The following is a 140725-nucleotide window of genomic DNA, read 5'->3' as shown; positions in this document are numbered from 1 at the left end:
GCCATTAGGATAGGGCCTAATCTAATCTGATTTATAAGAAGAGGAAGTTTGAATACACGGAGAGAGACACCAGACACGCACACACAGAGGAAAGACCATGTGAGGACACAGTAAGAAGACAGCCAAGGAGAGAGGTCTCAGTAGAAACCAAACCTGCTGGCACCTTGATCTTGGACTTCTAGCCTCCAGTACTGTGGAAAAATTAATTTCTGTTGTTTAAGCCACCCAGTCTATGGTACTTTGTTATAGCAACCCTAGCGACAATAATGATTAAAAGAATAATACACATAAATCACCTAGCACATGAATGCTCAGTAATATTTCTTGTTCTTATTACTATTTACTATTAATAAAAATACCTGGGACTTCCCTGGTGGCGCAGTGGTTAAGAATCTGCCTGCCAATGCAGGAGACACAGGTTCGAGCCTTGGTCCGGGAAGATCCCTCATGCCACGGAGCAACTAAGCCCGTGAGCCACACTACTATGCCTGCACTCTAGAGCCCGCAAGCCACAACTACTGAGCCCGCAGGCCTAGAGCCTGTGCTCCGCAACAAGAGAAGCCACCTCAACGAGAAGCCCGTGCACCGCAATGAAGAGTAGCCCCCGCTTGCCGCAACTAGAGAGAAAGCCCGAAGAGCCAACACAGCCAAAAATAAATAAATTTTTAAAAAAAATTAGTTCCTTTAAAAAAAAAATCTGTGCAGGGCACTGAAAAAATATATAGTATGTAGAAAACCATACAAAAAGGATCAGTAGAATTGTTGTCTACACTGGAGGATCTTGGGGGGGGTGGACATAGAAAACTGCCCCTGCCCTGCATAATGACCACTATGCTGGGATCACAGAAGAGTTTGTGTGTCAGTAAACAACATTCTAGCCCAGAGCTTCTCAGACTTTAAGGTGCATGTGAACCACCTGAGGATCTTGTGGGTCTAGGGTGGGGCCTGCAAGTCTGCATTTCTAATAAGCTTGGAGTGATTCTCAGCCTGCTGGTTGAAGACCACACCAGGCAACACTGAACAAACAGATTGTTTGGTCCCAAGTGAGGCAAGAGATAGATGGGCCCCTGGCCCCTGGGGCTCCAGCCCCAAGCTGGAGTTTGTCCCCTGTAGGAGGGACAAGAGCAAGAGAGGAGCTGAGTCCTGCCCAGATAAGAGATAAAGAGACGATATATTTCTCATTCTCAAGGTCAAAGAGACCTTCCTGACTACACATGCACAGAAAGACTCCTCAGAGGTCGAAAGGGAAGGAGCATCACCCCATAGTAAGTGATGTCAACCTACCCATAGACCTCTTTGCTAGAATCCATCTTGGCTAAGACATATGCACACACATGGGAGGACTCTGAGATATACCAAATATGGATTCAGAACCAGGCAAAGCAAGATGATTGGCCAAAGGAAACCTGGGAGAAATGCCCAATATAAGTGATTCAAACTACCATGAGGGCGCATCTCTCTCTCTCTCTGAGTACACCCGTGTGAGTCTATTCACATGTACCCTTTTTCCTCATAATAAACACTTTACTTGTTTCCCTACTTTCCATCTCTTTGTGGGAATTCATTTCTACAAAGCCGACAGGCCAGGGCCTTGTCACTGGCCGCTGGTCTAGTGGCTAGGATTCAGCGTGCTCACTGCTGCGGCCTGACTTCAACCTCTGGCCAGGGAACCGAAATCCTGCTTCAAGCCACTGCAGGCCGAGGCCACCCGAGATCACAAGGGGATATGAACTATTTGGATAGCCAAGACTAAAACCAAAATACATCAAGGGAGTAGAAAATACTTTCTAAACTGCATCCTATATCTACATATAATGATTAGAGTTCTCAGTACCATTTAAGTGAATGTATAACCCAGGGCCAGAGAGTGAAGGTGCTCAGGCAGGTGAGGTTATTTGGAGAATCCTTGGGGGAAGGAAGGAAGGCACTTGATTCCAGGGGAAATGAAAACTTTCTCTGTAGGAGAACCTCTCTGGACTAAAGCCACCTTAAATAGTCCACCTGAGGTCATATTCGGTTATTTCCCTATCCAAATAAGGCCCGGAGTGGCATTTTGCTGCTCCTTTGAAGGGGTGAGGGGAGGAAGGCGTGGGTGCATTTCTGGCTCTGTTTGCCACCAGCTAGCTAATGTTTGGTTTCCTTATCTTTGGAGAGTATAATGGGTGCTGGTGCCAGCTTGGAGGCTACCTGATCTCAATCAGACTCTAAAGTCATTAACAAAGCTATCAGGAGGTAGGTCTCCACGTGAGCCTGCAGCCAGAGCTTTAGGAAGAGGGCCTGGGGAGGAGGACAAACAGACTCAACCTTGGGTTACTGGGTAACCTAAGATGAACATCTTTAGTAGAGCCCCCAAATCTGCATCATCAGGGCTTATTGCTCTAACTGTGCCCCAAGAAGCAATCCCTTCCAGGTACCTGACCACACACAGGTCAGATTTTCCTTGTCTTCTGAGTCCCCCTGAGACCCAGGAGTTTCCCTAGGGTAAGGAGATGTGGATCCAGCAACTTGAGGAAGCTTCTGTTTTTAATGTTTTTCTAGAGTTGGAGGTGGGAGGAGGGATTGAGAAGGAGCAGCAGGGATCTCAGCCCCTGGAAACTTGGATTAATCACCTGACATCTGGGTATTCGTTTGCAGGAATCAAGGTTTCTCGTAGGGTAAGTGGTCAAAATGACCCCTGATGGCAATTTCCCCCTGAATAGATTTTTGAGGACTTCATTCAACTTGTAGAATCAAGTACATTATTGTGTTTAGATTAGGACCTTGGATTTTGGAAGCTGACCGGCTACTTGGTCAAGTCACTTAACTTCATTAAAGTCTCAATTCTTCATATTTACAAAATAATAGTACTTATTTCCAAGTAAATCATGGATTAAGTGAGAGATAAAGCACTTAAAGTGTTAGCTTTTATTATAATTTCTTCTTTTTTTACCCCGCTTAATCACATTCATTTCCATGATACCATCGCAAGCCCCATAAAGGCATAGGAGCTGTGGCTTTCTTCCCTTCTCTCCTCCAATCCTAAAGTCTACTACAGTGCTTTTCAGTGAGATAAAATCTAAATAAGCATCTTCTATTAGCCAAACAAAAGACACAGTCCTTGCCCTTAAGGAGTAACACAGTCTCTTAGAGGGAAACAGAGGAGTCAACAAATAAATGTAATCAAGTATCCTAGGCGCCCTGACAAATGTCTAAATGGGCAAAGAGCAACGAAGCAGAGCATGTTTACTTTCAGCTTGGAGACTTAAGAGATAAGAAAAGGGTTCAGAAGCTTCCGGGTTGGTGAATGCGTGGAGATTTGGGGAGAGTAACACCCTTGGAGAGAGTATGGAAGCACCTTGCCCTTTCCCCACACCTTGCCATATGCATCTCTTCCATCTGGCTGTTAATAAACTGGGCTCTCTCTCCTTTATAAGCACCTGATTGGCCCCAGAGTCTTGGCCATTCACGTGCCTGGGCTCTGGCAGAAGCCACAGACAGTCCGAGTGAGCCGGGGCAAACTAAGGACTTATGCTCACTGCACAAACCGCCACCACCACAACTGTGTTTGTGAACCCATTACACTTTTTATTATCAACCTGCACTGATCAAGAATGAAATCAAGCTGGCCAGGACTTTCAGGGACAAGCTTATGCACCAGTATCTGTTGCAGCCCTGTGGAAAGGAGGGTCTAAGTCCAATCCCCTCTCTTTAACAAAAATAAAGGAAGGTATTGGAGTGTCCAACCAGCCACATCAGAACTCCTAGAGAGGTTGATTGAGTGGAACTCAACAGACATGTGAACAACTATCAAAAGCAAGAAGGCACAGAACCACTATTGAAAATTAAGAAATGGAACCAATTTTGTCTAGCAGGCAAAATGACTCCAGTACCCAGATAAAATAAAGCTGAGGAGGATGCATGCTAAAAAAAAAAAAAAAAAAAAAAAAAAGGAGAGAAAAAGAAAGAAAAAAAGGAAAAAGCATTCAGCAAGGATGTGTTTGAACTGAGTTTTGAGAAAAGAGAATAGGTCGGGTGTCCAAGGATATGCTTCTAAGCGTCTAAGTGTGGACTTGTGTATGGATGTGGGATGGAAGGGGTGGGATGGAAGGGAAAGGATGGAGGGCATGGGTCAGCCACCAAGTGGAGGGAGATCCCTATGCAGAAACAGGCGACAGCCTGGCTTGTTCAGGGATCTGGAAGAGGTTTGGAGTTGCCAGAGTGTGTAATGGGGGAAAGGGAGGGTTGGTAGAGCATGAAATAAGGTTACATAACTAGGTCAAGGCCAAATCACAGCTCATCTTGTAAGTCATGCTTAGAGGTTTGGACTTGACCAAGGAGCAATGAACAGCCAATAAAAGCAAGTGGCATAATCAGTTGTCTGTATAAGAGTGTTTGTTTTAGTGAAACTTTTTTCTTTAGTTGCAAAAATAATTTCTTTTCAATGGGAAAAAAATTAGAGAACATGAGAAAAAAAAAATCACTTATAATCTGACTACCCATACACAGCTCTTAATGTTCTAGAGAGTGTCTTCCAGAAGAAAATAACAGGGAAAGGGAGCTAACATGTACTGAGTACCTACTGTGTGCCAGGTGCTTTCTGGAAGTTATCTCATGTAATGTAATACTAAGGTTCCCTGCTCCATGCTGGCTAGAGATAGAGGGTTGTAAGAAGGGCCACTGAGGAACTGGCTCAGCCATGCATGACTAGGTTACCTAAGATGAACATCTTTACTGAAGTGCCCACCTAATATCTGCATCACCAGAGCCCAAAGTACACACTGTACTGCATTGGGCAGACGAGATGGGGCATGAGAGGGTAGGAGGAGAAGCAACTTTGGGAAGAGGAGATGAGGAGAATAAGTTCTCTTTGAGATGTCTGTGAGACCCACAGGAGAGAAATCTGGGCTGGAACCAAGCATTTTGGTAATCGATGCTTAAATGGGAACTAAAGCCTTGAGAATAGATGAACATGTGCCAGGGAGAGAGAAGAGAGAAGACCAAGAACAGAGGCCTGGGGAATGACAAAATTTAAGAGGCAGAGCAAACGAGACCCCACTAGGGTTTGTGAAAGAAGGTCAAAGAAGAACAGGAAAGAAAAACGTCCTGGAATTTATAGAGCATCTAATGTCACAGAGGCCAAGTAAGGTGGGCAGTGGAAAGATGACACAGGCTTTAGCCATTTATCAGCAGGAACTTGGCCAGAGCATCTCATGAAGGGGGTGGGGGAGCCTGAGTGCAGCAGGTGGAAGAATGAGTGGAAAGGGACCATGAGTGCAGATTATGCTTTTGGAGAGCTTGACTGTGAAGGGAGAGGACTTTTTGTTGGATTGATTTGTTTTGTTTTGAAAGACTGGAGAATAGAGCATATTTTTATGAGAGAAAGGTGCCAATAGAGGCTGAATACAGATCCTGGAGAGGAGGGATAGCCAAGGAAGCAAAGTTCTAGAGCAGTTTTCCTCAACCAAGAGCAGTCAATGTCTGGAGACATTTGGGGTTGTCACGTCCAGGTTGGGGAGTTGATACCAGCTTCTAGTTCATAGAGGCTAGGGTTGCTGCTCAACATCCCACAATGTACAGGACAACCCCCCATAAAACAAAGAATTATCTGGTCCAAATCTCAATAGTGTCAAAGTTGAGAAACCCTATTCTTTTGTTGTTGTTGTTTATCTATTTATTTATTTATTTATGGCGGCGTTGGGTCTTCGTTGCTGCTCACGGGCTTTCTCTAGTCGTGGCCAGCGGGGACTACTCTTCGTTGCGGTGCGCGGGCTTCTCATTGCAGTGGCTTCTCTTGTTGCAGAGCACGGGCTCTAGGCGTGAGGGCTTCAGTAGTTGTGGCTCACAGGCTTAGTTGCTCTGTGGCACGGGGGATCTTCCCTGACCAGGGCTCGAACCCGTGTCACCTGCATTGGCAGTCAGGTTCTTAACCACTGCACCACCAGGGAAGTCCAAGAAACCCTATTCTAAAAGGAGAAAAAACATATTAAGAACACAAGCAGTAGGACAAGCTGCCATCTGATATCATCAAATAAATATTTATTGAATAAATAAATGAATTAAAAATTCCATCTGGAAGCCCTATAACTTAAACAGGGCATGAAGAATTTGAATACTATGTATCTCTGTGGACTCAGAGATAAGATACAGGCTCATACTCTAAGTTTTGAGTAAAATGATGCTGCCTAGAGAACCAAGGAAGGCTTAGAAGATGGGCATGGCAGAAGGACATTGACATTTATTGTCTGCTGTATGCCAAGCACTGTATATAGTTTTATGACTTAATATTTACTACACTCCAGTGAGTGAGGTAATAACTCCATTAACTACGGAGGAAACAGACTCACAGAGCTCAAGTTAACTTGTCCAAGGTTACCACTCTAGTAAAAAAGGGTACCAAGATTTAAACCCAGTTATGTCTCACTCTAAAGTCCAAGTTCTCTCCACCACGCTATGCTGTCTTCATGCTATAACCAAATCAAGTGACATCTTAGCCTTCAAGGATGAGCAGGACTTCAACAAAGAGAGGAGAAGAGAAGAATAGGAGCATTCCAGGTGTTGCGGAGCATGTGTAAAGGGCCTGTGGTGTGAAACAGCCTAGATGGTGAGGCCATGTGACTGAAATAAATGGAACACAGCCAGGGCAAGGGTGAAAACTGGCACAAGGGGTAGATGACTAGTGTGGCCACCACACAGCTAAGTCATTTTCAGAAGTAGGCAGTTCTTAATTTTAGTCTTTCCTGATGCTATTCAACCAGCTAGAGACTCCTCATTCTCTGTTTTACATGGTTTTCCTTTTTCCCAGTACTAAATTTTCCTTATTCCAAGCACAGAGGTATCTATATATTGGTTTAGTGTTTAGTAAATCTTTTCGTTTTCTGTGACAGCAAAAATGAACTATGCAACTTACAAATCCCTTGACTAGACACTCATTTTACAAGGAAAAATGATTTATAGATTAACTGGGGGAATTTTAGCACCTGTTAAACAGCAGTGGGTACACAATTGCCCAGAACGTAAAACCAAGGCTGTCAGGGAGCACCTCCATCTTGTTAACTGTAATGCCAGATAAATGTCATCCTCTGCTCAGGCTTTTTAATAGTTTCTTAAAAAATAAAAATAAGTACTCAGTTGTACTTCCTAAGGCATTTCCTGTTTACAGGGTGTGTGTTCTAGCTGCTGTGTTAGAAAGTGTGACCTAAGGGCTTTCGGATCAAATTATCCTTTGAAGCTACTAGATGCCAAGCTAGGGGATTACTCCCACCCAGGCCAGAGCCTGGTCTACTGGCCCCAATCCCAGCAGTGCTGGGTTCCTGGCTCCTACAGTCATATAGTCCTGTAATGACGGCAAGGGGATTAAGGGTGCCTGGAGGTCTGGAGTTTACTCTGTCTTCATGGAATGTATCATTTAATTGGAAAGGCAGGAAAAAAATGATATTCACAAAGTATTTTTCAGAGATTCCTGTGTTTCCCAGTCACAGAGAAGAGGTTTCGAGGCACAGGTCACTGCTGGTCCTCTAAACTCTCCCTCTCTCACCCACCCCCAATGTCTTTCCCTGCTCTGGAAAAGGGCAAAAGGGCAGTTTTTGTCCCAGGCTGCTGAACACATGCCCAATTATTCTCTGGGACAATGAGTCCACTGGTGATAGGTAAATGTACATGCTTACAAACAGAAAAAAATGGTGATAGGTAAATGTACATGCTTACAAAAAGAAAAAAAAATCCCTCTTTAAATAGTCAATTTAAACACATTTTTTACTTTTAGGCCACTAATTCACTAATTACCATTTCAGTAAAAAATACCTAGCCAGCCTGAAAGAAGTGAATCTCATTTCACACAGAAAGAGGTGAATTCATAAAGATGTTCATTGCAGCATTATTTACAATTGCAAAAACCTGAAAACACCCTAAATCTATAATCACAGAATAGGTTTAAAAAAAAATGTATGATATATTCACAGTGAGATATTATACAACTATTAATAATTATACTTAAGAGTGTACATAACATAAGAAAATGCTTATATAATAATGTTGAATAAGCAGTTGTTTACACAACTGGTATTTTAACTGAGAAAAACATGCATAGAGAAAGGATCGGGAAGCTTGGTCCAGTGCTTTGGATCCACTTCCATCCGTTCCTTTTTATTTTTTTTTTAAATTTTTTTGATTTTTTTTAATTTATTCATTGGCCTTACGGCATGCGGGATCTTAGTTCCCCAACCAGGGATCAAACCCATACCCCTGCACTGAAAGCACAGAGTCTTAACTACTGGACCTCCAGGGACGTTCCCACTTCCATCAGTTCTTCTAGTTGCTTGTTCAGACCCCAGCAGTCAAAGTGGTAAAGCAGATGGAGAGAAAGTATGCTTTTCAGGAAGCCATCAACATGCAGGAGATAAACTCAGTGTAGTTGACTTCTTAGCCACATGGTGTGAGCCTTGCAAACTGATCAAGCTTTCCTTTCATTCCCTCTGTAAAAAGTAATCCAATGTCGTGTCCCTTGAACTTGACATAGATGTGGATGACTGTCAGATGTCGCTTCAGAGTGTGAAGTCAAATGCATGCCCACCTTCCAGTTGTTTAAAAGGGACCAAAGGTGGGTGAATTTTCTGGAGCTGATAAGGAAAAACTTGAAGCCACCATTAATGAATTAATCTAATCCTGTTTTCTAAAAATATAACCAGCCATTGGTTGCTTACAACTTGTAAGGGTTTTATTTACAAAAAAGAAAGATCAGAGGATGAATAGCAAGATACACTATGGATTGATTTTACTATGAAAAAAGGGCAAATCTTTCCTACATCGGAAACTCTTAAATATGAAAGGAGCCTCAAAGAGGGGAGGAGAGAGGAATAGGGTCTCTCCTACTGTCTCTGCATCCTCCTAATGCCTTTAGAGCGACTCATTTATAAATAGGGAATAATTTATAACTGACTAGTGTGACTGGTGACCAGAATGCCATTATTTAGTAAGAATAGAAACAGTAGCAGCTATTATAACCAAAACAAACAAACAAAAATTTTTTTTGAGAATCTTATTTGGTTAAAGTACTCCAACTGCTGGCCATAAAATTCTCACCATAAGAGTCTGCAGTTGTCCACTGCAAAACTAGAAAGTTAAGTAACTTTCATCTTTATTTTCACACTCTGTACTATATTTTCTTACCAATATTAGGAACTGTGGATGGTAAACAACGAGCTGGCTTCTCTGACAGCATGGAGCTGAAGGAAGGGGAAGGAAGTGATAACTCTCTAGTTACTCCACGGTACTTTCATCAGTTGGGCAGGATGGATACCACCACTGTTCTTGGTTTAATTGTGCCTTTCAAGTTTGGACACCTGCTTTCCTTAACTATCCCAGCTCCAGGGGAGGGCTAGCAGTAAGCAACTTGGTTTTTTAGGTACTGAAAAAATATGTCACATCAAATAATAGATTGCTATCTAAATCTACTTTAAAACTACATTATATGTCTTGAAATTTTCTTGACAAAAAGAAAAAGGGACACTGAGATTGTGTGCTCTATAAAATAGTTAAACCATAAAACCAACAAGGCCAGTGATTAAGGGGATTAAATTGATACAGATGATGGGCATAAATTAGAAGCGTGTTGTCAAAGATTAGTAGTTATTAAACCTGTTTATCCTCGTTCCAAAAGGGAAAAAAAAATAAAGGAATCATAGGGTTTTTAATGGAGATCTGGGCCATTAAGCCATTATGTAATTTTTATCTTTTCTTGCTCCTTTGCCAGAAGACTCAATAATATCCCCTGTAGTAAATAAATTTCCTCTGCCTCTAACAAGCTGTGTGGTGCAATCCTGGGCCAGCTACTTACCTCTTGAGACTCAGTTTCCTCATTTGGAAAGGAGGGAATTGGTTCTTATAGGTCTGACATTCTATTTCTCTAAAACAAAATGTTTAGATAGTTCTAGGACATCTATCCTAAGACACATTTAATTTAAGACACATCATCATTTTGAGTTTCACTAAGAAAAAAAAAATATTGCCAGCTAAACTCTGACACAATGCCTTAATCATAACCTTTGACCAGGAATCTGTCACACCAGGCTCTCATGACTTTGAAATATGGAACAATTCTCCCTGCCTTCAATTGTATTGCTTGGCTTATTCTAAGCAATTCTTTTGTGTATATACCAGTAACAAAACATAACACAATTTTATTTGCTTGTGGGTATTTTTTCTTTCACGGGTCCCATAAAACACTTGGTTCTTGTTTTTTGCAATAACATATGGAATTGTGGTAATTTCTCCAATGATAAATATCTGCTTCACTAATGTCAGATTCATGTCCCACTATTTTCGTGCCTTCTGCGAATACAATCACTTTTCATTTCAATGCCAAATGAAAGTGTAATTTTTTGTAATTTAAACGGCAACCAAGCTCAACATGTTATTACCAACAGTGTACTTAACTCAACCGAAGTACTGACAACATGAACAGCTATGAGTAAGTTTGAGCCTGGGCAGACCATGACAACTACATCATGGCTACAGCCTGGCTGACATCAGTGTAAGAAGTATCCCAATTGATTTCAGAGATATTAAAAAATTGGGAGGAGGGCGGGAAAAGTGTTTTTCAGAACTGATGAATTGAGATATGTCCTGTTCACCCCAGTGATGGGGATCTGGAACAGAGTAAATGTTCAATAAATATTGTTTGGTTGTTGAGAGATTGGAATGAAAGGAGGAATGAACAAACAAGTATCTAATTGGGAATGCTGCAAAGGCACCTCACTTACTGCCTTCTCTCAGATTGTTTTTTATTTGGTGGCAAACTACCACCACTGTATTATTCTCTGTACTTAAAATATATTTGCTTGAAATACATCATTAAAAGAGCTATATACTGGGCTTCCCTGGTGGCGCAGTGGTTGAGAATCCACCTGCCAAAGCAGGGGACACGGGTTCGAGCCCTGGTTCAGGAAGATCTCACATGCCATGGAGCAACTAAGCCCATGCGCCACAACTACTGAGCCTGTGCTCTAGAGCCCGTGAGCCACAACTACTGAGCCCATGTGCTACAACTACTGAAGCCCGTGCACCTAGATCCCATGCTCCATAACAAAAGAAGCCACTGCAACGAGAAGCTTGCACACCGCGACAAAGAGTAGCCCCTGCTCGCCGCAACTAGAGAAAGCCCACACGCAGCAACGAAGACCCAACGTGGCCAAAAATAAATAAAATAAATAAATTTATTTTTTTAAAAAAGTTATATACTACCTTTAAGGAGTTGAAACCTTGTTACCATGTTAAATAAACAAATACTCAATATCAAGCCAAATATGATAATTTATAGTAATTTTTGCTCTGAATCACCAGAGCTGGCTGGTATCATGAATCTCCCAACCTTCACCTAGGACTTGGAATCTGGTTCACATTCTTTTTTTTTCCCCTACCACCTCTATCAAACTGTGAAACTCTAATGTTCACGTGGAAGACTCGTGTCACGTGATCTTACATGCCCTTGACTCCTCAATACTCAATACCAGTGGCCTTGCCTTCCTATCCTCTCCAGCAGCCTCCTCCCAGCCCTCTTCTTCCTGATCCGTGTATTTCAACCATTCTATAACATTCTACCTATTCTATTCAATCTGTCATTCTTCTCAACAGCTCTTTCACCCTTCCTTTGTTTTTCCCAAACCCTCAAGATCTTCACTTTCAGCAAATCATCTTACTTTCCATCCTATGAGAAAATTAAAAGCCATCAGGTTGGAACTCCCTGAGCTCCCTCCCCAGAACCTAAAAACTAAAAACATTTATTCTACCCTTTCCTCCTTCTCTCCTGTTTCAGGGTGACTCCTTCTCTAGTTCAAGGCTAATCCCTCCATCTGGTCTCTGCCTCCCCCTCAGGAAACTCTTACTCTGTTAATCATCACTTTCATCTCATTTATTCTAAGCTTCCCCTTCACTTCATCTTTCCTGACAGCATATAAATATTTTAATCTCTTCTCTCTTAAAAAACAACTTTTACTCGTCCACACACTCCTCTTTCCTAGCTCTAGCCTTTTCTCTTTCCTTCAAAGCCAAGTTTGTAAAGTCTACCTATTATTGTTGTCTGCGCTTTCATCTCCTAGTCACTTGAAAGTCTACTGCAATCTGCAATCTGAGAAACATCCTTCCTATACCAATAAAATTGTTCTCTAAGCTTACCAGTGACTGCCATGTGGCCAACGGTATCTCACCTTACCTCTCTGCAGACATTAATACTATGGAATCTCCTTCCTTGACATTTCTTCCCCTTTGGTTTTTATGACACCATTCTCTCCTCCTTTTTCATATTTTCTCTGTTTTATTCTTTGATCAGACAGCAGAAGTCTCTGTCTTTAGCCTCTTGCTCTTCCGATCTACTGACGAAATCTCTTTGGTGGTCTTCTTTTTTTTTTTTTTTTTAAACATCTTTATTGAAGTATAATTGCCTTACAATGGTGTGTTAGCTTCTGCTTTATAACAAAGTGAATCAGTTATACATATACAATATGTTCCCATTTCTCTTCCCTCTTGCATCTCCCTCCCTCCCACCCTCCCCATCCCACCCCTCTAGGTGGTCACAAAGCACCGAGCTGATCTCCCTGTGCTATGCGGCTGCTTCCCACTAGCTATCTATTTTACATTTGGTAGTGTATATATGTCCATGACACTCTCTTACCCTGTCACATCTCACCCCACCCCCTCCCCATATCCTCAAGTCCATTCTCTAGTAGGTCTGTGTCTTTATTCCCGTCTTGCCACTAGGTTCTTCATGGCCTTTTTTTTTTTTTTTCCTTAGATTCCGTATATATGTGTTAGCATACTGTATTTGTTTTTCTCTTTCTGACTTACTTCACTCTGTATGACAGACTCTAACTCCATCCACCTCATTACAAATACCTCCATTTCATTTCTTTTTATGGCTGAGTAATATTCCATTGTATATATGTGCCACATCTTCTTTATCCATTCATCTGTCGATGGACATTTAGGTTGCTTCCATGTCCTGGCTATTGTAAATAGAGCTGCAATGAACATTTTGGTACATGACTCTTTTTGACCTATGGTTTTCTCAGGGTATATGCCCAGTAGTGGGATTGCTGGGTCGTATGGTAGTTCTATTTGTAGTTTTTTAAGGAACCTCCATACTGTTCTCCATAGTGGCTGTATCAATTTACATTCCCACCAACAGTGCAAGAGTGTTCCCTTTCCTCCACACCCTCTCCAGCATTTATTGTTTCTAGCTTTTTTGATGATGGCCATTCTGACCGGTGTGAGATGATATCTCATTGTAGTTTTGATTTGCATTTCTCTAATGATTAATGATGTTGAGCATTCTTTCATGTGTCTGTAGGCCATCTGTATATCTTCTTTGGAGAAATGTCTATTTAGGTCTTCTGCCCATTTTTGGATTGGGTTGTTCGTTTTTTTGTTATTGAGCTGCATGAGCTGCTTGTAAATCTTGGAGATTAATCCTTTGTCAGTTGCTTCATTTGCAAATATTTTCTCCCATTCTGATGGTTGTTTTTTGGTCTTGTTTATGGTTCCCTTTGCTGTGCAAAAGCTTTTAAGTTTCATTAGGTCCCATTTGTTTATTTGTGTTCTTATTTCCATTTCTCTGGGAGCTGGGTCAAAAAGAATCTTGCTGTGATGTATGTCATAGAGTGTTCTGCCTATGTTTTCCTCTAAGAGTTTGATAGTGTCTGCCCTTACACTTAGGTCTTTAATCCATTTTGAGTTTATTTTTGTGCATGGTGTCAGGGAGTGTTCTAATTTCATACTTTTACATGTACCTGTCCAATTTTCCCAGCACCACTTATTGAAGAGGCTGTCTTTTCTCCACTGTATATGCTTGCCTCCTTTATCAAAGATAAGGTGACCATATGTGTGTGGGTTTATCTCTGGGCTTTCTATCCTGTTCCATTGATCTATATTTCTGTTTTTGTGCCAGTACCAAACTGTCTTGATTACTGAAGCTTTGTAATATAGTCTGAAGTCAGGGAGCCTGATTCCCCCATCTCCATTTTTCGTTCTCAAGATTGCTTTGGCTATTCGGGGTCTTTTGTGTTTCCATACAAATTGTGAAATTTTTTGTTCTAGTTCTGTGAAAAATGCCAGTGGTAGTTTGATAGGGATTGCATTGAATCTGTAGATTGCTTTGGGTAGTAGAGTCATTTTCACAATGTTGATTCTTCCAATCCAGGAACATGGTATATCTCTCCATCTATTTGTATCATCTTTAATTTCTTTCATCAGTGTCTTATAATTTTCTGCATACAGGTCTTTTGTCTCCTTAGGTAGGTTTATTCCTAGATATTTTATTCTTTTTGTTGCAATGGTAAACGGGAGTGTTTTCTTAATTTCACTTTCAGATTTTTCGTCATTAGTGTATAGAAATGCAAGAGATTTCTGTGCATTAATTTTGTATCCTGCTACTTTACCAAATGCATTGATTAGCTCTAGGAGTTTTCTGGTAGCATCTTTAGGATTCTCTATGTATAGTATCATGTCATCTGCAAATAGTGACAGCTTTACTTCTTCTTTTCCGATTTGGATTCCTTTTATTTCTTTGTCTTCTCTGATTGCTGTGGCTAACACTTCCAAAACTATGTTGAATAATAGTGGTGAGAGTGGGCAACCTTGTCTTGTTCCTGATCTTAGTGGAAATGGTTTCAGTTTTTCACCATTGAGGACAATGTTGGCTGTGGGTTTGTCATATATGGCCTTTATTATGTTGAGGAAAGTTCCCTCTATGCCTACTTTCTGCAGGGCTTTTATCATAAATGGGTGTTGAATTTTGTCGAAAGCTTTCTCTGCATCTATTGAGATGATCATATGGTTTTTCTCCTTCAATTTGTTAATATGGTGTATCACATTGATTGATTTGCGTATATTGAAGAATCCTTGCATTCCTGGGATAAACCCCACTTGATCATGGTGTATGATCCTTTTAATGTGCTGTTGGATTCTGTTTGCTAGTATTTTGTTGAGGATTTTTGCATCTATGTTCATCAGTGATATTGGCCTGTAGTTTTCTTTCTTTGTGACATCTTTGTCTGGTTTTGGTATCAGGGTGATGGTGGCCTCGTAGAATGAGTTTGGGAGTGTTCCTCCCTCTGCAATATTTTGGAAGAGTTTGAGAAGGATAGGTGTTAGCTCTTCTCTAAATGTTTGATAGAATTCGCCTGTGAAGCCATCTGGTCCTGGGCTTTTGTTTGTTGGAAGGTTTTTAATCACAGTTTCAATTTCAGTGCTTGTGATTGGTCTGTTCATATTTTCTATTTCTTCCTGGTTCAGTCTCGGCAGTTTGTGCATTTCTAAGAATCTGTCCATTTCTTCCAGGTTGTCCATTTTACTGGCATAGAGTTGCTTGTAGTAATCTCTCATTATCTTTTGTATTTCTGCAGTGTCAGTGGTTACGTCTCCTTTTTCATTTCTAATTCTATTGATTTGAGTCTTCTCCCTTTTTCTCTTGATGAGTCTGGCTAATGGTTTATCAATTTTGTTTATCTTCTCAAAGAACCAGCTTTTAGTTTCATTGATTTTTGCTATTGTTTCCTTCATTTCTTTTTCATTTATTTCTGACCTGATCTTTATAATTTCTTTCCTTCTGCTAGCCTTGGGGTTTTTTTGTTCTTCTTTCTCTAATTGCTTTAGGTGCAAGGTTAGGTTGTTTATTCGAGATGTTTCCTGTTTCTTGAGGTAGGCTTGTATTGCTATAAACTTCCCTCTTAGCACTGCTTTGCTGCGTCCCATAGGTTTTGGGTCGTCGTATCTCCATTGTCATTTGTTTCTAGGTATTTTTTGATTTCCCCTTTGATTTCTTCAGTGATCACTTCGTTATTAAGTAGTGTATTGTGTAGCCTCCATGTGTTTGTATTTTTTACAGATCTTTTCCTGTAATTGATATCTAGTCTCATAGCGTTGTGGTCGGAAAAGATACTTGATACTATTTCAATTTTCTTAAATTTACCAAGGCTTGATTTGTGACCCAAGATATGATCTATCCTGGAGAATGTTCCATGAGCACTTGAGAAAAATGTGTATTCTGTTGTTTTTGGGTGGAATGTCCTATAAATATCAATTAAGTCCATCTTGTTTAATGTATCATTTAAAGCTTGTGTTTCCTTATTTATTTTCATTTTGGATGATCTGTCCATTGGTGAAAGTGGGGTGTTAAAGTCCACTACTATGATTGTGTTGCTGTCAATTTCCCCTTTTATGGCTGTTAGTATTTGCCTTATGTATTGAGGTGCTCCTATGTTGGGTGCATAAATATTTACAATTGTTATACCTTCCTCTTGGATCGATCCCTTGATCATTATATAGTGTCCTTCTTTGTCTCTTGTAATAATCTTTATTTTAAAGTCTATTTTGTCTGATATGAGAATTGCTACTCCAGCTTTCTTTTGATTTCCATTTGCATGGAATATCTTTTTCCATCCCCTCACTTTCAGTCTGTATGTGTCTCTAGGTCTGAAGTGGGTCTCTTGTAGACAGCATATATATGGGTCTTGTTTTTGTATCCATTCAGCCAGCCTGTGTCTTTTGGTGGGAGCATTTAATCCATTTACATTCAAGGTAATTATCGATATGTATGTTCCTATTCCCATTTTCTTAAATGTTTTGGGTTTGTTATTGTAGGTGTTTTCCTTCTCTTGTGTTTCTTGCCTAGAGAAGTTCCTTTAGCATTTGTTGTAAAGCTGGTTTGGTGGTGCTGAACTCTCTCAGCTTTTGCTTGTCTGTAAAGGTTTTAATTTCTCCATCACATCTGAAGGAGATCCTTGCTGGGTAGAGTAATCTTGGTTGTAGGTTTTTCTCCTTCATCACTTTAAGTATATCCTGCCACTCCCTTCTGGCTTGCAGAGTTTCTGCTGAAAGATCAGATGTTAACCTTATGGGGATTCCCTTGTGTGTTATTTGTTTTTTTTCCCTTGCTGCCTTTAATATGTTTTCCTTATATTTAATTTTTGACAGTTTGATTAATATGTGTCTTGGCGTGTTTCTCCTTGGGTTTATCCTGTATGGGACTCTCTGTGCTTCCAGGACTTGATTAACTATTTCCTTTCCCATATTAGGGAAGTTTTCAACTATAATCTCTTCAAATATTTTCTCAGTCCCTTTCTTTTTCTCTTCTTCTTCTGGGACCCCTATAATTCGAATGTTGGTGCATTTAATGTTGTCCCAGAGGTCTCTGAGACTGTCCTCAGTTCTTTTCATTCTTTTTTCTTTATCCTGTTCTGCAGTAGTTATTTCCACCATTTTATCTTCCAGGTCACTTATCCTTTCTTCTGCCTCAGTTATTCTGCTATTGATCCCATCTAGAGTATTTTTAATTTCATTTATTGTGTTTTTCATCGTTGCTTGGTTCCTCTTTAGTTCTTCTACGTCCTTGTTAAATGTTTCTTGCATTTTGTCTATTCTATTTCCAAGATTTTGGATCATCCTTACTATCATTATTCTGAATTCTTTTTCAGGTAGACTACCTATTTCCTCTTCATTTGTTAAGTCTAGTGTGTTTTGACCCTGCTCCTTCATCTGCTGTGTGTTTTTCTGTCGTCTCATTTTGCTTATCTTACTGTGTTTGGAGTCTCCTTATCACAGGTTGCAGGTTCGTAGTTCCCGTTGTTTTTGGTATCTGTCCCCAGTGGCTAAGGTTGGTTCAGTGGGTTGTGTAGGCTTCCTGGTGGAGAGAACTAGTGCCTGAGCTCTGGTGGATGAGGCTGGATCTTGTCTTTCTGGTGGGCACGTCCACGTCTGGTGGTGTATTTTGGGGTATCTGTGGCCTTATTATGATTTTAGGCAGCCTCTCTGCTAATGGATGAGGCTGTGTTCCTGTCTTGCTAGTTGTTTGGCATAGGGTGTTCAGCACTGTAGCTTGCTGGTCATTGAGTGATGCTGGGTCTTGATGTTGAGATGGAGATCTCTGAGAGATTTTTGCCGTTTGGTATTACGTGGAGCTGGGAGGTCTCTTGTGGACCAGTGTCCTGAAGTTGGCTCTGCCACCTCCGAGGTACGGCCCTGATGCCTGGCTGAAGCACCAAGAGCCTTTCGTCCACACGGCTCAGAGTAAAAGGGAGAAAAAATAGAAAGAAAGAAAGAAAGAGGCTATAATATAGTGAAGTAAAATAAAGCTATTATAAAGCAAAGCTATACAGACAAAATCTCCCCCAGAAGCATATACATATACACTCACAAAAAAAAAGGAAAAGGGGAAAAATTAATATATCCTGCTCCCAAAGTCCACCTCCTGAATTTGGGATGATTCGTTGTCTATTCAGGTATTCAACAGATGCAGGCACATCAAGTTGTTTGTGGAGTTTTAATCCACTGCTTCTGAGGCTGCTGGGAGAGATTTCCCCTTCTCTTCCCTGTTCGCACAGCTCCCGGGGTTCAGCTTTGGATTTGGACCCGCCTCTGCGTGTAGGTCGCCTGAGGGCATCTATTCCCCGCCCAGACAGGACAGGACGGGGTTAAAGGAGCAGCTGCTTCAGGGGCTCTGGCTCACCCAGGCCGCGGGGAGGGAGGGGTACAGAGGAGGCGGGGCGAGCCTGCGGCGGCAGAGGCCCGTGTGACGTTGCACCAGCCTGAGGTGCGCAGTGCGTTCTCCCGGGGAAGTTGTCCCTGGATCACGGGACGCTGGCAGTGGCGGGCTGCACCGGCTACTGGGAGGGGCGGTGTGGAGAGTGACCTGTGCTCGCACACAGGCTTTTTGGAGGCTGCAGCAGCAGCCCCAGCGTCTCACGCCCATCTCTGTGGTCCGCGCTGATCGCTGCGGCTCGCACCAGTCTCTGGAGTTCGTTTTAGGCGGCGCTCTGAATCCCCTCTCCTTGCGCGCCGCGAAACAAAGAGGCAAGAAAAAGTCTCTTGCCTCTTCGGCAGCTGCAGACTTTTTCCCGGTCTCCCTCCCAGCCAGCTGTGGTGCGCTAACCCCTTCAGGCTGTGTTCACGCCGCCAACCCCAGTCCTCTCCCTGCGATCTGACCAAAGCCCGAGCCTCAGCTCCCAGCCCCGCCCGCCCCGGCAGCTGAGCAGACAAGCCTCTCGGGCTGGTGAGTGCTGGTCAGCGCCGAGCCTCCGTGCGGGAAGTGCGGGAATCTCTCCACTTTGCCCTCCACACCCCTGTGGCTGCGCTCTCCTCCGTGGCTCCGAAGCTTCCCCCCTCTGCCACCCGCAGTCTCTGCCCGCGAAGGGGCTTCCTAGTGCGTGGAAATCTTTCCTCCTTCACAGCTCCCTCCCACTGGTGCAGGTGCCGTCGCCGTCCCTATTCTTTTGTCTCTGTTATTTCTTTTTTTTTCTTTTGCCCTACCCAAGTACGGGGGGAGTTTCTTGCCTTTTGGGAGGTCGGACGTTTTCTGCCAGAGTTCAGTGGGTGTTCTGTAGGAGCAGTTCCACGTGTAGATGTATTTCTACTGTATCTGTGGGAAGGAAGGTGATCTCCGCGTCTTACTCTTCTGCCATCTTCTCTCCTCCCCCCTCTTTGGTGGTCTTCTATCAAATACACTGCTTCAGCTTCCACATATGACCCTCAGCCCCAAATCTGTCCCAAATGCGTTCAACTCAAACTTCTCTCCACATTGATGATAACAGGTCTCAATTAAGCTCATCATCTTCTCCCATAAACCTGTTTCTCCTCCTGCCTCAGTGATGAGCGTCACCATCCCCACAGTTGTCAAGCCAGAAGTGGGGCCATCCCCTTGGACTCGTCCCTCCGTCATCTGCACATCTGATCAGTTACTTAGGCTTCTAGAGTCTGCATCCTAGCATCTGTTGATCCATTTCCAATGCATCTACTTTAATGAGGCCTTTGTCATCTGTCATTTGCATCATTATAGTGGTCGGCTAACTGCTTGTTCTCCAATCTACCTGCCACACGACTGCCAGAATAATCTTCCGAAAATGCAAATCAGATCACATTATTTCCCTGCTTAAATTACTTAGATGGCTCCCCAGGAGCTTTCAAGACAAAATTAAAACACCTTAACAACTAATCCTTCTGGATGTGCCCCTGCCTACATCTCTGGCCCTTATTCAGCTAAATACCCTAATACTTTCTTTTTTCTGATCACACTTAACTATACGCACAGGATGTTTCATGTCCCTGAGCCTCCTCCTCAGATGCTCTCCTCTTTGGTCCAGCTACCTAACTGCTGAACATCCTTCTTGAATATCTCTTCTTCCACTAAGCCTTCCTTAACTCCCTGATTAGCTGCTGCTCCTCTGTTCTACAAGACATCCTGTGCACACCTCTATCACCTCTATTGTCATTGCTGGTTTATATATAAGTCTTGTCCCAGAATTTATGCTCCAAGAAAATAAGGACCATGTGTTACTTGGCTTAGGCTGTTATAAATATTAGTAGAATGAATGAATGAACAAATGAATCACTGAGCCTTCATGTCTAAAAATAAGTGAATAAAAAGTTGTCTTACAGTATGGAGGTTCCTCAAAAAACTAAAAATAGAGCTGTCATATCATCCAGCAATCCCACTCCTGGGCATATATCCAAACAAAACTATAATTCTAAAATATACATGCACCCCTATGTTCATAGCAGCACTATTCACAATAGCCAAACCATGGAAACAACTTAAATGTCCATTGACAGATGAATGGATAAAGAAGATGTGGTACATATAGACAGTAAAGTACTACTCAGCCATAAAAAAGAATGAAACAATGCCATTTGCAGCAACATGGATGGACCTAGAGATTATCATACTAAGTGAAGTAAGTCAGAAAGACAAAGACTTGTGGTTGCCTAAAGGGAGGTAGGTGGGAGAGGGATGGAGTGGGAGTTTGGGGTTAGCAGATGCAAACTATTATATGTGGAATGGATAAACAACAAGGTCCCAATGTATAGCACAGAGAACTATATTCAATAGTCTATGATAAACCATATGGAAAAGAATATTTTAAAAAAGAAAGTATATATATGTATAACTGAATCACTTTGCTGTACAGCAGAAATTAACACGACATTGTAAATCAACTATATTTCAATTTTAAAAAGTTGTTTTATACTCAAGACAGAGGAGAAATTGTGGATAAGCTAAGTAGTGATAACAGTGAAAGAAGTATGAAAAAAAGCACTTCATGAAATTAGATATCTTTGTTTACTTGCATCTTTCTCTAAATGGTATTATTCTCTTAAATAAGTATATTAATACAGTTATTATTAATATTTTGGTGTCTTGCTGATATTCTAATTTTTAATTGGAAAAAAAAAAAAACCCCAATTCATTAGGAATATATCTTAAGCTGAACTCCCAAGGGAAATTCAAGTGGAGCCTAAGTACTTGAAACTCAGATCCAGGCACCACAGTATGCCTTAGGCGGTTTGGGTTTACTCAACCAACACTTTCACTTGGCATTTAAATTTCTCCAAGATTTTATACCAATCCATCTTTCACCATTCTTCTGTACTCATCTTATATTCCAGTCAAAGTGAACTTCCAAACATACCCTGAAAATGCCCCACTTTTCTCCAGTGCTTTATTCCCTCTCTCTGCGCCTTTATTCCCTCCACCAAGAACCTCTTTGCTCCATTTCCAACTATTAAATATTACGTGCAACTTCATACATAAACACTTCTCTGATTTTTTTCTGGAGAGATTAATTCTCCTCTTTCAGGACTCTCATATCATTTTGTACCTCTCACCATATCCAGTCTTATTTTTTTAACTTTTGTGTAGCAAAAATTACTATACAGTTTCATATTTCATTTTATATTGAAGTTTTTGTTTATCCAACATTTTTCAACCCCTTAAAGACAGAGTATAATTCTCTTAATGACATATTTCAAGCAAATATATTTTAAGTACGGAGAAAAATATAATGTTCTAACCACACTGATACACCTTAGTTCTAAATCACGCATTTTAACTGGTATATATTATTCTATTGCATAAATATTTCACAATCTATCTATTCTCTTACTTCCAATTTGTTGCCATTTTGAAATGATAAACACTTGGACATGATCTCTTGTGCATGTGTAAAAGAGTTGTCGTAGGATACCTTCCTGTGAATCCATTCTTATGAATGGAGAATTAGTTTTTATGCATCTTCAACTTTACCAGTTCCTGCCCTCGCCACCCTGCAGTGCAGGCATTCTTTAGGGCACTGGAGATTATGCCTGTGAACAAAAAGAAGTCCCTGCCCTCATGGAACTTACATTCTGGGTGGGGGCAGAAGGTACAAATAGTAAGCTGTATGCATACAAACTCCCACATCCTCACCAACACTCAGACATTTTTTCTTAATTTTACTAATCTGATAGGTATAAAGTGATACCTGATTGTTTTAATAGATCTCCGGTTACTAATACACTTGACCTTTTTTTTCTTATGTTTATTCACTACTTTTAGTGTTCCTTTTTGTGAAGCATCTGTTCATATCTCTTGCCCGTTTTCCCCTGTTGAGTTGCCTTATTCTTAATAATTTATGGGGCATATTGTTCATAATGTTAATTTGGGGGGGTCTATGCATTATAAATATATGCTGCTAGCTGCTGGCTTGACTTCTCACTTTGAGTCTTCTTGTTACAAAGAAGTTTCAGTTTTAATATAATGAAATTATCAGTCTGTACCTTTATGATTTGTGCTTTTTGTATCTTATTTTAAAAACAATGTCGTTTCCCAAGGTCATAAAAATATTCTTCCACATTTTCTTAAAATTTTAAGTTTGACTTTGACATTTAGGATTCTAATCCGCCTAGAATTAATTTTTGTTCATGGTCTGAGGTAACCGTGTAATTTTATTTTATTTTTCTATGTAGAAACCAATTATCTTAGCTCCCGTGCCTTGACTGATTTGTAACACCACACATTGGCCATACAGTAAGCTTCCATGTGTGTTTGGGACAGTTTCTGGGCTCTCCATTCTGTTTCATTGGTTATTTGCCTATTCCCTGGTCAACCTCACACTATCTTCATTGTTATTGATTTAAATTGACTTGATATATAGCAGCACAAATTCTCCCAATCTTGTTTTTCTTTGAAAATATGTTGTCTATGTATGGTCTTCTGAATGCTCTACCTTTTGAATTTAGGTTGAGCTTATCAACTGCCACTCAATAAATAAATAAATAAATAAATAAAGCAAAACAACAGAACACTTGGAGATTTTGATTGGAATTGCACTCAACTTAAATTACCTTGTGAAGAATTGACATCTTTATTGAGTCTTCCTTTCACAAGATACAGTACCTCTCAGTAGTTGTTTAGGTATTATTTTATGTGTTCCAATATGGCTATATAACTATTTCCACAACTGTGTTACACATCTTTGGTTGTATTCTTTTTTTTCCTAATTTTTTGCTGTTAGGAAACATCATCGTTGTTTTTATTATTACGGTTTCTAATTATTTGTTTCTCTTATATAAGAATACAGCTGATTTTTGCATTTTGATTTTGTATCTATGGGTTTTGCCGAACTCTTTTATTTTAATAGTTTGTAGATTGCCTTGAATTTTTTTATATAATCACATTAATTGTGAATAACAGTTTGTTTCTTCCTATCAAATCCTTATACATTTAATTTCTTTTGATCTCATGGTTGCTTGCTGGGCCCTTCAGTACTCAATTTAATAGAAGTAGTGATGATAAGCATCATTGTCTTATTCTTGACTTTAAAAGAAATGTTTCTAGAAAATTAATCATTAAGTATATTAAATGTGTTATTTGCTGTAAATTTTGGGTGGACACCCTTTATCAAGTTAAGGAAGGTCCTTCTATAATGCATTTGCTAAGAATTTTTACCGTGAATTAAATTTTATCAGATATTTTCTCTGCAGACATTGGGATAATTATTTTTTCTCCTTTCATATAGTAATGTAGTAATATATAAATATAATGAATTATATTGATAAATTTTCTAACGTCCTAGTATTGAATTCTGGGATAAACCCTAACAGATCATGAATCTTAATTCTAATGCATTGCTGGATTTTATTTTTTACTATTTTGTTTAGGATTTTTACTTCTGTATTTATGAGAGATTGGTCTATAATTTCTTTTCCTATCTATCCTTGTCTGGTTTTGATATCAAAATTCTGTCAGCTTCATAAAATGATTTGTAGTCATTATTTCTTTTTGTTGTTGTTCTCTGAAATAGATTGTGCAAGATTATGGTTCTCTTTTTCTTAACTGTTTGTCAGAATTTGCCTGCAAACTCCTCTGGCCCTTGTGTATTTTGTTTTGTTTCTGTAGATAGATTTTAAACTACCAGTTCAACTTTTTTTTAATTAATTCTTTTAATGAAGTATAGTTGATGTACAATATTTTATAAGTTACAGGTGTACAATATAGCAATTCACAATTTTTAAAGGTTATACTCCACTTATAGTTATTATAAAATATTGGCTATATTCCTCATGTTGTACAATATATCCTTGTAGCTTATTTTATTTTATTTATTTACTTATTTATTTAGTTGCTCTGGGTCTTAGTTGCAACAGGCGGGCTCCTTAGTTGCGGCAGGTGGACTCTTTAGTTGCTGCTCTCTGGCTCCTTAGTTGTGGCATGCAAACTCTTAGTTGTGGCATGCATGTATGATCTAGCTCCCTGACCAGGGATTGAACCCGGCCCCCTACCTTAGGAGTGTGGAGTCTTAACCACTGTGCCACCAGGGAAGTCCCTTATTTTATATATAATAGTTTGTACCTCCTAATTCCCTACCCATATATTGCCGCTTCCTCCTTCCCTCCCCCAACTGGTAACCACTAGCTTGTTCTCTATATCTGTGAGGCTGCTTCTTTTTTGTTATATTCACTAGTTTTTTGTATTTTTTAAATTCCACATATAAGTGATATCATATAGTATTTTTCTTTCTCTATCTGTCTTAGTTCACTTACCATAATACCCTCTAAGTCTACCCATGTTGCTGCAAATGGCAAATTTTCATTTCTTTTATGGCTGAGTAGTATTCCATTGTCTATATATATACACCGCATCTTCTTTATCCATTCCTCTGTTGATGGACACTTAGATTGCTTTCATACCTTGGCAATTGTAAATAATGCTTCTATGAACATTGGGGTGCATGTAGATTTTTGAATTAGTGTTTTTGTTTTTTCCAGATATATATACCCAGGAGTGGAATTTCTGGGTCATATGGAAGTTCTATTTTTAGTTTTTTAGTTTTTTGAGAAACCTCCAAACCTGTACCAATTTACATTCCGACCAACAGTATAAAAGGGTTGTTCCCTTTTCTCCACATCCTCACCAACATTTGTTATTCGTGTTTTTGTTTTTTGTTTTTTGTTTTTATTTTTGGCTGCATTGGTTTTTCATTGCTGCACGCAGGCTTTCTCTAGTTTTGACGAGAGGGGACTACTCTTGGTTGCAGTGCGTGGGCTTCTCATTGTGGGGGCTTCTCTTGTTGTGGAGCATGGGCTCTAGGCACGCGGGCTTCAGTAGTTGTGACACGCGGGCTCTAGAGTGCAGGCTCAGCAGTTGTGGTGCACGGGCCTAGTTGCTCCACGGCATGTGGGATCTTCCCAGACCAGGGCTCGAACCCGTGTTGCCTGCATTGGCAGGCAGGTTCTTAACCACTGCACCACCAGGGAAGCCCATATGTGTTCTTTTTGATGAGAGCTCTTCTGATAGGTGTATGGTGATATCTCAGTGTGATTCTGATTTGCATTTCCCTGAAGATTAGTGATGCTGAGCATCTTTTCATGTGCCTGTTGGGCATCTGCATTTCCTCTTTGGAAAAATGTCTATTCAGTTCTTCCGCCCATTTTTAAAATTAGGTTGTTTGTTTTTTTGATGTTGAGTTGTATGAGCTCTTTATATATGTTGGATATTAACCCCTTATCATTCATATCATTTGCAAATATTTTCTCCCATTCAATAGGTTGTCTTTTCGTCTTGTCAATGGTTTCCTTTGCTGTGCAAAAGCTTTTAAATTTAATTAGGTCCCATTTGTTTATTTTTGCTTTTATTTCCTTTGCTTTAGGAGACAGATCCAAAAAAATATTGCTACAATTTATGCCAAAAAGTGTTCTGCCTGTGTTTTCCTCTAGAAGGTTTATGGTTTCTGGTCTTACATTTAGATCTTTAATCCATTTTTAGTTTATTTTTGTGTATGATGTTAGAGAATGTTTTAATTTCATTCTTTTACATGTAGCTGTGCAGTTTTCCCAACACCACTTATTGAAGAGACTGTCTTTTCTCCACTGTATATTCTTGCCCCCTTTGTTACAGATTAATTGACCATAAGTTTATGGGTTTATATCTGGGATCTCTATTCTGTTGCATTGATCTATGTGTCCATTTTTGTGCCAGTACCATGTTTTGATTACTGTAGCTTTGTAGTATAGTCTGAAGTCAGGGAGCGTGAGTCCTCCAGCTCTGTTCTTCTTTCTCGAGACTGTTTTGGCTAGTCAGAGTCTTTTGTGTTTCCATACAAATTTTAAAATTATTTGTTCTAGTTCTGTGAAAAATGGCATTTGTATTTTTATAGGGATTGCATTGAATCTGTAGATGGCCTTGGGTAGTATGGTCATTTTAACAATATTAATTCTTCCAATCCAAGAACAAGGTATATCTTTCCATCTCTTTGTGTCGTCTTCAATTTCCTTCATCAGTGTCTCATAGTTTTCTGAGTACAGGTCTTTTACCTCCTTAGGTAGGTTTATTTCTAGGTATTTTATTCTTTTTGATGTCATGGTAAATGGGATTGTTTCCTTAATTTCTCATTCTGATAGTTCATTTTAGTGTATAGAAATGCAAGAGATTTCTATATATTAATTTTGCATCCTGCAACTTTACCGAATTCATTGATGAGCTCTAGTAGTTTTCTGGTGGTGGTGTCTTTAGGATTTTTCTGTGTGTAGTATCATGGCATCTGCAAACAGTTACAGATTTACTTCTTCCTTTGGAAGGAATAAATCCAATTTGGATTCCTTTATTTCTTTTTCTTCTCTCATTGCTGTGGCTAGGATTTCCAATACTATGTTGAATAAAAGTGGCAAGGGTGGGCATCCTTGTCTTGTCCCTAATCTTAGAGGAAATGCTTTCAGCTTTTCACTGTTGAGTATGATGTTAGCTGTGGGTTTGTCATATATGGCCTTTATGATGTTGAGGCGTGTTCCCTTATACCTACTTTCTGGAGAGTTTTTATCAAAAATGAATGTTGAATTTTGTCAAAAGCTTTTTCTACATCTATTGAGATAATCGTATGGTTTTTATTCTTCAGTTTGTTAATGTGGTGTATCACATTGACTGATTTGTGGATATTGAAAAATCCTTGCATCACTGGGATAAATCCCACTTGATCATGTTCTATGATCCTTTAAATATATTTTTGGATTCAGTTTGCTAGTATTTTGTTGAGGATTTTTGCATCTATATTCGTCAGTGATATTGACCTATAATTTTCTTTTTTTGTGATATCTTTGTCTGATTTTGCTATCAGGGTGATGGTGACCTCATAGAAGGAATTCAGAAGTGTTCCTTCCTCTGCAATTTTTTGGAATAGTTGCAGAAAGATAGGTGTTAACTCTTCTCTAAATGTTTGGTAGAATTCATCTGTGAATCTATCTGGTCCTGAATTTTTGTTTGTTGGAAACTTTTAAATTATTGATCCAGTTTCATTACTGGTAATTGGTCTGTTCATATTTTCTATTTCTTCCTGGTTCAGTATTGGGAGATTGCACCTTTCTAAGAATTTGTCCATTTCTTCTAGGTTGTCCATTTTATTTAGTTGCTTGTAGTAGTCTCTTATGATCCTTTGTATTTCTGTGGTGTCGGTTGTAACTTTGCCTCCTTCATTTCTGATTTTATTGATTTGGGCCCTTTCCCTTTTTTTTCTTGATGAGTTTGGCTAAAGGTTTATCAATTTTGTTTATTTTTTCAAAGAACCAGCTTTTGGTTTCATTGATCTTTTCTATTGTTTTCTTCATCTCTATTTCATTTATTTCTGCTCTCATCTTTATGATTTCTTTCCTTCTACTAACTTTTGGGTTTCTTTTTTCTTCTTTCTCTAGTTCCTTTAAGTGTAAGGTTAGGTTATTTATTTGAGATTTGTCTTATTTCCTGAGGTAAGCTTGTATCGCTATAAAATTCTGTCTTAGAACTGCTTTTGTTGTGTCCCATGGGTTTTGGATAGTTGTGTTTTCATTTTCATTTGTAAACTACCAATTCAACTTTTAAAAAATAGCTATAGCTGTCTAATTAGATTTTCTTTTTCTTCTTGAGTCAGTTTTTGTAAGTTCCTTTTCCTAGGGAACTGGCCATTTCATATAAGTTTTCAAATTTAGTTGCATGAAGTTTATACAATTCTCTTATTTTTTAAAAATTCTATATATATGTAGTGATTTTCTCTATATATGTAGTGATTTTCTTTTTTAATCTGTGAATTTTATTAGTCTTTTCAAACCACTGGCTTTTTGTTTTCTTGATCATTTCTACTGAAACTTTGTTTTCTGTTTAATTAATTTCTCCTCTGCAGTAGTTCTTTTCATCTTTATTCTTTGTGTGTATTCTGTTGTCCCTTTTTCCAGTGTCCTGAGTTGGACACATGGCTCATTAATTTCTAGTTTTTCTTCTTTTCTAAATAAGCATTTTAAAGCTTTTGTGAATTTCTCTGCAGTTCTTACTGTATCACATAAGTTTTGAAATATATTTTATTATTTAGCTCTCTATACTATTTGGTTTTAGTTATGATTTTTTTCCTTTGGCCTATTCAGTTATGATTTATTCCCAATGTTTTTTAGAAGAATCTTTAGATTTCCTAATTCATGGAAATAAGTAAATTTTTTAAAAAGTGAGTTTTAAAGTTAAGTTTTGTTTTGTTTTATAGATCAGAGAATATGGTCTATGTGATTACTGATTTGTTGTTGTCTGGGCTAAGATGGTGGCATGGTGCCATTAGAGACCTAGATCCTTCTATCTTTCTGCTCCATCATCCCAATACGTGACTTCCATAATATACCTTTTTAAAATTTCTTACTGTTTCCAGGAAAATGGTTTTCATATAGCAGCTGTTAGGTACAATGATCTCATTTAACATACCATGCTGCATAAGAAGGAATTAACAGCCCAAACTCAATAATCAGGAGATTTGTCATGAGTCAGTCCTCCTTCTATCCTCATCAGCTTCTTTCTCTCAGACAGAGTTCAGAATCCTGTTCTGAAATTGCTCCATCTCATTCCCCAGCTCTGGACCTGAAGAGTTGCCTCCAACGTTAGGCATTTAGGAAATATTTGTCAAATTAAAGAATACATAATTAGAAAGGAATGAATATCTCCCAGCATGTTAATCTTGCAAGTCCCAAACTAGGAATGGATGGCAAATGTCACAAGCAGTAATTCGATACACTTACTAAAGAGATTGGAACTAGAACAAGGCAGGCTTACAGTGCAAGAAGAAGCATCATGGACTGCACAATCTTGGGGGAACAATTTCAGGAAAATTAATTTTGAAACAACAACTTTCTGGGAGCCTCCAAAATATATATATTCATGAATTTTCTGGCTGACCTATCACATATAATTTTCCCATTGTTCACAACATAAGCAGTGTCTGTCTATTCAGGACAGCAGCAACTCCACACCAAATATTGTCCACAAAGCCAATCTAGATAGTTGAGCCAAAGGCACATGGTTACTGGGGAGTGGGAGACGAAGTTTAGGGCATTGTATTTTGTAGGTGGTGCTTGGCCGTCCTGTAACTGCACCCTTCCACCTTGCTTTGGCCAAGTCAACACAGCTTGGGTGTGGTTGCTCGTAAATATTCCCAAAGAGCAATGACGATTCTTTTGGATTCCTGAACACGCCATCTCCCTGTGGGAGAGCTCTGGGGTGTGTGTCCAGGACTCTCAATGAAGTTTTAATCAAAGCACTGCTTCCTCCCCGTTGTTGCTTTTGGAATGGCCTTGTTCTCTGAGTCCGAGTTTTGACAACAGCACCTCGCTGAATTTTTCCATAGCAGCTCTTGGATTTTTGCCTGATCTCCTCCCATCTGCACACCCCCATTTCCTCTCTTCTCTGTTTTGGCTCTGTGTGGTTCTTCTCGGTAACGTGGCTGAAGAGTAATGAACCCAAAATACCTAAGCAACAAATGAGTCACCACACTCAACAGCAGAGTTCTGAAGATCAGCGGGTGTGTTGGGGGCTAAATAGCAGAAGAGGTGGCTTCCCAGAGAGAGAGGGAGAGGGAGAAAAACAGAAACAAAATGAACAAGTTGGCTGAGGTGGCTGACAGCAGCTGAGTGGGTGGAGGGGGCAGGGAACTTGGTTGACTTGCAAAGGTGAGATCGGCACCGTGGCTTGTCACACCCTGGCTGACTCAAGCTAAGTGCAGCCCCCTCTGGACCTGCTAACACTGGACTGTCTAGTAAAACCAGGCTGGACAAGTCATCTGACTGCTGTCCTCCCTGGTTTACAAGTTCTGAGTCCTAGGGCTTGGAACTCTTTGTCCAGGTTGCTGCAAGTCTGCTTGATCAGGGACCCAGTGATATTGCTCCAGGGCCATTCCCTTTCTGGTCATAAGTTTATCTGGGTGACAAGAGCCAAGACATAATTTAAATTGCTTCTTTGTACTTTTCAGTTTGTTGGGGTTTTTTAGAATGCATCATTTTCCCAAAATCTTATCTTGAAGCATAATAGTAGAGCTGGGTGGCCAGCTCAAGTCCAAGGCTCCAGGCTGCACTGGGCGTGAACACTATGGGCAGCTAAGGCTGTGACTCTGCTGAGAGATCCGGGGACATTGCCCCATCAGGATCAGCTTGGCTTAGAATCCACAGGGCATGTGTCCTGGAAGCTTAGGACAGGACTCCTACTTTTTCTACTTTTCTAAGTAAAAAAGGGAATGGAGTAAGCTGAGCCCTTGGAACATGTCTAATGGTCTGATTTCATGGGGATCTGCCTGGCCAGCCCACAGTCCTTCCCGAAGACTTTTAAACTGTCACAAGGAGCCAGAAGGAAAAGCCACATGTGCAAGGGACAAGGGCTAGGATGCAACTAGGACTGTTGATGTGTCATGGCTGCCAGGAGAATCTTTTTTTTTTTTTTTTAATTTTATTTATTTTATTTTTGGCTGCGCTGGGCTTCCTTGATGCACGCAGGCTTTCTCTGGTTGCGGTGAGCAGGGGCTACTCTTCGCTGTGGTGCGAAGGCTTCTTATTGCGGTGGCTTCTCTTGTTGCGGAGCACGGGCTCTAGGTGCGCGGGCTTCTGTAGTTGTGGCTCTCGGGCTCTGGAGCGCAGACTCAGTAGTTGTGGCGCACGGGCTTAGTTGCTCCACGGCATGTGGGATCTTCCCAGACCAGGGCTCGAACCGCTATTCCCTGCATTGGCAGGTGGATTCTTAACCACTGCGCCACCAGGGAAGCCCCAGGAGAATCTTTTGAAGAAAAAAAATATATAAAATGTTCCTTGAGATAGGCTGTCTCAGATCATGAGGATGACGGGGTTTGCTCACAAGCTGTTTGGAAGTTTGGGGACTACCTTAGAAAGAGAGGAAAACAACGTAAGCTGCTTTGGGTTAAGTCTGCAGCCACTTTCCGCTCCACTTGACCCTGCACTGGGGGCTGGACTCAGCCTTTGGTTTCGTCTCCCGCAGACCCCGCCCCCACCCCACCCTGCAGAAGAGCACAAGCAGATGCCATGACTTGGGAAGAGCAAAGCTTGATCTTGAGAGGAAGTAGAGGACTTAACGCTAACAAGGCTGGACAGCTAGAAAGAGAACAATTACAGCCCCTGTGAAGAAAGACCAGAACCCAAGACCTGATCAAGGCAAACTATCTGATCCCTATTAAGTTCCTGAAAAGGGCTGCCTCTGCTCAGTTCAACTCACCCTCAGCTGCGCCAACAGGTGAATTACTGAAAATCTTCTTTGGAAATGATTTGTGAAAATCATCTCAGGGAAGTCCATATTCTTGGCCTCAGAAGTCTTCATTTCAAAATGAACAGTATCATTTTCTTAAGATGACATAAGCAATTAAGCTTGTCATAAAAATAAAAGTAGAAACAAAAAAGCCAGCCATAAGTTCCCACTCTCAGAATGTTAACTTTTTAGTGTGTTTCCTTCCAGTCCTTTCATAGGCATTGGTCTATTCTTTCACACTGTTGTTCTCATTCTGTATATAGAATTTTGTACATTACTTTTTGCTAAACATATCTTTTTCTGGTGTCACCTGGAAAATATGTAACCATAATTATTAATGGTTGACATATAATCCATAGATTATGTTTTGGACTTTATACGTGCTTCCAGTTTTTTTAAACTATGCCTGTATTTAATTAGTGTACAAAATTTGGAGATTTTCACATTAGCCCCATTACTTAGCCATGTGGTAAATCATAATAATATCCCAGTTGGTAACCCGAGGGCTTTGGGAGGAATCTATAGGACAGATAATCAGAGGGAGCTGCCAGTCAGTCTTCTTCGGGGATCTAGCCCCTCTTCAGCTGTAAGACTCATGGATTTCTGGTGCAGGAGTCCTGAAGGACACAGAAATTGCTTAAGGCAATGTCACCGGCATCTAGCTGTGTATTTCCTGCCAAATATGGCCCACAGTTCCATCTCCAGCCCCACATTTTCAAGCATCCTGAAGATAACAGATAATATTTTCAGTGAGTGAAAAGAATAGTAAAATGAAGGACAGGGGCTACACTCTGTGTGACAAGGCTGAGGCTCTCCTTTTAAAACATTTATAAAGCATCTTCTTCTTCTACTGATTTCCTAGTGGAGCATTTTGATTTCTTGTGGGCTTCCCTGGTTGGGTCGCTTGCTGGAGAGATATGTTTTGAGCTGCAGAACTAGGGCAGCAGAAGCAGAAAGAGCTGGCACTAGTCAGGATAGGCAGAGTCAGCTATGGGTATAATTTATCATTTACCAAATAGCTCGTAGTTGTATGGTTGTCTTTAAACATTTCACGCAAATGCTGTTTTCTTTCAAAGGCAAGTCCTGCATCGTATAGAACACGGTTCCTGAGCATAATGGAGGAGAATGTGCTTCATGCCAAGTACTTTTTAGTAATTATTTCATTTAAGAAACTCAACAATCCAGAGTCAAGTGCTCTTTTCCTTATTTCGTATATGAGGTCATTAGACCATAGAAAAGAAAAATAAGCCACCTAAGGGGACATGGCTAATAAATGTTTGAGTCAGGATTAGAACCCAGGGCTGATTTCAAAGCCTGTGGTCTTTGTCCTACATCATGCTGCCTCCCTTGTTTAGCCTTGCTTATCTTTTTTTTTTTAAAATATTTATTTATTTATTTTTGGCTGCGTTGGGTCTTTGTTGCTGTGTGCAGGCTTTCTCCAGTTGCGGCGAGCAGGGGCCACTCTTCGTTGCGTGGGTTTCTCGTTGCGGTGGCTTCTCTTGTTGCGGAGCACGGGCTCCAGGTACATGGGCTTCAGTAGTTGTGGCTCACGGGCTCAGCAGTTGTGGCACGTGGGCTGTAGAGCACAGGCTCAGCAGTTGTGGCACACAGGCGTGGTTGCTCCGTGGCATGTGGGATCCTCCCAGACCAAGGCTTGAACCCGTGTCCCCTACCTTGGCAGGTGAGTTCTTAACCACTGGGCCACCAGGGAAGCCCAGCCTTGCTTATCTATTGATAAACATGCTTGTAATTAAAAATGAGCTAATATTTATTGATTAAAGGTGGGGCTTTCTCTGAGATCCAGAAGTCATTCACAGCATTCTCTTGAGAGACCCTAAGACTAGGGGTCCAACAGTGTATAAGGAGCTCTTTCATGGGGTGGTCTTAGAGACCCCATGGAGGTTCTGACAACAGAAGGCCACAGGGAGCTTCCACTTCCCATTTTCTCCAAGGCCAGTCCTTGGGACATATTACGGAATAGAAACTATTGATTTACTGTGCTCTTTAATACCTGTGTAATAGAATGACTTTATCATAAGAAAAGTGCCTGTTTTCCCACTAGACTTGAATTTTGTGAAGTAGGGGACTATACATATTTTCTTCATTGCTATATTCCCACCCTTAATGCAGGACTTAGTCAATAATAGATGCTCAACAAAATTTGTTGAATGAATGAATGAAAATAATATCTAATCAAGTGTGGGCCAAAGGTGTAGGCTGGAGTTAAGGATGGCTCATGATCAACTCCCCAGATATAGATGTGTTTCTCAGGATGTGTAGTCTAAACTGAGGTGGCCCAAATCAGGATTGGTCAGGAAGCCTGTGCAATCTGTTTCCATTTTTTAATATCCGTAATATACTCTTGGTCACAAGCATGAGGCCATTTGACATGGGAAATGAAGTGTTTCCTTTTTTCCCCTTCCCTTCCATCGTGGACTGAAGATAAACTTTTTTTCCTTGTCTCCTTGATTCCTCAATCAAGTTGGATTTATACTAGGCTTACAAAGAGAATCCCTCCTACAGAGAGTGCTTACAGCATCTGGCTTGTTCCCCAAAGGGAAAAGTCAGAGTGAAAGTGTACATTAAGCCCACTTAATTAAGTGTGCATTAATACTAAGCAATTAATATTGTGCTCAAGAAACAAAAAGCAAGAGCATTACAAGTGGTTTTTGTCATAATCCTGTATCTCCCAAATGTGTAAACTCCAGGAAAGTCCAGATCCCCAGTAGGAACCCATCTGCTATATTTCTAGTCTGATACTCTTCTGTTTATATTTGCTCATTTCTCTCACAGAGTGCCAGGAGAGAAAAAGTGATATTTAAAAAATTCATCTGCTAGTATTTATGCAAACACAATCCTCTCCAAGTGTGGGTTGAGCAATATGAGGAAAGCAGATGCAAATGCCTCCAACGGACATCAATGAAACTGTAATAAAGGGAAGGGAGAAGTACGTATATCTACCTTATAAGATCTGAAAAGCAGAAGACAGAAACTGTCCTCTGACCAGCTGCACTTGACAGGGAGAAGTTCTGGGTCTTGAGCTCCAGATTTGGAGGCTTATTTTCATCTGTCAGTGAATCTGTTGGGCTTCTCCTGTGTACTAGCCAGTTAGGGAATTATAAAAGCTTAAGATTCCTGGTTAAGGATATAACAGTAAACAATTATAAAAGAGCATGTTACTGACCTAAGGAGAAAGGGGAAGAAACATTGGTTGAGCCTCAATTATCCGCTTAATTTTTTGCTGAGTGTTTCACGCACAGTATTTCAGTATTTAATTCTGACAGCTATCCTATGATACTGTCATCCTCGTCCTTCAGACCCAGCCTCACGGTGGCCGTATAACTTGTTCAACATCATATAACTTAAGCTGTCTATTTTGAAAATCCATGCTTTTCCCCCTATATCATACATAAGGAGCTTCTAAGGCTTAAAATCCAATGTTATATGTGTTCGGAATCTAAATAGCTAACATCAGGGAGTTCCCTGGCAGTCTAGTGGTTAGGACTCGACGTTTTCACTGCTGGGCCTGGGTTCAATCCCTGGTCGGGGAACTAAGATCCCACAAATCAAGTGGCGTGGCAAAATAATAAAAAAATAAAATAAACAAATAGCTAACATTGGTTGAGTGTTTATGAGATGGGCAAAAGTTTAAGTTCTTTATGTGTGTTAACAGATTTAAACTTTGTAATCACTCTAGGAGGTGGATACTACTCTTATCTCGTTTTAAGGATGGAGAAATTGAGTTTACGTATAAAAAAAGTTGTCCAAATCACAAGGAAATAGAAGAGCCCAGTCTGGATCCCGAAGCTATGCATCTAAGCACTACACCACACTGCCTCTCCTCTGAGGAGCGCTTTTAAACACATTCCAGAATCCCACCTCCCCTTCAGCCACCCCAAGCCTACATTGATTTAACGGGGACAATATTCAGTAAACACAGTACAGTAAGTCCTCCATATCTGCAGATTCCACATTCAGGGATACAACCAGCCGTGGATGGAAAATACTCAGGAAGAAACCAAACAAACAGAAAGTTCCAAAAAGCAAAAACGAGTTTGCAGCCCTGGCAACTATTTACATAGCATTTACATTGTACTAGGTATTAAGAAATCTAGAGATGACTTAAAGTATACAGGAGGAGGTGCATAGGTTTTACGCAAACATGACACCATTTTATATACGGGACTGGAGCAGCCCTGGAGTTTGGTATCCGTAGGGGGTCCTGGAACCAATCCCCTGTTGTTATTGAGGAAAGACTGTATTTCAATTCCTCTCAAAATCTCTCTTCTTGCAGCCCACATCCCAGGGTCCTTGCCTGGAGGTGTAATGCCTCAGGCAGGTCAGGACAGTCACTTGCAACAAGCTTGGAAAAAACGAATTGGATAATCTATTCTCTTTAGAAGCTCAAGAACCAAGCAGTTTAGAGTTTCCCCCTTAGTATAAAGAGAATACTCTTCTGCTTGAGATAAAGGTTAGCAGGCCTCCCCGTGCAGCCTGATGCTAGAAGGAGATGCAGTGGATGGCCGCACGCCAGGCCCGGGTCCCCCTGTCCTCTCCTCACCCTCCTCTCCAGGTCTCTGCCTGAAGAGAATGAAATAAATTAAAAGAACATCCAGGGCAGGAGAGCTGTTTCCCTTTCCTGTAAATGCCTTTGTTAAGGCACCATGTTTAAGAAGGCATAGCAATGTGGTGAGGGAGCCAGGGGCCTGGTCTCAGAAGCATGAGTACTACCATTTACAGAGAAGCAAGCAGGAGAGAAGAATCTGAAAGACAGAGCCTTAACCCAAAGACATCGAGTTAAGCCTAAAGAAAGTGTTTAAATAGTTGAATGATGAAGTTTTAAAACTTATGGAACTAAAATTAGTTTTTTCCCTCTTGCTACCCAGCAAGTGGAGGCTCACAGGGATAGCAGAGTGACTTAGAGAAAAAAAGAAACTGTGTTTTCTTTACACATCTGAGTGGAGTGAGTAATTTTGCAATCCTGGTTTACATGGGAAAGGGGAGGCGGATATGAGTTTCAGGAGTCAGAATCAGAGCTGAGGCCGCTGCAGTCCCCCTCACTCCCTCTCCACAGCAGCAGGGGTGGGATCCCCAAGACCTTTCTTTGAAGACCTGTTCTCTCCGCAGTGAGGTCCACGTACTTATATTTAGACAACATGAGGACACGTTCATGAACCTCACCCACAATGTTCAGTGCGGGTAAACTGCCGACCTCTCTCTGCTGAGTCCCATGATGATGGCGGGATCCTTCATGTCCAAGGAGTGGAATGTCGGCCACTTTTTACTGCCTGTGGGTGTCCAGGACAATGACTACACCAGAGGGTGGTAACCCATAGCTGAGAAAGTAGATCCTCGTCTGCAGTCGCCCCTCACTCCCATCACATCAGGAAGATGCTGAAGACCAGCTGAGGAGAAGAAAAAAGAGGAGCCAAGCTCTGCAATGAAGGATGAGGAGCTGAACTCAGCAGGCTTCTCCAGCAGGTTAACATGAATGTGGGTAAAGGGACCTAGCACTTTATGTGGCAGAAGGTTGCTTTTCCTCTAGAAACAGAAAATGAGAAAAGACTCTTTTCCAAGTACAGAACCGACCCTTATCTATGTGCAATCTTCCCTGATGACAAGCAGCAAAAAGTGTAGTTGATAGCTGCCCAGGTTTGGAAGTTCAAATCCCAGCTGTGCCACTTCTTTCCGGTGTAACCTTGGGCACATTACTTAACCTCTCTGTGCCTTTCATCTGTCAAATGGAGAAAATAATAATACCTTCCTCAAAGGATTGTTGGAGGATTAAATAACATATATAAAGCCTAAAGAACAGTTCCTGGTACATAATAAGCCCTCAATAAATTTGGCTATAATTACTTTTATGACAAGGGTAAGAGCAGTATGATTTTGAAGGTCTTTCTAGTTTAAGGTATCCTTAAATTTACTGACAAGTGATTAAGGGTAAACTCTAATTGAATTTTTCAACAAAGTCATAGAGTCTCTCCCTCCATAGGCCAATCACCTTTTGCAAGGAACTGTACCCCACACCCTGGAAAGAAAGGTATTCATTCAATGAATCAGCCTTCAGCCAAATAGGATTTTGAAACAAGACTGACATCCTGACACTTCCTATCATTAAGGATGTTCTGATAACCATGTTATATAAGAAGACAGTACCCAACTACTGTCCTTTTCCTCCTATAGGCTGAGTTCAGGATCAAGTCAGCCTTCATTCAAAATGGGCACTTCAGCATGAAAACAATACTCATGGAAAGAATGTGGAGTTAGGAAGTCCTGGGTCTTCCATTTTGGCCTCCTAGCTTCCTAACCGTGAGAACCTAAGAGAGTTGTTTCTAAAAATGAAGATAATACCTACAGAGTAGGGTCTTGTGAGGGAGGATTAAATTAAATTAAAGTGACCAGTATAAACAAGGCACTCAAATGTCAGTTCCTGCTTCCTCTTTCCCCCTTTCCTGCTGAGATACAGAGTTGGACTACTCTGTGGGAAGGGGGCATTCATCAAATGATGTGTCAGTTTATTTTTCTCCCACTTTTTTGAGGCAAGAGATCATGAAGATGGCAAGAAACAATCACCCATCAAGAAAAGATTGGTCTAATCTTTTCTACCCAGTGGAAATTGCCCATTTTTCTCCTCTAGCACTTTAGAACAATGATCAAAGTCCAGCTGATACTGAACGATCTAGCTACTCTAAGACCGCCTCGGTCAACCAAGAAGTAAGTGTCCTGTTGATCGCTATTGAAGGTGGAAACAAATAAGGCCTCAAGTAAATCCATCCCAATATGGCCCCTTTCCAGAGTTTACAGGATGTATGCAACACCCAAGGGGGCAGGACAAGTGGCCACAGCATTGAGATGCTTCATTATCAATGGAGGAGGTAGTGCAAGTCCTGCCAGCTTCTTATCAGAGTTCTAAGGACAAAGCTGAGTGTCCAGTCCAGTCCCCTCTAGTTATACCAATTCATAGTCACAGAGCCCTTCTCTTCCCTGCTAACATCCATTCAAGCACCCAACCATCAAACTCACCAAGGCCTCGCCGTAATTCCCCACCCACTCTGTTTTCTTCAACTGCCAGAGAACTTTTCTAAAATGAAGCAGAGGCCAAGAATCTGGGGCTCCTTGGACAGGAGTCATCTTAGCTGCTGACACACACAAGTGCTGACATTGGAAAGTACCACTGCCGAACCAAAAAGCCACTTCCTAGAGATGGCGGAAGTCCTCAAAGCTTGGTTCCTGGAACACCACTGATGTGGTCTAGAAACTTGAAGCCTTCCATGCCTCAGTTTTCCAGCATGTGGGAAGGGTAATGACAACAAAGGAAAATTGCTACCTACTGCCCAAGTTGTCATCACTCTAAGTTTGAATGACTCAACCGACTTCAGAATGCTGTGAAAAGAAATTATATTTACTGTGTTTTCTGAGATGAAAGGTGCCAGAATTAGGCAGAGCTGAGTCAAGCAGTAGGGTGTCAGCTGGGGTGCAGTGAAGATTTGACAGCATGTTCCCTTGGCTTGTAGACTGAACTTTAATTTTTGCCGTGGTAGAAATTTTTCGGTAACAATTATTTTATTTTTTCCTTTGTAAAATACTTTTACATTTCTCCTTCCAAGTCTGAGGCATGAAGAGTTGTGTTGGAATACAAAACCACTCCTCCCAGTTGAACTGCTCAGGACTGCAATTTAAAAACTAGTTGAACATCTTTTAGATTCTTCTTCATACCATGCCATGCAAAGGGGCTAGTATCTAGCTTTTTTTTTTTTTTTTCTCTTTCTAACTAAACAAGTAAAATTTCTAAGATTGAGAGTCTATGAGATCCTGTTCAGCTTCTGCCCTGACAGCTATCTTTGCCTCCCCCTACATTTTCAGAAGAGCTTCATTTCAGACTCATTTTGGAAATGTAGACATTTATTTGCTCCTGGGCCACTTACTCTTTGCCTCTCTGTTCAAATGTCAAGAGCACAAAAGGAAAAGATTGCAATGATCATGTGCAACTTGCCATCCCAAACCTCTGATGCAAGAGATGCAAAGCAGGCTAGAGTGGGCCTTGGCTTCTCTGACAGAAGAGCAGCCAGAAGAGGAGGAAGTGGGAAGAGGCCCCCGGGGCTGCGGTGGAGACTCTATCAGCAAAGTCAGCACCTACAGGCTGACAGAGGTAGCAAACAGGTCTGTGCCTGGTGCCCCACCATGCAACTGCCCTATCAGGCCACATCAGGGGCTGTCGAGCCGAGTTTCTGCACACTGTCTGCAATCCTACATGCTGTCGGTAACACAGGCACCCTGTGAAGTCGACAGACAGTTTCTTGTGGAGCTGAACCCTCTGCCTCATTCTCATCTCCTACATGTGCCCCCTTTACCACCACACTTTGATCCAAATTCTTCTCAGGGTCCCTATTACATGCTGGTTCTACTTGAAATCAATTCCTGGTGGCCAGGATGTCCACAATTTAGCTTATAGCCTTCAAAACAAAAGTGAAAAAAATAATCATCACTAAAATAAATAAAAATGAGTCTCCACTTTCTGACAATTTTTTGATTTGTTTACCATGTGACAGTTTCTACCTACTTCCCATCTTACATCATCATTTGCCTTCTTTGGTGCCCTTTTCCTTCTTCCTCCCTTTGGGCCAACCCATTGACAACCATCCCACAAAATGGCTGGACGGGGCTTCCCTGGTGGCGCAGTGGTTGAGAATCCGCCTGCCAATGCAGGGGACAGGGGTTCGAGCCCTGGTCTGGGAAGATCCCACATGCCGCGGAGCAACTAGGCCCGTGAGCCACAACTACTGAGCCTGTGCGTCTGGAGCCTGTGCTCCATAACAGGAGAGGCCGCGACAGTGAAAGGCCCGCGCACTGCGATGAAGAGTGGCCCCCACTTGCCACAACTAGAGAAAGCCCTCGCACAGAAACGAAGACCCAACACAGCCAAAAATAAATAAAGAAAGAAAGAAAGAAAGAAAGAAAGAAAGAAAGAAAGAAAGAAAGAAAGAAAGAAAGAAAGAAAGAAAGAAAATGGCTGGACGGTGAATTGCCTGTCTTACAAATTCATCCTCAAAACAATTGTTCAGTTAAAATACTCTTGGGCCCTCCATCAAAAAAGATCAGCAATGTTCTTTGAAACGTCTAAGCCTGTCGCATGTCTGAACATACCTAGGGCCACGTTTCTCTCCATTTCTATGAGTCATCAACCTCTCTGACTCTCCGGTTTCCATACTGTTAGATTGCTTTGGGGTTAGTTGTGAGGTGAAGACCTACTGCAAAATTCAAGTTGGTAGTCATAATACTACACTGAACCTCAGACGGAAGATTGACATGGTTTCTTACCTGCCAGGAATAAGCAACCACAGGACTGAAGTGATTTTCAAGATTCAGGATTTGCTGAGTGGTCCTAATTGCTAACAGCCAACAGAGGAAGGGGATGCCCAAAACCAGCCAGCCTACCCTGTGAACTGTTGGGCACAGTCGTTCCACTAAGGATGGTGGTTTGCCCATTTTTGTGTTTTGCCATCATTTCGGCAGGATGAAAACCCCCAAGGGCCAATTTACCCCACTGACCGCCACTTAACGATTAAAAAACAAACAACAAAACTTAGGTTTGTTTATTGAGAAGAAAACCAAAGCTTTGGAGAGAAGACAGGGATAATGTCTTTGGATCCCCAGGGCCTAAGGGTCTCAAAAGATATTTACTGAGGTCATTTGATTCCTGTGAGGGTTAATCATACATAATTTTCCAATCATTCCAGTCTTGAAACTACCCTTGGAAGGTAAATCTTTGTCTTAGAGTACAATCAGGTAATGGATTGTGGCCAGACTAATTTCTTAATTTTTATAAAACATGGTAAAGACGAGAGAAGCAGCAGGAGCCTGAGCCTCCCAAATGCTTAGAATTAATTGACTGGTCATTGATGATCTGTAAAAGATGTTTCTCTCTAAAACTTGGTCGGGGGAAGAAGGAGGGTCCGACGTGGTCACCAAGGTGGCCAGAAATCCAAATGCTATGACAGGCAAAATTCTTGGCATAAGAGAAAAGAAAATTGGGCAATAAGATTAGACTGTGTGTTTCTGAGGTCACGTCAGCAGTCTCCTGGGCCACGGCTTTTGCTTGCTCACAATGCAGTTTGCTCAAGCAGTGCAGCTGCGGGCAGCAGGGCTTTGGATACAAAGCCCTGGTGAGAGAAAATCAAAATAATCCCCATTAAGTTCCTATTATCTTAAAACTTAGAAACCCTAATGAGAGGCTTCCAGAGTGAGCAGAGCAGCAGGAGGGCACGTCTGATGCATGCTGTCTTCTTTGAGGATGTCACTGTCGCCGTGGGCAAGCTGAGTGCCCACGTGCGTCAGAGCAGTTTCCCTGGAAGCAGCCAAGACTGATGGGGCACCCTAGGACTCAGAAGCCACAAGGAAGAGACAGAGAAGCAGCGCGGAAGTGACACTGGCGTCCCGAAGGAGACCCTGGGCCTGAGGGGTGACTATCTTTAACCCCGCATTTTGTTAGTTGCTCCTCAGAAGCTCCGAGCAGATTTCACTTTGAAGGTCCCAGACTCTTTTAAGTGTGGTGCTGCCTAAAGGCAGGTCAAATGCCCTGTGCAGGACTCCCTCACCTCTACGATTCTCAGACTGTGTTCTCATTACACTTCAGGTAGAGGAATCTCTTATGGTAAGAAGGAGAATGCTTATTCCCCCAGCAATGAGCAATTGTGGAAGCACTCCTCTCTAGACCTGGCAGATGGTTTTCAGTGTTTTCTGTCCAAACACTGCGTCCCCTCACCAGCTCTGCATTACATCTTGGCACTGCGCGGCCCACTAGTACCACATCATCTCTTGGTACTGAGCCAAGAGTGTGCCCGACAGCACTTAGCACCATACAGGGAGTCTATGGGGGCCCTCCAAGCTCCCTCCACCGCACTGCTACTGGAGCAGGGGAGGAGATTATCAGGCAGCAAGTCACAGTGTTGTTAGGTATTGTTATTATTACCCTGATGTGTAATAAATCTGCATGGTGCAATAAATTAAGGCAAGGATCTGTTCTCACTTTACACGCTGCCAATAGTTTTATTGTAACAGCTTGAAGACGTGCGTTTTCCTTTTTAGGCAGAGCAGAGGAAGCTGTGAAATTTGAAGAGAGAACAAAAGGATACTTGAATGTAGTTTGCAAGACAGGTATTGGACAAAAGGCAGCTCATCAGGACAGCCAGCATGTAACATTTCTGTGTTTAATGGTGTTGGGGAACTTTGATGCCTTACAATGCCCCAAGAATTCATTTGAATTCATTTTCATATCAGTAGATCTGCGTTCTGCAAAGCTGATCTCTCTACCAAGACTTACAGTGCTTTCTTTTGGTGATAAACCTGAGCTGATTGTAAGATCACACAAATTGGTTCTGGAACTCATTAAAGTCAGCAAATGAACATTAGTGAGATAGTTGCATAGGCTGAAATTGTGATAATCTGTCCATTTTGGCAATTATGGCTCAAAGGGAGAAGGGGGGGGTGAGAAACCCTACGACTCCCAGCAGGAAGATTATGATGCATTTCAGGTGCCTGTCCAGTGATGCATATGCCCTGGCTTTTCTTCCTTTATACCATGCACCTCGGTTCTGCAAGAGACAAGGGAAGGGCTTGAGAAATGCTTCCCCTCTATCCTTTGCCAAGTTCAAAGCCCAGGCTGAGGCCTTTAATCATGTCCCCAGCATACCTGACACTTAATGAATATTTTTTGTCAAGAGTGCTCCTCTTTGGTAGGAAATCTATTTCTATTCTTTGTTTTAGAATTTAGCCTTTACTTCTGAAATTCAAATTGTTAGTCATTCAAGATTTCTTAACCCTCTGGTTCCAGGGCCTTCCATTTATCTTTTTCTTCTGTTTCACTAGGCTCATAGGCTACTTTCCCCTAAACTAGGCATACTGGATGCTGATGCTCTGTTTTATGTGCCATTGGATCCCCTGAATGTTTATTAAGCTCTTGAGTACATAGTTGATACTCAATATGTAAATGGTAATTAACTGATTTTCAAAAGAGTCATATATGGCTCATTCTACAACTACCAGCTCTATTTCCCTAGTTTACCATCATCTCTGTATTACCCTGCAAAACTATGCATTCCCCATGACCTTCCAGCCCAAAACAACTGACGCCCTTGGTAATCCCCTTGGCAAAACCCTAATACTCACCCCTTCAGTCCTCCTTAGAAAACACTACACTCCTTCGCTTGAATCTCATTTATTAGCAGCAAGCACTAAGACAGGAAATTTCATTCTCTGAGTTTGAGTAATCTCATGAATTCTATTTTTTTCTCTTATGTTTTCCCCCTAATACATTCTACCTCTGGTTAATCTGTGACAAGCCTAATCAGTATAAACTCTGGAAAAGCTGAGGTCATAATTTCTGAATCTGGTTTGAATTTGGGATTTGCTCCCCCAACTCAAAATTAATATTTTAAATGTACTAGAAGTGTGTTTTCCACTTTCTGGCCTCAAAGTTATGTTTTTTACACACAAAGTTTAGGATCTGGCTCAACTAATTATGAAAATGGAAAGGAAGTTTCCAACTCCTTTTCTGGCCTTTCCTCTATCTCACCACTGCCTGCCACCAACACACACACACACACACACACACACACACACACACACACACACACACAAACATAAAAGTCACTGGAGATGGGAAAGATGGAGTACTTGCTTGAATTCCCCTTAGGTTGTATCACTGTTTGGAAATGATTGGTTCTCATCCAGAAGCAGACAGGGACAGAGTAAGGAGTTACTGTTTTAGCTTAGCCATATAAAGTAGCACATACCCCAGGCTTTAATCTTTCTGTAAGGCTGCTCTGGGATATGGTCTTCTTTCTAGTGAATAAGCAGATTCATGTTAACAAATATTTACCAAGTACTTATTTTGTTCCCAGTACTGTATTGTTCATTATATTATCTCATTTAACTTAATTCTTGCCCTTTAATGATATTTTCATTTCATAAATGAGGAAGCAAATGTTTAAAAATATTAGGTGGCTTTTGCTGAATGGTAGAACCAGAGTTTTGGATTCCAGGTCTACTGTTCTTCACATTTCACCATCTTTTCTCTCGTCTGATTTTTTAACTTTGTGCTAATAAAATCCTATGTGTAAGAAGTGGAACTCTCTGTATAAGGTAGTAGCTCTTAAGTAACATACAGAGCGTGGACATCTGTATGTTACTTAAGAGTATGTACCATTCTGATGAAACCCCATTCTAGAGCTGGCATTGGCTTCTGGGTAAATGCCCATCTAGTAAATACTCAGGTAATACTTTATAAAGATTTACACAAATTTCTCACTGGAAATTTGGGGCTTAGGACATCTCCAAGACTGGGTCCAAGCGTTATGCATCAAGGGAAGGAACAGAAAGCCTGATGATACTGTAAGATGCTGGTTGTGTGTTCCTTTATACCATAGATAATGGGTCTAAAAGTTGTATTAATTTGTTGTAAACAAAATTGAAAGTAGGATGAAAATAGGGGGAAAAAAATCTCTGCCTAAATTTTTTTTTAAAAGGTACTTGAGGACTTCCCTGGTGGAGCAGTGGTTAGGAATCCGCCTGCCAATGCAGGGGACACAGGTTCGAGCCCTGGTCCAGGAAAATCCCACATGCCGTGGAGCAACAAAGCCCGTGCGCCACAACTACTGAGCCCGCAAGCCACAACTACTGAGCCCACATGCCACAACTACTGAAGCCTACGCACCTAGAGCCCGTGCTCCACAACAAGAGACGCCACCACAATGAGACGCCCGCGCACCGCAACAATGAGTAGCCCTGCTAGCCGCAACTAGAGAAAGCCCGCGCATAGCAAGAAAGACCCAGCACAGCTATAAATAAATAAATAAATAAATAAATATTAAAAAAGGTACTTGAAATCGTAATGTCAGGTTTTTGAAGATGTTTGGTTAGCAAATAACCATTTACCTTTCCTATACAGGCAACTAGTATTTTTTCAGCATTCACTATATGTTAGTTACCATTATAAATTTTATGTATTATTCAATCTTCACAACAAGTCTATGAGGTAAATGCTATCCTCATTTTACATATGCAGAAACTGAGGCTCCAACAGGTTAACTAATATGTCTAAGGTCACACAGTGGCAGGGTCAGAATTTGAAGTCACACTGTGTGACTCCAGAGCCTACATGTTTAATCACACTTCGGATTGCCAGATAAAATACAGGATGCCAAGTGAAATCTGAATTTCAGATAAACAAACCCCAAGTATTGTGTGGAACATATTTATACTAAAAATATATTCATTGTTTATCTGAAATTCAGATTTAACTGGACATCTTGTATTTTTATTTGCTAAACCTAGCAACCCTAACCACACTATTCTGCCTTCTAAAAATGCATACATATGTCTATATCTATGCGGGTTGCTTAATTTGTGGTTTACATATGCTTGAGTTTTGTTACAGAATAGGAAATGATGTTAACTCATAGCCACAAAGCTAGAGCAAGCCCTCTTGGATTCCTTCACCCTCCATTTATTGAAGGCTGGGTTGGTCTGGGGCCAGTCTTATCCTTGATAGGGCAGTTAAGTGCAAGCTTTTCTCTTCTGATAAGAGAAGACTTTGCTTACTGTTGGCACATTCTGGCCTCCTGCCTATATTGAGCTTCCTCTTCAGTGGCCAGAAGTTTTCTGCCTTGTGCTCATCCTTATCCAACTTCCTTGCTGCAGAAATCCTTGATTCTTTCTTGGAGTTTCAGAGCTGCATGGTTGACTAGCTGCTCCCTCCCAAATGACAATGTTCACAGAAAGAAATGGAAAAGAATGAGCTGGCTTAGCAGAAAGGGACCTGGCATACAAAGTCTGTTGTATAAAACATATAAATAGGCAATCTACACACCACCAAACAAACACTCATGTTTATCAGTGTGTGTGCTCTCCACTCTAATGTACATCATGCAGGGACTTCCCTGTCGGTCCAGTGGTTAGGACTCTGTGCTTCCACTGCAGGGGGCACGGGTTTGATCCCTGGTCAGGGAACTAAGATCCCGCAGGCTGCGCGGCCAAAAAAAAAAAAGTTCTCCTTGGAAATAGAAACTGTTTTTAATGGCCACTTAGAAGACAAATATATTGTCCCTAGATCACACAATGCATTAAAAAAAAATAAAGGACTTTTGAATTAGCTTATCTTTATTATCTTTCAATAATGTGGATAATTGAAAAGTGACCACCCATTTACAGGCTTGGATGGTTACAGAATTACCTCTATAGTCAAGATTTTTTAAATCTTTTAAACAGCATGAAATTTTATGAACTTAGAATAAAATAATAATGATAGATAATATTTATCATAACATAAAACCAACATTTTGCCATTATGTGCCAGGTTCTAAAAACAGTATTTTACATGCCTGATTGCTAAAATTTTTACCAAAACCCTATGATATTTTGTACTTTTATTAGTACGATATCACAAAAAAGAACACTGAGGGTGAAAGAGGTTAAGTAGTTTGCCCAAGGTGGCACAGTTGGTAAGTGGCTGAACCTACATTTAAACCTATATAGAACTTCCCTGGTGACGCAGTGGTTAAGAATCCGCCTGCCAGCGCAGGAGACATGGATTCGAACCCTGGTCCTGGAAGATCCCACATGCCGCGGAGCAACTAAGCCCATGCGCCACAACTACTGAGCGTGCGCTCTAGGTCCCGCGAGCCACAACTACTGAGCCCACGTGCCACAACTACTGAAGCACGCACGCCTAGAGCCCGTGCTCTGCAACAAGAGAAGCCACCGCAATGAGAAAACCGTGCACAGCAACAAAGAGTAGCTCCCGCTTGCGGCAACTAGAGAAAGCCCACACACAGCAACAAAGACCCAACGCAGCCAAAAAAATTAAAAAGTAAGTTAGGCATTAAAAAAAATAATAATAAAAAATTAAAAAATAAACCTATATAGTCTCATTCCAAAGACCATATGCTTAATTACTGAGCAATAATGCCTCCACAGCATAAGATCGGTAGATATAGCTTCTGTGGTGAAAAAGAAGTTTTAAAAAAATTTCCAATCTGTTGCTGACCCTTTCACTCCAAAGGCATGAAGTGCTTTCTTTCTGAAAAAGTAAAGAATATCCAGGCGGAAAAGAAGGTGGGTGGCAAATAGCCAAAGTGGTTAGTATTAATTTAGATGATTAAATTCCTAGAAACGCAACCTATCAAGACTGAATCATGAAGAAACAGAAAATCTGAACAGACCAATTACCAGTAATGAAATCAAATCAGTAATCAAAAGCCTCCAACAAACAAAAGTCCAGGACCAGATGGCTTCACTGGTGAATTCTACCAAACATTCATAGAAGAACCAATCCTTCAACAAAATAAAAAGGGAACCCATTGAATGGAAGAAAATATTTGCAAATTATATATCTGGTAAGGGCTTAATATCTAAAATATATAAAGAACTCAAACAACTTAACAGCAAAAAACCAACAACCTGAATAAAAAATGAGCAGAAGATCTGAATAGACATTTTCCCAAAGATATAGAGATGGCCAACACAAACATGAAAAGGTGTTCAACATCAGTAATTAAGCAAATCAAAACTACAATGAGCTATCACCTCACACCTGTTAGAATAGTTATTAAAGACAACAAATAACAAGTGTTGTGGAGAAAAGGGAACCCTCGTGCACAGTTGGTAGGGTTATAAATTGGTGACGCCACTATGGAAAACGGTATGGAGGTTCCTCAAAAAATTAAAAATAGAACTACCATATGATCCAGCAATTCCACTTCTTGATATTTATCCAAAGAAAACGAAAAAACTAACTTGAAAAGATTTATGCACCCCCATGTTTGTTGCAGCATTATTTACAATAGCCAAGACATGGAAACATCCTAAGGGTCCACCAATGGATGAATCGATAAAGAAAATCTGGTGTATGTATATAAAATGGAATATTATTCAGCTATAAAAAGAAGGAAATCTTGCCATTTGTGACACGTGGATGGACCTCGAGGGCATTATGCTATGTGAAATATGTGAGAGAAAGGCAAATACTGTATGATCTCATACTTGGAATCTAAAAAAACAAAAAAACAAACAAGCTCATAGATATCTAGAACAGATTGGTGATTGCCAGATGTGGGAGGTGGAGGGGGTGAGAGAAATGGGTGAAGGGGGTCAAAAGGTTAAAAAAAATTAGATGTTGTCTGACTACTATACAGCTCATACCTCATGTGACTCACTATACAAGCTGGGCAACACCTGCACTGGTCTATGCCCTGCTCAAGTAGACAGGTCTACTGACCACTCACTTGTATGTCACAGCAATATAAGTAGCCACAAAAGATTCTAAATGCTTACTCTCATTTTCTGTACTTAAGGTCAACTGGTGCTGTAGTCTGAATGTTTGTGTCCACCCCCGCATTCATATGTTGAAATCCTAATTCCCAAAGATGATGGTATCAGGAGGTGGGCACCTGGGAGGTACTTATGTCATGAGGATAGAGTCCTCATGAATGGGATTAGTGCCCTTATAAGACACATGCCAGAGAGATCCCTAGCCCCTCTCACCAGGTGAGGACACAGCAAGAAGGTGCTGCTATGAATCAGAAAGAAGGCCCTAACCAGAACATGAGCATGCTGGCATTGTGATCTCAGTTTCAGCCTCCAGAACTGTGAGAAACACATTTCTGTTGTTTATAAGCTACCCAGTCTGTGATATTTTGTTATAGCAGCCCCAATGAACTACAACAGTTGGTATTAAACAATTCTATGGACCAGAACCCGTCTGTGGACCACACTTTGAACAGCACTAATATAGAAAAGATCAGCTTAGCACATAACTAATATGCAAATATTAGATACAAATATGCTAATGATTTAGATGGTTGGCTATACTCTCTCTCCCTCCCTCACCCACTGCCCCCCTTCACTCTCTCTCAACAACACGCGCACACACACACAGACACACACACACACACACACACACACTCCTGAAATATTTGTTGAGAACCTACTGTATGCCTGGTACTTTTCTAGGCTCTGGGAATATAGCAATGAACAAAACAGATCAAGTGCCTGTCCTCAGGGAACTTACGTTCTAATTCAACCAATGTTTTGACACCAAAAGATCTGGGTTCCAGCTCAAGATCTTGCCAGTTAACAGCTCTGTGCTTCTGTACTATTCATGTAATCCCCCTGAACAAGTTTTCCCTAGTGCAAAATAAGCCTGATACCTACCTTAATGACATTGTTGGTAGGATTAAATTAGGTACTGTGGAAACATTCTGAAAACTTTAAAGTTATATGCCAACGTCAGGTCAGTTTTACCATGTGTCCTTCTTGAAGCCAGGGACCATATCTTTCCTGTCTTTGTATCCCGGGCAACAAGCATAACTGCTTGGCAAGTAACAAGCACTTGGTTAAGGTTTGCTGAATAAATAGATGTTAAGGTCCTATACATCTGAGTTATGTTTTTTTGTGTAAAATGTTATAACTGCTCTTCAAATCCTTAAAACCACTGCACCAACAGGAAAAGTATATTTGGCACTGCAGAGCACGGCACATGTAATTCTATTCTCGGGTTACAGGTTTCTAAGAGTCCGAGGCCTAAAAATACATATTCTGAACATTTATTAGATGGAAACCTCTTTTTATGGATTTGTATCACCATCTGAACGCTTCTTAAAGGTCCTTTCCATAAATTGACCCTAGGAGTAGCTATGCTGGTCCTGTCAGTTCTAAGCATGCCCTTGCTCGCTAGGGTTACGAGCTAGAACTGAGTTGTAAAAGTACCCTGTAAAAGTTGGGAAGCATTTGGAAGAAACTCTCAGCAAATGGTAACATGAAAAGAAATATAGTCAGGTTGCTTCTTTTCAAAAATTGGAATCTCATATTAGTTTTGTTTTTGTTTTTCATTTTAAGGTCAGTTTATTAAGTTCAATGATGAAAGCTATCAGAAGAATATTTTCCTGAAAATGATTTTTTCTTAGAAAAAGAGAAAGGAAAATTACCACCCTCTCAGCATAGCCACAGATGCTGTGGCAGTCAGAGCTCTCTGTGGATGGGGGCAGCCCATCAGTTGGTCAAGTCACTCTCAGCGTCAGCAGGATTGTAGTCTGGATCCCCCTCATCCTCCTCCAGATCCTGGAACAAAGAATCATCTAGGGCTTCCCTGGTGGCGCAGTGGTTGAGAATCTGCCTGCCAATGCAGGGGACACGGGTTCGAGCCCTGGTCTGAGAAGATCCCACATGCCGCAGAGCGACTGGGCCCGTGAGCCACAACTACTGAGCCTGCGCGTGTGGAGCCTGTGCTCCGCAACAAGAGAGGCCGCGATGGCGAGAGGCCCGCGCACCGCGATGAAGAGTGGCCCCCGCTTGCCGCAACTAGAGAAAGCCCTCGCACAGAAACGAAGACCCAACACAGCCATAAATAAATAAACAAATAAATAAATAAAAATTTTTTAAAAAAAGAAAATGTATTAAAAAAAAAAAAAAAGAATCATCTACCTCCACATTGTTTCTAGCACCCTCCAAGAACTGGATATCAGATGTGTCAAAATTACGCTGTTTCAAATGGCTGTTTCCCACTTTATTTTTTCCTGCTTGTTCTTCCTCTTTCATTCATTTCTTTTTAATTTCCAAGAATTCTGCATCAAACTTGGCCTTCCAACTTAAGAAATTCTCAACTGTTAACAGGAGTACTTTTTGGCTTCTTCTGCTTCTTTTTCTTTTTGTTTCTCCCAGGGTATACAGACATTCTCTTTCAGGGTTAGAGATATTACTCTTAGAGGCAGAGACAGGCACAAATGATCTTGTAGGACTCAATTCAGTGGCTAGTTGAGGAGTACCTCATATATATAAGGTGCAAGACTGACACTGCAAGGGGCACTAACACAATTAGAACAGAGTGATCTGCAAGGAGGAATATTTCGTAACGGAAGTGCAATGAATATATAAAATACATGACAAGGCAACATATAAGTGCCACAGGTGAGGTAAAAACAGAAACTGTAGGGAATTCCCTGGCGGTCCAGTGGTTAGGACTCAGTGCTTTCTCTGCTGGGGTCCAGGTTCAATCCCTGGTCAGGGAACTAAGATCTCCACAAGCCGTGCAGCACAGCCAAAAAAAAAAAAAACAAAACAAAACAAACAAAAAACCCCACAGAAACTGTATTTCAGAGGAGATGAAAAATCAGAAAAGTTTCCAGGGGGGATTCCCTGTTGGTCCAGTGGTTAAGACTCCACACTTCCACGGCAGGGGACGCGGGTGTGACCCCTGGTCCGGGAACCAAGATCCCACATGCCATGTGCGGCACCCACCCCCATCCTGCCAAAAAAGAAAAGTTTCCAGATATAAACTGCTATGCGAGACAGGCCTTCAAGAATTTCAACAAATTTGGGGTCTAGAGGCAATTGTCTCTGTTCCAAGCAAAAAGACAATTTAGGCAAACGCGTTGACTGCTTTGTAAAAAGTTGGTAGAAATTATAGCAAGCAGTTCAATTTTGCTTGAGAACCAACTCTATATTACATAAAGGGGCAGTGCAGGGTAAGGCTGGAAAAGGGGAATGGAGACATATAACTGGACAAATGCCAGATTAAGCAGTTTTACCTAATTTGACAGGGAAAATAATTTTTAAAATAGGGTGGAGTTGTGATCTGGCCACTGCTTTAGGGAGATGGTTCTGGAAAGAACACAAAATGTATTGAAGGGAAAGCAACTAAGCAGGAGACCAAATAGGAAACAACAAAAGTCTAGAGAAGAGGTAATCAGTACCTGACCTAGGGCAGTGGCAATGGTGATAGAGAGGAGGGGGCAGACGGAAGAGACATTAGGTAGGAAAGGTCTATACGTGTCTCTCCAATATGGTAGCCCCCAGCCACATGTGGCTATTTAAATCTAACTTAAATACCCTAAAGTTAAATAAAATTTAAAATCTAGTTCCTCAATCAATGCTTGATAGCCACATGTGACTACTGTATTAAATATACAGCTAAAGAACATTACCATCACAGCAGAATGTTCTGTTGGACGGTGCTGATCGATACACTTTGAGGACCAGTTGGGTACAGGAATGGGGAAGATGGATTAAAGGTGGCCGAACTTTGGTGGATGAGTAACTGAGAAAGACAGTGCCAAGAGCAGGAAAGGGGAAGTAAGGAGGAAAGATGTCGTTTAGTTTCTGTCAAACACCAGGCAGGACAAAGCATCTACACAAATGTTCAGGTGGGTAAAGCAGGGCATGAGTGGGCTCTCCCAAGCCTTGGAAAGCCACACGATTCCCCGTCCTCCAACTTCCCCTTCCCTGCAGTATTGAGTTGGCTTATCCCCTATTGGGCTCAGTTTCTCCCCAGCTAGGGCGGCTCCCTCAACCTTCCCCAGATCAGCGGCTCACAAGAACTGTGACAAGGCAGGAGCCCGAGAGCCTACTGTTTCCTCAGCTCCTAGGCGCCTGCCTGGATCCTCATTTCTCACAGATACCTTCGCTTCCTCTCTCCCAACCGCCTCACTCACCCTTCCCTATGCTCGATCCTTGGAAAGTCCCCTTGATCCCACTTATTTGCTTCCTCTTGAACTCTTCTCTCCTACAAGAACCACGAAACCATTGACCCCACCGCTCTTTTACTTGCCCTCTCTTCCCTCTCAGCTTAGATTTTAAGGTTTATCACTATAACCACTCCCTAGCTTGTACCCCTCCCCCTCTAATGACTTTCATCAGCAAAACCCCTGGCCAAATCCACCTCTCCTTCAACCCCGCAAGCAAAGGAATGTGGCTGGATAAAAACCACACAACCTTGCTGACTGGGCTCACTTTAGATACAGGACCACTGACTCAAGAGGGTCCTCAGCCTTGTCCATACTACACTTCTCCAGTAACTCTTCGACTCTGAGGGAATTCCTTCTCACCTTCTTCTATCTCCTTAAATAGCCAGCAGCCCCTCCCCACTCACAGCTTTCTATTGCTTAGAATAAAAGAAAGCTCACAGCCCTAATCTACCTCATCAAACCCACTGAGGCAACCGCACAACAAAGAATATGCGGTGCAAACTGGGAAAAGGTGCACACAGACTGTGTGTGTGTGTGCATGCACGCGCGTGTGCGTGTGCGTGATGTGGAGGATTTGTTAAAAGGTACCACCTCTGCAGTTGGAGCAATTAGAAAAGGCGCCCCTTCCTCCAGGTTGATTTGGCCTCAAACTTGGTTGGCAGAATAGGGGCTGGATTTCAGCTCCCACCTGCCTCCTGCACGTCACTGGCCTGAACAGGCCACCAAATGTACTACCTGACCTACCTGCATTTGCACCCACGGACTTTGCCTTCTCTCCAAAAAGAGTGTGTGAACATACTGTCCTTGCTCCTAACCAAGGCCAACTCCTCCACTTCTACGCTAGGTCTCATTGTTTCTCACCTACTGGAGGACAAGCTTTCTCCAGCTGTCTCCTCTTATCTTCTGCGTCATCACCTTTACCTCTCCAAAGGATCATTCCAGCATACCAACATAAGGAAACATCCCCCATCTTTAAAATACCTTCCCTTAATCCCAAGTACTCCTCTCTCTCCCTCGTTCTTTTTTTTTTTTTAGAATTTTTTTTTAATTTTATTTTATTTATTTATTTATTTATGGCTGTGTTGGGTCTTCGTATCTGTGCCAGGGCTTTCTCTAGTTGTGGCAAGTGGGAGCCACCCTTCATCGCGGTGCGCGGGCCTGTCACTATCGCGGCCTCTCTTGTTGCGGAGCACAGGCTCCACACGCGCAGGCTCAGCAATTGTGGCTCACGGGCCTAGTCGCTCCGTGGTATGTGGGATCTTCCCAGACCAGGGCTCGAACCCGTGTCCCCTGCATTGGCAGGCAGATTCTCAACCACTGTGCCACCCGGAAAGCCCTCTCCCTCGTTCTTTACATCAAAGCTCCTCAAGAGCTGTTTAGACTTGCTATAAACACTTTCTCTTCCTCACCTCCCATCTCTTGTTCACACACCCTAATCAGACTTTCTGCCCAATGACTCCGTTGAAACTGCTTTCATCAAGGGCATCAGCAACCTTCATCGGGTCAAATGCAGTGTTCAAACTCTCAGTCCTCATCTTACTTATTTCAACGGTATTTGATAAGACTGATCACTCCCACCTTCCTGAAACAATTCTCTTATCTTCCAACACTCCACCCTGTCCTGGTGTTCCTCCTACCTGGTAGCTCCTTCTCCTCACCTACAGAATTTCCAAAGGTTGAAGTTCATCTTCCTCCTCTCCTCTAGCTACTCTCCCTCCTAAGTGATTTTACGTAGACCTAAGGCTTTAAAAAGCATCTATGTGCCAATGACTCCCAAATTCATATCTTCAGACTCATATATCCATCCAACTGTTTTACATCTCCACTTGCATGTAGAAAAAGCACCTTATGTAACATGTGCAAAACAGAATTCCTGATTTCCCCCACCTCAGATTTTTTCCTCTTTAAATCTTCCCCATCTCATTAAATAGTATCACCATTAACCTATCCTTTATGCTCTGAACCTAAGAATCATTCATGATTTTTTGTTCCTTCACACACTCTCTGCCAAATCCATTCCAAATCTAAATGTATCTGAATACATCCCGATATATCCCTTCTCACCCCTTCTCTGCTGCCATCCTAGTCCAAGCTACCATAATCAGCTTCCTTACTGGTCTCCCTGAGGACATCTGTGCTTCCCTGTTGTGTATTTTACACACATTAGCAGGAGTAACTTTTTCAAATGTGAATCAGATGCGGTCATTCCTCTGCTCACCCTCCCATGGCTTTCTCTTGCTCTTATTAACAGCCCATAAGGCTCCATAGTATCTGACCTCTTCCCCATCTCTCTCAGCCTAACTACTACTGCTCTCTGGCTAACTGACTACACTCAGCCATACTGGCCTTTTGTTGGTCCTGCAACATGCCAGGCTATTCCCACTTCTGAGTTTATGGCCGATGTTCTTTCAGCTTGGAAAGACCCCCCCCCCACCCCTCCCCTCCCGAGGTATTTGCTAGGCTCATCCCTTCACATCATACATGTATGTGCTCAAAGGTCTCCTCTGAGGGGCAATACCTGGCCATCTATAAAGTCACCCCATTCCTGGCTTTATATTTCTTCACACCACATCACTTCCCGAAATTTTTGTTTACTTGTTTGTTGTATCTCCTCTCTCCCACTAGAATGCAAGCTCCACGGGGCCTTTGCTTGCCAACGGCATTATTCCCTGCACCTAGGACAGTGCCTAGCACCTACTAGATGCTCAATTAGTACTTGTCAAATGGTTGCATTCCCTCCAAAATTCTATTTTGCTGAATCTTCGGACCCTTCCTCATTTCCTTTCCAGCCTCCCACACCACCACCCAGCGCAAGGCAAAGCCGCAACTCCGCGCTCCTTCCTCTGCGTTCTTAGCTCTTCCACCGCCTTCCAGCGCGGCCCCTTTAAGCGGGCTCCGGAAAGCCGCGGGGAAGGCGGGGCCGAAACCTCGCCGACACTGACTCGGAGGGGCGGGGCGGAACTAGGGGGCGGGGCCTGCGTGCTGCGTGCGTGCGCGTTCTGGAGGCGCCGCCGCCGCCGCTCTCGAGGCCGCCGCCGCCGCCGTCGCCGCGCAGAGCCGGAGCAGGAGCCACGGCCGAGAGGAGGGAGGAGGAGGAGGAGGAGGTGGAGGAGGCGCCGGACCGTGGGGGTGAGTGAGGGGCGGGGAGCCGGAGCCGGCCCCAGAGGGAGCAGGGGGCGCGGGTCGGCCGAGCCCGGGCTGAGGCGGCTCCTGTCGCCGGTCAGTCCCCTGGCTCCCCCTTCCTTCTCCGCGTTCCCTCGGTGTCCGGGGCGGCGGCCCGGGGGCCTGGCCGGCGGGAGGGGCCAGGGCTCGGGGAGGCCCGGCCGCTGCCGCCCGGGGCCAGAGCCAACCACGCCCGCGGACCGAGCCGGTCGACTGTGGTTGGGCCTGCGGGAGAGGGACGGGAGGGGCCCGGGCCGGGTGTGGGAGAGAAAGAGGACATTGTGTCCCCCACCCTCCAACTCCCCGAGGTGTCATGGCACAAGCCCATTTCCCTCGCCATCTCCCCGGACACAGTGCCCTCGCCCCTCGCTGCCTGAGAGAGGTAGAAGATGAGACATCGCTGCATTTTTCTTCTTCTTGCTTGTCCCCAGACTAGAGTCAGATCTTCTTTCAAACCCAGCTCACCCTTTGGGGGGCACGCGTAGAGGGGGTTGCAGGGTTGGGTGAATTTTCTGTTCTCCCTCGGCTGCTTGGAGAGGTGCGGGTAGACGGGAGGGGTGTCCTTTCTGTGTTCACTTGTTAGGGTTCGGGGTCTCCCGTTCCTTCCTTCATTCCCCCAGTGCACAGGGCTGACATCTCTACACCCCACTCCACCTCTCAGCTCCTTTCCCGCCCTCTCTCCCCCACGTCTTCCGTAGCATGCCATGTGTTCGCCGTTTCAGCGTTGCCTTTCTTGGGTCTCTGTTTCTTCCCTGAATTTTGTTAGGGAAGAGGTCACCGTGTGATTCTTCTTGTCTTCCTTCAAACTGGGACTGGTAGGAGTGTCTTTTGCCCCCTCGTTCAGGAAGTTAAGGACAGTGTCTTCGGATAAATTGTGTAATTTACTGCTATGGGGGAAAGATGAGAGGAAGACATCAACTCACAGGGCTAAGAACCAGTATAGGGGACCTTTTGGCCTCTTGGAAAAAGAACTAGCGTTGAGGAGTTAATGTATTCCGTTTTGGGAGGGAAGATCGTTTTGTCACTGCTTTGAAGGGAGGTGGCTATAAGAAGGAAGGGAATAACAGGGCAGGAGGTTATTGGGTCACAGTCGTACAGGTGGCCACAGTTTTTTGCTTCCTGGGTGTGAGATGATGATTTTTTCTGTTTTTATCACAGTAAAAGTGAAGGATCAGCTCTTAGTTTTAACGTGGGGCCCCTACCTTCAAAAGCATGCTGAAAGGGCAGTCTCAGAGGGATGCTGCTGGAAACAGGATTTGGAAACTTTATTTTGGTTTCCTGTCAGAGTGTGTGGGGGTGGGCACACGTGTGTGTAGTTTTTCTTTTCTTTTGATGTAACTGATATCTGTGATATTTTACCATAATAAGCACTAAATCAGGCCCTGAGCCTCTGTCTGTCTTTATTATGATTTCCTATAACACTTTCTGTTTGAAATTATATTTGTGTTGGTTGAAATTCTTTTTAGTCTGGTGTTTCAATGAATCTTGTTTACTCCGCATTTTGAATTATGTACTACAAAATATACTTAGGTGTAAGGTACTGAGGATCACACCGTGCCCACTGGCACATGGTAGGCACTTGGTATTTCTTGAATGAATTGTTTGATTACAAAGATGTGTCTAGGTTTTACATATCATCTATCTTTTTGAGAGGTAGCTCAAGTTAGAAGATTGCATTTCACTTCCAATATACAAAATAGTAATTATTAACCTTTTCTGGGCCACTGACACCTTTGAGAATATAGTGAAATATACGTATAGACTCTCTCCTCAGGAAAGAAGTAATAGACATTTATGCATAAAATTTCACATTCAGTTTCAGGGACCCTCTGAAACCAACCATGGGTGCTTGTCTTAAATGTAAACTGGAATCCTGAGTATTATTCAGTTCCATATTAAAACTGTTCAAGAGCCTTTGTTCACCTTCTGTGTGACCTCAGGAATGACAGTGTATGCCCTTACAGACTAAACTTTGGGTCTTTGGGAACAAGATTTAAGAGTGATTGTTATTACAATTTTATGTGGAAAAGTTCTCATTAATAACTTTTACCAATAATTTTAAACTAGTAATTTTAAACAAACAGCTTTGAAGGAAATAAGATTGTTATAGTCACTTTTGACAGCTTAAAATCATAATCACGGCTGACTTATGATTTTTATTGTGCAAACTCCTTAGCAATATGATCAGCACTTGAAAATGTTCATAGATCATTTTTCCTGTTCTCTTCCAAGCTTGTTTATATGCATGGTTTTTCACGTAGTTAATAATTATTGTACAACAATTATCAACATTCAGTATTAATCTAACAAGTGCTTTTTAAATGCCTATTATGTGAATAAAACAAAGTGCTTGTTGTCATAGAGCTTATATACTAATCAGGAGAGATGGGCCATAACCAGATAAATATAGAATAAGTCAGATGATAAGAAGTATGCAGAAGAGTAAAGTAGGGTAAGAGGATAAAGAGAAACAGTAGCAAGGAAGGGCAGTCAGGGAAGACATGAGTGAGGGATATATGCTCTCTTGGGGAAGAAGGTTACAGGCAGAGAGGACTGTTAAGTGCAGAGATTGCTCAGTCTTTGCCTTGGCCTTTTGGATAAGGCCAGTAAGCAAGAGGGAAAGTGAGAGAGCCTGAGGTTAGAGAAGTAGCTGAAGCCACTTTAAAGCCTTTTAGGCAATGGTCAGAACTTTGGATTTTACTTTGAATGAGATGGGAAACCACTGGAGGGTTTCGAGTAGAAGAGAGACCTGTTCTGACTTAATGTTTGTGGGAAATGTTCTGGCTGCTCTGTGGAAATCAACTTGGAGAGGGGGCTGGGAGTGGAAGCAGGAAGACCTTAGGAGGTTAATCTTCATTTTAAAACTTTTTCCGTGGTTGCAAAATAGTCCATCTACCTGCTCTTGGGCGTATAGGTAGTTTCCTTTTCCCCCTATTGAAAATAACAATGAAATGAACACTTTTGTGTATGCAACATTTTCTTTCTTTTCGAATATTTCCTTGGAATTGATTTCCAGAAGTACTGCTGAATCAAAGTATATAAATATACTTGTCTTCTTGGTGTGTCTATTAATTCCTTCAGAGAGTAGATTGTACTAGTTAAAAGTGACAGTTGTTGATGTTAAGTTTCATGCAGTGTCACTTGCATTGAATATTATTATTTAATACTTAAAAAATAATTTGAGTTATAAAAAAGAGACCTTTTAGATTGTTATGTTGAATTTTCCAGTAGCTCACGTGAGTTCATTAGTTAGCTCACCTCTCTCTTTAACATTCAACAGCAGCGTGCTAACTGTTGGGGATACATAGTTGAATTAGAAAGGATCTCTGCCCTCAGGGAGTTTTACATTCTGTCGTAATTTGTAATCTGATAGTTAAATAACTTCAGATCTTGCCAGTGTTTACTGTTACTCAAGAACTTTGTTAGTATATGGTTGATGATCTTTTATATAGAATGGACATTCCAATCAAGCACCTAATTTTTCATATTGATAATTCTTTTTTTTTTGCAAAGGGATTTTTAAATGGCATCTGCAATTTGTTTAATTTCTGTTTTATATGTCTTTAGAATCTTACATCTCTGATAGCCCCATGTTTTGTTCTTTGCAGTAAATTACGCAGCTAGTACTTAGTTGAGGACTTTCACAGTTGGATTTTTAAATTGTTGTAATTCTTTATAAGTTATTCAAAACACAGAGACTGTTGTTTCTGTTAAATAAGGTCAGCACTGCATCTTTGAAATTTTATTTAGATTATAAAGGAGGATGATACCAGTCTGTTTTGATAGAATCATACCACTGGGCATCTACATGGCTTGATTTGGCATGAGCGGAAACTCCAATATGTATGAAGTGAGTGGGTTGAACTAACAGAGTTACCTGCAAGCACCTAGCACTGTGTCTGACACATGCTAGGGACTCAGCAAATGTTCATTGAACCTCAGATAACCTCTAAGCTCCCAGTTCTAAAATTCTCTTATTTTAGAAGGTCAATAAAAATATCTTGTATAAAGCATTTATATCTTAATGTTGTGGTGAGTTTAAAATTGTGAACATAAACTTACTTCCTCCTAATGTTCCTTTCAAATTGAACTCATCAGTTTTAAAAAGAGTTATGGCATATTGCCAAGTATTTTCTCCTCGTTCTGATGTCATATACTGCTGCATGACTTAATGCCAAATTCATATCTTATGGAAATGATTAATGTTAAAAATAAAGATATTTAAGCTTTCTTATGTTACTGAGACAGATGAAACATCCATTTTTTCCCCTTTTTTCTGTGTGTGAAGTTTGAATCTATAAACTTACCATGATGTTCTGATCAGTTGAACAGTTCAACAGAGGACTATGCCATTCTGTCATTTTTGCTTGAAAATAGGCCTTTTAGAGGTAGAAGGTACAGGCATGCACCAATAAAAAAAGGAAATTGTGTATGATGATTAAGGTGGAGTTGAAATAAGAAATAGTATACTTTTATAAGTGGAATATATCAGGATTAAATATGTTATATGAAATTAATTTCAATCATTAGACTAATGGCTTTTTTTTTTTAAGTTCTGATGCCTTACTTAGGCTATATAAATTTAGGTTAGATAAATCTGGAAAAGATTTCTTTGCATATCCAGTTTTCCCAGAGATAGAGATAAGTTTCCTATCTTCAGCGTATTTATTTAGTTCACATTGATAGAGAGTGGTTCAAAGTGTGGAATGGTAAAACTAACCAAATTTGGAATTAAATATGTAATTCTGTGTTTGGTTTCAGAATATATTTAAATTAGGCTGTATCTCATGAGGATAAGAATGTACTAAACACATAACTGATAAAAGACACTGTTGGATTAATTAAAACTTGAGTTGATTTACTTTAAATTCACAAGTATACATGTATACCTATAACACGCATGGTTGTTTGCAATGCTGTGTTGTACTCACTCATTTTGGTTGTAAAAAATAACTTTGCTAAGGCTAGAACTGTGGCTTAGTTATCAATGACAAAAGTGTAAAGTTGGAGAGACACAAAGAACTGGGTACAACTGTTTCTTTGGACAAAGCCCAAATGCTGCTTGTAAGATTCTAAGTTAGTAGTAGTAGGAATTCTCTGTTATTGCAGACTGAACATTTCAGATCTGTCAGATGTGTGATCCGGAGAGTAAATTCATTCACTCTGTTTTCAGTGATATTTTTAAATTCATTTATAAATAGGATCATTCTGTTCTAGACAAGTTGGCTGTTTTATAGGACATTAAGCAAGCAACCATAACATAATTATTTCAGCAGCTGACATTTAACACTAATCTTTGGGTTTTATGTAGTTTACAGTATCTATTCCAAATCACTGATGTCTTTTGAACTACCTTATTTATTTATTTATTTGGCTGAACCGGGTCTTAGTTGCGGCATGCGGGCTCTTTTAGTTGCAGCATGCCGGCTCTTAGTTGCGTCATGTGGGATCTAGTTCCCTGACCAGGGATTGAACCCGGACCCCCTGCATTGGGAGCTCACAGTCTTAACTACTGGACCACCAGGGAAGTCCCTGCACTACCTTTCTTTAAATTTATTTTTTAAATTTATTTATTTTTGGCTGCATTGGGTCTTTGTTGCTGTGTGCAGGCTTTCTCTAGTTGTGGCGAGTGGGGGCTGCTCTTCGTTGCGGTGCGCGGGCTTCTCATTGCTATGGCTTCTCTTGTTGCAGATCACAGGCTCTAGGCACGGGGGCTTCAGTAGCTGTGGCACGCGGGGCAGTAGTTGTGGCTCGTGGGCTCTGGAACGCAGGCTCAGTAGTTGTGGCGCATGGGCTTAGTTGCTCCGTGGCATGTGGGATCTTCCCGGACCAGGGCTCGAACCTGTGTCCCCTCCATTGGCAAGCGGATTCTTAACCACTGAGCCACCAGGGAAGTCCCTGAACTACCTTTTATTTATTTATTTATTTTTAATACATTTATTTATTTATTTATTTTTGGCTGCGTCAGGTCTTCGTTGCTGTGGGCGAGATTTTTCTAGTTGCGGCGAGCGGGGGCTACTCTTCGTTGCGATGCGCGGGCTTCTCATTGCGGTGGCTTCTCTTGTTGCGGAGCACGGGCTCTAGGCGCCCGGTCTTCAGTAGTTGTGGCATGCGGGCTCAGTAGTTGTGGCTCGCGGCCTCTAGAGCGCAGGCTCAGTAGTTGTGGCGCATGGGTTTAGTTGCTCCGTGGCATGTGGGATCTTCCCGGACAGGGCTTGAACCCGTGTCCCCTGCATTGGCAGGCGGATTCTTAACCACTGTGCCACCAGGGAAGCCCCCTGAACTACCTTTTAAATTCTAGCTGTGAAAATATTGCATAACTTGATTATTAGATTTCAGATTCAGTCATTGAACAGAAGTTTGGGTGACCCAGTATTTGGCAGTTTGACAGAAACTGAGATGTGAGTCTGTAGTTTCTACTCTAAGTAATATATAGTCTAGTAATTTATTTTCTTTCCCAGAACCTGACATATGTCTTTTAAATAAATGTTGTATTTTCATGGTTGAGTAAAAATAGAATGATACTCATTTTCTAAGTAAAATCTATGTGATATTTTAATTCTCTCTTAGTTGCTGAACAACTATTTCTGTGATCTTATTTTCTAACAGCTTTTTAGTATTAGAGCAAACCAGTTTCCCATTGGTTAAAGTGTAGTAAAATAAGAATTGCTTGCTCAACTGCCTATTTTACTTCCGTCAAAGGTCTTTTCTTTCCTTTTTTTTTTTTCCAAATTGCTTTTCTGCATATATGCCACATTGTAGGGAAGTTTTTTCCTGGTTCAGCTAACAGTTTTAGTTCTATGTTTAATGTGAGAAGTTTTGGATTTTTTTTCTTTTGAAGAACAGCTTAATATTTTTTCTACACTGATTAAAATCAACCTGTGCCACTAAAGTTAACTATCCAATAGAACAGAAACATGCATATAGAGAAAATGCATTTGTGTGCGTTTTTAGTTGAATGTTGTTGGTAGCTTGCCAGCTTTATTTTCAAGTTCCTCCCAGACCTGTGATGTGCTTATAAGGCAACAACAGTATATTTAGTTAATTTGCAAAACGAGAATAGTTTTTCTGGTTTTTCCATTTTGCATGTTTTGAGTTAGGATTAATTGGACATTTATTATTCTCAACAGGCATACGGTAAAACAGTTCGTTTAACTGTGGTGCTTTCTGTTGGAGCATTGGCTGACTTTTAGATAGTGAGCCTTGTGCAGTTTCATGAGTACTAATGAGTTTTGGATGACATTCTTTACACAATCTGAAAGTACCCCTGAGCCTAATAGAAGCTGGAAACAAAACAAATTTGATGTTTTCTTTGCAGTAGGAAGTGTAGTTTCTAGTACAAGAAATATGCCCTTGTTAGGTTCAGGACCATTTTCAGGGGTTATAACTGCTTAAACATTTTTTTCTTGTTTAAACTAATTCATGTTCCATTGTGGCAAATTTTGAAAAGAACATAAATGTAAAGAAGAAATTGAAGATTACCCGTAAACCTATCACCCAGAGATAATTTCTACTAACCTTTTAATGTACATTTTTCTAGTTCTTTCCTCACATGTACAGATTCTTTTAATTTTTAAAAAAAATTGGAATTATATTTCTATACATACAGTTTCGCTCCTACTTTTTTCTCTGAACAGGGTACTGTTCTCCTAGTTTGGGACTCTTAGGTTGATCTTTATAATACTACTATTTTAAATAACACTGGGGCAAACATTTTTGTACATTTATCTTTGATTGCATCTCTGTTTTTTTTTTCTTCCTTTAGGGTAGATTCCCAGAAGTGGGATAACTGGATCAGAGGGTGGTTACCCTGTGTATAAGAGTGTGTGTCTCACTGCACCTTCAATGGCATTGAGTAGGTCAGTTTTTACAATCTTTGCCAATTTGGTAGATATCTGTTACAATTCTTGGGTGGTAATCACAAAATCCTCATATTATTAATAATCTGTAAAACCATCAGAGTGTATGATTATTAATTTGCAGTCGTCTTTGGAAAAGTTGGTTGGAATGGTTTTCTTTGAAAATATTTCAGGTAAAAGTAATCTTTGTAACAAAAAAGATATTCCTTGACATTGCAATTTGAGTATTGTTTTTATATTGGAAAGAAATAGCATTTTAATCTTCTTCCTTTACTAAAATAACAAACATGAGAAAGCTTATTTTATAGTATGTAGTAAGTAGAACTATAATGTAAAACTAAATTATTTCAGATAGATGAGAGGGATAGTCACATGGTTCAGACTTTAAAAAAAAAAAAAACCATGCAACTTAGTGTTTAGAGCAATGACTGTAGAGTTAAGCACCCTGTGTTCAAATCCTTGCTTTGCCACTTACTAAGTATATCATTTGAAGCAACTTATTGAGTATACAATTTAAGGTAACCTACTAAATATATAATTTGATATTTCTGAGCTTTGGGTTTCTCATCTTTAAAAGGAGAATAAATAATAATACCTACTTTATAGGATTGTTGAGAGGATTAGAAATATTGTTTAAGACTGCTGAGCACATAGTAGGCGTTTAATAAAAGCTGGCAGTTGTTGGGTTTGGAAGTTTTGGGCCAGTTTTGTAGGGTGGGGCAGGACATATCTTTCATGTGTCCTTATTTACATAAATAAATGCAGAGATGCAAAGGGGCCTTGAGCAGTGGCAGCTGGAAGGGAGTGGTAGACATTCTTTGTGGTAGGAATGGCATGAGCCAAGATAGAAAGTTCAGGACAAGTTGGAGGACAGGAGATTGATTTGACAGAAGCCTAGGCTTGTATAATTAGAAAATAATGGCAATAAGGGCATAGAGATTGATTGGGACTAGACTTTGGAAGTCATTGAATGCTAGGTTGAGAAGTATAGGCTTTACGTGGGAGCACAAGAAGTTTTGATATGAGGAAAATGATCCGATCAGAGCATTCATCTTTGGAAGATGAATCTAGCTACAGAGTACAGAATGAATTGAGGAAGAAAGAGACTGAAGACAGGGAGACTGGTTTAAACACATAGGTAAGCCAAGATCTGAGGGTTTAACAGAAAACAAGAGGGAAGGTTTTGGGGGGAGTTGCTAGGAGTCACTGTTGTGAAGATCTCTGGATCTTCAAGTATACCCAGTTTGGAGATGAAGTTCAAAAGAAAGAGTCTGAGTCTATTGAATAGGTTACATGGAATTAGGTAACCTCTGAGAGAAGATAAGACTCAGTGTGTACACTTCGGTTGTTGCTACCTTTTTTAAAAAAATTGAAGGGTAAAAGATTCCTGTTTTTCATCAATAAAAATCATATGTTTATGCTATTTCTTTGACAAATGTATAGTCTCCTGTAGAAATTTACTTATCTAACATTTTGAGTTCTTAGCTAACAGGGAATCTCACTTTTAAATTTATTTATTTATTTATTTTTGGCTGTGTTGGGTCTTCGTTTCTGTGCGAGGGCTTTCTCCAGTTGCGGCAAGCGGGGGCCACTCTTCATCGCAGTGCGCGGGCCTCTCACTATCGCGGCCTCTCTTGTTGCGGAGCACAGGCTCCAGACGCGCAGGCTCAGTAGTTGTGGCACACAGGCCTAGTTGCTCCGCGGCATGTGGGATCTTCCCAGGCCAGGGCTCGAACCTGTGTCCCCTGCATTGGCAGGCAGAGTCTCAACCACTGCGCCACCAGGGAAGCCCGGGATTCTCACTTTTAGACATTGTATTTCTGAAGGTATTATCTTAAAATACTTCACTGTAAGGTGAAATTCTTCTCTGTGTGGTTTTTCCAGCTTTTGTGAATGCAACTGGACTTTAAAAACATCAGTTTTGTGAGCAGAAGTGATGAAAAGTGAAGTATAGACTTCTTGTTAAGCAGCTTAGAATGTTGAAGGCAGTGAAATATGGAGCAATGAAAAATAGGAAACTGAGGATGTGCTCTTTAGAAAAAATATCACTTTCAGTACTTCTCTCTTAATTTCTTAAGTAAAAAAAAAAAAATGAGTTAGCAAATGCCATTCTTAGTCATTCTGGTACCTGGTTCTAGCTCCACGCTAATTGTACTTTCCACTTGGCTGAATAATATGTAAGCAAGTTAGCCTAAAGATTTATATTAATATTTCTTTTTGACTGATAAGTAAGCTCACATGAGCTGTGAATTATCTGTCTTCCTTTTATGTTACCAGTTGAAAAAAGAAGCAACCCCCAATTTTTAAAAAGTAAATACAGGTTTGTGATACGTTCAAGGTGTTTGCATTTTTTAAACCATTGAGTTTTATTCCTTTCTTAATGTTTCTTTTAGTTTTCAAATATTTTCTAAACTCAGAAATAAAGTCTTTATTATTATTTTTATTCACATCTCTCCCCTTTAAAAGTATCCTTGAAAATATTTTTAAATTAATAAGCAAATGTAGCACATAGTATTGAGGATTGTATATGTGTTATTTTTTTACAAACACTGTTTTTTTAATGTGAAACTGCAAAAGCCCAGATCTGGTCAACTGAGTGTTATTTCATTTACTAGAGACCTCAGATATTCAAAACAGGGATTTAATGTCTCAAACTATGAGATTCCAGTTGAGTCTATTTGAATTGATTTGAAGATATTCCTGTTTATCAACAGAAATCAGAACTACAGTTCATTCCCTAGGACTGATCACTCTTACCCTTCCCTCCTTCTCCCCAAGCATAGCTGAGAACAGAATCTTCCCTGATTTGGGCCATGCTGGCACTGTCACTATGATGTCAGCTATAGCCTTCCCAATCTGTACTTCTTACATTCTTCGAAGCCTACTTGCTTCTTGGCAGGAAAACTAAGTTATTAGATTGAGTGGCTAGCAGCTCATGGTATACTATTATAAGAAAATTCACAATTTTAAATGTCAGACCTCAATAAAGCTAAAATTAAAAAAAGAAAATTAATTCAATTTTTACATGAGGCGACATATGAGGTATGTGAAACATGAGTAGACTTTCATATTTTTCTATCCCAAAAGATTGAAATAAAAGAAAATAAAGCCCACTGGTTGAATAGATTATTGTGTACATTTTTCTTACTCTTTTTTCATTGAAAGAACATTTTTTCTTACTCCTTTTGAATAAGCAATTTTGAATGCTAAATGTAAGTTCTTGACTAAGAAATCAGAGTCCTTCCCCAAAATAATCTTAAGCAGTTTGGCTAGTTAGCCAACAAATATTTATTGAGTGATTATTGGGTACCTGGTGCTATTTTAGGAACTGAAGATAGGGCAGTGAATAGACTGCTCTCTGGAATTCTTTATACCTGTGGGGTTTGGTGATTGTGGAGAGAAACAGTAAACAAACAAACAAGGGAACAGGTAATTTCAGAGGTCACAAATGCTATGAAGAAGCTGTAACAGGAAGAAATGATAGTGATGGAAGGGTTTAGAATGAGTGTTGAGGAAAAATTCCCTGATGATATTTAATCTGACACCTGAATGACAGAAAGCCAGACATGTGACGATCTGCAAGAAGAGTGAACCAGACAAGAGGGCCAGTTGGTGCAAAAGCCCTAAAGTGGGAAGCAGCTAGTCATGATTGAGAAGGCCGTTGTGGTAAGCTGAGGGGAGACTGGTAGATGAAGTTGGCAAGGGACAGATCACAGAAGTCTATGGTGAAGGGTTTGAATTTTGTTCTTATAAATACAAAGGGAAGACGCAGGATATCACTACCTACCTTTTTGGATAAATATGTGTAACTTTTGAATTTGAAGATGGTGTTACTGATGATACTGGCTTAAAACAAATCTGTAGGGTAACCAGTAGTTTTCCCAGACATAGAAATCACTAATTTATGGTACATAAATTATGTTTTTCCAGGGGTCTGCAGAAATAGGAGTGAATTCTTTTTAGTGTTGCAAAGAGCCTAATGAAAATTGTGTTTGCTCTCAATAGATTTGTACAGGTGAAATATTATGTATATTTGCTTTGACCAATAATATATTGACTCAAATCTTTGAGGCTAATTACCACATTATCATTATCATACATTATGGTGATTCGCAGGCTGTTAATGAAATAAAACATTGTGCTTACACCTCAGAAACCCAGCATTGAGTTTCATTAGTTTTTATGTCTGACAGTTTGAGAGTTCTAATTAGCCATTATAACTGATTAATAAAACCTGAGTGCATTTGATAGACAAAAGTCTTTAAAGACATGGAATCTGTGGAGAATAAAGGATTTTTCATAGTTAGGTTGAGAACCACAGATAAATGTCCCAATCTCTAGAGGGACTTATAGGGAAAAGGGAACTAGTATTTTTGGGTTGTAAGGTAAAGCCCTTACATCACATTTCATCTGCACAGCAAATCTGTGAAATAGGTATAGTTCATTTTTTGCAGATGATGAAAACCCATGGTAATTATATAATGTATGAAAATTCACAAACTTTTTTTTTAAAGTCTTTTTTTTTTTTAATTTATTTTTGGCTGTGCCGGGTCTTCGTTGCTGCGCACGGGCTTTCTCTAGTTGCAGCGAGCGGGAGCTACTCTTCGTTGCAGTGCACGGGCTTCTCATTGCGGTGGCTTCTCTTGTTGCGGAGCATCGGCTCTAGGCGCGCGGGCTTAAGTAGTTGCAACACGCAGGCTCAGTAGTAGAGGCACGCAGGCCCTAGAGTGCACAGGCTTCAGTAGTTGTGGCGCGCGGGTTCGATAGTTGTGGAGCACAGGCTTAGTTGCTCTGCGGCGTGTGGGATCTTCTGGACGAGGGCTTGAACCCGTGTCCCCCGTGTTGGCAGGTGGATTCTTAACCACCGCGCCACCAGGGAGGTCCACAGACTCTTAATTGTAGAGGTTAATGCTGACTGCAAACTTTCAGAGGAAAGGACTACTGCAGTACAAAGCACAAAATAAATGATCAGTAAATATTTGTGTTTTGCTTGCATGCAAACATGAATGAATGAATGAGTGAATGAATGAATGAGTAGGTGATGATGGAAGACTGCCTCTATCCCTCTAATCTTTTCTTCAGTGCAACACACCCTTTTTCTTCTATTAGATGAGTCTCGAAAACTCTTCAGAAATAATTGACTTCACCTATCTTTTTTCTCTGCAAAATTCCTCCCCCCATGTAGCTTAAATTACTTAAAATAAATCACACAGTAAAAATTCTAAGGAGGGAAATAAAGACCAGAAACTCAGAAAGTATAATTTTCACTAAGATTTTAACTACCTGAGTAGTCCATAATGTTTTCAGCTTTAAAAGAAATCTGCTTTAGACCCTTGCATTCACATTCAAGATATCATCTTTTTTTGGTTCTGCTTGTATCTCTTAAATTGTTTATAATTGTTTAAAAATTTACTGTAGTTTTTTGAAATGAGGTGGCGGAACAACAGTAATCAAAATGTTTATGCAGCCAACATTAGTTGTCTACGTAATCTCAAACTGTTTCAGTGGGGGGGGGGGTGTTTATTTCTGTCTTCTATTAGTACACCATAGTGTGTGATTTATTGTTCAGAAATATGAACTGATAATTCTGGGGCATTTAATGGTTAGTAGGGTTAAAAACATACATAATGGGGATTTTTTTTCCTTGACTGATGTTAATACTCAGGCAGAATAGCAGTATGAGATCTCTCTAAACTTCATATTTATAAAGTTTCTAATCCTTCAAATGAATTAATATCTTTTTTTTAATAAATTTATTTATTAATTTTTTTTTTTTGGCTGAGTTGGGTCTTCGTTGCTGCACGTGGGCTTTCTCTAGTTGCGGCGAGCGGGGGCTACTCTTCATTGCAGTGCTCAGGCTTCTCATTGCGGTGGCTTCTCTTGTTGCGGAGCACGGGCTCTAGGCACGCGGGCTTCAGTAGTTGTGGCTTGCGGGCTCTAGAGCGCAGGCTCAGTAGTTGTGGCACACGGGCTTAGTTGCTCCGCGGCATGTGGGATCTTCCCAGACCAGGGCTCGAACCTGTGTTCCCTGCATTGGCAGGCAGATTCTTAACCACTGCGCCACCAGGGAAGGCCCCAAATGAATTAATATCTTAATAAATTAAGTTTAGAGTACTTTTAAATGAATATTTAATAGGAATGGATACCTAAGAGATGAAAGTAGATGCAGATAATCAAGAGATCGAAAGAAACTATTTTAGTGGAAGGTTGCGAAAGGGAAGGCATTATAATACAGGATTTACCATAAGGAAATGGCTGACACATGGAAGTTGCTATGCTAGACTGTGAAAAGAAATTTATCTTCACCAAAAGAGAAATGAAATTGATGAAATGAGGGCTAAAAGGAGATAAATTAACATTGAAGGGTAGAAAAAGCACTTTAGGTTAGATATGGTGGCCTAGAGGGACCTTCAGACAGGATATGATGAATCTCATCATTTGTGGCGGTATCACTACTTCATGAAGGATGGGATCTGTCTTGTTGATTTGTGTTCGAAGTACAATAAACCTAGACAGAATGAAGAGCGTTGTTTTTGTGAAGAAGAAACATATTTTAAAATTTGTCTCTAGTTGTCTGTGACTAAGGTTATAATATGACGGGTCTATAAAAGATAACTTTAGGTGATATTTGGTTCTTGTTATCCTCAAAGTGCTTTTTTTGTTTTTTGGGGTTTTGGGGGCTAGATTTCTGTATGACAGCTTTCAACTGCTCAACTGTTGTATCCTGCTACTCTTTATTCTAATCATATAATCAGTTTAGTAATGACATACATAACCCCCTGGCATGAGATTTTCATGCTTCAGAAAATTGTTTTTCATATAAAGTACAAGTATCAATTTGCCCTGTTGATGTGTATATCTAAAAGTTGATGTGACACTTTTATAAATTTAATTATTTAAGAATATTAGATTAATTTAAGAAAAACCATGGGCAAGTCAGTTGGAAGGTGAATCTTATGTCTTCAGACCCACCTTTATTTGTTTAGATCTTCAGATATTAGGTTATTTTGATGTTGTGTCTTTTACATCCAGATGATAAGTCTGGAACTTAAAAAAAAGTTCCTGTGCCTTTTGAATATTGAGTTTCACACTTGGGACAAACTCCATTGTAAGACGTTCTTTTGAATTTTGAATAAATGTTTGGTAACTTCTCACTAGTAGTCAAATGTCATAATTTTTACTTTAAAATATGACAGCATTATAACTCAAGTACAGTTGAAACTGTGGGTAGGAGGGTTTTAGGTGATGTAGTTATTCTCTTATTTCCATTATGCTTTAGACTTGTACTACTGTCATCAATAGAACAAGCTTGAGATTGTGTCACCACTCAGTGCCATCTGCTTGTGTGTGTATGTAAGCAGTAGGCCTTAACACTGGATATAAAGAATCATTGCTTTGTGGTGTTCCAAACTGGCTCTGCTTAGGTTCAACTGTACTGTGTTGAGCTTGTGTCTATGTCACATTTTTGATCTTTTGCAGCTATAACATTTCCATAACCATGTATTTAATGTCTTCTGTGTGTTGATGTGCTGAAGATGGACATGTGAAGTTTTTTAGTAGTACAAAGAGAATGCCTATTTAATCAGTAAAATTTTTCAATGATTTTTTTTTTAAAGCATTCAAATACTTGCAAAAGAGAGATGGCTCTGTATGAAGGACCAACCATCCTCTCTCCACCTTGTGGTTAATTTTCACAGTATAAGAAACTATTTTTTTTAGTCCTATAAGCCAAAGTGTTTTGTAGAAAATCAATCATATAATTGCTTTTGTCTGCACCATTTAAAGAAATGCTCTATTGTTAAGAGAGAAAAAGTTGATTAACAGTGTTTATATAGTATGATTTCAATTCTTATTTTTTACAAGTTTCTATTCATATGTAGAATATAGGCAAAAAGGAAACATCAGTAGGATCAAAGTTGTTATCGTGAAGTTGGGATTACAGGTGATTTTTATTTTCCTTTTTAAATTTAAACTTTTTTCTGAATTTTATACACTGTTCATATATTTTATAATTAGAAAATGAAGGTTCTAAGATGAGTTCATTATAGAATATGAAATTAAATTTAATAAAGCTTTTAAAGATGAAGATTTTTGGGGGATAAAATGAGTTAAAGGCTTTACAGATGAATTAAACAAATGCATTCCTGAGATGGAATTACATATAATGATAAAATCTGTACTTTAAAGCAAAAACAAGCAAAATTAAGTTCGTTTTCTTGGTGTAGCAAGTGAGAGAAATGGGAAAAGTGTACTATTGATTTGATGACTTGGAAAACTTTTGTTTGATTCTTCTAGCTCAGGTTTGCCTCAGTTACATTCATTTGTATACTGTTTTATAGGTAATGGTTTAATTATAAGATATAAATGTATTTATATAAATGATATGCCAAATCTCACATTGAATATTTGGTTATTTGATACTGTATTTGTGGTCAGCAGGCAAAACACTATGGAAGTTTGTATATAGTATCTACCAGCTGTTACTTCACCTCTTTATTTCCCAGTTGTTTTCATCTGTAAAATGGAAAAAGACATGTTTGAGGATTGAATAAGTATGCCTGGCGTACAAAAAGCACTTAAATATCATTGCTGCTGTTATTATTACTACCACCAAAAGTTGGCATCAATGTCTATAAGAAATTGGAGAAGATCACTAGGGACTGAAGCAACATCTTAATCCTTTGTATCCATTTTGACTAACCCAGTGTATTCTCTTTTAGTTAAGTGGGACTACTACCTGTACACTTAGGTAGATTCATTATTTATGTACACAGTAAATCTTGGCATTTGTGGTTTAACGTTTTAAACCCAGAGTCTTTAACATGGGAGGTTTGTAATTTGGGGTAGGCAGGATTTTGTATCTTGCATATTTCAAGGCTGACATGCCAAACACGTTTATTAACTAGCGAATTGAATGTAGCTGACAGCATCCCAGTTATTATTACCTAACAGTGACTTTTGTTCCCTACTTGTTTAATTTTCATCATGGGATTAAAAACGTGTGTTTCTTTGTGAATGATGCCCTGAGAAGGCCAGTAGTTAATACTGGATTTTGCAGATTTAACTGAAGTGAGTTTATTTTAGTGGCAAAATTTATGAATTTTGCTTATTTCTTTTATATTCTTCACAGTGCCTTGTACCCAGTAGAGATAATGGATAATAGGGTGTGTTTGATAGTTTGTGAAGAAATTTGAATCTCCAGGTTCCTTAAAGGAAAGGGAGGAGGTTAGCAGGAATTCCTAGATTTCCGGGCTTTTAGGTTATTTTTATTTTTATCACTTAAGTACATAATTTAAAAAATTTTTTAGACCAGATTAAAATATATATCTGTCTGGATTTCATATTTCTGTGGAGTGGTATGATGATATAAGTGTGCCTCATTTAATAAAAGCTACTAGTCCCATCCATAGATATGTTGATTTTATTATATCTGCAGTAGGGCCAAGGAATCTGTAGTTTACTCTGCCAGTGGATCCCAGATAATTTTGATGCAGTACTTTTTCAATTTCTTTCTCAATATGTTTTCATTTTAGTTTTATTATTTTTTTAATCTGTAGTGTATTTTTAAAGCCTTAGGACTATAGGAATAAACTTTATATTTAATAATGAAAATTAATGTTATGTCTTAACTTTTCGTTGTATGTCCCCTTTTAAGTAGTTCAATGTGCGTATATTACTTATTCAGACCCAAGTAATACCAAGTTCATTGTAGAAAAAATGAGAGTACCAATGAGGCAGTTTCTTAGCCTTTTTATCATTATCACTTGCTCCCCTCACTCCAGTCTTTATATATTTTTCTAATCGTCCCCCTAATGAAGTTTTAATACCACAGGTATCATACTGTATATTTGTTTATTTATTGTACGTTAATCTGTGCTTTGTACACTAAAAGAGTTAAGATTTTTTTTACCCCCTTAGGAGCAATATTGCCCCTGTTAAGAATGAATACAATAAGCTAAAAGAAAAATCACTCTTAGTTTTACCTCCCAGTCTGTTAACATTTTGGTATACTTCTTGCCCAGTGGTTTTCAATGCATATCTATTTTCCTTCAGAAAATGAGATCGGATGCGTAATAGTTCATGCTCCCTTTAAATAAAATATTGTGAAATTTTTGTGAAAATGAATATATTTTAATATTATATCTAATGGATAAATAATATCAATAGGTGTATTCTGTTATGTGAATTTGCAATCATTTCAAAAAATTATTCCCTATAGTTTTTAATTTTTTTTTTTTTTTTTTGGTTGCACCGGGTCTTAGTTGCAACAGGTGGGCTCCTTAGTTAAGGCTCGAGGGCTCCTTAGTTGTGGCACATGGGCTCCTTAGTTGTGGCATGTGGGATCTAGTTCCCTGGCCAGGGATCGAACCTGGGCCCCCTGCATCCAGAGTGCAGTCTTAACCACTGCGCCACCAGGGAAGTCCCTCAATTTTTTATTATAAAAACTCTGCTATGAATATCATTGTAGTTGAATTTTTCCAGGCATTCTAAATTATTTCCTTAGGATGAATTCCAAGAAGCAGAATTATTTTATTCTGTATATCTTAATATTTTTGATATGTATAACTTATCGAAAGTCCCTTTCCCCAAGGACAGCCACTATTAATGTGAATATTTGTCCAGCTTTTTCCTGTGTATATTCTAACATAAGTAGTTTTATAAACCTGTATCTATCTCTTTTTTTTATTTATTTTATTTTTAAAAATTTATTTATTTTTGGCTGCACCACACCACATGTGGGATCCTAGTTCTCCCACCAGGGATTGAACCCATGCCCCCTGCATTGGAAGCACAGAGTCCCAACCACTAGACCACCAGGGAAGTCCCTATCTATCTTTTAAAAAAGAATAATAGACTGAACTTTAACTATGGCAAATTGCTTTTTTGCCCAAGGCATTTTGATCATCTTTTCATATCACTATATGTAATTTATCCCATTTCTTTTTAGCAATGTTCTACTGAACTGATGTACATTTATCCATTCTTTTATTGGAGGGCCTTTTGTTTCCTGGGGTATTTTTCTTTTTGTTTTTGGCATACATCTTTGTTTGTTTGTGTTTTTCAGTATCATAAATTCCCATTTATGGTGGAATTGCTGGTCATTTAAGAATTGGAATTGCATTATATGCTTGAGTCTCTTTTTAGGCTTTCACTTCTTTTTCGTTCCTTTACACGCCTACTCTGATGTTGGTACTAGATTTTCATTACTGTACTTTATAGTGTTGTACTTGTATATCTGGAAATATAAAAAGTTCTGTTAAGTAGGCAGATGTGCTTTTGTATATTTTTCAGATTACAAGTTACAGTTTAAGTTTGGCTAGGTTTTGTTTCTTTGTTTTTTAAAACACAAGTATTGATATATGTATTTTAACTAGATAAGAATAATACAAATTTTTGAGGATTGACATTTTTAGGCTTGAGAACTTTTAGTGCCTGGCAGTAATTCAGAACTCTAAAAGTACTTCTAAGTTGCAAAGTAGACAAACAAGTTGTTGAGCTGTGAGTTCTATGGAAATACTTGGAACCACAACATTTCTGTCCAGTATGCCTTTTAATCTTTGGTTTTTTGATTGAAGTATCTTGGATATATACTCTCTCTGCTATCTAACTTTTATTCCTTTTAAAAGGCGATATATTCTCTCTCTCTTTGTACATTTTTGGTAATGTACTTATTTTGGATATCTTATAATATGCTGTTTCTGCTTATTTTTACAGAGTTTCTTTATATTATTGTCTTCAGAGTTATTCATACATTTTTCTGAGGCTTAGAGTTCATGAAGTTCAAAATATATGAGAATAGATCTATTAAACATTGCAGAAGAATTATGCTTTGGTTTTCTTTTTTTTTTTTTAATAAATTTATTTTATTTATTTATTTTTGACTGCGTTGGGTCTTTGTTGCTGTGCGCAGGCTTTCTTTAGTTGCAGCAAGTGGGGGCTACTCTTCCTTGCGGCACGTGGGCTTCTCATTGCGGTGGCTTCTCTTGTTGCGGAGCATGGGCTCTAGGCATGCAGGCTTCAGTAGTTGTGGCACGCGGGCTCAGTAGTTGTGGCGCACGGGCTTAGTTGCTCCACGGCATGTGAGATCTTTCCGGACCAGGGCTTGAACCTGTGTCCCCTGCATTGGCAGGCAGATTCTTAACCACTGCGCCACCAGGGAAGCCCCTATACTTTGGTTTTCAAAGTAGAAGTGTTTTTAGGCTTTTTTTTTAAGGCACTAATTTTTTTCTGAGACAGTTTCTCCTTTAAATTTAAATTTAACTGCTCACACCATTACTAAAATCTTTAAATGTTGATTCTGACCCTACTTACTATGATTCTATCTATGACCTAACTTTTTTCTTAAGACACACTTTTGTTTTTTAATTTTATTTATGTATTTATTTATTTGTTTTTGGCTGTACCGCATGGCTTGTGAGATCTTAGTTCCCGGACCAGGGATTGAACCTGTGACCTTGGCAGTGAAAGCATGGAGTCCTAACCACTGGATCGCCAGGGAACTCCCTAAGACACACTTTTGAGTGAGACTTTCAAATGCTCTTAGTGTTCTGGAAGACTTAGTTTACCTTTGTAATGAAAAATCTCTCCTGAGAGTACTATGTTCACCCAGGTTAAAAACTAATCATAATAAATAGAATAAATGATATTCAGTACCTAGGCAATTTGGACAGGACTGTTTTCTAAGAGTAGTCTCTCTTGGAGTTGAGTTGTTACCACAGCTAGCTTAGGCTCATTGCAGAGGCTCACATTGCTTTGGGTCATGGTTCTTCATCTAGCCAAGTGAAAAACCAACCATTTTCCCTTGTGGTATGGTCTTTCTTGCGAGCTGTGTTTAAAAAATTGACATCTCAAGTGTGATTTTTGTCTCTTGAGGCCTACCGTTTAACCAGGTTTGAGATTTTATTCTTTGGTGCAAACTTTAACTTAAACACTTTGTGAATGTACACGAAGCTGAATCTTTTACTCAGACTCACAGTAGCAAGCAAATGACAAGCCATGCTTGAGCATTAACTCACTATGACTTTAGATGTTTGGCCGAGCCTGTGTGATTGCTTGGATACTGTCTTAACCACCCCCATTGCCTACTTTCTTTTCTGAAGCCTGAAGCCATATTAAACTTCAGATTCATTTAAATGAATTGTCCATATAAGGAGGATATTTGATTTTAGCTAAACATAATGTGAGATCATTATAAATGACTATAAAAATTAGAATGTATAATAGACATTTGTGTTTGTAAAACTTTGAAATATTTCCATTTTATTTTTTATTATTTAAAATATTTCCCCTCATGTTTAAGTATTCTGATAAATTAGTACCAGTAAAACTTCAGTTAGTAATAGTCATCTGGTGGAAAAGATTCTTTAATAGATTTGTTAGAATATACATCTCTGCTGCACATAAAGGTTGGGGAGAGTTTATGTCTTGTGCTCTGACAAAAAGTAAACTGCTTTCTAGGAAGGTATCAAGTAATTTTTACTAGCTCTTTATGTAATTATTTTGCTATTCAAAGTATAATTAATCTTTGAACATCCTTTTAGCCATACTGTTTTTTAAAAATTATTTTTAATTAAACAAGTAATACATTATAAAAAGAAATACATGTGACAAAAATACAGATTGAGTAAAAAATACAGATAAGGCAAAAATAATAGTTATCAGTTTACTATGTATCTTACAGAAATGTCTTGTGTAAACATATATACATGTATATGTAAAAATATTTAGTTTTGTTTTTATACCTGCTTTTTTTTTTTTTTTTTAAGTTTTTAGATGTAGAGTTGAGACATGAAGACTAGAAATACACTTTACTAGCATGCTTTGGTACTAAATGAAAATTCCATTCTTGGAAGATAAGTTTGTCAAGTTTCCCCATCTCTACCTTTGCCCCTCCCCTCACCTGTCTTCTTTTCTTCTGATCACCACTCTCCTTGAAAGGAGAGAAATATACTGTGGTAGGTCTCAACCCAGGATTGGCTGTATATTAGAATTAACTGAGGAGTTTTAAGAAATATCCACATCACAGTTCCACCATCCAGATTCTTATTTAATTGATCATGATGAGGCAAGACATGTGGAAGGAGAACATGCTTTATCTTAGCCTTCATATAGAAGCTTGCCTGAGCTTCTGAGTTTAAGTATGGCTTGGGGGAGGCACTGATTGAATCCAGTGGGGCATCTTCCTGAGTTTTCTATCTTCAGGAAGATAGGCATAGGTCTTTGTCATCCCTCAAGTTCTCTGAGGAATACACTGCCACAAACTTCTTCATTTATTCCATTGTTGGTTCATCTACAAAGTTTGTAATACTTTAAGGAAAACCAACATCATTAATGCTGTGCAGATTAGATAGACAAGAAAATGAGTGATAAAGCAGTGTGATGTTGTGGTTAACCACACAGGTGCTAGAGGCAAACAGCCTGGGTTGTAATCCTGGTTCTGTAATTTATGTCTGTTGCACTTGGGCAGGTTTGTTTTAACCTCTCTGCCTCATCTATAAAATCAGTATAATGGTCTCCACCTCATAAGAATGTTGTAAGGATTAAAAATATTAATATATGTAAAGTGTTCCAAACTGTTTTGTACATACATGGTGAGGATTCAAAGAATAATAGCTACAATTAATTTATTCCTTTTCTTGTATCCTCCTTTCTAACATTTCCTCCCTTTTGTTACCCATTCGTCCTGAAGATAGGTTAATGCTTTTCTTTGATAAACTAGATTGGGGTCAGCAAACTTTTTTCAGTAAAGAGACAGATGATAAATATTTTAGGTTTTTAGGGTCATGTTGTCTGTGTTGCAATATTCAGTTCTACTGTTGTAGGGCAAAAGCAGCCGTAGACTATATGTAAACAGATGTGCATGGCTGTGTCCACTTTATTTATGAACACTGAAATTTGAATTTCATATAATTTTCACGTATCACAAAGTACCGTTTTTCTTTTGATTTAAAAAAAATTATTTAAGAATTATTTAAGAAAACCATTCTTAGTTTATAGGCCACACAAAAACAGGCAGTGGACTGGATTTGGCCTATAGGTCATAGTTTGCTGATCCCTGAACTAGAGTAAAGGAACCAGAACATTCTGACAGCTGTTTTAGACACCCTTTCTTTCTTAAGGATGCCATCATTCTTTAATTTCCCTGTACTTTGGAGGAATCTAGAAAATTAGTTTTATTGCCAGTAGGTTTAGAATTTAAAAATTCTACTCACGGCTTTGATCTTAAACTATTAGCACGTGTGTCAAACAGTGAAATCTTTGTGGACTCTCTTTCTCAAACAGCGACATATATAACTGTACTGGGCTTTCTTTGGTTGCAAGCAACAGAAACAGACTTTGTCTTGTTCTCAGCACCAGTATACAGCAGATGTTTGTATTAGTCAGGGCTCTCCAGAGAAACAGACCAGTAGGATTACAACGTGTGCATGCGCACACACGTATTATACATATACACATATACATTTTGTGTGTGTGTGTAAAAATAAAGAGGTTTATTTCAAGGAATTGGCTTCTATGGTTGTGGGGGCTGGCAAGTCCAAATCTATAGGGCAGACCAGCTGGAAGCTTTGGCAGAAATTCTCACGATGGAATTTCTTCTTTAGTGAAACCTCATTTTTGCCCTTACGGGCTTTCAGTTGGTTAAAGGAGGCCTCCTCACATTATTAGTAATCTCCTTTACTTGATGTTAACAACAGTTACATAATACCTTCACAGCAGCACCTAGATTAGTGTTTGTTTGAATAACTGGCTACTATAGCCTAACCAGGTTGACACATACAGCTAACCATCACATAGTTCAATAAATATTTTTCCAATAAAAGGATGAACAAATAGCTGAAATGGTTAATTTAAGCAGAAAAAAAGATATTTATATGATAGATGTTGAATAACAGAATTTACCTAAGAAAAAAGTATGCAGGCCTCAGGAAACCCCAAGAAGAACCAGGACAGTTTGCAGGGGTCAGGACCTAGGTAGCAGCAACGAACAGTGTCTTCAGTAGTGTACCACAGTCAGAATGAATCAACTCTAACCATTTTCCATCTTCACATCATTCTGCTCAAGATTCAGCATCATGAGACATTCAGCCTAATTGTCTGGCTCAACATCCCTTGGTGTGATATCTCCCTTGCCTAGTGGTGGGTGGAACACTTTGATTGACGTTCCCACCAACACTGCTGTGCGGGAAACAGGTTATTTCCCCACAGAGTGTCAGGATAACCAAAAAGAGGAGGAAGGGATACTAGACATGCAAAGATAACCTTAAATGTGAGGAGGGACAACTTTATCCACTGAGTGGGACTTGAGGGGAAAAGATGATAGTGACTGGACTTGGTAAATTTATCAGTGAGGGGAGGGAATGAGAGAGGAAGTAGAGCAGAGATTGGTAAAAGGATTGATATGCGGTACTAAGGGCCCAGGGGAGATTTCATATCAGAAATTTGTAGTAGTGACATCACTTACATAATGGTATTTTCTCCAGCAATGAAGAGAGATTTTAAGATTCATTCATGGTTGATGTTACCGGCTGATTTGGGGGGAAAGAGGAATACATGACACACAGGGTGCTGGGCAAAGAATAACTCAGACAAAAATGGTGATGATGATAAAGAGCAAACACTTCTAGAGTCCTTACTCTGTGCTAGGCACAGTTATAAGTTTGCTTTAAAGATACTAACTCATTTACTCAGAATAACCCTGTGAAGTAGGCACTGTTTTCCCCGTGATGAAACTGAGGCACAGAGAGGTTAAGACATTGCCTGATATGACAGTGCAAGTGTCAGAGCTGGACTTCAAACCCAGGAACTTAGGTTCAAAGTCTGTGCTTAGCTACTATTAGGTTACACTGATGATCACTCTTGGAGTCCAGGTTTAGGAGGGAAGGAAAAATGATAGTCTGTGAGATGACGAATGGGTCACAGTGTCAGAAGTTTCAGTGAAGTGGAAAAACTGCTGTGGGGGTTTCCTCAAAACACGCACACACGCGTATGATTATACCACGCCAGGTATTGAAAAATAGGGTATTTATTTAGACAGTTACCAATAATTCTTAATGATGAGTAGCTTTTTTCATGAGTCATATTTAGACTGCACAATAGTTTTTGCTCCATTTTTGTGTGCTAATAGTAAGATATTCTTGTAAAAGTCAGCCTCTCTGTTTCCTTTTGTATGCTCCACCACCTAGTTTTGACAGAACCCTAGTAAATGACCAGATTTTTTCTACTCTTTCTCTTTCCTCTCATAACATTAACTTGGCAGACTTTTTCATTTTTGTCTGTTTGTATCCCCTAGTATACTTCTGCCTACTTAGTAGGGGAGCTCTGCCAGTTAGAGCTAGAGGTGTTTTTTTCTAATTTGGAAAGACAGCCTGTGTCTGTCTTTTAAGTTCTCCATGATATTTCCTTTTCTTTCCTTTTTTTTTTTTTTTTAGCTTGGTGCCCAATTTAAATAAATTTCAGCAAATGTAGACTTAGGGAATTAAAAAATGAATGCATCCCCTAGAGTGGAGCATCTTCTCAACACAGAACCAGTTTGCTTTTTTGAAAAGTGTTTGGCTTTTTCCAACAGTTTTTGTTACCTACAGACTATATAATTGATAAGTTAATCAAACCAAGCTTTGAGAAATGGGATTATAGTATTTTTTTCTTGTTAAATTTGGGTAACTGGTTTTATCTTCCTTTATCTTTCATTGTCTCATGTTTAGTAGATAAACATAATAGGTATTTGTGGCATTATGGACCATTGTAGTATTGTTTTTTTCTGTATCAATCTAGATAGTGAAGTAAGTTTGAGGTTTGCTCTGCTTGGTGTGCCTTACAGATTGATTCAGGCTAATATTTCAATTATTCGCTTCCAGCCAGTAAAAGGCATTGTTAGAAACAGGGCTCTAGATCTAAGATTGTAACTTCTAGAAAATTTAATTATAGATATTTAATTGTAGTGTCTCCCTTTGAACCCTGCCCCTCAAGGCTTTAGTAATACTTAAGGTGTCTCCGTATTCAGGTAGTTTTTGATTTGACTGTAAATACTTTCTCCCAGATAACAAGCTTAGTCCAGAGATACGCCTCAAAGTTAGCCCTTTATATGCTTGTAGAGAGAATTTCAGTACTTATTTCTTATTGATTGATATCTTTTAGCTAATATGAAGTTATTTAAATTGTTTTTTTATTATACTATAACAACAAAAGATTGTAGTAATTCATTTTTGAAGACCCTTGAGAATCATGTGAGTCCAAAAGTATTAGACTCAAACACAGTGTTAGGAGTTGGTGATTTCGTCGTTCATTTGTAAGTAGCATTTTTCAAATTTCACAACTCTTATATGTTCTGACACTTTCATACATGACAAAGGATTAAGATAGGTCTAGATACTGAGAAATTTCTCCTTATCAATGTGAATGTGTACGGATGTTGTAGATAACATTATTAGTCTTTTAGTCTGTACTGTATTGAGAATTCTATTGTTCAGTGAAAATTGCTGGTATACTAAGTGTCGAGAACTAATTCTACATAGAAATTACTGTATAATCATTATATTTTCAGGTATATGTAGCAAAGTCACTGTTCAGCTGTGATATAATTTCTGTTTACTTGTGGTATTTTGTGTGTGTGGTTGCTTAGAAATTTTATCATATATAATGGGAATATTTCTTTTTTTGACAATTTAAAGATTGTTCCCATACCCCTACATTTTGTTTTTGTAATTTTAGTTATTTTATTAAATGTTATTTCTTTGGCAGCTCTTTTAATATCCTTAAATATTTCCATGTTTGTGACCCTTCATCATTGCCCTTCAACATACTGATGTCAGGTGCAAGATTTGGGGTTGTTTTTTCCCCCCATGCTATGTTTTTTAGATAAAAGAAAAATAAAATTCATTCAGATATGACTTTTTAAAAAGTTTATCAGAATTAATAACTTAAAAAAAATTTGATCAGAATTGCATTTGCAAGGAGACTCTTGTAATGTATTGGTTTCTGCAAACATGCAGCCTCATTGTGTACCAGACCTTACATTGATGTACATAGAAGTAAAAATGGGCTTAGGGAAAGTGGAGGTAAAGTTAGTTGGTTATGCTGATGGAAAGTGGATGGACCTGGGTTACAAATATTTCCTGGTGATCATTTCTGCCAACAGAATTTCAAATATTTAATGTACTCCTCCTCTGTAGCAAGTAATCTAGCACATTTTCAACCACAGTGACTACAGATTTAAAGTCATTGGAATGGGCTTTCTTAAAAAAATTCAGCCATTTTGAGGGAAAAAAGTTACTGAAACAAGGCTTAATTTTGAACTTAAAAAAATTAGAAGCCAATGTTAGAATGAGTATGTGTAGGATATGTTATCTCAACCCTTCACCAATCACCTTATTTTGTTATGTGGTCTTTCGGTCATTAACTACTTTTTATCAATTTTGAGTACTTGGATATGGAAAGAAAATGAGTTCAAGTACACATTTGGAAGTTTTGCCTTTTTCTTGGATTTCGTTTTTGGTTTGCTTTTGCTATAGAAAATGAAGTCTGTTAAACACAGTTTATCTTACTTCAGGTTAAGAATGTGAGCGCTAGAGTCAGGTTGTCTGAATTCTAATCCCTGCTATGCAGATTACTGTGAGCTTTGGTAAAATATTTTTCTTAGCCTCACTTTCTTTAGCTATAATATGAGTAATAATAGTAGCCCTACTTTATGGTCATAAAAATCAAATGGTATGGTCTGTATAAAGTACTTAGCATGGAATATTATATATTATCACTGCTTTATTATTCCTTCTTTTCTGCTGATCAAAACTTTACTGCTGATTCTGGCTTCATCTTTGAGGTTACTGTTTGGTTCCCATTGAATTTTTAGCAGGCAGCTTGGTATTTAAAGGAATATTTAGTACATTATTCCTTTTAGCTAGAATAAGCTAAAGATGCAAAAGAATGAATGTTGTCTTAGATTCCTAATACCTGGGGAACTGGTCTGAATGCTTTTACGCACTTGGTTAACCTTTGTGCCACTCAGAATGTAAGACCAGTTTGTGCTGATTTCCATTCTTCTTTTAGAAAGACTTAAAAAAAAGAATCACCATAGTATTCATTGATGTCATTTGGACCGTTAGGAAAAATACTTGTTATACCTCTAAAGACCCAGAGAACTCTTGTTTATACTTATTTTAGTAGTGAAAACTTGGTGTTGGCTTAGAATTCTTCTAACAATATATGAGTCATATTATTTGTAGGATGCTTTTTATAAAATTTTATAAACTTTGTCTCATTTGATCATCACAATTCTGTGGAAAAGGTAGGACAGATGGAATCACTCCTACTTTTAAAGATGAGAAATCTGGACTTGGAAGAAGTTCAGTGACTTCCAGAGATAAATAGCTAGTTGTCTGCTCTCTGATACATTAGTTTTCATTCTGTGTCCAAGAGTTTCTATGTAGAATCAATTCCTTCTTTGTGATCAACCTACAATTTCCAGAATGTAAAACTCAAATTGTTGAAATTACCGGATTTTCACATTTGCCAGAAATATATACCTTTTGTTTTGTTTTGGTTTGTTTGCTCGTTTGTTTTTTGGCCAGTAATCAAGTTAGAGGAACAGATATCAAGTTCTGCCATAGTATATTAGTATAATTTTAATGTTATTTGTAGCTTTAGGATTTAGAGGTAGTTGAGTCAGAAGTATGCCCTTAAAATACATTTGGTGCTAGAAAGTTAATTGCCTCTAAATATAATTTTGATTCAAAGGGCATTTATAAAATTTTTTTTTCTCTGATTCTTAGGATATTCATAGTCAAGCTGCCCAATTTCAAAAGAAAAATTATGTTTTACTTTTAGTACTCATTTTAAAAACTAGCATGCTTTATTTATATTGTGTAAATACCTATGGGAAGATACATATGTATTTTTTTAATTGGGGACATTCTTTGTGCAAGACGTTCAGTTCAAGTATTTTTAAAACCTCTGCTTTTGTATTTATGGGCTCTGTGCATATCACTGTGAAGGAATATAAAGTAGTCCTTACTTTGCTTTCAATGAAGTTGACATTGATAAGGAAGGCCAGGCTAATTATGAAACAATCTGAGTAGAGGTTGCCAAACTATAGTCTGAGGCCCATTTTTGTTTGGCCCTCAAGCTAAGAATGGCTTTTGCTTTTGTTGTTTAAAAAACAAACAAAAACCAGAGGAGAATATGTAACATAGACCATCCCTGGCCCTCAAAGCATAAAACATTACTGTCTGGCCCTTTACAGAAGAAGCTTGGTGACTATGAATTAGAGGAATATGTCACATAAAATAAAATATAACCAGAGACATTAGGGGATGCAAATCAAAACCACAGTGAGATACCATTTCACACCGACTAGAATAGTTGTAATCAAAAAACGGGCGATAGCAACTGTTGACAAGGATGTGGTGAGAATGTAAAATGGTACAGCCACTGTAGAAAACAGTTGGCAGTTCCTCAGTAAGTTAAACATAGAGTTACCGTATGACCCAAGCAATTCCCTTCTAGGTATACACCCAAGAGAATTGTAAACCGGTTCACAATTAAAACTTGTGCAATATGTTCATAACATTGTTGGTCATAATAGCCAAAAAGTGGAAACAACTCAACTATCCATTGAATGGATAAACAAAATGTGGTATAGCCATATAGTGTAATATTCAGCCTTAAAAAGAAATGGAATACTGGTACATGTTACAACATGGATGAACCTTGAAAAACATTATAAGTGAAAGAAGCCAGACACAAAAGGTCACATATTCTGTTACTTCATTTATAGATATAACTAGAATAGTCAAATCCATAGAGACAGAAAGTAGATTAGTGGTTGCCCAAAAGCTAGGGGGAGGGGGAAATGGGAAAGTGACTGCTAATGGATATGGGGGTTTCTTTTTAGAGTGGTAAAAATGTTCTGGAAGTAGATAGTGGTGATTGTTGTACAACCTTGTGAATGTAATTTAAACCACTGAATTATATACTTTAAAATGGTAAATTTTATGGTATGTGAATTATATCTCAACAAAAGAAAATGCAACCAGAGACTAAGTAGTTTTTATAAAAGAAGTAATGAGAGGTCAGGTAAAGAAGGCTGCAGGCATGAGTTAATGGCTATAACTTTGAAGTTGGGGCTTGAAATGCACCCTGAAGGGCTTGGAGGATTTGGATAGAAAAAGAGGAAGTGGGTATGGCATAACACCGTAAGGGGTATAAACCAAGGTATTTGTGTTACACAGAAGAGGAAGAAGTGGCTAGACTAAGAGGGAAAAAGACAAACTGAGTCTCTTGTTTTCATGGGGCTTCTAAACGTGCATATTTAACTGATTTGGGATCATGCTTTGTGCTGTCATTTTCATGGAATAAATTATATATTCTTCTAGCCTGAGACAGACTTTTTTTTTCCCAGCCAGAAAGCAAGAGCCTAAGGGCTGTCTCCATGGTACTTTTAACAGGTTACTGTAAGGATTTTAGTTCCCAGTATATGTGTTGAAGAATTTGCCATCATCTTTTTTGTTTTGTTTTATTAAGTCATACAAAGTATCTATCTGATTTTTTTGTTGATATTCAGAACAAAAATCTTTGATAATACTGTTCCTTATGCTTGCCACTTTGCACTATAAAATTCATTCATGTGTATTGCCTCATTTAATCCTCTCACCACACCTATGAGATAAATGGTATCATTCCCATTTTAAAGATGAAAGAGGCCATATAATAGAGTGATTAGGAGCCAGGATGGAGGCACTGGAGTCAGAAAGCCTAGATTCAAATCCTGGTTCTGCCATTTACTAATTGTGTTTGAATTTTGATTAAGTTATTTAACCTCTCTAGGTTATATGTTTTCTCTTGTGTAAAGTGGTAATTATAATATCATAGAGTTGTATTTAAATAAGTGACAAAAGTAAAATTCCTAGAGTCATGCTTGGCACATAGTAAGCTCTCAAAAATACTGTTATTTATAGGTCATGAGAGTTGAATGAGGTTAAGAAGTCCAGAGTCTTCTAGCTGATAAGTGGTAGAGCCAGCACCTAATTACAGGTGTTCTAAATCCAAGTACCATTTTTCTAGTTGCTTTTACCAGATTTTATTATATACTTACTTATGTATTGCTCATACGTTTATAAACCTTCATTTAAATGGAGACTAGATAATAAACCAGATATTAATAGCACAAGAAACTTTCTAACTTCCTTACAACAGAACTTTAATCACTAAACACAGTCTTTTGCTTCAGTCCGCTGATACCCACTCCTTAGTAGTTATAAACCAAATTATGAAAAGGGAAAATGACAAAGGAAAATACAGATTTAACATAATTAACAACAATTAACTTGAATATGATAAAATAAACCATTAAAAGTAAATAACACCTGCAGGGAAAACTTACAGTAATCAAAAGGGTGACTGTCCTTAATTAATAAACATACTAGACTGATAGATAGGAATAATAACTTTTTTCAAAACAAATGAGAAAAGAATAGGCAGTTCGCAAAAGAAAAAAGATGTGACTGATAAGTATTTGGAAAACAGTTTAACCTCATCAGTTAAAGAAATTTAAACTAAAGCAGGGTAATACCTTTGATGATACAATTAACAAAATAAGAACATTTAAATTGTAATAAGCAAATTTAAGTTGAAACTCTGTTATTGGGGATGTGGTAAAATGGGACCCACATATTCTTTTTTTTTTTTGACCGTGTGGGATCTTAGTTCCCTGACCAGGGATTGAACCCATCCATACCCCCTGCAGTGGAAGCTCCGAGTCCTAACCATTGGACCACCAGGGAATTCCCGAGACCCACATATTCTTGATATGGGAATGTAAATTGATAAAACTATTAATCTCCATGAAGAACCTTCAAAAAGTTCCTAACCTTAAATCTAGTAATGATCCATCTGAAAATGTAACCCAAAGAAAAAATAATAATTCTGGATAAAAATGTATGCATAGATTCATTGCAGGGTTATCTATTATAGCAGAATGTTTGGACATATCCAACAAAAAGATAGTTAAATTATTGTACACTTATTGCAATATTATTTGATAAAGAGTTTTATTAAAAATTTCAATGACCTTGGAAAAAGATGATGAGATACCGTATGTTTGGGAGGTGGAAGGAAGAAGGATTCAAAATTGCAGCCCTGTACCCTCTAGTGTCAAGCAATAAATCTAGTCTTGAGAATACTTCATTGTGGACAAAGATTTACTAAGTAGCTCTTGAATGTTTGATGTACTGAACTTCTACCTACTGTGAAAATAGTATAAACAAAACCCCTTTTGAACCCAAATCCTCTTTCCCTTGTCTTAGTGACCACCCCATTTTTCTATTCTTTAAGTTAACTCCTCAGAAAAAATCATCTAATACTATTTCCAGTTTGTCATCTCTCAGTCTTTCTTGAACCCGGTCAGTCTTTTGGCCCTAGGTTATTCCACTGAAATGAGTTCATCAAGTCTCCAGTGACCTCCAGTGGTCAGTTCTCAGTCTTCATCTTACTTGGCTTGTCAGCAGCATTAACAGTTGATCACTTCCTTTTCTTTGAAATGTCTTCTTCTCTTTGTTCCAAGAAACCACATATTTGGTTTTACCTTTACCTTACTGGCTGCTGCGTCTGGTCTTCCTTTGCTGGCACCTCTACCTATGATTTACTTTAAGTTAGTATGGTGAATTACATTATTTTAATATTGTGATAAAATACACATAACAAAATTTACCATTGTAACCATTTTTAAGTGTACAGTTTAGTGGCATTAAGTACATTTACATTTTTGTGAAACTGTTAACACCATCCATCTCCAGAATTTTTTTTCATCTTCCCAAAGTGAAACTCCATACCTGTTAAACACTAACTCCCAATCTCCCTGCCCCTGGCAACCACTATTCTACTTTCTGTGTATGAATTTAATTATTAACTACTGTAGGTACTTCATGAATGTGGAATCATACAGTATTTGTCCTTTTGTGGCTGGCTTATTTCACTTACTATGTCCTCGAAGTTGATGCTTGTTGTAGCAGGTATCATAATTTCCATTTAAAGCTGAATAGTATTCCATTGTCTGTACATACTACACTTTGTTTATCCATTCATCTGTTGATGGACACTTGGGTTGCTTCCACTTTTGGCCTATTGTGAATAATGCTGCTGTGAACATGGGTGTACTACAAATATGCGGTTGAATCCCTGCTTTCAGCTCTCTTGGGTATATACCCAGAAGTGGAATTGCTAGATTATATGGTAATCATATTTTTAATTTTTTTGAGGAATTGCCATACGTTTTTCCACATTCCCACCAGCAATGCACAAAGGTTCTAATTTTTCCACATCCTCACCAACACTTGTTATTTTCTGGTTTCTAAATTTGTTTTGTTTTGTTTTCTTTTGTTAATAGCCATCCTAATGGATGTAAAGTGGTATTTCATTGTGGTTTTGATTTACATTTCCCTAATGATTAGTGATGTTGAGTATCTTTTCATGTGCTTATTATTGGCCATTTGAGTATCTTTTCATGTGCTTATTGGCCATTCGCGTATCTTCTTTGGAGAAGTGTCTATTCAAGTCCTTTGCTCATTTTGTTTGGGTTTTTTTTGTTGTCGTTGAGGTTTAGCAGTTCTTTATTATGAATATTAACCCCTTATCAGATATATGATTTACAAATATTTTCTCCCATTCCATCTGTTGCCATTTTACACCATTGGTTGTGTCCTTTGATGCACAGACGTTTTAAATTTTGATGTAGTCCAGTCATCTATTTTTGCTTTTGTTGCCTGTACTTTTTTTTTTTTTTTTACATGAACAGTTGTTTTTTTTTTTAAAGGAATTCCTTTATTTATTTATTTATTTACATTTATTTATTTTTGGCTGTGTTGGGTCTTCGTTTCTGTGCAAGGGCTTTCTCTAATTGCGGCAAGCGGGGGCCACTCTTCATCGCGGTGCGCGGGCCTCTCACTATCGCGGCCTCTCTTGTTGCGGAGCACAGGCTCCACACGCGCAGGCTCAGTAGTTGTGGCTCATGGGCCCAGCTGCTCCGCGTCATGTGGGATCTTCCCAGACCAGGGCTCGAACCCGTGTCTCCTGCATTGGCAGGCAGATTCTCAACCACTGCGCCACCAGGGAAGCCCCTGTTGCCTGTACTTTTTATGTAACATCCAAGAAATCATTGCCAAATCCAATGTCATGAAACTTTTCCCTATGTTTTCTTCTAAGAGTTCTATAGCTTTGCTCTTAACGTTTATGTCTTTGATCCATTTTGAATTAATTTTTGTATATAGCATAAGGTCAGGGTCCAACTTAATTCTTTTGCATGTGAATATCCAGTTTTCCCAATACCATATGTTGCAAAGACTGCCCTTTCCTCATTGAATGGTGTTAATACCCTTGTCAGAAATCATTTTACCATTTATGAAAAGGTTTATTTGTGGGCTCTTATTCGACAAATTTTGATATGGTGTGTTTATTTTCATTCTGTTGAAAATACTAATTTCCCTTTTGATTTTTTTCCTTGAATCAAGGATTATTTAGAGATATGTTATTATAGTTTCCAGATACTTGGGGATTTTCTTGATGTCTTTCTATTATTGATTCCAGTGTGATCAGAAAACATACTTGTATGATTTAAATTTCTTTAAATTTACTGAGACTTATTTATAGTCCAGATTTTGGTCTATCTTTTTAAATGTTCCGTATGCCCTTAAAAATAATATATATTTTGTTGTTATTCATGAAGTATTGTAAAAGTATCAATTAGATCCAGTTGATTGGTGGTATTGTTCAGTTCAGCTATGTCCTTCCTGATTTTCTGCCTGCTGTCTCTATCAATTACTGATAAAGGGGTGTTGGAGTCTCTGGGTATAATGGTAGATTCATCGGTTTTTCCTTGTTGTTCATCTGTTTTCTTGTTGTTCTAGAGCCGGGCTCTAGAGCACAGGCTCAGTAATTGTAGCGCACTGGCTTAGTTGCTCTGTGGCATGTGGGATCTTCCCGGACCAGGGATCGAACCCGTGTCCCCTTCATTGGCAGGCGGATTCTTAACCACTGCGCCACCAGGGAAGTCCCCAAAGTGCGTTTCTTGATCCACTCTGACAGTCTCTTTCTTTTAATTGGTGTATTTAGAGTTGATTTTTGACTAGCGATTTTTAATGTAGTTGGATTAATAGCTCCCATAGGTGTTACAGTTTTCTGTTCATTGCCCTTGTTTCCTTTTTGTCTTCTACGCTTTTTCTGCTACCTTCTGGTTTTAACTGAGCGTTTTATATGACTTCATTTTTTCTCTTCTTTTACCATATCAAGTATACTTTTTTGTTTTACTGGTTGCACTTGAATTTGAAATATACATTTACCACTAATCCAAGCCCAGTGTCATATAACACTATACCACTTCACAGATAATACAAGTACTTTATAACAGTTTCCAATTCCTAAAATCCCTTATAATGTGCTGTCATTCATTTTACTTATCCATAAACTATAATCATCTAATACATTATTGCTATTATTTCAAATTGTTGTCTGTTAGATCAATTAAGAATAAGAAAAACCATTTTATTTTACCTTCATATATTAATATTTAGGTCCAAGTTTCTGACTTAAATCATTTCCCTTCTTTTAAAGAGCTTCTTTTAATATTTCTTGCAGAGCAGATCTATGGCAACAAATTCCACTGAATTTTTGTTTGAGAAAGTCTGTATTTCTCTGTCATTTGAAGGATAACTTTGCTGGATTTGCAGAATTATAGCTTGGTGGGGTTTTTTCTTTCAACAGTTAAATATTTCACTTCATTCTCTTATTTTTGTGTAATTTCTGAAGAGAAGTCTCAGGTAATTCTCATTCTTGCTCCTCTAGCAGTTCGGTGTTTTCTTTCCCCCTCCGGCTTCTTTCAATATTTGTCTTTGATTTTCTGCAGTTTGAATATATTCCTAGGTGTAGATTTTTTGATATTTATCCTGCTCAATGTTCTCTGTTTGGCGTCTGTCTTCTGTTTATTATTTAGTAGCCTTTTTTCTTCCAACTCTTCACTCCTTTTGGCCCTATCTTTAAATATATCTGGAAGATAACTAGTTCTTACCACTTCCACTGCTACTGCTTTGGTCCATATTGCCATCTTTTGGGTTTCATTTGCCTTCAAATAGTTCTCCCTGCCTCTGCCCTTTACCTCTTCCTTCCTTTCACCACACAACAGCTAGAGAGATCTGTCTAAAAGTTCAGTGAGAACATATCATCCTTTGATCAGAACTGTCCAGTGAGTTCCCATCTCATACCAAGTAAAAGCCAAAGTCCTTACTATGACCTAAAAGCCATCTTTAAGCTGTCTGTTTCATCACTTACCTTACCTCCTACTAATCTTCTCATTACTTCCCTCCAATTAGCGTGCCATCCTTTCTCTTTATAGAAGTGACCAGACATCTCAAGGCTTTTCGATTTCCTTTAGATGTCTGCATGACTCTGTTCTCTTACCATTGCCTTTAGGTCTTTACTTGAATATCACTTTGTTTCAAACTACAAATCTTCCTGCCCTATGAACTCACTATACCCCCTTTCCTGCTTTACTTTTCTCCAGAACACTTTACCCACTGACCTGTGTCTGGCAGGAGAGAGCATGGCACAGTGGAGAAAATGGAATAAAGCCAGTTTGGCTGGAGCATTGAGAAAGAGAGGGAGAAGAACATTGTGAAATGAAGCTAGAGTGGGAATTAGGGACCAAACTGCAGACTCTTGTAGGCCATTAACATTGTTTGGCTTTATCCTTAAGGGTAGTGGCAAATCACTGAAGTATCTTAACTGGAGGGATTTGGGAAGAGGGTCACTATCATGATTAAATATGTATTTTTATAAAGATTATTCTAGCTTCACTATGGAAAAAAGATTGGGGGGTTGAAGGGAATTAGATGTGAAGGGACCCGATGAGAGGCTATTGCAGTGATCTAGGTATAAACTTATGATAGCTTAGTCTACTGGGGGGGTTGATGGCCATCCAAAAAAGAATGTTTGGAACTGATTCTTACCAAGAAATCCATTTATAACATATGTGGTCAGCAATTCATAACTCTTAATTGCTAAATTAATATCTCCCATTTATAGAATCTCCATTTAGTTCCATTATGAGAAAATAAAAATCTCTCACCCAGTGTTATTCTTCTTGAAAATAAATCCTAGAAATTCTATAAATCAATAGTCACATTTTTTTTTGTATATTTCTTAACATTAGGCACAGAATCCAGGATCCCTGATTAAGTTTAATTCTCATTTAATGGCCAATTTTTAGACCTGATCAAATTGATTTGTCTCATGAAAGCAAGCTTTAAATAATTTTCTTATTATGTTTTTCTGACCTCCTCTCATCTCAAATATTAAGAACTTGATTAGGACTAAGGTTGTCCTGAACAGGATATTTTAAAGACAAAGGTGTCTATGCCTGTATTATTTCTTGTCACAAAGCCAGTAATCTCTGGCAACAGGAACCTTCAGAGTTTTTGAGAATCAGAAACTCATGACTATCTGGCCATGCTAAGATAGACTTGAAGTTCGTAAAGCAAACAGGTTAATAAACTAGGGTCCTAGCAGTAGTTTTCTAATGTGGCAGTGTTTTCATCAAACCAAAATGTTGATCCTCTGTTTTCACTTTAGGAGGGGAAAGCATTTAACTTCTCCCATGTTTTAAGCATTTTATAGGTACCTAAAATATGTTATATTGTTTAATTATCAGGAACCAGTGAGGTATCTTAATCCAGCTTTGTTTCATTAATAAGGAAATTACATATTAACAATTAACTTACCCAGGCTCACACAGGGATCCAGATATGCCAGGGGTTCCTTTCGATCAGGGGTTGTTAGTTTGGGTTCCTTGGTCTCCACTTCTCCCTATGTGTTTACGGTTTTTAAAGAACTGATGACCCTTCAATTCAGTCAGGTTCAGAATCAATAAATTTTATTATGCTGCCTCCTGATTTGGGGTTCCTAATCTGACAGTACTATCCACTCTTGTCTTACATTACCTTTCCACAATTCTTCTCAAAATATTGATACTAGTAACACTGTAGTTACAGTAGTAAAGCAGTGATAGTAGTAGTTGTTGTTTTTTAGCCAGGCACTGTGCTAAGAGCTATGTATGCATTATCTCACTTGGTGTTCACAACAAAGTTGCTGAACTGTGTCCCTTACTTTAAGACTAACCCTCTCTATGTCTCAAGCCCCAGCCTCATTTCTTGCCCTCCTAACTGGACTCCCTGCTCCAGTTTCTCATTCCCTTTGTTCCTACATCCACAGTTCTCATAAAAGTTTGTGGGGTTTTTTTCTTTTTCTTTCCCTCAAATTATCTATTCAAAAACCTTAGGTGACTTTCCTCCTCTGATAGGAAAGTTTCAAGTTCTTTGGCTATCATACAGGGACTTTGGTAGCTTGCTAGCCTGCTTACTGTTTAAACCACATCTGTACTCATTCCTTTCCCCCAAGCTTTCACTGTAAATGCTCAAGCCACCTAGACTTTTTTTTAATAGTTTTTTTTTTTTTAAATTAGACTTTTCATTCTCTTGAATCTGTGCGTTTTTTCCATGGAATTCCATGTCTGTAATACTCCTACCCCACTCCCCTTCCTCTGCCTGACCTTCAAGAAATGTATGTAAGGCATATGGTGAAAAATCTCCCTTCTTTCCTTGTCCCCTCATTCCTCAGTTTCCTTCCAAAGGTATTCTATGTGTATTCAAGTTTCTATGCACATATATGAGTAGAGGCAAGTTAGCATGTTAGAGTGTGAACTCAGGAACCAGGCTGCGGAAGTTTGAATTGTGGATTCTCTTCCTAGATGTGTGGTTTGGGCAAATTACTAGTACCTACCTCATAAGATTTTTGTGAGGATTTCTCACAGCAGTGCCTGGCTCTCAGAGCCAGAGCGTGGTAAGCTCTCAGTAAATGTATGCTATTAATATTGTTGTTATAGTTATGTAACAAAGCATAATACATTGAAAGAGAATGGCATTTAATATCAGGATAGGTTTGAGTATAGCCGCCTAGTTACTTTGCCCCTAAGTCATTTAACTCAAGTTAAACCTTGGATGGTTTCCTTATCTTTATAGTGGGGGAAATCATATACAGTTTTGATTTTGGTGAACTAAAAAATATAAAGGAAAGAGCTTTGTACCCGATAAAATGCTATATAGAGGTTAGTTGCTATTGGTCACATCGTTTTACTTTTCCTTCCAGGAAAGATCTCAGCATTTCAGTTGGTTATAAGAAGTGACGTAGTCTTTAAGAATAAAGATTTCAGAAATTTGTGACAGGTATGCTGTTTTGCTTTAGAAATTATTTTAAATTTATACTTTTTCATTAGCTATGGCTTGCTTTAGTGTTAGTCTTAAATTTTAAAATTATGATTATATAATTTATGTGGCAATGCCCTTAAGGGAATAAAGTTAGAGTAAATACCTCTTTTTATGGAAATGTATCCGTCAGGATTCTAGAATTGATATACTTAGCATAAATTAGTAAACTTAATTTAGTAAGCCTTATCTTTTAAGGAAAAAAATATTTTTGTCAACATAGAAAGTATTAGTCACAGCCTATAAAATTTTCTTCATGGTTTACAAATGTTTTATTTGCCTGCGATGATAAAGATTGCTAAAGAATATTCATCTTACTAAGTAGATTGTACTACATATAAAAAGCAGTCTGCTTTGATGTAGTTTTTGATGATTTACTCTGTTGCTATAAAAGAATAGGTGCTTTTTTTTTACAACTCATGGAGCACATGTCCTGCTCAAAGGCACAGAGTGAGGAATACTTTTGAATAATGTGATAGTCTCCCGTCTTCTATTTAATAGAGGCATTCCCAATATTCAGCGTTTAGGAGGAAAAGTTGTAGACAGAGGTTAGTAAGTGGTAGAGCAGGATTCTAGTCAGGCAGTATGGATCCTAAGTTCAGGCTTTTAAACATTTCACTATAATGCTGTGAGAAAGAGAATGAGACTATGAACAATTACCAATAGCTTTGACAAAAAAATAAAAGAACTTCTGGAAATGAAAAATATAAATAAAAATTTTTTAATTCAATAGATTAGAATTCATGAACTGGAAGATGACCTGAAAAATAAATTAACCAAAATAAAGAGACACAGATGGACAACATGTAAGAGAAGAAATGAGAATTAGAAAATTGGGGCAGAAATTGCTAGATTTCCTTGATTTCTTTCTCCTTTTAAGCAATAACTGTATTAGTTGGATGCTTTGCTGTCCAGCTACAGCTTCCATTTCACTGCCTTTCTGATAGTGAGATTTGACTCTATGTCAAAGTTTCAGCAATTTGGATGCAAGTGGAAGTTATGTGTGCATAGGTTTTAGCCTTACGGTTTATGCCTATAAGAGGAATGAGATACTCCATTTCCCACCTCCTTCTTCCTTCCCATAGACTGGAATGTGGACACAGTGATGAACTATTTTTAGCTAGGTGGAAGAGGGCAATACTGTAAGGATGACAGAGCAGCAACAAGATGTAAGAGCTTAGCTCTCTCAGACTGCTAAGCTGCCAAACCAGCCCTGGACTGTCCCTTTCTACTGTCATGTGAGAGAGAAAAAAAAAAACTTGAATTTTGTTCAGGCCATTGTAGAGTCTCTTATTGCATCAGCCTAGTCTTGTATTAGTCTTAATTAATACAAGAAGAGCATGAGAAAATCTAACAATTATCAAAGCAGAATATGGATGTGAAGAAAAGTCAAGTAGAAATAATATTTGAGGAGTTTATAATTGAGAATTTCTAAAATTGCAAATGGCACAAATTCAAGAAGTCAGATCCTAAACAGGAGAGAAAAAAACTAAACATAAACACTTCATAGTTAAATTTGCATATAATCAGGGACCTTAAAAATAGCCAGAGGGATGGGCTTCTGGTGGCGCAGTGGTTAAGAATCCGCCTGCCAATGCAGGGGACACGGGTTCGAGCCCTGGTCAGGGAAGATCCCACATGCTGCGGAGCAACTAAGCCCGTGAGCCACAACTACTGAGCCTGTGCTCTAGAGCCCACGAGCCACAACTACTGAAGCCCGCGCGCCTAGAGCCCGTGCTCTGCACCAGGAGAAGCCACCGCAGTGAGAAGCCCACGCACCGCAATGAGAAGCCCGCGCACCGCAACGAAGAGTAGCCCCCGCTCGCCGCAACTAGAGAAAGCCTGCGCACAGCAACAAAGACCCAACACAGCCAAAAATTAAATGAATAAAATAAATAATAAATAAATAGCCAGAGGGAGAAGACAGATTACCTTCAAAAGATCTACTATTAGACTGGTTTATTGAAAGGAAAAATTGAAACTTGAAACCAGAAGAAAAGAATAACTACAGTGTGCTGAGAAGAAATAACTATTAAAGCTAAAATACCTTTCAAGAGTGTAGGTACATAAAGTTTTCAGAAAAATTAAAACAGAGATTTTTATCTCCAGTAGAATATCATTAAGACAAATTCAGAAAGATACACTTTAGGTAGAAGGAAAAAGATCCCTGATGGAGGGTCTGAGATATTTTTTGGAAAAGAAGAAAGGCTGAAAATTAACGAGCCAGGAATTCAGTCTAAATTAGAAACAGGACAGAATAAAGAAAGGAAGGAAATAATAGACATAAAAGTAGAAATAAAGAAATATAAAACAAGTGAACAATGAAGGATCAACAAAGCTGAAGTTGATTCTTAGAAAAAGACTAATAGAGTTAACAAATCTGGTAAGATTGATCAAAAGAGAGAGAGAAGCCATAGTAAACAATAAGTATGAAAAAGGAGATATAACTACAGATGCTACAGAGATTATTATAAAAGAAAAATGTACTCACTAATACATTTTTTTAAGGAATAATGTCAAACGGTAGATTATTGCATGAGTTATCATAATAGTATAATAAGCCTTTCAAGACCACTTGTCAAATTTGCCAAAAATTTTTACTCCTGAAAAAGTAAGATGGTTGGATTAAATATTTTAATCCTTTACCTGAATTCTTAGAGAATGTCAAGGGTACAATGAATGGGATAACTGCCTCAGTCATAATTTACTGAAGGTTTTAGTAAAAATTTGGGGATAATTGATGGGTCAGTGTCTTCTAAAGTGGTAGAATTTGTGTTCCTTTTTTGATACATAAAGAAGAAGTAGGGAAGTGTCATTTAGTAAGGAAATGTAAGAACCTAAGAAACTGTGGAAACCTTGTGCTTTTAAAAGTTTTTTTTTTTTTTAAAGTTTTGGATACTTTTACCAAAAAGTGATGGCACAATACTGAAAATGATCTATAATTTAGTGTTTTCTTCTCTTTCCTTCTCTTTAAAAAAAATACTGTCACCAGCCCAATAGTTCATATTCACACTGTTCTATTGATTTAAACAGTGTGCTTAGAGAAGATGTTGACTTACGGGGACAAGTGCCGTATTTTCTGGAGGAGCAGTAGAAATAGTAGTGGTGACCTCTGTGGATAGGCACTCTGAAGCACACCAGTACATAAGAAAGTCCTAGGCTGACAGACATCTGCGGGCCTGGAGAGCAGCTGGGACAGATTACAGCAAGCTCCAGGAAGGATTTTTTTTGTGGGGTGGGGGGTGGGAAGAAGGGAATGAAATTCATAGATTGTCTGGCAGGTTTGGTTGGAAAATATGTTGGTAGACAATTCCAGAATAAACACAAGTTATACGAAAAAGGAAATGTAATCTTAATATATTACTTTGCTATGTGTTATTTAAGAGAGCTAAAATTCTCATCTACCATAAGAGCAATATGTAAAACTAAAAACCAAGAGATAGGAGTATAAATATCTTATTTAGAAGTATGGAGAACACTCAAAGAAAGAGCTAGAAGTTTGAAGTAGGTTAAGGGGATATAGTGACTGCTCTTTTTTGTTATAAGCCTTTTCGTAATGCCTGCTAGTAGTACTAATTAGCATATATTACTTTTAGTTTAAGAGAGTGTAAGACCTAAAGCTTTTGCGTAAGAGACAGAATGATTACAGAATTTGAAACTATCATCTGAAAAATGAAATAGGACTGCTTATTGAAAAAGAAGATGTGGCGGGTGGAATAACTGTCTTCAACTATTTGAAGGAGCATAGACTGGAAGAGGAATTCTCTTTTTTCTGTTTGGCATCAGAGACAGAGACCCAGTAAGTGGCCACTACAAAGAAACAGCAATGTAAAGAACGTTCTGACAATTAGGCTATCCAGAAATGGAATGGACTGTTTTGTGAGCATAGAATTCAAAGGGTTAGATGACCATATCTGGAGATGTTTTTAGAGTGAATTGCCACAAAAGAAACACTTACTATGGTTCAGGCATTCTGTTGTTAAATACTGACTTCAGTATTTAAAACTAGAAAAGACAAAACCAGCTATTCATTTAACATGTTATAAGATTTGCTCATGTAAATTAAATGTATTGTTTTCTAAGTTTGTCATCATAGTCTTCATAGAATAAGCTTTTATCATTTGTGGTTTGCAAAATTAGGATTTAGGAAGATTTCTTTTTATTGGGACTACTGATCTATTTTGTCTTATTCCTATTATCTCCTCTTTACCTTTCTTTCCTGTTGTTTATTTTTCATATTCTGACTCTGGTTGAATTGGTCAAGTTTTCTTTGCTCGTTTTTCCTCTAGTGATTTTTAAGTTATATGATTTAGTTGTTGACATTACATTTTTCACATGTTTAGATTTATATTTTTTTAATGTATAGAAAAAGAGAGATTCAGTATCTTTATCCTTTTCCCAAGAAGAGAAAACCTTTAACATGCCTTTCTTCCTATCTCCTTCCAAACAAAAAGGTTGAGATAATCAGAGTTTTATTTCCAGATTTTTGTACATATTTTACAGTGATAATTAGATAACTATAATTTTTACTGATTTATTTGCTTGGCATATTTCTTGTTCTTACACCTTTCTGTTTCTTGAATCATTTTCCTTTTTTGTGTTGGAGTACCAACTCCAGTAATTTTTTTTTTTTTAACAACTTTATTGTAGTATAATTGCTTTACAATGGTGTGTTAGTTTCTGCTGTATCACAAAGTGAATCAGCTATATGTATACATATATCCCCATATCCCCTCCCTCTTGTGTCTCCCTCCCACCCTCCCTATCCCACCCCTCTAGGTGGTCACAGAGCAGAGCTGATCTCCCTGTGCTATGCGGCTGCTTCCCACTAGCTCTCTGTTTTACATTTGGTAGTGTATATATGTCCATGCCACTCTCTCACTTTGTCACAACTTACCCTTCCCCCTCCCCATATCCTCAAGTCCATTCTCTACATCTGCGTCTTTATTCCTGTCCTGCCCCTAGGTTCTTCAGAACCTTTTTTTTTTTTTTTTAGAGTCCATATATATGTGTTAGCATATGGTATTTGTTTTTCTCTTTCTAGTAATTTTTGATATGTATTTTTATTATTTAGTTCTAATTGTTTACTTTCCATCTTGATTTCTTCTTTGACCCATGTATTATTTAGAATTATGTTGTTTAACTTACAAACATTTTGAGATTATGTAGTTATATTTTTGTATTGGTTTCAAGTTTAATTGTATTGTAGTTAGAATGTACGCTTTATATGATTTTCAGTCCTTTGAAATTTGTTGAGACCTGATTTACGGCCCAGCATTGTCTGTTCTAGTAAATGATCCATGTGCAATTTGGAAAAATGTGTAATTTGCAGTTGTTGGGTGTGGTGTTCTATATATGTCTATTGGAGTAAGTTGATTTGTTATTTGGTCAAATCTTCTATATATCCTTACCGATTTTTATCTTCCTTTTCTATCAGATACTGAGTTATGTTAAAATCTAATCATGATTGTGTATTTGACTAGTTTTTCCTTTAGTTCTGTCAACTTCTGCTATATGTATTTTGTCTTGTATTTTAATTTTTCCTATTGAACATTTACTAACGTAATTAGTGATATTTGGATTATCCATTATTTTCAATTTGTCCATCTGTTCTTTGTTCCTTCCTTTTTTTCCTTTATTCCTTCTGTTTTTAGTTATCAAACCATTCAAAATGTAGTGGCTTAAAACAGTAACCTTGTGTTATCGCCCATAGTTTCTTGAGTATGGAATTAGGGAGTGGCTCAGCTAGGTAGATCTGGCCTAAGGTCTCTCCTGTGGGTGTTGCAGTCAAATGGTGGCTGTCTGGGATCATCTTCATGCACAGGTCCAGGAGGACTCACAACTGGGGTTCCTTCAGCAACTTTGTCCCATCTCTGTGTCTCTCCAGAGTGGCAGCTTCAGGGCAGCCTTACAGCCTGGGCCCAAAGGCATGGCTGCAAAGAGGAAGATCCAGGAGGAAATTCTGGCAGCCTTTCTAGCTTCAGAAGTCAGACAACACCACTTTTGCTGTGTTTTATTAAATCTGCCCATATTCAAGGGGAGAGGAATATGTTTTTCTCTAGAAGTTTTTTAGGATGAGATTTATCCTTCTTACCTCTTTCACACTTTCCATCTCCCCGTCCTTTTGTTCTGCTCTGTTTGGGTGGGTTCAGTATATTGGTTCACTAACCTGCTTTTTTCAGCTATATCCATTTTTCTCTTCAGCCCATCTACTGAATTTTTTTTGATGCTCATATTTTTATTTTCTAGGTCTCCAAAGTGTCTTTTACGTAGATTTAATAACTTCACAGGTTTCTTTAAGAATATTACATTTATTTTACAGCGTTTTATAGGCCCTCTTAACTCTGTTTTCTTTGGTTTTTGTTCTTCTGTTTGTTGAATTTATTGCCTCTGTCAAGTTGTTTTCCTCAAATCTGTGATTAATTATCTGCTCTTTTTGAGAGTCCCCACTGGCCTCTTCTATTTACAGGAGCTTACCTTCTTTCATTTGGGAAAGGGTAGGAAGTGCTATTGGGCTGAGTATACCTGGTTTTAGAGTGTGAAGACTAATATATAAACTTCATTTATAAGTACATTATGTCTGATCACTTTATCCCCATATACATCCTCTCCCCAAAATACTAATCTTGAGAAGAATAAGAGGAGAAGGTATCAAGGAAGATATTCTCTCAATGAGATAATGTGATTTTCTGTTACAAACACAGTTGATGTTGCATTATGATGTACTATGAGGAATGTTGTTCTTTATTTTAGAAACTTAAGTCTTACCATCATTTCCATATTTATTCACCACCATCCCCACCCATCCCCAACATGTTGTGGTCAGTTGTCACATTTAAAATATTCACAGCTTCTATAAATATTTAAATATAACCAACAGTATAACTGCTTGTTAAGCTTCAGTGTTCCTTAATGTAAAAAATTTTTTCTCCAAAATTTCTTGTCACAACTAAATTTCCTTTAATGAATTTTGTTGCATGGGTTCAGTTGTGCAGGAGAAACTATTTCATCTTTTAAATAGTTTAAATATTTAAAAACAGAAACAACAAAGTTGGGGTCTATTTGCATCACAAGGAAATCAAGTTATGTTATTTTATGAAATTTAGAAGTAGTTTTGCTGAAGTTTGAAGAGTGAAAAAAATGTTATAACTTGGGCCATAGTGTTAGGGATTCAAGATTGACTTAAAATGTAAACATAGTGTAATGTTTATTCTTGTCCTCCTTATTTGTCAGGGAATCTTAACCAGAGTGAGAAATTTTCTCGTGCTGTGTTGGGAGTGCACGGCACAAGAGATTTCCATAAAAAGGCATGGGATTTGCTTGGAAGAACATAGTAGTTTTCTAACTTGGCAGTAATGAGTTAGAACTAACCCCCTTTAAAAAGAAAATATTAATCTACATTATTCCTCATTGGGTATTTGTATGTGTTTTCTTATCTGAGTTATATTATTCTTGTATCTGCATTTGTGCATATGTACATACATTTATAATCCATGGTACTTGTTAGGTGTAAAGAAAATAATTTTCTATGCATACAGTATGTATGAAAAATGACTTTGGAAGTCGACTCTCTTACCCCTCGAGTTGAGGAACAGGGGACAAATATTTTGTTCTTACAGAGTACCCAAAATAATTTGGCAATATCTGAGTGCTTTTCCCCAAATTCTATTGCCCTAGGAGGCAATTTGGGGAGCATAAATGAGCCTTACTATATTAGGATTCCCTCTCGAAAGGTACACATTTTTGGAGGAGAGAGGTGATGAATTCACATCTCGTTAAAATGACAGCAATCCCCAAACTAAGAATCACTGGGGGACTCGAAAGGGGGTTACGGATATGGGGATCTGTCTGGTTGAAATACATGCTCCTGTGTTTAACAGCTTTTTTTTCCCCATAGAAATGAAAGAATTATTTGATGCAGATAGAGGTATAGGATTACTAGTATCCAGCACAAACCTCTCCTACCTCACTTTTTCCTCAGGTTTCCTGTCCATCTATGTAGTAAAATGTGGTTGTTTCTCAGCGCTCAGTTCTTAGCTTTCTTCTGTTTCCACTGAGTAAATACATTCTCTTTGGTTGATCTCATCTGCTACTATGGTTTCAACTACAACCATGTGCTATGATTTCGACTACTACCATCTTTTATAACATCAACTCCCAAGTCGTACCAACCCATTGGTTTCTACTGAGCTTCCAGACTTGGATTTTTAAATATCTATCAGAAGTATCTATCAGATATCTACCTGCTTTTGCCATAGGAATCTCACACTTAATTTTTGGCAGAAAGCATTAACTTTCTTTTTAAACCTTCTTTTTATATTTCCAGTCTTAATTGGAGGTATGCCACCAGCCACCTAATTTGCCCAAAGTAGATATCTAAGAGTTATCCTTGACTGTTCTTCATTCCCCTTAATAATAACCTCTAGTCAGCTACGGAGTCTTTTGTCAGTTTTACCTTCAGTAAACCACTGCCCCCTCTTCAGCCCTAGTGCTACTATACAGGCCTGGGTCATTTTCCACCTGAGCTATTACAGTAGCTTCCTAACTGTTCTCCCTGCCCCTCTAGTCTCTCTTTCCTTCAGTCTATTTTATATACTGTTATCAGTTATCTTTCCAGAATATATATATATAACTTAAAAAAAAATCATTGTTCCCAATTCATCACACCACCACCACCCCACTCCCCCTGCCACTTTCCCCCCTTGGTATCCATACATTTGTTCTCTGCATCTGTGATGATGAATTGGGAGATTGGGATTGACATATATACACTAATATGTATAAAATAGATAACTAATAAGAACCTGCTGTTTAAAAAAATAAAATAAAATTCAAATATTAAAAAAAGGAAAGTAATAAAACTTGACTTTTACAAAAAGAAATCATTGTTTACTCCTCATTGCTTACTAGATAAAAAGTAAACTCCTTAATGTGGCAAATGCCTTTGCAAGCATAACCCAGTCTCCATACCCGGCTTCATTTTCCATACCTTACTTTTAAACCCTGTGTTTTACCCATGCTGAGCTATGTGGTATTCCCTAAATCTTCTGTATTTAATAATTTGGAGTATTTACTCAAGCTGTTCCTCTGCTTAACATGCCCTTTCCTACACACCTATAACATTCCTCTTCAGTTTTTCACTTATCTTTTATGTAACTTCCATTAAAAAGCTATCCTGTATTTATTTATAAGTATTTATTTCTTATTGGATGCTATTGTAAATGGTATCTTAAAAATTTTATTTCCAGTTCTTTTCCAGTATATGGAAATACAATTGCTTTTTTTTGTATCAGTCTTTTATCCTGAAGCCACTTATTAGTCTGGTAGCTTTTTTGTATATTCCTTAGGATTTTCTACATACAGGATCATGTCATCTACGAAAAAAGTTTCACTTCTTCCTTTTGCATAGGCTAGAACCTACTATACATAGCTTAGTACAGTGTTGAACAGAAGCAGTAAGAGTGGTCATATTGGTAGAAGAAAAAGAAAAACCATGTAATATCAATAGATGCAGGAGAAGTATTTGAAAAAAATCTAACATCCATTCCTGAGAACCCATATAAACAAAAGCTCTTAAGAGTGTAAAGAAGACCTGAAACCAAAAAGTTTGAGAACAGTCTGACTAGAGTAACCTAAAATGCTAACTGCTTAGAATACGTAGGGATTCATAATTTAGGGTCCCCAGCACTTGTATAGCGGTGTGGGGGGGGGGGGGGGAAGATACATCGTGATTGATTGATTGATTGGGTTGGCCAAAAAGTTTGTTCGTTGTTTTCCATTAAGATGGCTCTAGTAGCGCTTTGTTGTCTTTAACTTCATTTGAAACAATTTTGTTAGATTGTATTGTGACAACTGTCATATCAACATGCATTTTTAAAAAAGACATCAAAATTGGTGAATTTTTGTGTAGCCATTTTAATATTGAAGATGGAAGGAAAACAACATTTTTGGCATATTATGCTTTATTATTTGAAGAAAGGTAAAAACGCAACTGAAACGCAAAAAAAGATTTGTGCAGTGTATGGAGAAGGTGCTGTGACTGATCAAACGTGTCGAAAGTGGTTTGTGAAGTTTTGTGCTGGAGATTTCTCGCTGGACGATGCTACACGGTCAGGTAGGCCAGCTGAAGTTGATAGCGATCGAATCAAGACATTAATTGAGAACAGTCAATGTTATAACACGTGAGAGATAGCCAACATACTCAAAATATCCAAATCAAGTGTTAAAAATCATTTGCACCAGCTTGGTTATGTTAATTGCTTTGATGTTTGGGTTCCACATAAGTTGAGCGAAAAAAACCTTCTTGACAGTATTTATTTCCGCATGTGATTCTCTACTTAAACGTAACGAAAACGTTCCGTTATTTAAAACAAATTGTGACGGGCGATGAAAAGTGGATACTGTACAATAATGTGGAACAGAAGAGATCACGGGGCAAGCGAAATGAACCACCACCAACCACACCAAAGGCTAGTCTTCATCCAAAGAAGGTGATGTTGGGTATATGGTGGGATTGGAAGGGAGTCCTCTATTATGAGCTCCTTCCGGAAAGCCAGAGGATTAATTCCCACAAGAACTGCTCCCAGTTAAATCAAATGAAAGCAGCACTCGACAATAAGCATCCGGAATTAATCAACAGAAAACGCATAATCTTCCATCAGGATAACGCAAGACCGCATGTTTCTTTGATGACCAGGCAAAAACTGTTACAGCTCAGCTGGGAAGTTATGATTCATCCGCTATATTCACCAGACATTGCACCTTCACATTTCCATTTATTTCGGTCTTTACAAAATTCTCTTAATGGAAAAAGTTTCAATTCCCTGGAAGACTGTAATAGGTACCTGGAACAGTTCTTTGCTCAAAAAGATAAAAAGTTTTGGGAAGATGGAATTACGAAGTTGCCTGAAAAATGGCAAAAGGTAGTGAAACAAAACAGTGAATACATTCATTGTTCAATAAAGTTCTTGGTGAAAATGAAAAATGTATCTTATATTTTTACCTGAAAACCGAAGGAACTTTTTGGCCAACCCTATATTTATTGGCCCGGCCCCACAGCTTGTGGGATGTGCCCCCTGCATTGGAAGTGCTGAGTCCCAACCCCAAGACCGCCAGGGAATTCCCAAGATACTTTTTTTTAAACTAACCTCTAAATGAAATTGAGTATTTGTTTCTATTTTGAATGCAGGCAACATACCACAGTGGTAATATAAGCACCAACTGTGACTTTGTCATCAATAAATGTTACTTTTAACTTTTCCTGTATTTGTTTGTTTCTTGAGGGCAACATATAATTAGGTCTTGCCTTTGAATTTGAATGTTGGATATTAGAATAGATGATTTAACATTTAATATAATGATGTGGTTGCCTTTTAATTCTATCCTATTTGTTTTGTATTTCTCCCATCTTTTCTTTGTTCTTTTCTGCTCGTTTGTATTTTTCCTGCTATTTTGTGGATGAGTTGATTTTTGTTTTTTTTTTAGTATTCCATTTTATCTCAGCTACTGGCTTATTAGCTATGCCTCTTCTCCCCCATCCCCCCCCACCCCCGTGGTTGCTTTAGGATATACAGTATGCATCTTTAACATATAATTATTTACCTTCAAATAATATACTACTCCAGATATAACGTAAGAACCTTGAACATTATACCTCCAGTTCCCTTCCCTTTCTTGTGCTGTTATTGTAATATATTTTACTTCTACATATGTTGTAAACCCTGTGGTACATTGTTATTTTTGCTTTAAGAGGCCAAAAACGTCTTGTAGATTTACTCTCACCATTTCTGGTACTTTTTATTTCTTTAGTAATGTCATTTTTTTTTCTTTTTTTAAATTAATTAATTTATTTATTAATTTATTTATGGCTGCGTTGGTTGGTTGTTGCTGCGCACGGGCTTTCTCTAGTTGTGGAACATGGGGGCTACTCTTCATTGTGTACTGACTTCTCATTGCAGTGGCTTCTCTTGTTGCAGAGCACGGGCTCTAGGCACGCAGCCTTCAGTAGTTGTGGCACACAGGCTCAGTAGTTGTGGTGCATGGGCTTAGTTGCTTCACAGCATGTGGGATCTTCCTGGACCAGGGCTCGAACCTGTGTCCCCTGCATAGGCAGGTGGATTCTTAACCACTGTGCCACCAGGGAAGCCCCAGTTGTCATTTCTTTATGTAGATCCACATTTCCATCTGTTATCATTTTCTTCCACCTGAAGAATTTTTTTGCTTTTTTTAAGTGCAGGCTGGTGAACTTTTTTCTTCCCCCAGCTTTTCTTTCTTTTTTTGGATCTGAAAAAAAAAATTATTTCACTTTCATTTTTGAAGGATATAGTCATTGTATTTAGCATTCTAGGTTGACCATATTTTTCTTTAAGCATTTGGAAGATGTATTTTCTTCTGTCTTGCATAGCTTCTTGAGAAAGTCTACATATTTTCTTAACTTTGTTTCTCTGTAGCTAAACTTTTTCCTTTGGCTTCTTGTAAGATTTTCTCTCTTTGACAGCTTTTCAGGAATTTGATTATTGTGCCTTGTGCTTTTCTTTGTATTTATACTAAGGAGAGGGCTCATTGAGTTTCTTGGATCTGTGGATTTATAGTTTTTATCAAATTTTGAAAGTATTTTATTATTTATTTTATTATTCAAACCCCCCCCACCCCATTCCAGTTACACACATATACTTGATAGCTGTGGTTTTCCTCTTCTTTCTTCTTTTATTCTTCTTCTTCCTTTTCTTTTCTCTCTCCCTCCCCTTCCATCTCCCCACTGTTTACCCTCCTCCTCATCAACTTTTTTCTATCTTCATGTCAGTTCCTCTGAAATTTCCTTCTGCAATATTTAATATAATGTTAATCCCACCTGGTTATATTTCCATTTCAGATACTGTTTTTGAACACTAGAAGTTCATTTTGGTTCTTTTATGTCTACTGTTTCTCTCCTCATATTTTCCTTAAATCCTTGAGCATATTTATCATAGTAGTTTTAGAGTCCTCATTGGCTAATTCCATTATCTCACTTCTGGGACTGTTTCAGTTGACTCATTCCACCCTAGTTTCAGGTCATATTTTCTTTCTTTCTCACGTGTCTATTAATTTTTATTGGATGCTGTGGACGTTGAAAATTTTATATTGTTGAATGGTGGAATTTTTTTTTCTTTAAAAAAATCTTGGACTTGCTCTGACAGGCAGTTGTTATCTGTGGATTGACTCAATCCTTTTGAGGCTTATTTTTAAGACTTTTTAGGAAGCATGTAGAGTATTTTTTACTCTAGGGTTTGTTTACTCCTGTACTAAGTATGAATATTCTGGGGTTTCAAGTGAATTGCCTATTTTTCAACAAAGAAGACTCTTCTGGTCAGAATGTCAATATTTCCCAGCACTCTGGGAATTGCTCAGCTTACAGATTCCTATTTATTCTTTGCCTTATTACCTCATGGAGTTTCATCCTGCATGCCTGGCTTAGTGTTTGGCCGCAGACTCAGGTGGACCCCTGTGCAGATTTCTGGAGTTTTCTGTGCATAACTCCCACTTCTCTGGTAACTTCTCTGCTTGAGTTTTTTCTCCCTGCATCACAATCTGAAAAGTACCTCTAGGCAGAAAGCCAGGGCAGGTGTAGGTCTCACTTCATTTCCTTCCCATCTCTCAGAGATCCCAGTGCTATACTGCTTATTGTCCAATGACGTCTGCAAACAGTTGTTTCACATATTTTGTTTGGTGTTTTAGCTGTTTATTGTGGGATGGAAATTTCATTCCTATATACACCATCATGGCCATTGGAAATTCTTTTGTATCTTTTTAAGATAATCATGGAGATAAAAAATAAAGTTTATATTTCTTCCCCCCCCCCCCATCCCAGCAATTTAGGCGTTATGAAGTAAACCAGCAGTACCTACCTACAGAGTTTTAACAATTTCATCTACATTTTCCCATTTGTATCATAATAATATTTGAGGTAACAGTTTATGTGGTTCACCAATAATACAATAATGAGCAAAACAGTATAGAATTACATATGATATTTTAAGCAAATAAAATAGCATTTTCATTATATTAAAGCTCATGAGTGAACTTTTCAAAAAAGTATGTAAGTTGAAGTGATAGCTTCGTAAAGAGTCGGGCTCGTGATTATAGTTATAACTACTAGTTTTATTCATCTTATTTTCTGATCAAATACAAAGTAACATGAACAGGCTAATGACTGATGACTAGTCAAAGATAATCTGTAATGAATTAAAATGCCTGGCAGTGGTCCTATAAATTTATATTAAAATATACATGGTTTTGTTGTATAGCCTCTGTCTTCCTCTTGATAGTTTTAAGGGAAAAAACAAAAACAAAATCTCATGTTATTTCACGTAACAGTTTTACATTCTTAGGCTATTCTTAGCATGTTTATTAATCTTTGTTTTTGTTTTTTTTTTCCCAGATTGTCAGTATTTAAAAAGACCACATCATGCGTGAGTACAAGCTAGTGGTCCTTGGTTCAGGAGGCGTGGGGAAGTCTGCTCTGGTAAGTTAGCCACCTAACTATAATTAATTAATATAATACAAGAAGAACGGTGATATTTTCTTGCTTTACAACTTCTAGTCACTCAAGAGAAAAGATGGCAGTATTTTTTATATGCCTAATATCTGGCCTACCAGGGTACAAGGACTCATTCAGTAACCATGAATGTGTAGTTTTATAATAGTGGCTCATTCATTCTTTGATTTATCAAATATTTATTGGCTACCTATTTTATGTTAAGCACTAGTGTTTGTGATTCAAAGAGGAATAAAATTGTTTTCATTGTTAAGGAACTTACATTCTAGTGTGGGAGACTGATTATTACAAGTACCAGTGGAGTAAGTCCTACCCTACCCCCATCCCAGACTTAAGTGGAATAAAGGTCATTTTTTTGTACACATGCTATATTTATTTAGTAAGTGTTCATTGAGCTTCTATAATGTCAGACTCTAAAGTTACAACAGTGAACAAAAACAGTCACAATCTCCCTCACAGAGCTTACATTATAGTGGGGGAGATGTAATAAATACACAATTAATCAAAGAACTACTTGATTATAATTGTGAGAGAGGTACTTTGAAAGAAAAGTATATATTGTTAAGAGACCCCTATGACAAGGGAACCTAAATTAGCATTTGAACAACTGAGAAGGGTCACAGTTGCTGGGATAGGCGTGAACCGGGAAGAAAGTAGAGGGAAATGAGGTGAGAGATAAGCAGGGGCCAGATCATGACTTGAAGACCATGTAAGAACTTGGAATTTATTCCTAATGACAATGAGAAGCTGGTGAGGGTAGGGTTTTTGGAGGGTGGTGGTGGTGACAGAACTGGATATATGTTTTAAAGAGAGCACTTTGTTCTATAAAGAGTAATTTAGAAGACAGGCAGAGAAGATGTGGGAAACAAGTTGGGAGTTAATGCAATACACCACATTATTGTTTGTGGAAGCTTATATTAGCAGTGAAGAAGAGAAAAGTAGATGTTTTGAGAGTTAAATAGGAGGTAGAATTGACAGTTAACTTAGTGCTAGATTGATATGGGGACTAGGAGAGAAGGAGCTGTCGAGGGTGACTCCCAAATTTCACAGTTGAGCTACTGATTTTATGAATGGACCATTAAAGAAGTAGAAGGAAAGCACTGGAGAATGAGCAGATTTGAGAGTGAAAATCAAGAGTCATGTCAAATGTCATGTGCTTGTGAGATGTTCGAGTAAATACATCAAATAAAGAATCAGATCCTCAAGGTAATAGCTTAAAAGAGAGACTTGTGGTATGATTTGGGTTGCCATGAATATATCTATGGTATTTATTTCATGGGAATTATGTTACTGTTAGGAGTGTAATTTAGTACCTCTGTGGTGAATGTTTGCGAGTATCTGTTATTTTATTATTATTATTATTTTTATTTGTTAACATCTTTATTAAAGTATAATTGCTTTACAATGGTGTGTCAGTTTCTGCTTTATAACAAAGTGAATCAGTTATACATATACATATGTCCCCATAGCTCTTCCCTCTTGGTATCTGTTATTTTAAATGCATGTAACTTTCAATTCAGCAAGTCCTTTTCTGGAAATGTATCCCACACATAAGTTCACATATACAAAATGACATGGTCAAGGATGTCTATTACAACATTCTTTACAGTGGCAAGAGTTTGGAAACAACATAAATGTCTACCAGTAGGGGCTAAATAAGTTTTTAATATGTATTTTGAGTAGAATACTATAAACCATTAAAAAGAATGCAGCAGCTCTGTATATACTGATAATTAATGATATCTAAGCTGTATTACTTAGGAGGAAAAAGATACCAAGCAGTGTAGAGTACCATATGTGTTTTATAAGAAAGGAAGAATGAGGGGGGAGATATTATAAAACAACAGAGGCTATTTTTGCAAGGTTCAATAAGCTACAGATAACATGTCAATTACTTCCTTGGGAGTGGAATTGGAAAAGGTGGTAAATAGAATTAGTTACCATTACATATGTTTTTGTGTCTTTTGCATTTTGTCCTATGTCCATGAATTACCTTTTTAAAATAAATAAATTAATTAAAAATCCCTAGGAATTAACGAGGTTGTCTAGGGAGAGACTAGAGAGAGAAGAGAACTCAGGACTGGGCTCTGAGTACCTCTCAACCTTTAAAGAGTAGGTAGGATTGGAGGATCCAGCATAGAAGAATGTATCTTGTACTTGAATGTAAATAATGTACCTTTACTTGACTGCTCAGAAGTCGTAGCAGAGTAGCTGGATGTGATAAAAGCAGCTTCAGTAAGGTGATGATGCCATAACCATCCTGGGGTGGGTTGAAGAGTAAATGAGAGCTGAGGAAATGGAACCACCATTATAGATAGTTGAAGAAGTTTACTATATTCAAATTAATCTATTTAATTCAAGCTAAAATAGTGTATAAAATATTCCTCTGGCTAATTGAAGTGTGAATGACCTCAGTCCACATTCTTACCCTTGCTTTTAGGCAGTGATGTACCAGACCCCGTTCTAAAGCTATCTAGGAAATATTTCACAACCATCTTCTGTACTTCTTTTCATTTACTGAATGGTAAAATACCTAGTTTCCCGTCTTTGCTTATAGAAATTGTAGAGATAAAAGTAGATGATCTGAAAAAGATGAGTAGGTGATGTTTCCCTGTGCAAAGAGTAAGGCTTTGGAATCAGGAAGGCGTATGTTTGAATCTCAGCTGGCAAATCAGAAAAATACCTACTTCTGGGGTGAATATGAAATTTGAATGTGATTATAAATTTAATAAACTCGAAAAATTTTAATTCCCTCTTCTGTTTTCCCCCACAATTAGAAAGACTGTTTCAAGACTTTAAATTTACAACCTTTTGTCTCTCTCCTTTGAGGGTATGAGATAAAGCTTGCTATAGATACATAGAGGGGTAATAGGAGTTTTAATACTGATGAATTTTCACATTTTAGTAAATTAGAATCCATGTCCTTATTTGTATCTTCATTGTATTTTAAAACTTAATATAATAATTATTTTAACAGTGTAATGTCAGCAGCAGCATTGCGGACAGTTTTTAACATGACCACCTTTCATAAGTGTACTCTTAATTATGAATGTATCCTTATATTGAAAAATCATGACACTTCACATTTGCATGTTTACCCAGAGTTTTCATATAATTACATTTAACCTTTACCACTTTGCGAAGTTAAGTAACATTTAAGAAGGGCTGATTTTTCTTTTAAGTCCTTAACTTTTGTCTGCTTTTTTTAAATTTCTAGACAGTTCAATTTGTTCAGGGAATTTTTGTTGAAAAATATGACCCAACGATAGAAGATTCCTACAGAAAGGTAAAATATGAAACTTTCATACACATGCTTACAAGTAGTTTCTTATGACTTTAAAACTTGATCCACGGAATTGCTTTTCTGAAAATAGTTTTGAGAAATGATACAGATGTTCTGTATTTGTTTTTAAAAGTTTCACCAAGACAAAATACTTTTCGTAGAACACTGCTTATTAGCTGTAGAGAACTCCATGTTCTGTTACTAATTAGTAATCTGTTCTTTAATGTACACATTTTCCTGGTGGGAATTCTTTTAATGTAGAAAAATTGCATATAAATAGGTATATTTTTGATTACTCTTTGTGAACTAAAATTAAGAACACTTTATGCTTGAAGTTATACAGTAACTGAAAGTTATTTTTGTTTAGTTGTATAATAACCTTAAAAATATTTCATCTTTAAACTATAAAAAGTTAAAGAGTTTGATTCTGTATAATACTATAAGGGTGGATACATGACATTGTACATTTGTCCCAACCCATAGAAAGTGTAACACCAAGAGTAAAACTGCTAACTGTGGACTTTGCATGATAATGATGTGTTGATACAGGAAGGTTCATTGATTCTCACAAATGTACCGCTCTGATGCAGGATGCTGATAGTCGGGGAGGCTAGCAGGGAGCAGGAAAAGGGTGTATGGGAACTCCGTACTTTCTGCTCAGTGTTGCTGTGAACCAAAAGCTGCTTTCTAAAAAATAAAGCTTATTTAAAAGGAAAAAAAAATTTAATAGTTGGTCTTGACAAAAAATACTATTTTATTTAACTATAAGACTAGCTAGAATTGTGGAGAATTTTCATGATTTTATTTCCCAGGTATGTTATGGGGGGGAAGAGGCAGTGTTGTAAGAAAGCCTAGTAACCAATGATATACTCCACTGCCCCCCAAAAAGATTAACCTTCCTTTCAACAAATAAGAAAGGATTGCTTTGGTAGATGTTTTAGAATTTACCTTTAAATAGTGCTATAACTTTGGCTGAATTAAGTTCATCAAGCCTACTGGCAGAGCAGTTTCATTATCTGTAAATTGGAAACAAAATTGTGATATATATTGAGAAACTACAGACCTAATTCATTGTTCATTGAACATGCCCATTCACAGATTGTGCAGGTGATTATCACATTTGCCTCATAAGTGGTTGACAGTGAGTTTGTAGATCCACCTGTGGTGCTCCTCATCAATTCCTGATCTGACACAGAAGCAGAGTTTAAAATAGTCCTTAGGTTAATAGGTTTATTTTTAGAAGACCATGTTGCATTACTGAAATTTCCCCCAAATAAGTTGCTGGTTAAAGCTTTAACTACAAACGGAGATCTGTACCTTGAATGCTGAAGCACTTTTCTTAATCCCTTCTTTATTAAAAATTTGCCTCACAGCTAATAGTTGATACTTTCTTTAGGCCAACATTCTCTTCTATAAAGCCCTGGGAAAGTAGAATTCAGTATATGAAATTTCACCTATACACACAGCTTTTCCAAAGAAGTACCTTTTTTTAAAGTCTTGAGAACTATATGGGTTCAGTGTTATTGTGTTCCCTTTATCTCTTAAATTAAAAATTTCCTTTGTATTAAATTTGGGGCATATTTTAGTAAAACTTTGACAACTTGAATCTGGTAAGTTGGCAAAGTTTTCTTTAACCCCAGATATTGGCTGTGTTTTGAGCTGCTTAATACTTTTGTGCTTTGTTTTGAAGATAATATAAATATACATACTTTATACATTTTTTTCCCCTGTTAGAACTATACCTGTTTGTTGCAGTTTTTCTTAAATTGCAGAATATGACCATTGGCTTCTAATAATAACAAAAATCATTACTCAAGAGTTCATAGTGGTCAGAAAAATATCTAAACTCAGGATTAACAGTCCTAGCTTCTGTATTATTAATAGAATGTGTTTGAGACCTCCTGTTCTTTACTGTAGTACCAAGTTGGTCTCCACCAATACAGCAAACTGCTAGAGAAAGGCTTTGTAGTTGTTAATAAGGACTTTGAGTGAAGAGGTGGGAGGAAAACAGACTGACATTTTGATGTTACTTTTTCATCCCCCTCCACCCCCCGCCCCGACCCTAACAGCAAGTTGAAGTAGACTGCCAACAGTGTATGCTCGAAATCCTGGATACAGCAGGAACAGTAAGGATGTTTTCTCTTTTTTTTTTGGCGGGGGGGACAGATTTTCATTTGTGAACAGTTTTTGGTCACCTGAATGATTCCTGTGAGTAAAAGCATTTGTTCTGATTAAGAACGTTAAGTCTCTAAATGTAGGGCTTCTTAAATTTTCTTATGTGCGTGAAACTATCTATGATGTACTTAATGCCCACATATCACTACTAAATTGTATGTTGCGTTCACCTACAGAATCTGTGTATTGAGTTTCTTTTCCCTGTATTGAGGTAAGGATTATGCTCTTAGTGCTTTAAACAAACAAACAAAAGGAAAGTATTTTAAATACAGAATTTTAGTTAAAATAGGTATTTCTCTGGGTTTAAATAAGACTTTTTTTTTTAATTTGTTGTATTTTATTTATTTATGGCTGTGTTGGGTCTTCGTTTCTGTGCAAGGGCTTTCTCTAGTTGCGGCAAGCGGGGGCCACTCTTCATCGCGGTGTGCAGGCCTCTCACTGTCGCGGCCTCTCTTGTTGCGGGGCACAGGCTCCAGACGCGCAGGCTCAGTAGTTGTGGCCCACGGGCCTAGTTGCTCCGCGGCATGTGGGATCCTCCCAAACCAGGGCTCGAACCCGTGTCCCCTGCATTGGCAGGCAGATTCTCAACCACTGCGCCACCAGGGAAGCCCCAAGACTAACTCTTGACACCATGGTCATTCATTTATTTAAAAAACTTTTTTTGCTTTTTAATAGTATTTTAACATCTCAAGGGACTGGTGACAGATACGTGTGTTCTGACAAAAATCTTTAGGATTATTTTGAGCCTCATTTTTCACATGCTTAAATGAGTATAATGACGTTTAGTACATTATAGGGTGCTGATAATGATCAAATGAGATAGTGATTATAAATCACTTGGCACAAAATGTCTTTTATATAGTATGAGGTCTGTGTATTTGCTTTTATTTTCATTGTCTTCATTTGTCATCACCTTTTTAGTTGTTTAATTAATTAATGATGGTTTTATTCTGCCACAATTATACTACCACAAAAAATGCACACATTAAATGACTTTCTTTTCTTTTTTTTTTCTCCATATACATAGACTTTACCTATTAGGCAATTCCTAGCTTTAAAATGGAGGGTATTCTTAAATGTTTTAAGTTGTTTTAAAATTCAGCACAAATATTCCCACTATAATTTTATAAATGGTGAGAAAGCTTCAGATCAAAAAAACTTAAGCATACTGGAGCAATTAGAGTATGAATTATACCATATTTTTCTATTCTGTGGGAAAATGGATCTTGATTCCAACAGGAAGCTTTGGATCACTGGAACTCCTTCTTTCTTATATCAGCTGAATTGAGATCTCCCCCTCTTGCCACTTCTCCCAACCCCCAAATTTCCTAGCTTCTGAATCAGCAATAATTCTTTGTTCCCAAAGACCCCAACAGTTAAAAAAAAAAATACTTTCTATTTCTTCCTTTCACAGACTCCACAAGTGTGAGGGCATTGTTTCTTCCTCCTCTTGTCCAAATTAAGAAAATTTTCCCCTTCTGCAGAGATCTTTCACTTGTGCTCTCAAATATCTTGTATTTCTACCATCCTAGCACTCAGCATGCTGTGTTGTAATTTTCTGTTTACTTGTCTGTCCCCAGTGCCTTGCATAACGTTTGGAAAGTAGTTGATGCTCTTTGATCTTGTTCTAGATCACTCCTTACTCCTTGAGGATTTTTGCTTACTTTCTCCAACACTGCTTTAGTCTGAATTCTTGGTGATTTTAGTATCCAAATAGAATCTTTACGGGTAATATAGATGATCCAGTAGCTTGGCCTCTCAGTTCCTTGACCTCTACCCTGCTTCAGTCATTCATGCCCGTGGTCTTTACCCTAGACTATATGATTACCAGTAACATAATACCATCTTAAATCTCATTTTCAAGTGTCCTACTCTCTACTAACCATCTCTTGTTTCTCCATCTCACTTCCTTTCATACCCTTCAACCTGACTGTAATCTGCAGTCTGTTAAATCTAACATCTTTGATTATCCCTCATATCCTCAACCCCCTCTTTACACAGCTTCAAGTCCATGGTCTCTCATTCATAATCAATCCCTCGGATATATCCTCAACTTCCTTGACTTTTCAGCAACCTTTGACTCAGTAGATCATTATCCTCATCTGTAAAAATTTTATTCATTTGACTTCTAGGAAACAGCACTTGCTTGGTTTTCTCCCTGTATGATTCGTTACTCCTAAATCTCCTTTCCTGATTTGTCTTCATTTCCCCAACCTCTTAATGTTGGAGGGCCTCAGGGTTCAGTACTTGGACTTCTTTTTTCCAAAAACCCTACCTTGGACATCATCGTTTGTAGCACCAAAATAATTAAAATCTGTATATAAAAGGGAACTAGATACAGTTTTTCTAAATCACACAGAAACAAATTAAAGTGGTTAAGATTTCCCTTCTAATTCTATAGTTGTTTCTAGTCATGTACGGAGGGGACCGGAACATTCATCTCAAATTTTCCAGAAACCACGTATCACGTCTTATGTTTCCTGTCATGATAACATGTAATAAAGAATTCAGGGCTTCCCTGGTGGCGCAGTGGTTAAGAATCCACCTGCCAATGCAGGGGACACAGGTTCGAGCCCTGGTCCGGGAAGATCCCACATGCCGCGGAGCAACTAAGCCCGTGCGCTACAACTACTGAGCCTGCTCTCTAGAGCCCGCGAGCCACAACTACTGAGCCTGTGTGCTGCAACTACTGAAGCCCGTGTGCCTAGAGCCCATGCTCTGCAACAAGAGAAGCCACCGCAATGAGAAGCCCGTGCACCGCAACGAAGAGCAGCCCCCACTCGCAACTAAAGAAAGCCCGCGTGCAACAACAAAGACCCAGTGCAGCCAAAAAAATAAATAAATACATACATACATACATAAAAAAAAAAAATTCAGTAGCTCACTTGTGATTATTCTGATTTAAACTGTTTCAATATACATTTAAGAAGTCATATTTATAATTGCATATTTTTTATTATAGGAGCAATTTACAGCGATGAGGGATTTGTATATGAAGAATGGCCAAGGGTTTGCACTAGTATATTCTATTACAGCTCAGTCCACGTTTAATGACTTACAAGACCTGAGAGAACAGATTTTACGGGTTAAGGACACAGAAGATGTAAGTATTTCTCTCTATATATAGCATACTGCCATCTCTCTGTGGCCAAATAAAAAGTGTCCATTTTCTCTATCAGTAGAGGATTTAGAGGGTATTTACCATGCACCTAAGAGCCCTGGTGACCAAAAACATTTTTCAGCTTTCTAAATTTACCTACAGATAATATGCTGAGATGGTTAGAAAAGAAGGACACGTTTGTAAAGTTCTTCTTTCTCTACTGCACTTATGACCTACATGGTGCTATGTGGGTCATAAGTGCAGTGGAGAGAGAAGAATCAAAGAGTACTTGGTAGAAGAAGGGGGACTCCAGTTGGGCTTGGAAAGTTGGTGGTTATGTCAGAAACAGTGTTCAGAGAACATTATCAAGAACCGTAATGCTATGTTCCTATTTCTAAAGTTCTGTTGGTACAGTTTTTACTTAGTTTTTTCCTTTGAATTATGTTAAAGATTTTAATTAACTTGCATTTTTATATTTTTTAATTTTGTTTTTGTTTTAGAATTCTTTTTTTAATGTTAATTTTTTATTGTGATAAAATATACTGTTTTAGAATTCTTGTCTTATTTGATGAATAGCATCGTTGTTGTGCCTTTTTGCGAAGATTAAATGTATATTTTACGTTTGTCTCAGTTTTGAGCTACAGAAAGTTCCTTTTCAAAAGTTGTATAAATTAGGATATAAAATTTCATTTGTACCTTCTTTTCTGTTTTTGTGTGTTCTCTCTCATTATTAATGGGAACATGGGCACCTGCTTAGGACCTCAACTTTGGGTAATACTGTAGGTGGGAGGAATTTGCACCATATGACTCATGACCAACCATAACCTAATGAATAGTTCTCTTTCTTCCCATGACTAATTCATCTAAGAGAGTTCTCTTTTCATAGGCAATTACATGCAAATCACTGAACTCTGGTAATGTTAATCTCTTTATCCCGTGTAATAAACTAAAGATTGAGTTGTAGATGAAGACATAGCTACTCAGTGGCTGTATTTTTATTCTTACTTTTCCTTAATATCTCACTTAAGCTAGTCTTCAGATCTAGATGTCAGTTGTAGAAGTAAAACTTATTAACGTGTTGGTCTTGCCACTACTGTTGGCATTTTTTGGTCCTGTGAGATGAGGCACTTAAAACACACCAAGACAATGAGTATTGCAGGAGGTTCCTTTTCCATCAGATTTTTCTACTTGGAGTTCAGCCATTAGCATTAGTCCACCTGAGAATTTTGGGATTATAGTCTTAAAATAATTTAGCAGATCAGTGTTGTAGAATCTCATCCATATTTTTTCTGTCTCTTCCCCCTCCATTTTCCCCCCAACACACATACATACACCGTTTTTTAAGCACTTGATGAAGATTATAGTCCTAACTAACACATTTCAGTTGGTGGCTGGTAGTTGCTTACTTATAAAAGGCTGAGTAACAAGTATGTTAGGGCTTATTATATGATTTTTTCCTTCCCGCAGGTTCCAATGATTTTGGTTGGTAATAAATGTGACCTGGAAGATGAACGAGTAGTTGGCAAAGAACAGGGTCAGAATTTAGCAAGACAGTGGTGTAACTGTGCCTTTTTAGAATCTTCTGCAAAGTCGAAGATCAACGTTAATGAGGTAAACTACAGCTGCTAGGCAGCACAAATAAGTGCCTTTTTAGTTTCCTTTCTTTGAAGTTAACAGCCAAAAACATTTTTTTAAAAAGAAAAAATGGTGTTCTTTTAAGTAGTCTTTATCAATTTATGGAAAACACTAAGTAATTCCTAGAAACCACATTCCTTCTCTTATATGAAATCACTTTGATGGCTGTGATGAGGACACTTATATTTACCTTGTTGGCAAAGAGGTAGTTTAAGTTAAAGAATATGTTTTTTAAAGTCCTGCTAAGCCTCTAAATGATAAGCCAGCAAGTGGTGTGTGAAAATTGTCACATCACCCTTGTATTATAACAATTACCTATGCAGATGTGTGTAAAAAGGTTGTAAAGTCGAGAAAAATACAAAAATCAAAGTAGTTACTGTAATGAACTTACGTTGTACAGAAAGATATCATGGAATTTGGTGTTTTGAGTCCTGCTTCCCTTTGGTGCATGACTCAAAGGGAAGAATCTGTGTGAGTGTGGGTGGATACAGAACTATAATTCACTCGGTCTTTTAGGCCTGATACAGCAGGTGCACAAGGCTTTTTTTGTCCGTGACTTAACTACTCCACTGTCCTGAGAACATAGCTGGGGACAGGAATGCTTAACAGGTAAGCTTGCCTGCCTAGATGTAAAGGGCCAATAGTTTACTGGATCCCTAAAAGATTAGTGCAATCCCCAACTGCAAACTACATCCAAGCAAAATCTTAAGAGGTTCCTTTGCTTTTGTTAATTTTAACATAAGGCTTTTTTTTTTTTCTTAAAAAAAAAAAAAAAAAAAGCAGAGTGGCTTCTTTCCTTTCCCAGTAGTACAAAAGTCTTCATTTGCCAGTGTGCTTGCCATTTGTAGCATCACAGGTAATCAGTCAGAGTTCAGCACACTTACAACATAGATGGCAGTTTAAGACTGGTTTAGGTTATCAGAGTCCTCTGGTGTGTTTTTGCTTCCTATTCCTCTCTGGCCTTTGGTTCTTTTGGTCACCTTTCCTTGACTGATATTACGGTTGTAGACTATTATCTGACTTTTTAAATGACCAAATTACTTTAAAAGTGTGGCACGAAAAATATTTAAGCTTGCGGGACTTCGCTGGTGGCGAGGTGGTTAAGAATCCGCCTGCCAATACAGGGGACACAGGTTCATGCCCCAGTCTGGGAAGATCTCACATACTGCGGAGCAACTGAGCCCACACCCTAGAGCCCGTGCTCCACAGCAAGGAGAGGCCACTGGAATGAGAAGCCCGCGCACCACAACGGAGACCCAACGCAGCCATAAATAAATAAATAAGTTTTACAAATAATAAGTCAAAGCTTGCCTTTCAGGTAAAACCAGTTTTAATAAATACATAAAAATAAGAAATTCATAAATTTTATTTATTCAGCAAATACTCATTGTGTGCCTATGTGCCTGGCACTGTGTTAGGCACCAGGGTAACAGTCATTTAGACAGACACTACTCTTGCCCTCAAGAAGTTTACATCCTAATGGGGAACAAAGTCCTGCTGAGATCTTCACCAACGGTTATTTCTAATTCACTGCCAAGTAAATGAAAGGAAGTATGAAATGCTTCCAGTTTCAACTTTCTCTGTTGTGGAATTACAGTTTCATAGATGTTATTCTGAAAAACATGGCTGATCATAAAATGTTAATTTTTGGTTTAGTCTCCCCCCCACCACCACCAAAAAAGAAAAGAGAGAGAGAGAACTTTGAGGTAAAACACATAAACACATGAGGTAAAACAATGAGCTTGGCTAGGGGAGTAGTAGTGCATGGTCACTATCTGCAGGATGATTGGCCTTAGAGATCTAGTTCCTGCTGTCCTGTGATCACCCTCACTGGTACCCAACCACCAAGTCCATAGGGCTCGGCCGAGGTTGAGTTGGGCCAGGGTCCAGTGAGCACAGTGGACAGGAGGTATTCCTTGCCTTTCAAGCATTACCTGTTTGTGGGAACTTACATGCTACTAAATCTCCCTCCTCTGAGTTTCAGTTTCCCATGCAGCAGAGGTACTTTTTCACAGTAGCCTCATTGAAATCAACCATTGACATGAAGGTTTATAAAACAAAAATAGAAAAAAAATACAACAAAATGAAATACATTAGCTATTTAAGGTTCTTTACTCTTTTGGAAAACATACAAACTTTATGCTAGAAATTCTTGAAAGTGTAATAATTTCCTTCTTTTAATATTTCTCTCTTGATAGCCTAATAATCCAACTACAGAGTTTTGGGGGTAGTTAATAGTTCCTCAGACAGCTAATGCCTTGAAAATATGTGTGTGGTTTCTGAGTGCCTGAAGATAGAGGGATCATACTTTCACACGATTGAACTCTTGGACTCAAGTTTGAAATCAGACAGGGACATCCTGCTTAACTAAATTGCCCTCTAATTCTCTACTATCTATATCAGAGAATATATAATATATAATTTTTTTTAAAAAACTTTTGGGACTTCCCTGGAGGTCCAGTGGGTAAGACTGCATGCTCCCAATGCAGGGGGCCCAGGTTTGGTCCCTGGTCGGGGAACCAGATCCCGCATGCACGCCGCAAGTAAGAAGTCCGCATGCCTCAACTAAAAAAAAAAAAAAAAAAAAATTCCGCATGCTGCAACGAAGATCCCACGTGCCGCAGCTAAGACCCAGCACAGCCAAAATAAATAAATAAGTAATAAATAAATAAATATTTTTTAAAAAGTAAAAAAACTCATCATTTTTGTTGTGTTTTGAAAGTAGTACATAGTTGTGTCAGAATCACATCAGTCTTAATCAAGAATTAATTGTTCTTTGCTGATGCTGGAATAATAATTGGAATCAAAACATCCCAATTAAGGAATGATAGAGGGATTGAGAAATTATTCTGTGTTCCCTTTAGACTTTTCTGTAGTTCAGAAGGATGAGGAAGAACCTAGGCTGAGGGCTTTCAGCATATCTAACTAAATAACTATAGTTCGAACTTGCCCTCATCACTGCTGCTGTGAGGTAGGCACCGTTTGCCAAGGAAATCCTTAAGGGTAATACCACAAAACCAGTTACCATTTTGTTTTGTACCAGAAACCCATGGCTACCATGAAGAAATGTGCTGTTTTGATTAATTTACTATTTTAGTTTATCCTTTCGTTATTTTTCACTTACAGATTATGTACTGAGGCTGGGGAACTAATGAGATTTTGTTTATGGCTTATGAATATTAAGTTCTTGAAGGGCTTTGGAGTTGTGAAACAGAAACTACCATTTTGTTCATAAACTCTTATGTTTTCAACTTTCTTAGAAATAAGATAATAGAATTAAATGGTTTAAAGAAAATGGGAGAGTGGGTAGGATGGACCAGAAAGAAAAGAATATAAATGAATCAATAGCTTTGGGATAAATCATTTGGTAGTGGTCCCCCCTTCAACAATTAATTTAGGCTAATAATCTTAGCAACATTATTTTTTTAATTGAAGTATGGTTTGCTGTACGATATTATATGTTATAGGTGTACAGTGTAGTGATTCATAATTTTTAAAGGTTATATTCCATTTATAGTTATTATAAAATATTGGCTATATTCCCCATGTTGTACAGTATATCTTGTAACTTATTTTATACCTAATAGTTTGTACCTCTTAACCCCTACCCCTATATTGCCCCTCCCCCCTTCCTCTCCCCACTGGTAACCACTAGTTTGTTCTATTTGTGAGTCTGCTTCTTTTTTGTTGTATTCACTAGTTTGTTGTATTTTTTAGATTGCACATATAAATGATATCACACAATATTTGTCTTTCTCTGTCTGACTTATTTCACTTAGCATAATGCTTTCTAAGTCCATCCATGTTGCTGCAAATGGCAAAATTTCGTTCTTCTTTATAGCAGAGTAGTATTCCATTGTATATATACACCCCATCGTCTTTATCCATTCATCTGTTGATGGACACTTCCATATCTTGGCAGTTGCAAATAATGTTGCTATGAACATTGGGGTGCATGTATCTTTTTTTTTAAATATTTATTTATTTATTTACTTCTTTACTTACTTACGTACTTGGCTGCGCCAGGTCTTAGTTGTGGCACTCAGGATCTTTTTTTTTAGTTGCGGCATGCAGACCTCTTAGTTGCAGCACACATGTGGGTCTAGTTCCCTGACTAGGGATCGAACCCAGGCCTCCTGAATTGGGAGCATGGAGTGTTACCCACTGGACCACCAGGGAAGTCCCATGGGGTGCATGTATCTTTTCAAATTAGTGTTTTTGGGTTTTTTTTGGATATATACCCAGGAGTGGAATTGCTGGGTCATATGGTAGCTCTATTTTTAGTTTTCTTGAGAAACCTCCATACTGTTTTCCACAGTGGCTGCACCAATTTACATTCCCACTGACAGTGTAGGAGGGTTCCCTTTTCTTCACATCTTCATCAACATTTGTTATTTGTGTTCTTTTTGATAATTGCCATTCTAACAGGTGTGAGGTGATATCTCATTGCGGTTTTGATTTGCATTTCCCTGATGATGAGCGATGTTGAGCATCTTTTTATGTGCCTGTTGGCCACCTGCATTTCTTCTTTGGAAAAATGTACATTTGGGAAAATGTTACTAACTGGTGAATATGGGTGAAGAAAATACATAAGTTCTTGGTACCTGCAACTTTTCTGTAAGTTTGAAGTTTTTAAAAAATAAAGCAAGTATAAAGATATAAGTGAAGCATTAACTATTCTCTTAATAATTAGGTTTTTGAAGCACTGAAGATTCCACTTCACTATCTTATTTTTTTCACTACTAATTCTTTTTATTAATTTGTTATTGAATATCTCTAAGAGCAAGTGTATTTCCCTCATTGTAAGTAGGTAAGTTGTGCTTTACCCTGACTGAAAATCAGCTGAGGCTTCTAAGAAACCAGCTGTTAAAGCAGCAAAATACAGATCCAAGAGCAGAATAATATTTCACAGAATCAAGATTGTTTTGTGGAACAAGGTCTCAAATATTGGTTGAATAAGTACCTTTTTCTTGTTTTTATTTAGATATTTTATGACCTGGTCAGACAGATAAATAGAAAAACACCAGTGGAAAAGAAGAAGCCTAAAAAGAAATCATGTCTGCTGCTTTAGACCCACAATAAGCAGCAGCTCTGAGCCAGGTAAGATGCTAAAAGCAGAGCAGATACCTTTCTCATCCTCTTATTTTGGGCTTTCCCCAACATTAACCACTTCCCATTTCACCTCTTAGGGTATTTCCAGGCTTCTGTAATTTGTAAATATTTTACATAACTTATAGATATGTTCATCTACTGGGTAATTTTTCTCTTTCTCCATGAGATTCTAAGCTGTCTGAGGGAGGGCAAGGATCATGTGTGTTTTGCTCACCAGTACATCCCCAGTGCCTGGTACAGAATGGGTGATCAAAAAATAGGGGTTGAATGAATAGAAAGCCTTCCACAGTCACACCGAAATTCATGCTGAATTGAAGTGGAACAGTGGTTTATCTGAAAAAAAAAATTTTTTTTTGATGAAATATTTAAAAGTGAGCACACTCATATATATCAGTAATAGTCATTCCTCCTCAGATGTAATCCCAGCCCTGATTCCTGACACAATGGATTAGTTTTGCCTCTCTTTGAACTTAACAGAAACAAAAACACTTAATGTGTTATTTTGTGTGTGGCTTCTTTCACTCAAAAATGTTTTTGAGGGCTTCCCTGGTGGCGCAGTGGTTGAGAATCTGCCTGCCAATGCAGGGGACACGGGTTCGAGCCCTGGTCTGGGAAGATCCCACATGCCGCGGAGCAGCTGGGCCCGTGAGCCACAATTACTGAGCCTGCGCGTCTGGAGCCTGTGCTCCACAACAGGAGAGGCCGCAATAGTGAGAGGCCCGTGCACCACGATGAAGAGTGGCCCCCGCTTGCCACAACTAGAGAAAGCCCTCGCACAGAAACGAAGACCCAACACAGCCAAAAATAAATAAAATTTTTTTAAAAATTAAAAAAAAAAAAAACAGATAACAGCTGTAACTCACGCTTGTAGCTGTAACAAAATACTTTTAAAAAAAATGTTTTTGAGAATAATCCTTTTTGCATACAGCAGTAGTTTATTTTTATTGTATGACTATACTAGCAATATATGTATTCTGCTGTTGATGGACATTTGGGTACTTTTCAGGAACAAGTATGGTGCCTGTGCACTTTCTATTTTTTCTTTTTTTCTTTTTTTTTTTTGAGATGATCATATGGTTTTTATTCTTCAATTTGTTAATATGGTGTATCACATTGATTGATTTGTGTATATTGAAGAATCCTTGCATCCCTGGGATAAATCCCACTTGATTATGGTGTATGATCCTTCTAATGTGTTGTTGGATTCTGTTTGCTAGTATTTTGTTGAGGATTTTTGCATCTATATTCATCAGTGATATTGGTCTGTAATTTTCTCTTTTTGTAGTATCTTTGTCTGGTTTTGGTATCAGAGTGATGGTGGCCTCATAGAATGAGTTTGGGAGTGTGCCTTCCTCTGCAATTTTTTGGAAGAGTTTGAGAAGGATGGGTGTTAGCTCTTCTCTAAATGTTTGATAGAATTCACCTGTGAAGCCATCTGGTCCTGGGCTTTTGTTTGTTGGAATATTTTTAATCACAATTTCAATTTCATTACTTGTGATTGGTCTGTTCATATTTTCTGTTTCTCCCTGGCTCAGTCTTGGAAGGTTATACCTTTCTAAGAATTTGTCCAGTTCTTCCAGGTTGTCCATTTTATTGGCATAGAGTTGCTTGTAGTAGTCTCAGGATGCTTTGTATTTCTGTGGTGTCTGTTGTAACTTCTCCTTTTTCATTTCTAATTTTATAGATTTGAGTCCTCTCCCTCTTTTTCTTGATGAGTCTGGCTAATGGTTTATCAATTTTGTTTATCTTCTCAAAGAACCAGCTTTTAGTTTTATTGATCTTTGCTATTGTTTTCTTTGTTTCTATTTCATTTATTTCTGCTCTGATCTTTATGATTTCTTTCCTTCTGCTAACTTTGGGTTCTGTTTGTTCTTCTTTCTCTAGTTCCTTTAGGTGTAAGGTTAGATAGGTGTAAGGTTAGATTGTTTATTTAAGAGTTTTCTTGTTTCTTGAGGTAGGCTTGTATAGCTATAAACTTCCCTCTTAGAACTGCTTTTGCTGCATCCCATAGGTTTTGGATCGTCGTGTTTTCATTATCATTCGTCTTTAGGTACTTTTTGATTTCCTCTTTGATTTCTTCAGTGATCTCTTGGTTATTTAGTAACGTATTGTTTAGCCTCCATGTGTTTGTGTTTTTTATGTTTTTTTCCCCTGTAATTCGATTTCTAATCTCATAGCATTGTGGTCAGAAAAGATGCTTGATATGATTTCAATTTTCTTAAATTTACTGAGGCTTGATTTGTGACCCAAGATGTGATCTACCCTGGAGAACGTTCCGTGCGCACTTGAGAAGAAAGTGTAATCTGCTGTTTTCAGATGGAATGTCCTATAAATATCAATTAAATCTCTCTGGTCTATTGTGTCATTTAAAGCTTCTGTTTCCTTATTAATTTTCTGTTTGGATGATCTGTCCATTGGTGTAAGTGAGCTGTTAAAAGTCCCCCACTCTTATTGTGTTACTGTCGATTTCCTCTTTTTTTTTTTTAAAACTGTTCTTAAATTTATTTATTTATTTATTTATTTTTGGCTGTGTTGGGTCTTCGTTTCTGTGTGAGGGCTTTCTTTGGTTGTGGCGAGCGGAGGCCACTCTTCATCGCGGTCGCGGGCCTCTCACTGTCGCGGCCTCTCTTGTTGCGGAGCACAGGCTCCAGACGCGCAGGCTCAGTAGTTGTGGCTCACGGGCCCAGCTGCTCCGCGGCATGTGGGATCTTCCCAGACCAGGGCTCGAACCCGTGTCCCCTGCATTGGCAGGCAGATTCTCAACCACCGCGCCACCAGGGAAGCCCCGATTTCCTCTTTTATACCTGTTAGCAGTTGCCTTATGTATTGAGGTGCTCTGTTGGGTGCATATATATTTATAATTGTTATAGATTCTTCTTGGATTGATCCCTTGATCATTATGTAGTGTCCTTCCTTGTCTCTTGTAACATTCTTTATTTTAAAGTCTATTTTATCTGATAATGAGTGTTGCTACTCCAGCTTTCTTTCGATTTCCACTTGCATGGAATATCTTTTCCCATCCCCTCACTTTCAGTCTGTATGTGTCCCTAGGTCTGAAGTGGGTCTCTTGTAGACAGCATATATATGGGTCTTGTTTTTATATCCATTCAGTAAGCCTGTGTCTTTTGGCTGGAGCATTTAATCCATTCACATTTAAGGTAATTATCGATATGTATGTTCTTATGACCATTTTCTTAATTGTTTTGGGTTTGTTTTTGTAGGTCCTTTTCTTGTGTTTCCCACTTAGAGAAGTTCCTTTAGCATTTGTTGTAGAGCTGGTTTGGTGGTGCTGAATTCTCTTAGCTTTTGCTTGTCTGTAAAGTTTTTGATTTCTCCATCAAATCTGAATGAGATCCTTGCCGGGTAGAGTAATCTTGGTTGTAGGTTCTTCCCTTTCATCACTTTAAGTATATCATGCTACTCCCTTCTGGCTTGTAGAGTTTCTGCTGAGAAGTCAGCTGTTAACCGTATGGGAGTTCCCGTGTACGTTATTTGTCATTTTTCCCTTGCTGCTTTCAATAATTTTTCTTTGTCTTTAATTTTTGCCAATTTGATTACTCTGTGTCTCGGCATGTTTCTCCTTGGGTTTATCCTATATGGGAGTCGCTGTGCTTCCTGGACTTGGTTGGCTATTTCCTTTCCCATGTTAGGGAAGTTTTCGACTATAATCTCTTCAAATATTTTCTCTGGTCCTTTCTCTCTCTCTTCTCCTTCTGGGACCCCTATAAAGTGAATGTTGTTGCATTTAATGTTGTCCCAGAGGTCTCTTAGGCTGTCTTCATTTCTTTTCATTCTTTTTTCTTTATTCTGTTTCTCAGCAGTGAATTCCACCATTCTGTCTTCCAGGTCACTTATCCGTTCTTCTGCCTCAGTTATTCTGCTATTGATTCCTTCTAGTGTAGTTGTCATTTCAGTTATTGTATTGTCCATCTGTTTGTTTGTTCTTTAATTCTTCTAGGTCTTTGTTAAACATTTCTTGCATCTTCTCGATCTTTGCCTCCGTTCTTTTTCCGAGGTCCTGGGTCATCTTCACTATCATTATTCTGAATTCTTTTTCTGGAAGGTTGCCTATCTCTACTTCATTTAGTTGTTTTTCTGGGGTTTTATCTTATTCCTTCATCTGGTACATAGCCCTCTGCATTTTCATCTTGTCTATCTTTCTGTGAATGTGGTTTTAGTTTCACAGGCTTCAGGATTGTAGTTCTTCTTGCTTCTGCTGTCTGCCCTGTGGTAGATGAAGCTCCTGTGCACCATCTTGTACAAGTCTTTATGCACATGTGCATGCATTTCTGTTCGGTGTGTGTATGTGTGTGTGTGAATGAAATGGCCAGACTGTACACTATATATGTGGTAGCTTTGGTGGATACTGCTAAGAAATTTTTCCAAGTAGTTGTACCAGTTTACACATGAACTAGCAGTTTACGAGTTCCACATCCTCCCCAAATTTAGTATTGTCAGTCTTTGTAACTTGAGCCATTCTGCTGGATGTGTGGTGGTATGTCAGTGTAGTTTTAGAAGTCATTTCCTCTCAGGTGTGGGTTGACTTCTTTCACATGTTTCTTCTGTAGGTCTGTAGGTAGTAGTCGACTTTAAGTACCACTTAAGTTTTCATTAAGTGAACCCATTGGAGGGAAATTAGTGGCCGCATTGAAGCTGCCTATCACGTAAGCAACCAGGCTGTGTGGGACCATTTGTTTGTTTTCCTTTAATTATATATTTAAATCCCCTGAACATTTTCTACTTATGTTCATCAACTCTATAAACATTACCATAAAAGAATACTTTCATGGAGTGGATTTATGATGTAATTTGATGCTAATTATGGGACTGTTACTAAACTGGGTCCCCTTAGAGGAAAGTTGGTTGTGCTAAAACTCTTGTAAGTCTCTTGGGTCTGTTTAGTAGATTACATCTTCTAGAGCACCAAATTAACTAATATGTGCTTCCTTAGAGATATGAATGAATCTCTCTTAGGGGAAACAACTGAGTAATTGTACCCCTTTTTGAAATGAAGTAGAGGGAAAACAGACAGAAAGGAGTAAAGGTCACAGATTGCCTCTGGTAGTGAGATTTCGGAAAAACAACTTCTGGCCAAGTGCTTGCTTAGGCTTTTAGTGAAATCTTGAGTCAGTAACTATAAATCATCAGCTCCTTGAAGATGATTATTGTTAAAGTTGATGGTATTTGTGTTTGTTTAGGTAAGGGTACAAAGGTAGAAAAACTGAGAACTCCAGTTCCTGTTCTGAAATGTATTTAACTCTTCTATAGTTAGTTGTCTGGCTCTTTTTTTTTTAATTTTTTTTTATTTTTGGCTGCTTTGGTTCTTTGTTGCTGTGCACGGCTTTCTCTAGTTGCGGCAAGCGGGGGCTACTCTTCGTTGCGGTGTGCAGGCTTCTTATTGCGGTGGCTTCTCTTGTTGTGGAGCGTGGGCTCTAGGCGCGTGGGCTTCAGTAGTTGTGGCTTGCAGGCTCTAGAGTGCGGGCTCAGTAGTTGTGGCGCACGGGCTTTGTTGCTCCACGGCACGTGGGATCTTCCCGGACCAGGGCTCAAACCCGTGTCCCCTGCATTGGCAGGCGGATTCTTAACCACTGCACCACCAGGGAAGCCCAACTGGCTCATTTTTATCATTATCTTAGCTGACCCTCGTTTAATTTCCAGTTCTCAGAAAATGTCCTTTTAGCTTATGTTTAAAGGAAGAGGTGCCATCTCCTGGCGTATTGGGAAAATTCATTCACGTACACCCTACAGTGTACTGCTATGAGTTTTACCTTAGAGGAGAGAAATCTTGACCTAAATCTAGAAATAAGACTTTCATCCTGGTTGCATAAATTCTTAGTCTCTGATAGGTAATTCAGCTTACAATATATTTAATGTTACCTGAGATCTCTGTGCATATTTGATAATACCAAATAATAGGTCACTTAGTAATCAGAATACTTTGCAGAGCATTTTGCTGTGATTATAGACTTGAAGTGCCATGTTGATCCCATTTAAAAAGTACTGAGATATGGAATAAATTTAAATAGCAACTATAAATGTTTTTAGTAAGAGTATGTGAACCTTAAGGGCAGCTTACCTAGCCTTAGCCGTTAGGCAAAATCATACTGAAACATGTTAGTCTCTTTCTAATATGTCCTACTTTTGAAAACTGAGGAAAGAAATTCATCTTCAGGAAATTATTCCTTTAACCTAATTCTTTTCTGCTGAGCAGTAAACCTAACTTTGAGTCTTCTGCCCTTGAAAATGGGCATCAGCTCTTTCTGTGTCATTTCTTCTTGTCCTAGCCTGAATTGGAATAGGTAACTCTATTATAAATAATCATAAAATGGTTGAATAAAGAATTTCCATTGGGAAGTTGATGCAGGCATGAGTTGTTTCCTTAGTGGAAAAGGAACCTCTAAAAATAAGATGATAATGGGGTAGAAATGAAATAATCACTGTTTTCCTCTTTACTGACAGGACTGCCAGATACATATGAAACACTAAGTACAATAAAACTATTTTTTAAACATTTTTAAAGGGAGTTTAAAATAGCCTTGTTACTATATGTTTAATATAATTTAGTTATCTAATAATGGTCAGCCAAAATCATTATTTCTCTCTGTATTGTTAGATATCTACTTATTTACTATCATCTTCTGACATAAAGGTTAACCATATATATCAGTATATATATATCTGTATCTATTCAATGTTCTAGATTACAGGAATGAAGAACTGTTGCCTAATTGGAAAGTGCCAGCATTCCAGACTTCAAAAAATAAATCTGAAGAGGCTTCTCCTGTTTTATATATTATGTGAAGAATTTAGATCTTATATTGGTTTGCACAAGTTCCCTGGAGAAAAGAATTGCTCTGTGTATATCTCTTGGAAAATAAGACAATAGTATTTCTCCTTTGCAATAGCAGTTATAACAGATGTGAAAATAAATATACTTGACTCTAATATGATTATACAAAAGAGCATGGATACATTTCAAATGTTAGATATTGCTACTATAATCAAATGATTTCATATTGACCTTTTTATCATGTTTCCTCCCTGTCAAGCACTAAAAAGTTGAACCATTATACTTTATATCTGTAATGATATAGATTATGAAAATTTCCCCTCAGACTCATTGCAGCAGATAACTTTTTTGAGTCATTGACTTCATTTTCTATTTAAAAAATTATGAAATATCATTCTGTCATTATATTCTAATTAAAATTGTTTGTGCATAATGCTTTGGAAAAATGGGTCTTTTATAGAGAAAAAAACTGGGATAACTGATTTCTATGGCTTTCAAAGCTAAAATATATAATATACTAAACCAACTCTAATATTGCTTCTTGTGTTTTACTGTCAGATTAAATTACAGCTTTTATGGATGATTAAATTTTAGTACATTTTCATTTGGTTTGTGTGTTTTTGTTATTGTTTAGATTTAAGGCCTTTATTTTATAATGATCACGTTGTTTTAAATGCAGCAGTAGCTCCTTCCTGGCTGGTACCTGCAGAACACTTGGCTTTAAACCCCTAAGTAAATGGTGATTTCTCTACAAACAGACCTCGCACTTTCTGTTCTATATATATTTATTCCTATTATACAGTAAAATACATCAGACTACATACAATAGTTTTGTATATTCTCTCTTGATCTTAAAGATTGTATCTTATTGAATAAAATATCCCACTGTGTATTATTTTTATATGTAAAAAGATAAGTTTAATACTGTATCAGGGTTTAACTTTTACTACTTCAAATCTTCCACAGGTTGTAATTTCAAGGGAATCATTTTGCCATTGTTAATTTGTTGAGTATAAGTCCACCAATGAAATGTTATGTAAATATTTTCAAGTTTGCTTTATAATAGATCGAAGAATCTAAGAGAAGTGGGGTAAAAGTGAAAAAGCATATAAAGGATGTGTCAGTTGCTTTTTCTTCAACTGTATATGAAGTAGTATAGTGGTAGTCATATGGAAAAGATTGCTAAGTTAAATTTTTAGCTGGCTATATAGTGGTGCTTTTCCTTTCCTTCCTAGTTTTTTTTTTCTATATTTTACAAAAAGTGGGGCTTAAGTAGGACATGGACCTAGGGTGATATGACTTATGTACACCATAGAGGTAGAGCAAAACAGCTTGTTAGCCACTTAAGTGCTAGAGAGGGAAAGAAACAAGCTTAGGAAACCCTGTGCCTTGTCCCTGAATGTTGAGGAGGAGACCAGTCCTAGAAAGTCTAAATCATTGCTCAGGGATCTAGATGCTGTCTCGTTGCAACTAGGTGTGAAGTAGTGTTCATGCCTTGTTGAGACTTCCTAGGAGTGTGGTCAGCCCCATCAGTTACTAAATTGAAATTTAAAGATCAGATTTCAAATGTAAGCTCTGACCAACCTGAGAAAATGTTAAAATATTGTAAAAAAAAAAAAATTGGAAATTGTATTCTTTTAAGTTTCTAATAAACTTAGTTACCTAATACTTACCTTCTACTGATTCAGTTATACATATGTCTGGGACTGAGGGGCCAAAAATCTCATAAATGCAATAAATTTTTAAAAATAATAATAAGTGAAGCATTAGGGCCAGTCTGTCCAGGTCAGTGTAGCATATTTTAAGGTCCTCTAAAGTCATTCTGCTTTGAAACTCACCTCTCAAACATTCCTTTGGACTTAAAATCATAGATAAACATCTCATAAGCGAGCAAACATTTCTAAATATTACCTGTTACATAGATTGTGTCGTTATTTTCCAGATTAAGTAGGAATTATTTTAAATAAGAATAACTCCCAGGTTACAGTCTGCTTGACTAGTAGCATAAACTCGATGTCCTCTGTTTTAGGACATGGTAGGAAAAGATGACAGGTACTGGATTTCTTTGTTACGTCTTACACAGTCTACTTGGGATAAAGGTAGAACTGTGAAGAAAAATGCCCTTGTGGCACACAGTAGTTTGCAGAGCAGGACCAGCTGAAATCAGAGACATGCATTGCTATCTCAAAGAAGTCTGCCATTGCTGAGCAAGGTGGAAAGGTATCCTGTCAGAAAGTGAGATAGGTGTGCTTTTATATTGTCCCTATGTGAAGTCCTTAGTCTTGGTTCCAGAGGGGAGGGTGCCTGAAAATACGATGTATTTTTATAGCAGAAAAATCAAAAAATCCTCAAGGTTATTATATGAATCTCATATGGTGAATATTCAAGAACTGACACCATATTAGTATTTATGGCTATTTAAAGTATATTAACTTTGGTTATATGAGTAATATCTAATTTAAAGGAGGCTTGATGTCACAGTCGATAGTTTGCTTTTTTCCACTTGAATACGAACAACTTTAATGGCTTAATAGTGTCCCCAAACAATCTTAGTTCTAGAAACTAAGTTAATACATAATCTATAATTTTACCCTCCACCAGGGGGAGCTTCAGTATCAGTTAACACTTCTACCATTGAATTAAAAGTATATATTCAAGCCATCTATTCTATAAATACTGTGTGCCTCACAAAGAGGTGTGAAGGCCTTCCCTCAAGAGTTTGCAATTTAATTGGGCAGAGAAGATATAAGAAATTCGTCAAAGATATGAATAGCATTGTAATTCATTGAACTGTGGCCACAGGGCACATTCTCTTAGGAATGTTTAGAGAGAGATGGATATTGGTGTTTTTTTCTCTTCCCCTACAACTTTGAACTAACCTGTATTTGGCAGCTTGTTTTGCCATCATAGCTGGCTGCCTTTTACTCCTTGGTGAAACAGTGTGCGTCTTTGGAGTTAGAATGTACTTGGAAAAAGTTAATCCTTGGGAAGATACTGATCTTTATTACCAACTTTATTAAAATAGGTTACTTGGTCTGATGCTATTTTTCTCCACATATGAACATTCTGCATTTTCTGGACCTGCCCAATTTCAAATATTTTGCCTCATTATCTTCACAGGTACACATGTATTTGTCAGTTCATGTATCCGATTTTTGTTTTCAGGACTGAGGGACAGAAAGATACAAAGATTACCTCAGTATTTTCCTTTGTAAGCAATCATAGTAGAATGTTAGAGGGCGTAAAATACACTCATAAACATGTGTGTAGTGAAACCAAAGTGTGAAGAAATTGTCAGGTATTCGGAGGAGGAAAATAACTTGTAAAATTATTTTGTTTTATTTGGGTCTTGTACTTATTTAAGGTGCTACTTAAATGTGTGTTAAAATAGTCCCTCTTGACTCAGCTCCAAACTTAAAAGGGCAGAGTGGTTTGGGTGCTTGTCCAGGATCTGGAAAGAGCCCATCTTGCCGGGAAGGAAATGAATGTGAGCTTTGAGGCAGTCTAACCACCCAGCTTTTAGCATTTCTATTCCCCAAAAATGTAAAAAAAAATGCAAGTTATTCTTAAAAATGTAGCATAGACATTGCATTGAACATGGATTTTTCTTACTATAACTTCATCTTGGGTTTGTTGAATGTTGAATGTGTAGTGCACTTATTTAATGCCATATCCTGCTTAAATATTCTTGTTGAGAACAGCTGGAGACTTTGAACTGGGTGCCTAGTTCTGTTTTCTGGGAGGCAACATGGATTCTGTTTTGCAGACATCAGCAAGAGCTTTAAAAGTGAATTGGGGATGCAAGTTCTTTGGCTTGTTAAGAAGCTTCCTGTGGTTCTGGGCCCAAGGTGTGACATACATTTCCTGCTAATTGCTTCTCTTAAGAAGCATGGGCTTGGCTGTTCGTTTTGAGGAAAAACCTTAATAAACCTTCCCATTTTAAGCAGTGATGTGACTCTTATTTTGAGCTCTTGTTTTCAGTGCATTTTTTTAAGCTTAACCAAATGCAAGTTCTTGTGCCTACTTCTAACCATGTAAAAGTTCTTGTAGGGCTTACAAAGCAGAACAAGGCATGATCCTTACAGACCTACCAGCAAATATTTATTGTGCCTCTACTGTATGCCAGGTGCTGATCTGCATGTTGGGGCTATATCAGGGAATAATACAAACCAAAATCCCTTCATCGCTTCCCTCGTGGAGTTTCTGGCAGGTGGCAAAAGCTGTGTGTGTGTGTGTGTGTGTGTGTGATGAGTACTATGGAGAAGAGTTAAGCAGTGTAAAGGGGCAGGAGTGCTGGGCAGAGGGAATGTGGTGGTGGTGGGTCACAGGTTTAGGTCTCACTGAAGTTGCTCTTGCATAAATATTTGAAATGTGTAGCCCATACACCTGCCTGGGGGAAAGCACAGCCTTCCATGCAGTGGGAAGGGTCTGCAGATGCCATAAGGTGGACATATGCCTGGTGCGTTGCAGGATCAGCGAGGAGGCCAATGTGGCTGGAGCAGAGGGAGCAAGGAGGAGAGTAACAGGAGATAACAGAGAGGTAGTGGGATGGGGGAGGACACATTTCCTTCCGCATTTACTGAGTGGAATCCATGAAAGAGCTTTCGGCAGAGGATAAAATATGGTCTGACTCGGCCTACCATAAGGAATACTATTTGAGAATAGCCTATAGAGGGCCCAGGATGGAAGCAGAGAGACCAGTTAGGATACTGAATAATCAAGTATGAAAGTGGAGCCAACAGGAAATGCTGACACATGGAGAGAGAGAGAGAGTGTATGTGTGTGTGTGTGAGAGAGTGTATGTGTGTGTGTGTGTGTGAGAGTGTGTGTGTGAGAGTGTGTGTGTGTGAGAGTGTGTGAGTGTGTGTGTGTGAGAGTGTGTGAGTGTGTGTGTGTGAGAGTGTCTGTGTGTGTGAGAGTGTCTGTGTGTGTGTGAGAGTGTGTGTGAGAGTGTGTGTGTGAGAGTGTGTGTGAGAGAGTGTGTGTGTGTGTGAGAGTGTGTGTGTGTGTGAGAGTGTGTGTGTGTGAGAGAGAGTGTGTGTGTGTGAGTGTGTGTGTGTGAGAGAGAGTGTGTGTGTGTGAGAGTGTGTGTGTGTGAGAGTGTGTGTGTGTGAGAGAGAGAGTCAAAGATGACTCCAAGATTTTTCGCCAGTAAGGTAGTGAAGATTATGAAGGAGCGGGTTTGGAAGGGGAAGAGGGAGGGGGTCAGGAGTTCGATTATGAACATACTAAGTGTGAGAAGTGTGTCACATTCTAGAGTTGTACAATAGGTGGTTGGATATGAGTCTGGAATTCAGAGGAAGAGGTCTGGACAGGAGACTTACATTTAATATTTAAGAGCATGAAGCTGAATAGGATCACTAGGGTCGAGTATAGACAGAAGCAATCCAAGGATCCTGTCATGAGGTTGGGAGATGAAGAAGAATTAGCAAAGGAGAACACGGAGGTCACTGGTGACCTTGATGGGCTGTCAGTGGAGTGGTAGGGGACAGTGTCTGGAGTAGGTGTAGGAGAAAATGGAAAGAAAGACAGTGGCGATGTCAGGCATGGATTCCTGTTGAGCTGGATGAAACAGTGCATGTTTGTGTGCTAATAGGAGTGGTCCACTGAGGAGGCATGTAAGGGAAGAAGCTGACCCAGATAGGAGCATGGCTGGGTATAGTGGCAGAAGGCAAACAGTATGTGGTACAGAAACTGGTAGGTTACAAAGAACTAATAAAAGGTACCATAAAAAAGTTTTAAGCAGAGTAGCATGAGACAGAAGAGACAGATGCTTTGTGTTCTGGGAGATCTGAAATGCTCCCAGAGAGGGGAGTTGAACCAGGCTTTAAAGGGTGGAATTTTCAACAGGTGTTACAGGCAGATTGCAGGAAAAAGCAAGTGCAGAAAACAGGAACCAGGAGTGATCTAGTTTCAGTTGGTATTTATGTGGAGAGAAGAAGCTGGAGCCGTATCATGACAGGCCTTGAAACAAGAAGTCAGCAACTAGTAGGTTGAGCTAAGCAAATAACAAGCGCATAGCATCATCTGGGTGAGACCTGGAGAGGACAGGGTGGGGGGATTTCAGAAGTAAAGGGGATTGGCAATTACAAGGTTATAAGGCCTACTCCCCACGGATTCTAGTGGTCTTCCCAGGCTTCATATCGCACTTCATTTTCCCTCTTTCTCTAATGACGATGATCTCTGAGGCTTATAGTTGTGATCATTCCCAAACAAAAGCTCCATTTCGAAGGGAACCAGCATTAACACTTTGGCACTCAAAGATGTTAGGGAGGATTGAAGAGAAAAGTCTTTTTTTTTGCTCTGTATTCCTCTGCTTCACTTGACATAATTCTCCCCTCAGACCCTTAGGTACCTACAGGGTGGGTAGTTAGCTCCGACCTTCACACCCTTCCAAGTTTTCCTTTCTTTACTGTTATTTCACAGCAGGAGACAGCAGCCCCTCTGGCCCTTCAGACCCTTCCTTTCCCTGTGGATCTACCATTTTGATTAAGAAGGCTCTTTTCCTTAATCCACTCCTGTTGGGTAGGTGCCAACTTTCCCACCAAGACCCCATCATTCAGGCCTTCCCTTGCGGGTGAAAGCAAAGCCACAAGCCACACTTCTGTAGCCCCCGTCTCCCTTGCCCTTTGCATCACTAGTATCTCTCTAGTTGGCTGGGTTGGGGAGTTTGAAGGAGCCACCGGCGTTAAGGGGTGCTAAGCATGCAGTCTTGCCATTATGGAGAGTAGGACTCGGAATTGTGGAACTAGGCACTGGGCCCTGCCTGCCTTCCCTGGGAGGGGATACATTTAATGGAGAAGTTTAAAGAAGATATTTGATCCCTATGTTCCCTGTAGGGCCCCAAAGCCAAGACCAGGAGCTTTGGAATTCTTCGGGCCTTTGAAATCACTGATACAGTCCCTAACCCCTTATTTTCTGGAATATAAATTGACTTATTTGAACAGATGCTTGGAACCTCAGATCAGGGATTCTAACACCTGCTTGAGTCAGTCTGCCCGGTGCTCCCTGTGATAAGGAGCAAGCTCCCTAGGCCCGTCCCTAGGCAGTGCACGTAGGAGGCTTTGAGTGACTACTTGGTGGCCGCCCGGGATGAAGTTACCAGCCTTGGCACTTCTGCTTGAGGAGCAGAGTCTATGCAGGGATTTCAGTTGCTGTACTTAAACACCATTTGGAGGAACCTCTGTTGCTGCTTCTTGCTTTTAGAAAACTTTTTATGCCTGATACCCTCCCCTTTCCCACCACTTCTACACAAACGACTGATATGCATGCTGCCTTGCTGGGAGACAATGTCTGGAGTGTGGCCAGTAGTGGGGCTGGAGGGAGGGAAGGCGCTGAGCACCCAACTCTCAACTTCCTTCCCCCTTGCCCCACCCTGACCCTCCACAATCACAATGGGGGAAGGAGAATCTAGCAGACTCGATGTCCCCAGCAGGGGCGGGGATCCCTGGCAAAGCAGGTTAAGAAAAACTCCTGCGGTAGGTTAAGTCTGGGGCCAGATGTTGTTGCCAGAAAGGACAAGGAGATGAGCCAGGTCAGGACGACCTGTTGAAGGGGAGCAAGTAGAAGGGGATAAAACTTGGAGGCTGGGGTAAAAGTGATGTCCTCCAGGATGGAAAGAGGGAGCCACTGGGATTGAGCAGGCATGGAAGAGAAGTGGCTGCGGTCATCTGCAGGACCTGAGGTCTGGGCAGCCAGATGACAGCGTGCCAGGGGCAGGGAGCTGGGTGGGAGGAGGAGGGCCAGGGCTCCTCAGACAGCCCGTGTTACAGTAGAATTGGCCTGGAAAGCTAGGGTGGAGACGCCAAAGCAACAGGCCAGGGACAGAGGGCACCACACAACAGCTTGGGGAGGGGGCTCAGGATGGGGAGTTGACTCTCTTGAAAGTGATGTTGGCCCCAGCTCCCCTCTCCTGAGGAGTGGAGTGAGAAGTGGGCCTGGGGAGGCAGCTGAGGGGCCTTGACTGCCGGTCTTGCCCAAGGCAGGAGATGCAGGAGCTGGGCTCAGCAGAGGGCTCACTCAGGAGCGGAGGTCACGTCGAGAGCCCTGTGCTCCGTGGTGCTGGAGATACAGGAGTGGTGGGAGAGGAGTTGCTAGGGTGACTTACAAAGTAAGTCCTGTGGTTGGGTACAGGCACAGATAAAGCCCCTGGGGAGGGCTTCGCAGAGGAGATGCCCTTTAAACTGCAGAGTGAAAGGTGCGTAACAGGTCAGCCAGTCAGAGGCAGTGGGGAAACAGCAGTGCCAAGACCTAGAGGCATAAAAACCCCAAGCTTGGATCAAAGTGCTCACCTCCCTGGAGCGTCAAGTGGGGGGGAGTGGGAAGTGCCCAGAAATAAGGCTGAGAAAGTCCACTGGGGTCTGTTGGGAAGGACTGGGCCTCCAGACACCCACGGAAGACAGGCCAAATGAGGATGAAGTCACAGGATCTTCACTTCCTTCACCTCCTCTGTCCTCCCAGAGCCC

At 38.9% G+C, this 140725-nt stretch overlaps 1 protein-coding gene and 1 pseudogene across 6 annotated transcripts; both read left to right on the top strand.

The window, feature by feature from the left end:
- Positions 1 to 2489: 2489 nt before the first annotated feature.
- LOC309608856 (thioredoxin pseudogene) lies at positions 2490 to 12682 on the top strand (annotated as a pseudogene). Its single transcript has 2 exons — positions 2490 to 2654; positions 8303 to 12682. The product of its transcript is annotated as a thioredoxin pseudogene (transcript).
- A 43627-nt stretch (positions 12683 to 56309) lies between these two features.
- RAP1A (RAP1A, member of RAS oncogene family) lies at positions 56310 to 136203 on the top strand. Of its 5 annotated transcripts, none has more exons than XM_082380576.1 (8): positions 56310 to 56445; positions 110049 to 110132; positions 113383 to 113451; positions 115518 to 115574; positions 118586 to 118726; positions 120191 to 120334; positions 125343 to 125458; positions 132171 to 136203. In XM_082380576.1, exons 2-7 carry the CDS (start codon positions 110076 to 110078, stop codon positions 125427 to 125429), a joined length of 555 nt encoding a protein of 184 aa, XP_082236702.1. In that variant the 5' UTR covers positions 56310 to 56445; positions 110049 to 110075; the 3' UTR covers positions 125430 to 125458; positions 132171 to 136203. The 5 variants fall into 5 exon arrangements, with proteins under 5 accessions (XP_082236702.1, XP_082236705.1, XP_082236703.1 ...); XM_082380579.1 differs by lacking the exon at positions 56310 to 56445 and adding an exon at positions 56777 to 56860; XM_082380577.1 differs by lacking the exon at positions 56310 to 56445 and adding an exon at positions 64244 to 64337.
- The last annotated feature ends 4522 nt before the right edge of the window (positions 136204 to 140725 follow it).

This window comes from Balaenoptera borealis, assembly GCF_965194805.1.
Source record: "Balaenoptera borealis genome assembly, chromosome: 1".
NCBI classification, from domain to species: domain Eukaryota; kingdom Metazoa; phylum Chordata; class Mammalia; order Artiodactyla; family Balaenopteridae; genus Balaenoptera; species Balaenoptera borealis.
Note: the sequence above shows the minus strand (reverse complement) of the source record. Positions and strands in the feature narration are given on the sequence as shown.

Excerpts from the sequence above, each read along its gene's own strand:
- RAP1A (XM_082380576.1), top strand. The coding sequence starts at position 110,076 with ATGCGTGAGTACAAGCTAGTGGTCCTTGGTTCAGGAGGCGTGGGGAAG. Across the intron at positions 110,133-113,382 it reads GCGTGGGGAAGTCTGCTCTG|ACAGTTCAATTTGTTCAGGG; the intron begins GTAAGTTAGCCA and ends TTAAATTTCTAG. Across the intron at positions 115,575-118,585 it reads TCCTGGATACAGCAGGAACA|GAGCAATTTACAGCGATGAG; the intron begins GTAAGGATGTTT and ends TTTTTATTATAG.